The sequence below is a fragment of the Manihot esculenta genome, chromosome 7 (genome assembly GCF_001659605.2).
Source record: "Manihot esculenta cultivar AM560-2 chromosome 7, M.esculenta_v8, whole genome shotgun sequence".
Taxonomy (NCBI): Eukaryota; Viridiplantae; Streptophyta; class Magnoliopsida; order Malpighiales; family Euphorbiaceae; genus Manihot; species Manihot esculenta.
The window spans coordinates 32,736,248-32,875,126 of record NC_035167.2 but is presented as its reverse complement, the minus strand read 5'-3'; the positions used below and the strand labels follow the sequence as shown (position 1 = coordinate 32,875,126).

The 138,879-nt window shown below is 34.8% G+C and overlaps 17 protein-coding genes and 1 long non-coding RNA gene across 28 annotated transcripts; 8 read left to right on the top strand and 10 right to left on the bottom strand.

Annotated features, from left to right (window-relative positions):
• Positions 1-1,023: 1,023 nt before the first annotated feature.
• LOC110618406 (peroxisomal nicotinamide adenine dinucleotide carrier) lies at positions 1,024-6,877 on the top strand. 2 transcript variants are annotated; one of them, XM_021761531.2, is made up of 11 exons: positions 1,031-1,346; positions 1,425-1,502; positions 1,591-1,665; positions 2,704-2,834; positions 3,750-3,804; positions 4,102-4,212; positions 4,974-5,042; positions 5,110-5,217; positions 5,365-5,433; positions 5,967-6,021; positions 6,383-6,877. In XM_021761531.2, exons 1-11 carry the CDS (start codon positions 1,266-1,268, stop codon positions 6,571-6,573), a joined length of 1,023 nt encoding a protein of 340 aa, XP_021617223.1. In that variant the 5' UTR covers positions 1,031-1,265; the 3' UTR covers positions 6,574-6,877. The 2 variants fall into 2 exon arrangements, with proteins under 2 accessions (XP_021617222.1, XP_021617223.1); XM_021761530.2 differs by having other exon boundaries at positions 1,024-1,346; positions 5,110-5,433.
• Positions 6,878-10,207: 3,330 nt separating this feature from the next.
• Positions 10,208-12,877, top strand: LOC110618562 (probable signal peptidase complex subunit 2). Its single transcript, XM_021761715.2, has 5 exons — positions 10,208-10,521; positions 10,624-10,775; positions 11,166-11,247; positions 12,314-12,456; positions 12,630-12,877. Exons 1-5 carry the CDS (start codon positions 10,420-10,422, stop codon positions 12,724-12,726), a joined length of 576 nt encoding a protein of 191 aa, XP_021617407.1. The 5' UTR covers positions 10,208-10,419; the 3' UTR covers positions 12,727-12,877.
• A 2,001-nt stretch (positions 12,878-14,878) lies between these two features.
• On the bottom strand, positions 14,879-18,914 carry LOC122724009. Its single transcript, XM_043958171.1, has 5 exons — positions 18,425-18,914; positions 16,660-18,287; positions 16,327-16,470; positions 15,638-16,198; positions 14,879-15,451 (listed from the first exon to the last, which is right to left on the bottom strand). The coding sequence occupies exons 1-5, from the start codon at positions 18,912-18,914 to the stop codon at positions 14,879-14,881; spliced, it is 3,396 nt and encodes a 1,131-aa protein (XP_043814106.1).
• LOC110619073 lies at positions 18,911-20,002 on the bottom strand. The gene is made up of 3 exons (XM_021762330.1): positions 19,894-20,002; positions 19,186-19,815; positions 18,911-19,059 (listed from the first exon to the last, which is right to left on the bottom strand). The coding sequence occupies exons 1-3, from the start codon at positions 20,000-20,002 to the stop codon at positions 18,911-18,913; spliced, it is 888 nt and encodes a 295-aa protein (XP_021618022.1).
• Positions 20,003-21,761: 1,759 nt separating this feature from the next.
• LOC110619193 lies at positions 21,762-27,306 on the top strand. Its single transcript, XM_021762466.2, has 4 exons — positions 21,762-22,304; positions 22,463-22,578; positions 25,121-25,364; positions 25,779-27,306. Exons 1-4 carry the CDS (start codon positions 21,957-21,959, stop codon positions 27,090-27,092), a joined length of 2,022 nt encoding a protein of 673 aa, XP_021618158.1. The 5' UTR covers positions 21,762-21,956; the 3' UTR covers positions 27,093-27,306.
• A 26,491-nt stretch (positions 27,307-53,797) lies between these two features.
• Positions 53,798-58,316, top strand: LOC110618741 (coronatine-insensitive protein 1). The gene is made up of 3 exons (XM_021761975.2): positions 53,798-55,045; positions 56,194-56,665; positions 57,252-58,316. Exons 1-3 carry the CDS (start codon positions 54,546-54,548, stop codon positions 58,074-58,076), a joined length of 1,797 nt encoding a protein of 598 aa, XP_021617667.1. The 5' UTR covers positions 53,798-54,545; the 3' UTR covers positions 58,077-58,316.
• Positions 58,317-64,533: 6,217 nt separating this feature from the next.
• LOC110619111 (transcription factor DIVARICATA) lies at positions 64,534-66,399 on the bottom strand. 2 transcript variants are annotated; one of them, XM_021762365.2, is made up of 3 exons: positions 65,972-66,399; positions 65,436-65,820; positions 64,534-65,356 (listed from the first exon to the last, which is right to left on the bottom strand). In XM_021762365.2, exons 2-3 carry the CDS (start codon positions 65,816-65,818, stop codon positions 64,873-64,875), a joined length of 867 nt encoding a protein of 288 aa, XP_021618057.1. In that variant the 5' UTR covers positions 65,819-65,820; positions 65,972-66,399; the 3' UTR covers positions 64,534-64,872. The 2 variants fall into 2 exon arrangements, with proteins under 2 accessions (XP_021618057.1, XP_021618056.1); XM_021762364.2 differs by having other exon boundaries at positions 65,436-66,399.
• Positions 66,400-67,425: 1,026 nt separating this feature from the next.
• On the bottom strand, positions 67,426-71,605 carry LOC110619432 (laccase-4). Its single transcript, XM_021762871.2, has 6 exons — positions 71,448-71,605; positions 70,419-70,570; positions 69,931-70,175; positions 69,355-69,483; positions 68,348-69,265; positions 67,426-67,791 (listed from the first exon to the last, which is right to left on the bottom strand). Exons 1-6 carry the CDS (start codon positions 71,541-71,543, stop codon positions 67,661-67,663), a joined length of 1,671 nt encoding a protein of 556 aa, XP_021618563.1. The 5' UTR covers positions 71,544-71,605; the 3' UTR covers positions 67,426-67,660.
• Positions 71,606-73,755: 2,150 nt separating this feature from the next.
• LOC110619434 lies at positions 73,756-74,848 on the bottom strand. Its single transcript, XM_021762874.2, has 2 exons — positions 74,562-74,848; positions 73,756-74,485 (listed from the first exon to the last, which is right to left on the bottom strand). Exons 1-2 carry the CDS (start codon positions 74,562-74,564, stop codon positions 73,994-73,996), a joined length of 495 nt encoding a protein of 164 aa, XP_021618566.1. The 5' UTR covers positions 74,565-74,848; the 3' UTR covers positions 73,756-73,993.
• Positions 74,849-75,000: 152 nt separating this feature from the next.
• Positions 75,001-77,534, bottom strand: LOC110619433 (sedoheptulose-1,7-bisphosphatase, chloroplastic). The gene is made up of 8 exons (XM_021762872.2): positions 77,345-77,534; positions 77,076-77,195; positions 76,821-77,006; positions 76,343-76,424; positions 76,011-76,232; positions 75,748-75,848; positions 75,566-75,637; positions 75,001-75,484 (listed from the first exon to the last, which is right to left on the bottom strand). Exons 1-8 carry the CDS (start codon positions 77,444-77,446, stop codon positions 75,200-75,202), a joined length of 1,170 nt encoding a protein of 389 aa, XP_021618564.1. The 5' UTR covers positions 77,447-77,534; the 3' UTR covers positions 75,001-75,199.
• A 1,429-nt stretch (positions 77,535-78,963) lies between these two features.
• Positions 78,964-83,742, bottom strand: LOC110619460 (adenylosuccinate lyase). Of its 2 annotated transcripts, XM_021762923.2 has the most exons (11): positions 83,456-83,742; positions 83,242-83,376; positions 82,028-82,243; positions 81,705-81,887; positions 81,219-81,440; positions 80,599-80,715; positions 80,367-80,510; positions 79,965-80,066; positions 79,741-79,809; positions 79,402-79,582; positions 78,964-79,325 (listed from the first exon to the last, which is right to left on the bottom strand). In XM_021762923.2, exons 1-11 carry the CDS (start codon positions 83,657-83,659, stop codon positions 79,321-79,323), a joined length of 1,578 nt encoding a protein of 525 aa, XP_021618615.1. In that variant the 5' UTR covers positions 83,660-83,742; the 3' UTR covers positions 78,964-79,320. The 2 variants fall into 2 exon arrangements, with proteins under 2 accessions (XP_021618615.1, XP_021618614.1); XM_021762922.2 differs by having other exon boundaries at positions 78,964-79,582.
• Positions 83,743-84,183: 441 nt separating this feature from the next.
• On the bottom strand, positions 84,184-86,092 carry LOC110619792 (glucan endo-1,3-beta-glucosidase 2). The gene has a single exon (XM_021763346.2). It carries the CDS (start codon positions 85,728-85,730, stop codon positions 84,600-84,602), a length of 1,131 nt encoding a protein of 376 aa, XP_021619038.1. The 5' UTR covers positions 85,731-86,092; the 3' UTR covers positions 84,184-84,599.
• Positions 86,093-86,523: 431 nt separating this feature from the next.
• On the top strand, positions 86,524-95,331 carry LOC110619621 (LIM domain-containing protein WLIM2b). Of its 5 annotated transcripts, XM_043958358.1 has the most exons (7): positions 86,524-87,093; positions 88,077-88,735; positions 93,388-93,530; positions 93,897-93,996; positions 94,092-94,126; positions 94,244-94,333; positions 94,900-95,331. In XM_043958358.1, the coding sequence occupies exons 1-7, from the start codon at positions 86,624-86,626 to the stop codon at positions 95,107-95,109; spliced, it is 1,707 nt and encodes a 568-aa protein (XP_043814293.1). In that variant the 5' UTR covers positions 86,524-86,623; the 3' UTR covers positions 95,110-95,331. The 5 variants fall into 5 exon arrangements, with proteins under 5 accessions (XP_043814293.1, XP_021618829.1, XP_021618828.1 ...); XM_021763137.2 differs by lacking the exons at positions 86,524-87,093; positions 88,077-88,735 and adding an exon at positions 92,625-92,947; XM_021763136.2 differs by lacking the exons at positions 86,524-87,093; positions 88,077-88,735 and adding an exon at positions 92,625-92,947 and having other exon boundaries at positions 93,330-93,530.
• Positions 95,332-97,649: 2,318 nt separating this feature from the next.
• LOC110619623 (immediate early response 3-interacting protein 1) lies at positions 97,650-100,022 on the bottom strand. Of its 3 annotated transcripts, none has more exons than XM_021763139.2 (3): positions 99,800-100,022; positions 99,011-99,260; positions 97,650-97,967 (listed from the first exon to the last, which is right to left on the bottom strand). In XM_021763139.2, the coding sequence occupies exon 2, from the start codon at positions 99,253-99,255 to the stop codon at positions 99,022-99,024; it is 234 nt and encodes a 77-aa protein (XP_021618831.1). In that variant the 5' UTR covers positions 99,256-99,260; positions 99,800-100,022; the 3' UTR covers positions 97,650-97,967; positions 99,011-99,021. The 3 variants fall into 3 exon arrangements, with proteins under 3 accessions (XP_021618831.1, XP_021618832.1, XP_021618830.1); XM_021763140.2 differs by having other exon boundaries at positions 97,650-97,939; positions 99,820-100,019; XM_021763138.2 differs by having other exon boundaries at positions 99,820-100,017.
• Positions 100,023-101,599: 1,577 nt separating this feature from the next.
• LOC110619072 (60S ribosomal protein L35a-1) lies at positions 101,600-103,032 on the top strand. Its single transcript, XM_043958360.1, has 5 exons — positions 101,600-101,734; positions 101,856-101,891; positions 102,366-102,594; positions 102,697-102,739; positions 102,865-103,032. The coding sequence occupies exons 1-4, from the start codon at positions 101,703-101,705 to the stop codon at positions 102,736-102,738; spliced, it is 339 nt and encodes a 112-aa protein (XP_043814295.1). The 5' UTR covers positions 101,600-101,702; the 3' UTR covers position 102,739; positions 102,865-103,032.
• Positions 103,033-108,865: 5,833 nt separating this feature from the next.
• Positions 108,866-112,868, top strand: LOC122724052 (probable sugar phosphate/phosphate translocator At3g11320). The gene is made up of 4 exons (XM_043958359.1): positions 108,866-109,723; positions 110,464-110,567; positions 110,703-110,931; positions 112,300-112,868. Exons 1-4 carry the CDS (start codon positions 109,283-109,285, stop codon positions 112,444-112,446), a joined length of 921 nt encoding a protein of 306 aa, XP_043814294.1. The 5' UTR covers positions 108,866-109,282; the 3' UTR covers positions 112,447-112,868.
• Positions 112,869-113,318: 450 nt separating this feature from the next.
• LOC110619253 (proline transporter 2) lies at positions 113,319-117,875 on the bottom strand. Of its 2 annotated transcripts, XM_021762560.2 has the most exons (7): positions 117,385-117,875; positions 116,565-116,789; positions 116,390-116,484; positions 115,798-115,987; positions 114,982-115,106; positions 113,982-114,197; positions 113,319-113,894 (listed from the first exon to the last, which is right to left on the bottom strand). In XM_021762560.2, the coding sequence occupies exons 1-7, from the start codon at positions 117,479-117,481 to the stop codon at positions 113,517-113,519; spliced, it is 1,326 nt and encodes a 441-aa protein (XP_021618252.1). In that variant the 5' UTR covers positions 117,482-117,875; the 3' UTR covers positions 113,319-113,516. The 2 variants fall into 2 exon arrangements, with proteins under 2 accessions (XP_021618252.1, XP_021618253.1); XM_021762561.2 differs by lacking the exon at positions 113,982-114,197.
• Positions 117,876-120,848: 2,973 nt separating this feature from the next.
• Positions 120,849-121,832, top strand: LOC122724031. Its single transcript, XR_006351209.1, has 3 exons — positions 120,849-120,973; positions 121,383-121,450; positions 121,530-121,832. It is a non-coding gene; the product is annotated as an uncharacterized LOC122724031 (long non-coding RNA).
• Positions 121,833-138,879: the final 17,047 nt, after the last annotated feature.

Sequence of the window (138,879 nt, the reverse complement as noted above, 5' to 3'; positions counted from 1 at the left end):
TAGTTAAAAGTTTTTTGTTTTTCATTGTAAAAATTATATACAATTTGTTTATTACTGTTGGTTTAGATTTTTCTTTTTCCTTTCCCTAATTTTTTTTTATCACAAAGTTATAAATACAACAAATCCTAATTCCCAGCCATTTGCCTAGTCTGCAGTAGTTACATTGGTCAAGGCACATTTTTTTTCATTTTTGTGATGCGGGATCGAATTTCCTTATTTCTTAGTATGATTTGTTCTTTAAAAAACTTTAAATGCTCAAACAACATAATTAAAAAAAAAAAAATTTCCAGTCATCCCTCTCTGATCAAGAGGAATTACCAATACTGCAATCTTAGCACAAAAGACCCTCAAATATCTTAAGTTTTTTCTACATAACACAACAAAAAGATAATAATTAAAATTTTTATAATTGTCACTCTTATAGTTTGGCGGTTAAACACAATTGCATGTTATATAACTAGAGAGGTACTTATTCTAAAATAAAAATATATTTTTGTATAGATTAAAATATGAAGTGCATAACACTATATCAATCAAATAGTTTTAAAATTAAAAAAAATCAAATTTATGATTATAAAATCACCGAGAATCGTTAGCACCACTACCCACAGGTAGGCCAATGGTAACCACAGGTTTACATGCAATATTAGTGGATTCATGATCCAAAAGGCTAAACTAAAAGGAAACTAAAAAACAAAAGATAAAACTAAAGCTAACAATTAGAGAGGTCCATGGCTGGACGGCGAGACCTTTCGTTTTCCTTAACTATAACTTCAACTAACATTTGAATTTGATACTTGAAGCTCATTTTTCATGAAGTTTAAACCCTAAAACTCTGGTATTTAACTCTGTGATATATGATTTAAGAGCTAATCTGAAATTTTAAAGGACAAAAAGATAATAAAAGGAGTATCGAATAAAGAATTGGTCTTCGGTTCTTGGGAGTTGGAAAAAGTGGATAGCGTGAAGTCAAGAGGACAAATCGGGGGAACAAATTGTATATAGTGAGGACAAAATAGTAAATATATAGTCGCAGAGCTTTCAGCTTCCTTCAACTGAACAACTAAACGCTGAGATGGAAGACGACATGGGATGTGACGGATTCTTCTGAAATTGAGTCCCCTTCATCAGTCGTCGCCATTTCAAATTATTCTGCTCCGCCAGCCCCACAGATGTTTTGCTATTAGATCTCTCTCTCGCTGATCCTTGATACTTTTCGTGGAAAACTAGACCTCGGATAGCAGATTTTCGAAGTAAAATTTTACATGTCAGACGCTTTGATCAATGGACTCGCCGGAGCTGGCGGCGGGATCATCGCTCAGCTCATCACTTATCCTCTTCAAACTGTAGGATGCTACATGATCTCTCTATTCTTCTTCCGGAACTTTTTCTTTTTTTGGTTAAACGTTGACTTGACCTTACAGGTAAATACTAGGCAGCAAACGGAGCGTGATCCGAAGAAGGAGAAGAGGAAGCTTAGTACAATAGAGCAAATGTGTCAGGTTTTCTATTTTATTTTCTTTTTAACATTTTCGAATTCTGAGAAGTATTTTTTTTTATTAATTTTTTTTTTTCTGGATTATGTGTTAGGTTGTAAAGCACGAAGGATGGGAACGGTTGTATGGGGGACTAATGCCATCTCTTGTAGGAACAGCTGCATCTCAGGTGACCTGATTTTAAGTGCTGCTTAATGCTTATGATAATTGCAATCTCAATTTTTCTTTTTTTTTTTTTTTGGGGGGGGGGGGAGGGGGGGAAGGGAAGCGAAGATGGTAAAAGTTTTGTTTGGTTGCCGATTACGGAAAGATTGTTTGGCTTGCTTCAATAATATTTGCATATCATAGAGCAAAGGGCATAGTTTGATTATAGATAGATAGTGCATGTATTGTGAATTTTAAGTGAAATTGGTATTTGTGTTCCTGAGCATGGTGAAAACTGGGAATTCAGTTCAATGATATATCATCTACTTCCCTTTGTTTTATAACTGTGTTTTACTCTGTAAGGTTTCTAATGATGAGAGTAAAAAAGAATTAGAAGAAACCACCTTTTAGGTTTCTTGTATGTTTTTGGACTCCACTATCAGGTTTTCTGTTTAAATGAAAATCTTAAGCTGTAGTAATTTACCAATCTTTTGAGCTAGAACTTACTTGAGAAGGTCAAATTAGATTCTTTACCCTGGGAGTCATTGTCATACTATTGGGATAGTCAAGGTTTCTGCTAGTTCAGTGATGTGTATGTTGTTTAGCATCCTTGGTATTTGCTCTCCTAGATAACTTCCTTCTGCTTGCTAAATAATGGATGGTAGTTTTTAGGAAATTCATTAATTTCTCTTAGTCCTTTTGTTAAAAAAAACACTTGAATATACTGTTTCGTCCCTCTACTGTTAATTATATGCATTATTTAGTTTTGTAATTTTAAATATTTATACTATTTCGTCCCTTTGACAAAGGTTAAAACAAGTTGACTACCGTGTTTTTTTGACAGAAGGACTAAAGAATTTGATTTTATAAATAAAGACGTTCGAATTGAGTGATTTTGAAACAGGATGAACTAATAAATATCTTAAAACTTAGAGACCTAATAGTAATTTTCCCATAATGAATTGCATAATCCTGAAGAGGTCTTAGATATTTATATGGTGTAATTTGCTTCACTTATTTATATTGTGATTTCTTGTAGGCTTGACAGTTTCTTATGATACAGGGTGTTTACTATTATTTCTATCAAATATTCAGGGACAAAGCTGAAGCTATTGCACTTGAACGTAAGATAAAAGGATTTGGTGATGGAACAGTTGGAATGTTCTCATCACTTGTTGTAGCTGCCTTGTCGGGGTAACTTACTACTTTCATATTTTTAAAGAATGTCCATTATATTTGCGCACAGTTAATATGCTAGAGGACCACAGAACTGTCATCCCTTTGTGTCATGTAATCCTCAGATAATTTGCCTAATAGTTTCTTCTTGAATGCTTGGTGCAAAATATGTCCAATAGATGCTCTTGAAAACACTTTCCAAATCTGATCACGTAACCAAGCTATCTGGTGACCTTCCTTCTAAACAAATTATAGTTAGCAAGCACTGGGTTTTGGGTTCGCCTGAATTGCAGCGACTTTAAAGGCTATGCTACCCTGAACATACTTTTTCCTTAAGTACTATTTATTCAAGTTTATCTGGATCCCAAGCATCAATGTGCTAGCAATTGAAGTTTTTTTAGGGCTGTTTTGTGATTTGGTAAAACAAAAACTTTTACAATAATGTAAAATAATATATTTGAATTATTTACTCTTGCTGCATTGGATAGATATATCTCTCTTTATTTAATTGCTCTCTATCTAAATTATCTCAGCCTCTAGTTATCAGCATTTCAAAAATCTTCTGGAAATATTATGCTATTGTCTAGAGCATAATGAGTGAGATTTAAAAAAAAAATAAAAGAACTCAAGAATGAATTGGGAACTTTTAGAAACTATATATGTATTAGAGAGAGATAGAGAGATTCACATGTCCCTTATATTTTTATCAGTTTAGTTGATTCCACTGGTCCTAACTGGGACATGTATATGGAAGAAAAAATAGTTTCCCTCCCTGTAGTGATGGCATTTATAGATTTTCAAGTCAAATTAACTTAACGTTATTCTATCATCTTTTTTTTTTCAGTTTTTATTTCTTTTTATTTTTACTTCCTTTGTCCTTTATGATTCTTGTGATTTAACACTTAAAGTACATTTGATGCTTTCTTTGTCCAGCTGTGTAAATGTGCTGTTGACAAACCCCATTTGGGTAGTTGTGACAAGGATGCAGGTAAAATCTAGTTTGACATCTCAAATTTCTTAATAACATTGCTTAACCAGCTAATTTAGGTTTTTTCTTTTAATTTTTTTAATGTTCCAAAACATGAAAGTGACAGAAAACCATTTGCATATCTTCATCTTAGTGTAACCTATGCAACTGTTAAGCTATTCACTAGCTGTGCTTTTTGTTTCCATGTATATAAATATTTAATTACATTTTTATATACATATGTCCTAATCTCTCCAGGTGAGATTAGGCATTACTGCTTTTCTTAATTTCATGTTTTCGACTACTTTTATCTCACAGACTCATAGAAAAGTGTCAAAGAAATCCCAGCCAAGTCACTCATTGTTGGTTGCTACAGACAAAACTATTCTAGATGCCATTGAGCCTTCTCCATATGGAACTAACCATGCGGTAGGTTCAGTCCAATGTGCACTTTTATGGTTCTTATGTAATTATCTCATGATATAGCTGCATAAGACTCAGAAAATTTTCTTCCAAAGGCACTATAGCTTATTTTTGTGTGAAAATTTTTTAGTAAAACGTAGCTTTAAACTTTTTTTGCTAGGTGTATAGAGAACAGGTTATATGTATAATAACCAAGAATATTTTTATTGTGTATGGTAAATGTTTTGCGCAAGCAGTGCAGACCATGATTCTTGAGGGCTATAATAAATGGATATTGAAGTGGATCTTGTCAATTTATGAGAACTTTACTGATTGATTTTTGAAGAGAAGGTGATCCAAATATAGAAGCTGATATTGAACATCATACAATGAAATTAAACACCTATTCTTGAAATTTAGAGCCAAATTTGTTATTGTAGATATTCAGTAGCGATTGCTGAACATTAACAAGGTTATTGATTGCCTCTCAAGTATTAAAAGAAATGTAATCAGTTTGGGGTGAATGAAGAAATAAAAGCGGAATTGGTTGTATTCCTTGATATGTGATATTTTTGTATAACTACATTATGTATTGGAGCCATTAATTTATAGAACCTTCTTGGTGAATGTTTTTGTTTTGGAAATTTACTGAACTTTGATAATTTTGCCACATAGATTTGCTGTAAAAACAGTTTTTCTGTGGTTTACGCTTGCATTACCTTGTTTGTATGACTCATAGTGCTAGAGCTTGCCCTTTATGGTTTTAAATGGAGAAAAAATTTATACAGATTCAAGAGGTCTATGGCGAAGCTGGAGTTTGGGGCTTCTGGAAAGGTGTACTCCCAACGTTGATCATGGTATGTGATAATTGACTCTTAGATCTTCCAAGGATTATCTCTTATTGTCCTGCAATTTGCTTGATAGGTAAGCAATCCTTCTATACAATTTATGCTCTATGAAACCATGTTGAAGAAGCTCAAGAAACAAAGGTCCTTGAATAAGAAGGGCAGCAATGGGGTTACTGCTTGGGAGGTGTGCTTTTTCTTTTATTCCCCAAGAAGTCTTCAGCTCCCAACTTTCTATCAGTTTTCTATTCTTGAAGCTCCTTTTCCAAATATTACACAGCACCATAAAATCTTTTTCGGTTATTTTGATAACTACATTGCCATATTCTGCCAGATATTTCTTCTTGGAGCTTTGGCAAAGCTTGGAGCTACTGTTGTAACATATCCTCTTCTTGTTGTAAAGGTACATGAAATACTTTTACAGCAATGCAGTCTTTATTTGCAAAAGTAATCTTGGAGTAAGAGTAAAAAAGAATGGTATTGGGTCATTGAACACCAAAAAATCTTTGCTTGGGTCGCAAACTCTCAACACTGCCCACTCCTCTCCTAAAATAAATCTTGGCGTAGATGAATAAAATGGGGGCTAAAAATATCTTTGGAAATCTCTTAAGAGCATCAGGTTGCTATCCAATGGAAATGTTAGGAAAAATATGCACCAAAGTTTTATGCTTAGAAATAGCAGGATGAAGGACATATGATTAAATCATCATAGCTGCACTGGCTAAGATTCAGTTGGTAGATGGAGATATGTAGGAAAAATAAATAGGAACTCTGAAGCGATGCTAAAATGAAATTTTTAGCTAAAAGAATGTCCTCAATTAGTCGTGAAAGTCTTAAGACTTAGATTGATGCGTGGAAGATAATTCCATAGATCTGCTTTAATATTGCTATGTTACTGTTTTAGGTCACTGATCAACTCTTTTTTTACCTTGGCAGTCGAGGCTTCAAGCAAAGCAGCTGAAAACTGGTGACAAAAGGCACCACTATGAAGGTTTGAAATATTTTAATAATATGAATGGAAGTACAAAGTTCCTGGTTGGCATTACCTGTAGCATAACTTTCGCAAGTTAGAAATTTGCTAAAACAACAAAACGTGCAATAAAAACATGTATTCTTGGCCATTATGAATCTGGTCACTGCATCCTCTCTGATGGATAGGATAAAAAAATTGCTATATCACAATCATTTTTAACCAGAGATTTAGCTCTTGCACATGAATAAAGGAAGCACATGCTATGAATGGCTGACAAATAAATTCTATTTTCCACATTTTTAAAATTACTTTTAACTTATTATCTATAGGATATTATTATTATTATTATTATTTGAATTTCTTCATTCATTCAACTTAGGAACTCTGGATGCTATCCTCAAAATGATTCGGTATGAAGGGTTCTACGGCTTTTACAAAGGTATGAGCACAAAAATAGCACAAAGTGTTCTTGCAGCTGCTGTTTTGTTCATGGTTAAGGAAGAACTTGTCAGGGGTGCTCGCTTGTTGCTCACTAAGGGAGGCACTAATGCCAGATTAAAGCCTTCCTGATCTTTTGATTATTCCTCGGAAGTTGCTTAGTCAAGTTTATTTTAAAATTAATGCCAGCATTTAGGGCATGTTCCCAAAAAAAAAAAGGGATGTTTTAGGATTTGCACGGAGGATTATTTTACGAGTATACCAAGTTATCCTATTGAAGGCTATTTACATAATGTTTATGGTAAACCACAGGCACAACGTCTGTTAACTGTTGTGAAACAGAAAAAAAATTCTGGTTCAATAAGAACTGATACATCTGTAGAACACTGTAAAGAGGATTAGTATTTTAAAGTTGAAGCTTCTTCTTGTACCCTTCAATGGTGCATAGCCAAAGATCCAAGCCTCAAACTCAAAGTACCACCTTTTGAGTATTTAAGAATATGCTTAAAACTCTTCTTTTTGAACTGCAATAGTAAGTATGCTTTGAGCTGTCTTTTGGGAAATACCATGCTGTTCAGCAATTAAATTTAACTTTCTAATGGCCTATTTGACGTTACTGTTTGAACTGTTGTTTTTTAAAGATATTATTTAAAAAATATTAAAAAATAATTTAAAATTATTTTTGATATAATTTAATTATAAAAATACTAACATAATAAATTTATTTTTTAAAATATTTTTTTTTAATAATATCTAAAATGATATTTTTCTAAAATGTATTTTTCAATTTTCAAACTCAATACTAAATAGGCACTAAGATTTGTGAGGAATCATAAACAAAACCATATCAGTAAGTCTTATTTAAATTTGAAATTTCAGAACTTTAGATTCAGAAAATAACAATTCTACCGTTGAATGAATTTAATTTGCATGAAGCTGCAACTTTGGCCTAGCTCATAAAACATGAGAATGAATGTAGGATAAATTACTGCAACTCTAACCCTTTATGCTTAACTAACTTTATATTTAGTTTTATTTTGATTTTAAAATATTTATCTTTAAATACTTAATAATTTAAAATTACATTATATTTTAATCTCTTAAAATTTTACAATTTTCACTCTTAAACTAATGGTAAAAGTACACCTAGTAAAATATAGTGAGAATAATGCATGCTCATCTTGGAAATTCTGTGTCAAGTCTAAATGTTTCCGACACTATACTTTCGTCAAAATTCTTAAAGTCGGTTTGACATTATTGTTGAAACTGTAGTTAAGAAAAATAATTTTTTAAATGTAATAATTAAGAAATACAAAAAATTTGAGTTAAAATTATTTCATGATATAATTTAATAATATAAATACCAAAATAATAAACATGTAATTTGTGTCCTTCAACACCTTAAGTCACATTGCCATATTTTGCCACTCTTGTTAGATCTTAAGCTAATTAACGTGTGTGAAGACCACAAAGTTAGAGTGGAGCCTAATTTGTCATGAAATGATGCATAGCCTGAAATTGAGAAAAAATAAAAAAGAAAAATTATGATATGGCTCTGAAGTTAGATATCAACAAGGCATACAAATCAATTATATGTTGCAAATTTTAGGCTTTCATTAGATATTACAACATGTGACAACAGTTTCCTATTTTATTTATATTAATGAGCATCATTTTGGCTACCTGTCCCCATATAGATGCCTACAACAAGGTGATCCTTTATCACCATATCTTATTCTTTTTTATACTGAAAAGCTATCCTTTACCATAAAAAAGGCGAACCTGCAAGGAATTCTCAGTTTTTAGACATGCACCTTCAGTCACTCACCTTCAATTTGTTGATGATTCAATACTTTTTTTTAAGGCATCAATAGAGGAAGCGAAGAAAATCCGACTTCTCTCAATGAGTTATTCAGCAGTCAATGGGCATTCTATCAATATGCAAAAATCTGCAATAATTTTCAGCCCCAATACTCCTCTTGATCTCAAGAATCAAATAGCAAAAAAGATGCAAATTGATAAGATTGATGTGTATGATTGATTTCTTGGTTTACCTTCTAAATTTCCTCGCTCTAAGCAACAAGCTATGAATTACATTGTTGAGCGTATTGAAGGCAAGATGTCATGATGGAAGGAGAAGCTTCTTTCTAAGAGGGGCAAAGAAGTGCCCATCAAATTAATTTCGACTGCCATCCTATTTTTGCCATGTCTTGTTTCTGTTTCCCTCTCTCTTTGTGTGCAACAAGATAAATAGCAGAAATGCTAGCTTCTTTTGGGGTCAATAAGGATAGAAGAAGAAATTCCATTGGGTCTCTTAGACAAAATGTGTGAATCAATATGTCATGGAGGAATTAGTTTCAAAGACATGGAGTGCTTCAGTAAAGCGCTTGTAGCAAAGCAGGGTTGGCGAATCCTCACCAAACCTCTTTTACTTTTGGCTTGTGTTTTGAAAGGGAAATATTTTCTTTTTTAATCTTTCTGGCAAGCTAATCAAGGGAGTAAGGCTTTTTGAGGATGGCAAAGTATTTTATAAGGTAGAGACCTTCTCTAACATAGAGTTCGTTGGCATGTGGGTAATGGGGAATCCATTTTTCGGAAGGAGGATGTATGGGTTCCAAGTCTCTTTCCGAATGCTCCAAGAACTGTATCGGATGAGTCTGTCAATTGTTCTCACCTGCTAGGAATTCTTGGGATGTTTTCTTACTGCGATCTAATTTTATTCCTCAAGATGTCTGTCATATTTTATCAATTCTTGTGGAGCTTTATACACAAAACGATAGACTTATATGGCACCTAAACAGAAATGACAGCTATTCGGTAAAGACAGACTATCATTTGACTTACCAATTGAAGAAGACATTGATTGATTCAGGTAGTTCAAGTCCAAATAGCCAAAGATCCAATATGGCTCTCAAGAATTCCTTATGGAAGCAAAAGCTACCTAGTAAAATCAAAATTCTTCTCTAGAATTTATTGCTAAAGAAGCTCCCTTGCAGTGAACATCCACAAGCGTTTACAAGTACATTCTACTCAATTCCTTGCTAAAAAATGCTAGATTGTTGGTCCCTGTTGATTAATATGGTACAATCTCATTCAGAAATTTCAAACCTATCTCAACTAATAGCTTCTCCTTTGGCAGATCTAGAAGAGCCAAAATGATTTTTCAGGTCTAGAAGAGATAGTCACAGCTATAAGTTTTTCAGCTTGGCAAGCACTTGAGATTTCCTACATTAATGTTAATTTTAATATCGGTGTGGACCCTACAGCTAAGCGTGGTTTAACAACAATTATAGTTAGGAATGATAGATGTCATATTCTGGCTTGGTCTTGTTGATTGTGGGAAGAAATATTAGATCCTCTCATCCTGGAGAGTCTAGCTTGTAGGGAAGCTATCTTATTGGCAAGGCACAAAGGATGGCATCAAGTAATCATCGAAGGAGATTCTTTTACTGTTATTAGTTCTTGTACTAAGAGTCCTTCAAAGGATATTCCACTATATATTCAGAATGTGGTTGCTTATATTGTTTTGTTAGCTAATTAATTATTTTTTGTCCAATTTAACTTTGTAAAGCGTGAGGTAAATGTATTCGCCCACGCTCTAGGACAAAAATTCCTTAGGGATGTAAGCTTTTATTCTAATCCTGCTGAAACTTTTCAAGATTCTTTTATACTGAATTCTTTTGCAAGTCTTCAGCTCGCCTTTACATATCTCTTGCAAGTCTTTAGCTTGCCTTTACATACAACATGTCTTTTAGAAAAAAAAAAAAAAAAAGTGAGCCTAATGTTGGAAACACTTCAGCCTAGACAAGATCAGAGGGAATGTGTGCTTCGACACGACGTCGTTTAAGCCTGGCTGACCTGACAAAATGAGGAGGGAAGTAACGCCCGTCGTCAACTCATTGATAGGTCCTCCCTTGCGGCCTTAACTCACTAGCTCAGACAACGCTCTCTCAAATCTCTGTGTTATCTGACAAGCAGATGCAAGAAAAGAAATCAGAGATGGCAAACAAGAATCCAAAGAAGGCCAATCTCTCAGATCACCACTCTATCAAACACATTCTCGACGAGTCCGTCTCGGAGGTAACTCTAACATTCAAAATCCACCGAAAAGAAAAAACTAAATCCCCCCCCCCCTCTGTAGGCTAATTGATTCAATGCTTCGCTTTAATTTTTGATTTCTAGATTGTTACCAGTCGCGGATATGTGGAAGATTTGAGGTTGAGCAATTTAAGATTGTTTATGGGGACTATCATCATAGTTATCGCGCTTGTTGCTCAGTTTTACAAGAAGAAGTTCCCTGAGAATAATGACTTCTTGATCGGCTGTATCGTATTATATCCTTTTCTGTCCTTCCTTTTGTTGATTTTTCCTTCTTCTTTTTTTTGTTGTGTGTGTGTGTTGCTCACATTCGTTAATTGGGTTTTAGAATTTGCAAATTAGTAATTGCATGATCCTGCAGCCTGCAGATTTGGTTCATTTTGCTTGTAGTTTATTTATTTTTTTTAGAGGAATTTTCAGCTTTTAGAAGCTGAGGAAATAAAATTCTCTGCTTATCTAAGGTCCAGCATATCAAATAGTCTTTTTCAAAACCAAAATGATAGGGATTGTGAAATTTAGAATTTATACCTCAGGAAGGAGGATGATTTTTTTTCTTAATGTGATAATTTCAATTATACTGGCCCGTTAGCCTAATTCAGGTTTTGTTTAACATTTGACTCTGGCAAGTATATAGTCTTCAATGGATTGTTGCAGCTGATTGCATACACAAAAGTGAAGAATGCTATCATGTTCACATATCCTCCTAAGGTAAGTTCCTTAGTCCTGAAATGTGACATTTGTCAAGTGTAACTGCTACTTAGACATTGTATCTCTGACTGTTGCTATGTTAATGTCTATCTTGCACCTCCAATTGATGGGTAGGCCTAAGAAATATTTTTGATGTAGCAACGCATACCTCAACGTGCTTATTTAGCCTTATTATACCACTGCAACCATAAGGGAAACTAAAGAAGTGGATTAATGCCTTTTCCACATCCCAGCAGCTATATCTGTTGTGTATAAGATAAATTGCTCCTAACATAATCTAAATTAAGATTTAAGATTTAAAAGCTTGCAGTTTTGTTACTTTGAGCCAAGTTGTTCATTTCTTGGGTTGTAGCTATGATACAGTAATTTGTTGGTTAGGCTGTTAGTGGACAGAATTTGAAACCAGTTGCTTGGTTGTCTTCGTTCTCTTTGCACTTGAACTAGTACAAGAATAGAATATTTATTATCACCCACTCAATGAAGCACAAAGTGCTTTTTCTTAAGTTGCTTTTTCTTGTGTTCCTTAATTTGTTGCCAGTAGCTGCTGGTATCAGAGGTTTGTCCATTTCTTTGTATTTACATATGCATTTTTGCAATTTCTTTTTCCCTTCTTTTGTCATCTTCATTGGAATGATTATGCACATGGATGCACATGCGTGTACTGGTTTCAATTTCACATGCTTTTGGTTGATGATTAAAATTAATATGTTGTTATGGTTATTTTGATCAGTGCAAATATCACCATATAATCTTTATTTGTCTATCAACTGGATATAATTTTTATATTCCCCTCTTGGTGAGTCAAGGGACATTATCTGTGGGTCCCTACCCTTTCTTTGTCTCTGTGGTTCGTTTGAGTTGTGGTATCACAGAAAAAATGATAAATCTGTGTACATTCATTCCTTATTAGTTTGTCAGAATTTAGCCTATTGGATGATGTAACAAATCTTGTTTTACTTTCTGTTTGTGAACTATTATTTTGAACAACTGACACCTGAACGCCATGTGCTTTCAGATAACGATCCTCAGAAGACCTGGTTGTGTTAATTGTCGATCTTTTATGCAGGAATCTTACACAAGCACTGGTTTGGTGGTCTCTTCCAAATTGCCCAGATTTTCTGATGACTATACACTAAGCATAGCAAGTGCAGATCCCAAATCAATTTCTGCCGGGAAACCAGTGGAGTTTACCAAGAGTGTCTCACAATGGTGTCTCTCTCTCTCTCTCTCTCTCTCTTATTTATATGCAAACACCAGTCCATGCACACACACACACACACACACACATAGAGAGATAAAGTACAGACACTCTTCCAGCCTTTTGATTTTGTGAAGTACACTAGTGTGCACACATGGATTTATGATATTTCAAATTGTTGCAGGTTCACCGAGGATGGAGTTTTAGTGGAAGGTTTGTTCTGGAAAGATGCTGAAGCTCTAATAGATGATTATGCAGGAGAACCAAAGAAGAACAAGTGAGCCCCTCATCTAACAATTCTGATAGGTAATGTTAAGACAGATAGAGACCCAACAATATTGTGTGGTTTGGTATAGATGTTCATTGAAATTATGGTTGATTGCCCTGAATATTTTTTTGAGCCAAACTAAATGAATGTTGATTTTACAAGTATTTTGGATTAGATTAGATAATGTCTTTCATATCAAGTTGTCTCTTGGAAAACATTTGGTTTATCCTTGATTGGAAATCCTTAGTTGTTAACATCCATCTTTATTGATGTTCAATTGGATTATTGGTTCCTATTTCTCAATCACATGGTAAATCTAAATGTTGTTCATATTTCTCAATCACATGGTGAATTTGAATGTTGCCTTTCTGTCAGTGAGATCATATTAAAATTCTAGCAAAATGTTATTGGATCAGTGTCCTAGTGGTCAAAAGTGAGAGTGAGATGGGAGGGAAGGGAAGAAAAGGGAATAATTAATTTGCAAATTTGAATATTGGTAAATTTGGAGTGATTTTATATATGAGCCCAGTAATACTCACCCAATTTTCACTTTCACCTCACCTAGCATTATTGATTTGTGAGGTATTTGTTATGGCTGAATATATAATTTAGTTTCAGACCTTTAATCAAAAAATTATTTGACATTACATTTTATATGAAGTCTAAGAGATAGAATAATTATAATTTATAAAATTTAGGCATTAAATTGGTATACTTTTATTAATGTTAGAAGTCAAAAGTTAACTGTATAGGCTAAGATAACTTAGTTTCACCATTATTCTCAACTAAGTTTTGATACAGCTAAAGTTGAAATTGTCCTTCAATCATTTTGTTTAAAAGGTGTGTATTATTTATAGGGAGATTTATAATTTAGTCTCTGAGTATTGCCTTTATTAATAAGTCAGTCTCTATATTTTTAAAAACCTATTAAAACGTCCTTATCTTTTCTCTCCGTCAATGAATTAGTCCTTCTGTCTATTTTTGCCGTTAAAAATATAGTAAAAGACTAAATTACCCCATTATTTTCCTCCTCCTCCTTTGAGAAAAGATAGGGACTATTTCGTTGACAAAAAGAAACGATAAGGACGTTTTAATAAATTTCTAAAAATATAGAGAGGATGATTTCATTGACGGAAAGAAACGATGAGTATGGACTATTTCGTTGACGGAAAGAAACAATAAGGACGTTTTAATAGATATAAGAAAAGATATGAACTATTTCATTGATGGAAAGAAATGATAAAAACGTTTTAATAGATATGAAAAAAGATAAAAGTGTTTTAATAAATTTTTGAAAATATAAGGACTAACTTGTTAATAATAACAATATCCAATGACTAAATAAAATGTTTTATTTGAGGGTAAAATTGGATTTTAAAAAATTTCTCTCTCCTCCTTTATCTAATTTTAACAGAAAAGATGATGAAAGGACTATTTCGTTGATGGAAAGAAAATATAAAGACGTTTTAATAGATTTTTAAAAATACAGGGACTGAGTTGTTAATATGTCAATATTCAGAGACTAAATTGTAAATCTCCCATATTTATAACAACACTTAGAAAAACATTTCTTTCATTTATTTTTATTAAATCCATTTATAATTAAATTTATGTAAAAACGTTCTTTATATTTTATATGATAAATATTAAAATTAACTAAAAAACTTTTTTTTATAAGAAAAAAAAAAGCAACATAAGCCTCACAAAAGTTGTCAAAAACATATAATATAATTTAATTTCATAATCTAAATATGAAAAAAAATATAAACAAATTATATGATATAATATACTATCACAATTTACACATAAATCTACATAAAAATTCACATTTTTTTAATAAAATGTAATTAAAATGATCAAAATTATTATAATATTATTACATAATCAATATGTCAAAATTGAGTACTTACAAGATTATAAATAAAAATTTTAATTGAAGGGGATTTTTTTTTTATTGACGACTTATATAATTTATTTAGCAATTTTTATTATAGTTAATTGCATTATATTGAAAGCTGGATTAAGATCCATTTCGTTATGTTTGATTGCATGTAATGCAAAAGCACTCACCATGCTTAAAAAAAAATTAAAAAAATATATTTTTATAAATCAAATTTTTTATATATTTATATATATTTTTTTTGAAGTCAAGAAAATAAATATTATTATCTTGAACTATAATGCTCAAACAGACACTCAGACATATCAATCCAGAGTTTAAAACGATTAAAACGAATAGACTGTCTTACTAACAGATGAGCAGCCTTATTCGCACTACGTCTAATCCAGCATAACGAAATATTTGGACAAAGAAGCAGAATATCTTTACAATCCGAAACAATGACTCCAAACTCAGAAAAGTCCTCCGAATTTGAGCGAAAGGCGAAGAATAAAACCTGACTATCAATGAAAATACTTCCAGCCTGTAGGAAAGCATCACGAGCATACATTAAACATTGACGCAAGGTCAATGCCTCAACAATAGCAGGAGAACCACGACCTTCAGTATAACCAGAAATTGCAATTGAAAAAACTCCTTCAGCATCTTCAAACACAGCACCAAATCCAAACAAATTCGAAGTTGAGAAAGTGGCACAATCCACATAAGCTAGCCAATCCGATGCACTAGAAGCCGAACCTGCATTAATAGAGAGAAGACTCGGACTTGGTGCACTTTGCTTATCAAGACCACAATGAAGGTAATCTGTATAAAAAGTATTGGCAGCACTATGGATAGCCTAAGGTGTCAACACCTTATTATTCCACACTAACTCATTCCTTGCATGCCAAACTTTCCATGCATGAACTGCCAATCTTGAAGCACGTTCCCTACCAAAACTCACATGGATATGAAGGAATAAGTCTTGAAATGACAACCAAGAATTGGATAAGGCAACACCCACTAGTCTCCAGACCTCTCTTACCATGGGACAAGAAAAGAAAAGGTGGTCAATAGACTCATTCGCATCACAAAACAAGCACCCCAATGGAACGTCGACACCTCTCCTAGCCAAATTGTCTCGAGTAGGCAAAACACCACGAAACAATCTCCATATAAAGTCCCGAACCTTTGGAGGGACATCAAGAGCCCACACCTTCTTCCACAAGTCCGATGTACCCACCCTTAGATGCCGACCAAGCATAGAAAGCACACAATAATATGCTGTTTTGACCGTATAAAAGCCCCTCTTCTCGAAATGCCAAATAAGCTTATCCGGTCTAGGATTAAGTGGCAAAGGAATAGCTAGAATAGATCGCACATCATCCATGGAAAAAATATTCAACACCTTCTCCAAATCCCACCGCAACTCTCCAGGCACAAACAGATCACTAACATGCATGGCATCATCAATGAACATAGGATCATTCGGCACAAAATTTGAATCACTTGGCAACCAAGGATTATTCTTAACAAAAATGCTTCTACCATCTCCCACTCTCCAACGAGTACCCCGCACCAACAGTTGTTGAGATGAGTGAACACTCTTCCAAACATAGCTATAGTTAGAACCTAACGAAGCTGACATAAAATCCCCCGATGGGAAATATTTTGCTCTGAGCACATTATATAGAAGAGAGTTTGTGTCGGATAAAATCCTCCACCCCTGCTTACCAAACAACGCAACATTGAAGCACCGCAGATCACGGAAACCCATACCACCATCCCCTTTCTGAAACACATACGGTCCCACGCCAGCCAATTAATACCTCTCCGATCATCCATACTACCACTCCACCAGAATTTGTTCAACATCACCTGCAATTGATTACACGTAGCCAATGGGAGTAAAAACACATTCATACAGTATGCAGGGATAGCCTGAAGAACTGCTTTAATAAGGACCTAACGTCCAGCCCGTGAGAGAAATCTGTTATTCCAGCTATTACTACGTTTCCATATCCGATCTTTCAGAAAACTGAAGATTTGCTTTTTACTCCTTCCAACCAGCGAAGGCAGTCCCAAATAAGTACTAGTACCCAGAGATTGATGAACACTGAGAACCGTAGAAACTGCAATGCAAATATCATCACGAATGCAAGGACTGAACATGATAGCAGACTTGTCAAAATTAATAGACTGCCCAGACGCCTTTTCATAAACTGCTAAAAGAGATTTCACCTGTGAGGCCTCCATGACTATGCCCTTAAAAAAGAGCAGAGAATCATCAACAAAAAACAAGTGAGAAATTCTGGGACAACCCTGTTTTGCTGGACAACCCTGAATAAGCCCCAGACTCTCTCTGTTCTGAATAAGCAAAGACAAGCCCTCAGCAACAATAAAAAAAAGATAAGGTGAAATCGGGTCACCTTGACGCAACCCCCTCGTTGGAATAACTGGCCCAATCTCAGAATCATTAAGAGTAATTTTGTAAATAATATCTGAAAAACACATGCGCATCCAACCAATCCAGGTAGTAGAGAACCCCAAAGCAGACAACATTGCACTTAAATAAGCCCAATCAACCCTATCATATGCCTTAGCAATATCAATTTTCAAAGCGCAAAAACCATCAGATCCCCTAGTTTGTTGCTTTAAACCATGTATAGTTTCAAAAGCAACAATAAAATTATCAGTTATCAGACGACCGGGGACAAATGCCGACTGATTAGGGGAAATGATCTTATCTAATACTCTCTTAAAACGGTTAGCCAAAGCTTTAGATAAAGTTTTATATACCACATTGCACAGAGCGATAGGCCTAAAATCCTTCACCAACATCGGATTATCACATTTAGGGATCAACACAAGCAAAGTATTTGAAATATTAGCTGGAAGTGCACCTCTAGCCAACCATTCGCGACAAGCTTTACAAATATCCGGACCAAGAATCTTCCAATGCCTCTGAAAAAATGCTGGGTTAAGGCCGTCTAATCCCGGCGTTTTATCTGGATTCATTTGGAAAAGAGCGTGCCTGAATTCTTCATCAACAAAAGTTGCAGTTAACATAGCATTATCATGAGAATCAACTTTTGGCTGAACCAAGCTAATCACCTCACCAAAATCGGCAACTGCACCAGAGAATAATTCCTGAAAATATGATTGAAAAGTATCCGCAATTACATGCTGATCAGAAGAAATAGAGCCATCCGAGGTTGTAATTTCCACAATACGATTTTGCCTTCTTCGCGCCTTAATATTATTGTGGAAATATTTAGTGTTTTTGTCTCCATTGCGAAACCAAAAGAGCTTTGCTTGTTGGCGAATTCTAATCTCCTCTTCCGCTAGAATTTGATTCCATTGCTCCTTAAGCCGACGCACCTCCCTTATATCAACCGAATCAATATCTTCTTCAAGCCATTTTCTGATCATATCTTTCTGAGCCCATTTCAATATATTTTTGTTCCGACCCCACTGCACAATACGATTGGCAGTAAAATCCTTTTTAGCAAGAAAGTCCAACCGAACCCCCTCTGCCCATGATTTTGAAACAACCTCACCCAGCTCAGGATCCTCGAGCCATGAATTATCAAAACGGAAACGCCTACTCCCTATATGACAAGTAGGAGCAGTAGTTTCAACTAACAAAGGGTTGTGATCAGACACGGGAGCAACCAAAATTGAAGATAAAGCATCTGGAAAAATACCACTTCAAGCTGTATTAGAACATGCACGATCCAACCTTTCTTTAGAACAAAATGGAGTCCCCTCTCTATAAGTATAAGAAAGAAACGAGCCATTATGTTGTATATCAGACAAACTAGAATCTAACAACGTCCCCCGAAAACCAGAAATAAGATGAGAAGCTCGAAGAGGACCCCACTCTTCTCTTCAGGCGCTGCAATATCATTGTAATTCCCACAACATAACCAAGGTAAATCATTACGTGAAGATAGCTCACGCAACAGGTTCCAAGAAGTACGGCGGCGAGTTGGTTCAGGACAACCATAGAACCCTGTAAAACACCATTGAGCAGAGCCAGTACCAATAGTGCAGTCAATAAAATTTGAAGAAAAGTAAGAAACTTGTAACTGAACATCATTATTCCACATCAAAGATAAACCCCCACCAATACCAATACTATCAACAGAAAAACAATTCGAATAATGGAAAAGGTTCTTTATTTGATTCATTCTTACACCATGAACTTTAGTTTCCATAAGAAATAAAATAGAAGGTTTATAATAAAAAACAAGATCCTCCATAGCATTAACTGCAAGAGGATTACCAACACCTCGGCAGTTCCAACAAAGAATCCTCATAGCTGTCGGTCGACCCGCCTTGCAGGTTCGACCGTTGGAGTAGAATTAACCGGCAATGAATCCATGGCATTAGAAACGTTGCTGGCTGTAGGAGAATGCTGTCGTTTTTTCCCCTCAACAGAATGCTGCATTGGGTCATCTTCACCTAAACCATTTGGGCCCAAATGATTCTAATCAGTTTCCATCTGGCCTACTGCCTTTTCCATCCCATCAGTAGTAGAAGATGTGCCCAAAAAGGAATTCAGAAAAGATTGGGATGGTAACAGCTAACATCCTAGAGAAGGGCCCTGATTATTCGGAGATAACGTCGCCTGAACAAACGGTGTTTCCACCTGTAGCCATGAACTGGTCGGGCGGAGATTGCGACGGCGGACTGCGCGAAGTTCTGGCCCCCATAGAGGTTGCAACTCTTTCTTCTCTTTATGCAATAATAAACCACAGAAAGAATCAGTATGGCCGAGACGGCCACAGAAAAAACAAAAAACCATGAACCTCTCATAAGCAAAGCGAGCATAAAAGGCCTCTCCTGTAGGTGTAACCAGCTTCTTCCTGCGTTTAAGAGGATTCCTAACATCCACCCAAACCCTAATCCTCATATAAGAATCCTTTTCATTAGAAGAGCAGTATGTAGTATCATAATCCAAAAAAGAGCCAACAAAATTCCCCAGATTAATAGCAATCGTTGCCGTATAGAAATCTGTCTTTAGATCATGAACCTGCACCCACTCATCCACAAAAATCAATGGAACCTGCAAAGGGTCTTCCCCCTCCATTAGTGCATGGAGAATAAGTAGATGATTGTTGTACAGCCAGGGTGTCCCTCGCAAAACACGTTCCAAATCCACCACCGCAAAAAAACGAAAAAGATACCTTTTGGCTTCCAACTCAGTGATTTCGACCCCTCCCAAAGGATGTCATATGTCAGCAAAAACCTCACGCATCGACTTGAAGTTGATACGATTAAAAGTCAAAAACATACCCATAAAACAGTTCTTATATCGAAAAGAAGGGGCATCAGCAACCGGAACCTCAGCCAACCCCTCATCCTCTTCGTCCGAAAGCGACAATTGTTGAAAATTGGCCTCCATAGAAACAGAAACCCTAGGTTCTGATAAAAACGAAAAAACCCTAAGCACAAGGCTTACGGAAATAATTCATATATAAGTATATCTTAATATTTCAATGATAGATACTGAGAATATAATTTTCAAGATTCTCAAATATTAATAACTTTGAGTCGCATTCGTAAATTTAATCGGATGGTAAGTGTATTCGAATAAATATCTCTAATATCCAATTTTTAATTTAAAAAAAAACTCTATTTTGAGTTAAAATAAAAAAAAGTTAAAAAAATCATTACCTTCTTTTATTGTTATAAAAAAATAATAAAATTTAAATAAATAGAATAATAATAATAAAAAAAATTAATGGATAGCGCTCGTTCGAAAAAGAAAACAATTATCTATGTGTTGGAGATTAATTATTCCTCACCCATATGATCCAAGCTCTATTGCAATATTTTTACTTAAAATTAAATAAGTTCAATTTAAAATTTGAAGTGAATTAAGTTTTTGTAGTTTTGTTAAGAGTTAAATAAGTTTTAATATAATATAATATTATTTTTTATAATTTAAAATATAAAAATTTAATATTTTAATTAACATAAAAATTTAAAAAATAAATAATTTTAAAAATTACAAAAATAAAATTTTATCATATAAAAAATATTTTTATTATAAAAAGTAATATTGTATCAAATGATAATTTATTTGACCTTAATAACACTACAGTAATTTAATTAATCTCAAAATTTAAAAATTACTAAAATTCACTTGTCACTCTTCCTAAAACCTGTCCAACCCATAAAAATTTAAAAATTACTAAAATTCTTTTTTAAAAAAGTATTAGAGAAATTTACCCTTTTTGTCCCCAATTATAATGCATTCTTATATTTTAAAAATTAAATTATTTAGTTAATTACTTTTAATTCTATTTTCTGGATCAATGAGTCTTTATCTTCCATTAAAAAAAAATTCTTTTGTTTATTTCTCTTTTGTTTCTCTAAATTTTTTTCTCTTTTGTCAATTTTTTTATATCACATTTTATTCTTAATTGACTTTTATATTTATTTCATAATAAAAAATAAAAAACTGTAATTAATTATAAAATTTATGAGTTAAACAATAATTTATCTTAAAATTTTAATAGCAAAAAAGATGGAATCACCTAATTTTAGTTTATTTTTTAAAATATTAAACCAAATCATTTTTATTGATAAATTTAGAATACAAAATGAATTTCAATATGTTAGATGTAATTATTGAAAATTAATTAGAAAACAAAATTAAAGTATTTTAATTATAAACATCAAAAAATAAAAATTATTTTTCTCCTAAAATTTTGCAAAAAGAATTAAATTCACCCTATTTTAACACTACAATATACATTTTTAATTGTTTGAAAAAATAAATTTTGATTTATTTATAAATTAGATTAATTAAATTTATTAAAAAATTAAATGTAAATTATTCAAGCTACGATTTAATTTAATTTAATTCTAGTAATCCTAGTTTGTCAACTCTAAAATACAAAATTTTGTACTTTGATGGTTGTCTCCTCCTTAAAACCTCCCCCTGTGCACGTTAGCACATAAAACTGTTGACGTGTCCTCCTAAACTTCCAGCTGGGTGGCCCCATAGGTTTCGTGTAGGCCCCATCGTGAGAAAGCTGACGTAACCCTTTTTTTCGCAATGGACCCACCTCGGAACTGAAAGCCTAACGTTAAAATTGGATTTAAACGACTTCTTTCGGGTCCGCCTGGTATTATATAACAAACCCTGCGCTCTCTTTATCTTTTTGTTTTTGCATAAACAAAAAGCAGCACCACTGATTTTTCCATCTAATTTTCTTTCTGATTCCCAAAATTTTGCTCATTTCTTTGAGATTGGGATTCGAACGTCTCTATTCTACATTTTTTACGATAATTTCAAGTTTTAGGGTTACGATTTTTCTTCTGTGTTGTTAAATTTTGAGAGATTTGCAATGGTTAACTCTGGAAAGCAAGAATTTGGTGACGATCGATCTGAACGATCCAACGGCGAGGATTTCGAGGATTCATCGTCGGTTTCTGGCGGCTTTCAGACCTCTAGGGTTGGATCTGGTACCCTTTCGCAAGGAAGGAGCGAGACTGGCTTGACGGAGCTTATAGTAGAAGATGGAGATCGCTTGTTTCAACGGAGCGATTGTGGAGATAGGGTTTTGCAGTGGTTACAGGCCTTGGATATGCAGTTCATGGGGGCTTGTAGAGCTGATGAGAGGTTGAAGCCGTGGTTGAAGCTGAATGCTTCTGGTGGTATGGCCGAAGATCGCCTTTTGGCCCATCTGAATCAGGTGTTTATTTAATTTACTATGCTATTGAAATTCGAAGCTCGATGTTGATCAAAAGTCTGGTTAACTAGTACTTCAGTAGTAGATTTTATATTTACTTTTGCATGAGGTGGTGCAATTAAGTGTTCTGATAGGTTTTATTTCTTTTGTTCTGTGATCAGCACTTCGAGCCATCAGAAGTTGGCATACTTGCTAGATGTTTCTGTATTCCTCTGGTTTCAATTCGTGTTGGCAAGATAAACAAGCGAGGGACCCTACTTTGTCCAACTGCCTCAAGGTAATGAGCTTATTTGGATGGCCTGTTTGCTTATTTGTTTATTTTATTCTTGCTCTAATATAATTTTGTTGATTGGATTAAGAGTTAGAAATATTGTAGAGGGGTTGGAGTCGATTATGCTTGAGTTTTAGGGTTGAGATGTTCAATAGGTCTTTGGGATTATGTCTATTTAAACTTTCTAGTAGTAGTATAAGCAACTCTTTAATCTGTTTGCACCACTGAGTTGGGCATTGGCTTTTTATGATTGTATGCTGATGATATCAATCCTTTAATTTACTCCTTGGTGCTTTCTTTTCATAGTTGACCTGAGTTTCATAATCAAAGAGTTGTCTAGGGTGTCAGGCAACATGTATGAGTTGATCTTTCTGATAACAATATCAGTTGATCGAATTATATGATCCTGATTGACCTATTGCTTTAAGCAGTTTCAATTCCTAAATGTTGCAGGCAACTTATTTAGATTACACATGATGTTAGTGATGTTCTGATGTTTTGCTGTATATCACCCATGTTAATGTCCCAGTAAGTTTGAAGATATTTATATTGGATATCATGTATCACTTTTTTATTTCTTTTGTGCGTGTGAAGGTCAGATCTTTGTGTGTTATTGCTTGTGTGTTTGACTGCTAATTTGATAATATATTTTTGTTGTTTATATTATTGGTATTATTTTTCGTGCTTTCTGTTATCATCTGATGTGAGGTATTCTAAACTTCACTCTAAACTTTGTTCTAGTTGTTTTTTAAACTCAATTTGGATTAGATGAAAAGATACATTGAAGATATGCCTGTTGAAACAATGTGAAATTTCGGTTGATGGATTTATTTATTTATTTGTTTTTCTATAATTGCTACTTCTACATACTCTTCCATAGCTGGGGGTTGTGCTATTATGCCAGGAGACACGTGAAGATTGGTCAAGTGGTTTTTCCTTATTATGACGTCATAAGCACAACTGGTTTTGTTGCTTCTCATTTTCAGTTGTTTAGATAGGTTTCCCGCTGTATTGACGTGACCCTTCCCTTAGTAAACACTTGCAAACACTGCTGGCTGGAAAGTGTATGTGTTTTTAACTTATTAATGGTGATAATGTTCATGCTTCCAAGTAAAAATATCTTTTGGCTTGTAGGTAAAGTGGGCGTATTCTATTATGAACTCTGAATTATGAGGAAGTAAAGGTAGTTTCATCTCCCACATTATGTGATTATATAGATTGCTGCTACTTTTTGAATTTATATGTTAATTTTTTAACTGAAGTAGAGACTATGCAAAGGTTCTTTATTTATTTACTTGAAATGATAAATTCATGTTATATACTCTCATTTTCTTTCTAGTTTCAGTTGTATACCTGTTTATATGTTGGCATTATATTCTTTAATACATATTATTAGTCTTTTCCAACCTTGTTCTGTGGTTATGGATTTGTTCATTGGTTTGGGGCTTGTCTCTCTCTCTCTATATATATATATATACACACACACACATTACAAAACATAGTTGAAGATGGAATATGATGAAGTCAGGACCCTTTTTTAGCTTATCATAAGGTCGTACAGTTATTAGATGTGAAAAATGAGTTTTTATGAAAAGGTTAAAATTGTTTGCTTATCAAATTTGAATGTAACTGTGGTCACGGGACTTGCTCTTTAGTTGAAGACTTATAATTGAGAAAATTTGCACTGGATTGGTACTAATAGTGATTTCTTACTTCAGGGTGTGCCAACCAGTAAAGTTTGCTTCCTTGGTTGGCAGTTAAAAAGTGTTAAGTTTGGGCCAGGCTTAACTCACCCCAAAAGCTAGCTCAAGGGGGAGGAGTGCCTATGGCCCTATAAGGGGCACATTACCCCTTTCCGCAACTGATGTGGGATTCAACACACCCCCACGCCCAGAATTTTTTACTGGTGCGTGCCACATTTATGGGGCGCCCAACATCGGATGGGGAGGCTTTGATGCCATGTTAAATTTGGGTCAGGCCTAACTCACCCCATGAGCTAGCTTTTGGGGTGAGTTAGGCCTGGCCCAAATTTAACAAAAAGAGCTGCTATATTGTTGCTGCTGTAGTATTTTTCTTGCTCTAAATTGTACATAGACAACTGGAATTTCCAGGTTGCTAAATTACTAGCTTGCTAAAAGTAGAATTAGATGAAACCAAAACTTTGAAAATCTCTACAATATATTTGATTCTCTTGCAATGAATATGCTGGGAGAATCTTGTATGTAAAATCTATATACACTCTTGTCATTCATTTTACTTATTTTATTTATTTGAATTTCCCTTTTTCTGTTCATATTTTGTTTGCTCTTGGTTTTGGATAAGGTATAATAGAAAATTTCATGGGAATGGTGGTACCCTCAGAGTTTGAGTTTAGCCGGTAACAGGGATAGTATTTTGAAGATTTCGCTGTTACTTGTGACTTCATTTTTTGTTATACCACCTGCTGCTTGCTTTTTGGTTCAGTTTAATGCTTATTTCTTTGACTTGGTTTTTTTTTTTTTTCCATCTTATAGTTCCAATCTAATTTATTTGTTGCTCATTGTTTCAGGGGAATTTTAAATGTTTCAATGTTACCAACATCTGATTTGCGCCTCTCGTTCATTGGAGATGATGTTACTACAGAGAGACTATTCACTGTAAGCAGTAAAGCAGAGAGTCCAGCAGTAACAGTTCACACGATCTTAGCAGACAGCTCTGGGCGATCTTTCCATATAAATATAGCAGATGCTAGAGATTATTTCTTCTGGAGCTCAGAGAAATCAAAGCTCTTGGGAATTGAATTGATTGCCAAAGTATGCTATTGGTCCTGCATGTACATGACATTGCACTGGTTCAAGAAATTAATTTGGCTTTACAAATTTGAGTTTAGTTGCTAAATACTCCAATGCAATTAAAATATATATTGCCCGTTTTGAAGGAAATGGCAATCCAATTCAAATTTGCAAACTGGCATAGTATGATACACGGAAATTTAAATTGGTTAGCTATTTTTTTTTCCCATCTTTCTGAAGATCTCTGCTCCTAAGTGAAGTATGATGAACGAATATTAGTTGGAATATCAATCTTGATATAGATTGAAGACCACAAGAAGAATGCCATACACTTTTTCATTCTTATTTCTCACCCCCCTCCCCTCTTTGAATTGTGGAAAAATGTTTGTTGATATTATTATTCTAATCAAGGTTTTATTTTGTTCATAATCATAGATGAAGGATATACTGAAGAGGAGACCATCTATAGCAGAATTAACTGGAATTAGTGAGTCGCGACTTGATTGCTTTGCAATTCACCTCCGCTCCTATGTTCTAGGAAGTAACACCCAAGAAAGTGTAGCAAGCATCCCTGCCTCTTCCACAGGCACCAGTCTTGACCACCCTGATGGGACATCTATATCATCTAAGCCTCTGCGTTCCCGACATATTGGCAGTCAGGCTACAAAAGCAAATTCAGCTTATCAAGGAAGCCTCAGTCCAAGATCAAGTTCTTTTAAAGAGGGCCTGCCCCGAAGTTTGTGGTCTTTAAAAACTGCTGCTGCTAGGGAAAAGTTAAAACGTCGTGGGGATAGCCATCTCTCAGCAGTGGATAAGCTGATGATCTCATTGCCATGTGAAGATGCATCAAGCTCTATTCAGTCTGGAAGTGAAGAACTGCCTGTGAGTAAGAGTTGTCCTATGGCGCCATCAAGTTTTCTTGAATCACTAGGGAAACTGTCCATCTCCCCAACTCTGAATTCAGCGTCCTATGTGACTTCCTCAGGTCCACCTCTTGTCTCTCCTTATTATTGTTGGTGCCCCCAAGGTGTGTCAACTATGCAGTATCCTCCTGCATCTCCACAACTCACTACTTCATCAATTGAATCCCCCTTGCTTCCACCACTTTCTTCATTATTGTCAGCTGCCAGGTCTTCCAGTAAGTTAACTCCAACACCATCTCTGAGTTTGGCTGATGTTCCTTCATTAGATTTTCCTGCTTTGCTGCCAGACCCTTTGGTTAGATTGCCAATGCTTGGTTCTCAGCAGATCCCAACCTTCACCCCTTTGATGTGTGACCCAATTGTGCATATTCCAGTAATTGATTTTTGCTCATCGGGTCAAGGTTACCTGGTGAGTGCTGGTCCTGCAATTTCAAGCACTATCCCTCCTTTGCACCCAAAACTCGTCAATCCATTGATTCCTGAACCTGAATCCATAGTAGAAAAGGGTGCGAGAGAGACTCTTCGTCTACTCATTAGCAGTTCAACCCAAGGTGGCCCGCAGTTGATGGATGTGTTGCCTGTGGTATTGACCAATAGCGGTGGGGAACATGTTACTGGAAGCCGGGGACTATACAGCGGATCAAGTGATGTGAATACAATTGCAAACAGCATGGCCACCATTGGGTTGGTTTCTGTGTCTGAGAGCATTGTAAGTGGTGGTGAGATAGAGGTACGTAGTTGTTGGGATGGGTCATGCTCTGAATTTGATTCTGATTCTGATGATGATAATACACGTCATCTAACTACAAAAGAAGGCAAGAGTTGATGCAGTAATTAATTGGATATTCCATTTGCTTTGTAGATTTCTCTTGGTTTATAAAAATGTAGATATGATATGTAGCTTCAGCCGCATGCCTTTTGATATGTAATTAGCAATTCCTGCCATTATTTGGCATTTGTTAACCTCCTTTTCGTCCAGTTTGATAGAAATGAAATTTGTAATGTGTTTTCGGCTTCGTAACAGGTATAATATTTGCTCAGCTTTTCCACCTTTAGAAACTTTGCATCAATTTGAGAATTTCAATTTGTATATACACTTTTTCTTTTGGTTATACTTCGGAAAATTAAAAAGTGGTGCAACTGCTTGACGGCAGAAATTCCAAATATAGTCCTGGACTTAGAACAGAATCCCTTTCCGCTTCTCACAATCTGAAAGTGAGACAGAAATGAAAATGGGGGCATTGACAAGTAATCACTCAACAGGAAGGAAGCAATATCTCCCTCGCTGTCATGGGACTGTTATTGTAATTGAACCTTTTCATCACCATATGTCAATTTCAACTGCTTCCACTTGGGAAGTTGTTATCATTTTCTCTGGTCCTATCATTCTCATCCCAACTACTGTACAAAGTTATTTGCAAAGTCAATGTAAAGCTTATACAATGTGATACCAACAGAACTTACAGACAGCAGTATTAGACGAGTAAAATTTGTGTCAAGAGGATGGGCATATGATCCAATAAGAGAGCTAAGTTGCTTTCTAGTAATGTATTGGTCTATTCTTCATAATAATATATTTGAGTTTTATTTGGCTCTATGCACCTAAAGATAAAATTTATATATATATTTTTTTTTTAAAAAAATGCACAAGTTATTAGGGTAATTTCTTTTTTCTCAAAAATATATTTCATTAAGACCCATTGAGGTGGCAAGGGGAGAACAAAATTCATCTTGTTGAATCCCACGTCGGTTGTGAAAATGGTATATACCCCTATATGGGTAATAGGCACTCATCTCCTTGAACTAACTTTTAGGATGAGTTAGGACTGACCCAAATTTAACATGATATCAGCGCATCCCGATATGTAAGGCTTTCAAGAAATACGAGGTCCGTAATGGAGCTCCACGAACTATAGCCCCATTCTAAAAACCATTCTAGATGGTCTCTAACAACAATCAAGAATTATGATTCTGTATCAGCACGGAGACATCATCATAATCCGTTATTCACAACTTTTGTACAACCTCATTGAAAATAGTACGAATATAGACAAATGTGTTTACTATTTTAAGTTATTATGTTCTATTTATGAATTTAATAATGTGAAATGAGCAAATATTGATATTTTTTTACTATTTTCCATAGAGATAATTGCTGATAAGTAGGGGTAACTCTTTCAGTTTCCCATTTAAAATTATTCTGTGAATCAACATGCATTTAAATAAATTAAAGAACAATTTATAATATAAAAACTAATTTAAGTCCACACATATAATTGTATTTTTAAGTCCACACATATAATTGTATATAATATAGTATATGACATTTTTTAATGAGCTATCTTACAGACGAATAAGGGGTGTTACACCTTTCTTGATCCTCAGCAACCGGAATATGAGGCAAAGATGATATTTGTTGTTTTAGCAATGAGGCAGTGTTAGAGCTAAAAGTGATTGTTGATTTAACTAGATTACCGATTGACCACTTGCTAAGGAGAAAGACCTTAATACAGATTTAAGAGTGTCGGCTTATTCCATAGAAGCTTGAGAGAAAAGAATGGAGTCGTCTGCAAACAAAAGGTGTGAAACAGCAGGACCATGCTGAGATGCTGTTAAGCCTCTAAGAGCTAAGGAATTTAAGGCATGAGAAAAAACTTTTGCTACTAGGAGAAAAAAGATAAGGGGATAAGGGATTCCCTTGACGAATACCTCTAGACGGTTGAAGATAAAAAAACCTATACCCATTAATCTGAAAGAAATATGTCGCCGTCATTACACATTGCATGATCCAAGAAATCCAAGTTCCATGAAAGCCAAGGCTGCTAAGTTTGTGGTGAAGGAAAGGCTATTCCACACATTCATAAGCTTTACTAATATCAAGCTTTACTGCCATTCCGACGAATTTACCAAGCTTTCATAATTTGAGGCTGTGCATGAGCTCACGGTAGATCAAGACATTATCAGAGATTAGCCTACCTTTGATGAAGGCATTTTGCTTAGCTCCCATAATTGAACCCATGAAATGTTGAAGCCGGAGGATCAATAACTTAGCAATAATCTTTTAGAAAACATTGCAGAGACCGATGGGTCGGAGATCCTTCATTGACTTAACAGACTTAACTTTCAAAGTAAGAGAAATAATATTGTGATTAGCATTCTTCAGCATTCTATCTCCCTCAAGAAAATCTCTGACTGTCGAGAAAACATCATTGCCCATAATGCTCCAGCACTTGTAGTAAAACAAAGCTGTAAGGCCATCCTCTCTTGGGGCTTTAGAGGTGTTGATAGAAAAAACAGCTTTTTTAACTTCAACAAAGGAGAAGGGTAACACCAAGGATGCATTCATCTCATTTGTTACTCTAGGCTCAAGATGAGTAGTGATGTCTTGGAAGCCCCTTGGAGACTGAGAAGAGTATATTTGATGGAAATAAAAATTAGCTATTTTCTTTAAGTCCGTCAGATTTATTCTCCATCTGCTTTGTTCTTCTTCTAGTCCTACAATGAAATTCCTCTTTTGTCATTGAACAACTCTGGCATAAAAATAGGAAGTGTTCTTGTCCCCTGATTTCAACCAGTTTAGCCTCGCCTTCTGTTCCCAATTCTTTTCTTCATTCCTGATTTCACCCATTAGATCCTTTTCAATAGATTTAACTCGCTCCAAATTCCATGGAAGAGTTTCTTTAGCTCTAGCAAGATCTGATTCTAGTTGTACTATTCTCTGTTTGGAATTAGAGGAATTGCTTTTATTCCACTCTATAAGAGCTCTCCTGTAGGCCTTCAACTTTGAATGAACCTTGAATATAACTGATCCGTTAACATTCTCTCTCCTAGCTTGTGTAATGATTTGACCCACTGTTGGATTACTCACCCATCATACATCAAAACAGAATAACCTCTTCGCCTTTGGAATTGAGGGAGAGACATGAATCAAGAGAGGTCTATGGTAAGAGCCTTTATCCTCTAAATGTTCAACGTAAGCATTTGGATAAAGGGCACACCACTGAATAGAAGCTAAAGAACGATCAAGCCTTTCCTGAATGTTGAAAACCTCATCCCTACAATTATTCCATGTGAACGTTGGACCTCAGAAACCAACCTATATCAGAAAGAGCCAAAGAATTGATGAAGTTCCAGAAAGAACTAGTAGCATTCACATTCAACCCATGACCACCTTATTTTTCCCAAGATTGAAGAATACGATTAAAATCACCCACAACTCAAGTTGCATTGTCCAAATTATTACTATAATCAACAAGAAAGTCAAAATAATCAGTGTGAATACTATCAACACAACTGAGATAAATAAAAAGAACAAACCAAGTTTCATTAAGATTCTAATCAACAACAATAACATAAACAAAAAAAAAAGAGGCATACTTAATCACTGTGACTCTAACAAAATTTTTTCAAGCTACAGTAATGCCTCCAGCCACACCTATAGGGCTTACAGCAAGCATATCTACATACTCACAAGAGTTTAGGATTCTCCAAACAAAAGTATTGCTGTTCTTAGTCTCCATGAGAAACAAAAGATCTGGGGAAGAAGAGTTGCAGGTCCTTCTTAAGTGACGAATTATCTAGGAATTTCCCAGCCCTTGTTAATTCTAGCTGAAAATTCTCATAACTTCTTTTGGGGCCACTCTCGGCTGGCTACCCCCACCTCAGTATTTAGAATTGTAGATGAGCATAATTTCTTCCCTGGATGAATTTCTACATCCTGAGTTAGAGAGCTTCTCTTCTTCTGACATTGTCTTTTAGAATATGGAACTTTCATATCCATTTTTAGGATCTTAATTCCCGAATCACCAAATGAGAAGAAAAACTTTCTTTAGTTCTAGCCAACTGTTTCCATGAATGAAGGAATGTCTGTTCTCGAGACTGTACTCCTGGTTTCTAAGCCATCATTTTTTGTTGTGCTTACTAAAAAATTGAGTGTTTATTCTGGAAGAAGCTTGCAATTTCAATAAGGTCTTCCAAAGATAGGAGCTCTTTAGGATCGAGAAATTTATGGGTATACTGAAGTTCAGGAAGTTGAGCAAAGAATTTTAATTTTCTGGTATTCCAGTTAATAAAGGAGTTTGAGGGTAGAGAATTGAAAGCTGGATTAGGACACGAGGGATCTGAGTTTTAAAAGGAAGAATGTGGGCTTTAACAGAATCTTAAAAGAAAGGTATTTGGGTTTAAATATGAGTCTTTCAATTAAAAGAGGTGGATTCAGAACAGGTAACTGGGTATCAGGGCAATAGACATAGTTGAAAACTGAAGAGGAATAAGGAAACGACAATAACTTCATAGATTCCTAACGATAATAAACAAAAAGAGTTTTACGGACGTAGAGAATTTGCAAGTGGGGAAGAAATAGTTTGGTCACTTGACGCATAACATCCAACTAAACAGTACTAATTGGTCCCCCAAAAAAAATGTTGGATATATATATCTTTTGTCACTCTCATGTGACCAATCCATTGGTAATATTTAGGGTGATTTAATATATAATTTCTGTGATTTAATAAAATCATAATTTAGTTTCTATAAATAATTTAACCTTCATATTTTTATTTTATTAATAAAATAGTTATTTAATTAAAATTTATCGTTAAAACATAACAATTTAATCTTTTAAATTTTACTTTTATAATAATTTAATTTTTTACTTTTAATAATTATAATAATTTAATCCTTATACTTTTAATAATTATAATAATTTAAATCTTTAATTTGAGTTGATTTTATTAATTTATGTTTAATTAACGGTAAATTTAATAAAATGTAATAAAGTAGCAACTGGAGGAATAACTCAGCCATAATCACAAGGGTAAACACTAAGAACTTTATATGTAATATTCTTTGTGCTTTAATTTCTTTCTTAACTATTCTTGATGGATCCTTGCAAAACATAATGGTTAAATTTACACAGCAAAATATATATATATATATATTATTCTTAAGCTAAGTTTCAGCAATGGATAGGAGAGTGCTTGTCCTTCTTGTAATTAACTTTATCCAATTGTAAAGTTTACCACTTTATTAAAGATAGCATCCTTTTCCATATATATATATATATATATATAAGTAAAGATTTGATAAAGTGGAACGCACTTAACAAGTCGACACGACAATATATATATAATATATAAATATATAGGGACCATTCAAAATAAATCATAAACGGTTATTATAAAAAAATTTACGCACCAAAAATTTGATAAGTAAAAAACACAGTTTTACTTAATAAAAGAAAAATTCGAACACCTCAATATCTGATTTATTATAAGACTCGCCATTTTCTAAATAGAACAGTTCTATAAAATTATTGTTACCAAACACGGTCTAACGAATTCCCATCACGTCTGTAATCACGGAATCATCAACTCTTAGCTGATAATATCTCTTATTAAACAACCGGCTACATTATCGTCAAATTATCAAGAAATAATATATTTATCTTTATTTTTTTAAGTATAAAAAAAAAAATCATAAAAATAAAAATCATAAAGAAAAAAATACGTTATTCTCTTACACAACTACTTTTAAAATTTTACATTCGTATTTTTTTAATTTACTAACTTGAGCGTTAGAGTAACTGCCGTGTACATTCGCCCCTCACATTAATTTGAGTGTTGGAGTAGTTATGGTGAACACTCACCACCTCACATTCTTTTTCTTACAAGTTTAACTAATTATAATTAACCGCATTATTATATATATATATTTATATATATATATATATATATATATAAAATTGATAGACAGTAAAATTTCCAATTCTTATTAATTTGAGGTTTTAATTGATTGAATATTACTAATTAATTTTCTTCAAAAAATTTTCTGAAAATTTGGCTATGCTTATTTAGTAGAAAATAACTTAACTATATATATTTTTTACAAAAATTGTTTTCACGTAAAATATTTTCAAAGAATAATTTATTTTTCATTTTCTATTTTAATTTAAAAAATAAAAGAGATTAATAAATTTATATATAATAATTTTAATAAAATTTTTAAAGTTTAAAAAATTACTTTTTTTCTTTTATAAAGAGGGACTTAATTTAATTTTTTTATGTTATTATAATAAATTTATGCTTTAATAAAGTGTTTTATATGCTATTAAAATTTTAAAATATATTATTAATAAATATACTAAATAAACATTTAGTAATTATATAAAAAAATTCATAATAATTTATAATAGTATTATTTATTGATATTATAAAAATATATAAACATTTTCTATTTATTATTTTGTACAAAATATTTATTTTAAAATGTTTAATTTTAAAAATATATATTTAATTAAAAATGATTTTTTATATTTTTTAATTAATAAACACGAGATTAATATGTTGAACATGAAAATTTTCAATATTCTATGTAAATGAAAATAAAAATGATATATATATCAAATTTCACTTTATGAAAATATGCAATTAAAAATTTTGATAATACAATTGGAGAAAACATACAAAAATGTTTGTGGACTGGAGGATGAGATATTTAGGAAGGTCACATCCCCTATGCAATTGGGGATTTTGTTTGTTATCTTGTAAACATAAAATGTGTAACCTAATCTCTCGGCATATGCAACCCCACTTGCTTCTTTGCCCCACTTCATCAAATGTTGGGATAACAAATAACCGGATATATTCAATTATTTAATTCCATTGAATTTTAATAAAAAAATTTAATTAATTATAATTTTAGATAATTTATATTTAAAAATTAATATTTGTGGTAAATTGAGAATGTGTTTAAATTTTATGTTTATGATATTTATTAATTTAATTTATTTATATAAATAATTAATTTAATATAAAAAATAATATTTATAATTTTTTAATCGAATTTAAAAATAATTTAAATATTAATAATACACGAGTATTCTACTGGTTTATATTATACTCAAATGGCCCCATAGCTTATGATGTTTTGATATACTGATTATTTTCCATACTCCAATCATTTAATTTCTAAAATATTAACTTTAATTAGTTAATTAGTATGTCCTAATTAATTATTAAAATATTTTGAAATATGTGTTAGATTATCTGTTCACATCCTACTCTATTTTCTCCTCTTCATTCTCAATTTTCAACGACTTAATTAGGAAGCATCAATAACTTTAATTCAAATTATTGGAATTTTTTTAGAACTATGGTCTCAAATTTTAATTTCATTCGGAGTTAATTATATAAAAAAAAAAATTCACGATGGTTTAAATTCTTGGAAATACAAGAGAGTTGTGATTCAATTTAGACTTCATTTATTTAGAAATTTTAAAATTAATTAATAAAAATTATTTTTTATGGTTTAATAATTTTATTAAAAACTATTATATATGAATTTATTTTTATTTTTAATTAAAATTAAATATTAAAAGTAAGTTATTTTGTTTAAAATATTATGCACAAAAAATATTTTCTTTATATATAATTAAGTTCGCAAAGACAAGGAAATGTAGACACAAAGAAAAACTAGCGGGGGAGGGAATTGGGATAGTTGATCCAAAATCTATCGACTGGATTTTGATATATCATCAAGTTAAAATTTATAACCACAACAATTAGTGAAATAAATTAAAATTAAAAAATAATAAATAAATGTTACTCAAATTTTCATACAAAATTTAATAATAATATTCACAAAAACTCTTTTATTTTGTATTTAGTCGAATAAAATTTCTTTTTATCTTTAATTATACAAATATTTTTTAAAAATAAATGAAAGGTAAATAAATATTTTTGTTTATTAGTTTAAAAAAATGAAATTACATGAAAGGTCTACTGCAAAATTCAGTTGTCAAAGATAAATGGGTCAGAGCTAATTATGCAGTTTGACATAATTATCTATCTTTATTAGAATTTGCAAATTGCTAATTAGTAATTTAGGCAATTAAAGTTTTTTTTCTAATAAATCACATTATTTCATTTAGGTACAACAAAATAACCACTATTTATAAAAAAATTTAAAAAAAAGTGTTGCTTTGAGATTCTTAAGTTTTTTTAAAAAATTATTAGTTAATTTTTTTTAAATAATTCAATTAAAATATTTTTATATTTTATAAAATTTAATTTTAACTTTGTATAAAAAATTATTATTTAATTTATTTTAACTTTAATTTAAAAAACTGAATAATATAAATATTAAAATTATATAATTAAATAATACATATAATTAAAATTAAAAAAATTATTATTTAACTTTTATAATATGAAAAAATTAACTAATTGATCTCTCGATTTTAAAAAATATATTAAAATATCTTTAATATTTTAAAAAGTCTAATAATCAGTACTTCTGTTGATTTTAAACATTAAGTATTATACTATTTAATTTATATAATTTTAAAAAACTTATTAATTGATATCTCATATTTTAAAAAAAATTTATTAATTAATTCTTTTATATCAGGGACATTTTAGAGTTTTTTTATAATATTTAACTGTTAAAACTAATAAAAAATTAATTAATAAATTTTTTAAATATTAAAAACATTTTAATGTATTTTTTAAAATTGAAAGACCAATTTATAAATTTCTTTATATTATAGGGATTAAATAGTAATTTTTTTAAATTATAAAAAAGTAATAATTAAGACCATCAATAAATTGTTTGATAGAAATATTAAGGAGTCTAATATAAATATTTTAATTGAATAATTTTTAAATAAGGATGATTAATAAATTTTCTAAAAATTCATTTACTATATTTTTTAAAAAATAAATTACAGTAACATTCTGACTTTTAAAGAAATTCATTAGTTTATTTATATAATTATTTTGTTATATATACTAACCCATTTTACAAGTTATTCAATAAACATCACAAACATCTCTAACCTTTGAAACAAACTATTGTAAAGTCATTTCCATTTAATTATTATAAATTATTTAATTTTTGACGAAATAAAATATAAATAAAATGGGGTTTACACAATTAAAATTAGTTTAAGAAAAAAGAGTGTTTAAAATTTTTATAAAAAATATATTTATTTCTAGCGTAAATTTATATGAAATTCAACACAATCTCTCACACTCAAAATTATATTTGAAAATATTCTTATAATATATTAAATTTAAATTAAATTTAACTCATCTAAAATTAACTTAAAAAAAAATATTTAAAAATTTTATAAGAATCATGTTATTTTATTTTAAATTGATATGAAATTCAATATTTATAATAGTTAGAACTTTTAATTGAACTTAGAAAATTCAAATTATTTACATTATTTTACAAAAGCTAGATTTAGATTATTTAAAAAAAAAGAAAAAAGAAAAATACGAGGTTAGAAAGTTGGGTGTATTTGCAAAAAAAAAGATATATGTATATGAGAGAGAGGTGATGATTTTTGAGACAAGTAATATATTCTTTGTTAGCATAATTGCAGTTTGTTAATGGTGAATTATGGGTTCCACCATGTTAATAATCATCATCAATCTTATAAAAAGATTGTCTTGGTCAAAATTAGAAATCATTTATGAGATCATTTATGGGTTCCACCAAGTTTATGGATCATTTATTAATTTTCTAGGAAAGTGGGATTTTAATTTTATGCTATTTATTTTTGAGATAATTTACTAATTAATTTATATTTCATTAATTAATTTTTAATTTTAAAAATATATTAAAATATCTTTGAATATTAAGAAAATTATTAATTAATCATTTATTAATTCTGAATATTAATCGTCCATTTAACATTATTCATTTCACGAGAGAAAAATTCAAACTAATTTTTTATGAAATTTTTCATTTTTAATTTAATTTTTATAATATGAAAAATTTATTAAACTGTTTCTAATTTTATAAAAATATAAATTAATTAGCTTTTTTTTAAATATTTTAAATTTTTTAGTATTTAAAATGAAAAAAATTAATTAATAAAATTTTAAAAATTTTAAAAATATTTTAATATAATTTTTAAAATTAAAAACTAATTCTATATCAGAAAAACTAAATACTAATAGATGTTGTTAGTATACATATGAGATTTGAGAGAGGATTTGTTATCCCAATTTTCAAGAAATAATCCTTTAAAAAGGGAATGGCCAGTGAGAAAAACTATTCATGTCATTTTCATATTTTCAGGAGTGATAATATTTCTTTTCTGTTTTTTTGTAAAAAAATTATTTTTTATGCAATATAATTTAATAAAATTAATTTATTCTTTATTTTTAAAAGCACATCAATTAATATATTTATTACACCTTTAATTATTAAATAATTGTACAATATATACATTTCTAATAATTTAAATAAAAAGAGAAAATAAAAATAGTTAATAATTTTTAAAAACTGAAGCAATTAATACATTTCTTAAAATAAATAAATAAAATTATTTCAGACCGGAGCCAACGAGTTTTTTCATACCTGAGATTGAAATGATAAAGTTTTATTCAGCTGTTTACGGCGTTTCTTCTGCTACCTTCTTCCCATTCTCTCCGGTTGTGCTGCCCTTCTTGGCGTCTGAGTATCTTTGGTGGTCGTGTGATTTATTGCTCCCTGTTTTCGGCAATTTTGGGTGGACGGAAATGAGATGACGATCTGCTGTAGGGTTAATGGTCCAGTTTCGCCCTTGGACTGTGTTTGGCTGGTTGAGTTTTCCTTTGTTATGGACTGGAATGGACTTGTCTTTACGGTGTTTGTTGGTTTTTTTCTTGGATTGTTGTCTCATAGAACTTTGTTTGCTTGGTGTTATCTTGGTTGCTTTAATTGAATTTTTCTTTCTTTGTTTAAAAAAAACGTACAGTACAATAATGATCTCCAATTTTATATAATTATATTTATAATATCTAAATTAAAAATGCCATGTTTGTTAAAACAAAAAATTTTGTAATGAGTACCTAAAGGAACTAAATAATATGTCTTTTTTTTAATTTTTAATCAAGATATTTAATAAAATTTAGAATATTTTTAAAATGAATATAATTAAAAAATTAATAAAAATTTATTTTTTTAATGTATATAAAAAATAAAAAAAATAAAAAATATAAAATAAAAAGAATAATATTTAAAAATACACCGATATAAAATTCATTTAATAGAATCTACCAATATAAAAACCTACAATTTTAATAATAAATGCGTGTTAATAAATGGACAGGTACAATTGTCGTAAAAAATCAAAATTTTAATATTTTTGTAATATCATTATTTAATATATATTAAAAAATAAAATTTAATAATTTCAAGAATAATCTCTAAGAAAATTATTAGAAACGATAATGTAAAAATATTATTCTAATTGTATTAATTATATATGATGATCTGAGATCCAATTGAATAGGATTTTACAAGGGTTTTGTATTACTGAATAAGGCCTGAGTTTCCTGAGGAGGTGACTCCTCTTTTATACATTGTCTTGCTTGCCGGTGACGTGTAAAGGTCTCTCCAGGATTGGGCCACGCGTCTCTGCCATGCGGATTCGGAGGTACTAGGGTATCAGCCGCCTGCTCCATGCGTAACGGCCTCTGATTCTCCTCGTGCGTACGTTCGAGCGGATCTGCCAGGCTGTCTGGTGAATATTACTCCGGATCCTGGGCTGGGCTGAGAGTTGGGCCGGATACTAAGCCTGGGAGGGTCTGCTTCGTGCGGGCCGGGCCGACTTGAGTGAGGAAGATGGGCCGAGCCCGGCCTTGAAGGTTGGATGAGCCAGGCTTGTTATGTATATCAGGTATGCGGGCCCCTACGTCGTGGGCCTTGGGCTGTGGTCAAGCCCCTGGTCTGGGGTGAAGGAATCCAGCGGTCATCAATTGCCCCTTCACCTTCTCGGCCGTTATTGCTCCAACTGCCGAGGGGGTGAATATCAAGAACTATTATGATCGCGTCTGTTCGGGTTCAGGTGCCTTAACATCCTTTCATCTTTCAGTCGTTGCGCAGTTTCTGAATTCTATCTGCTCTTTCCTCTTTCTGTCTTTTCTCTATTTTTCTTGTCCTCTGCCGCCTTTACTTTCTTGTCATCATTATCTGGACATCTCCTTTCTTTCCTTTTCTGTGAATATCTTTTAGAAATCTGACACCATTAGCTTAGAGTCTAGTGTAGTTCTGCTCCGTGCTAAGTCCTCAGGCTCCGAGTATATATCAGCGCCAGCTTTTCTTCATTCTTGAGCCTTCTGTTGAAGCGAGAAATTCTTGTTTTATCTGTGGCAGGTCTATCTGACGCCTCCTTCAAACAGATTGCCTTGCGCCCCAGAGGTTTGTCTTGATTGTGCTCTCATCATCTTAAGGGAGAACTGTTTCTGACTTGTCCCTGTTTTGAAACTTTTGGCAGTTCTTGAGATAAAAATGGGTCAGTTCAAAATTCTTAAAAATTCAGTGTTACCTCTAAGGTGTCTGGATGGTGCCTTGAAGATCCTTCGGATATGGCAGGCGAAGGGCGGGACCATTCAGCAAGCTGCTGGAACTGCTTTACCCAGGTCGTCTGGCCGGCCTCCTCCTCTGCTTGTTGTCCGGGCTCCAGAGAAGTTCTGGACTGTTGAGGGGTTCGATCTTACTTTGCCTTTTTCCTCAGAGAAACAGGGAATTTCCTCGATGCCCCTGTTGTCTTCTTTTGATATAAACGGGAGTGGCGCCGGCGCTCAGCTTGCTGTTCTTTTTGGTGTGAAGTACCAGTATTATTATTTCCTTTGGTGTGAAGTACCAGTATTACGTGAGACTGGGATCTGCTGCACTCAGTCAGGTCTCCAGCGATTTCTTCGAATATGTACTTCGCGATCTCTTCGGGGCCATAGCCTCGAAGACTTATGTTTTTCATGTGTGATGCACGGCCGGCATACCATATCTGAGCTTGTTCGAATGTACCGTGCATCACACTTGGATAACCGGACGTTCGCCCAGGGGAACAGTGAGAAATGCTTATGGGAATCAACTTGTTCAGTTCCCCTGTAATAGCGAGACAGATCTTGGCCTTTTCTGAAAAACTCTCATTCCGAGCTACGAGAAGTCCTCCGAGCTGAAGACTAGAATAGTAGGGTAGGTGATAGTCGTAGATGAGGAAGTATCTGGATATGTAAATTCTTTAAGGATAGTCTTTCATCCCGTAGTGTAGGCCTTTGTAACGTGCTGTAATGTGCTTTTCTTTTAATGAAGCTCTTGTTCTGCTCTCATGCTTAAGCTGTTCTTTTTTATCATGTGTGAAATACTTTAGATTGCTCGCCTTATCATTTTAACCAACTGAGCTCTGTCCTGCTTTTTCCCGAGCTAATCTAACCTATCTGCGAGCTCTGATGAGTTGAACTCCGGATCCACTTAGTCAACTGGGCTTCCAAGTTTTCGAACCGGACTGTCTGACTGACCTGTGAGCTCGGTCTTTACTTCGATGAATTGAGCTTTGAGTCTCCTTCATCCGATCGGGCTCTCAGGTCATGTTGTCCGAGCTGAATTGACCGACCTGAGAGTTTTGTCTTTGCTTAGTGAAATGAGCTCTGAGTTTCCTTTAGCTGGCCGAGCTCTCAAGTCATGCTGTCTGAGCTGGACTAATCCGACCTCTGAGCTCGGCTTTGTATGAGTTGAACTCTAAGCTCTCAGCTTTGTATGACACCGAGGTGCTTTTGGCGCCTCTTTCCGATCTCCTACCCTTTGTTTAGTAGTGGTAAATCAAATCTTATAATCTTTTTAAGTGATGCGCAAGTCCGATCTTTATCATGCTTCCATTTGCTTGTACTTTTGAGTCTTTTCATGACTTGCCTCTCTGTTTCCTCGGCATTTACCATAGGGATGGTAAAGTAGTAGGCTAAGTTGCTCTGACTGATGATTTGGGCCTGTATTATGTGAATGGCGAATGGGCTTTTAAATGATGGACTGTCATCGTATACTTGGCCCTTGATAGGTGTAGAGAAGCCCAGCGATCATCCTTTTGCCCCTTTACCGTCTGGCCGGTTATTTTCTAACCGTTCGAGAGGGTAAACTTTGAGAACAATTAATGATTGCGCCGCTCCAAGACAAAACTGTTCAGTACCAGCGCTTTGCCTCATAATAGCCTTTCTTTCTTTCTTTTCGAATTCTTTCTGTCTTTTGAAGAACTAGCTCTTGGTTGCTCTCTGTCTTCCTGCAATTCCTTCTACGTCTCTTTTTTCATCCCATCGTGTTCTCAGGTACGCTTCCTTGTTCTTCCATGGCAAGTTTAAAGCTTCCTGATGTTTTTGACCTTGAGTCGCATATTACCCCTTCCAACATAACTAATCATATTTCCCGGAGGCTTTTAGACACTCCGTTGTATCTTATTCGAGCACCTCTTCCGAATGAGAGGATAGTTCTTCCTTACCCTTGCCCACCTGGTTTAGTGGATCCCCAAGGGGTTCGTAGCATAGTGTTTTTCCTGAAGCAGAGAGAATTTGGTCTACCGCTTCCTTTTACCCCTTTCTTTGTTGAGGTGTTTGAATACTTTGGGGTAACTCCTCGAATGTTATCCCCAAATTCCATTTTGTTCATGTCCTGTTTCGAGTCTATCTGTCTGGGTTGGGGTTTCGCCCCTACGGCCTGTCTGTTTGTCACTTTTTTCCGCCTGGTTAGGGCGAAGCAAAACTTCTATTACTTTTCCCCCCGTAATGGGCTGTCTCTTCTTACGGGCTACAAGGATTCTATAAAGGGATGGGTAGAGAATTTCCTTGTGGCGGAGTTGAAATTAGGGTCCTGCCGATCATGGGATGTGGACCTAAGGTGGGGGGAGATCTTTCCGGGTTGCAACGATCTGCCCGAATTGAGTCTCATTGAGCAGGTCGGACTGCTTCGACTGACTTCCGTTGAGAGGAAGTATGATGTCGAGAAGTGTATGTTTGCGTCCAACCTTAGGGATATCCGGGATACGGGTATAATGCTTTGTCCGGCTATTCTGTTTCTTCTTTGCTCATAATATCAGGAAGTATGCTGATTCTTTATAACTTCTTGTTTCTTGCAGCTTCTGAGGTTAGAATGGAGGGCATCAAATTCCCCAAGAATTTTGACCTGTCTCGGGAGAACATGCATGCCATTTTTGACGCCTTTGGGGATGGGCGTTCTGTAACTGAGATTGCTGCAGAGCTGGCTCAGGCCTCTTCCTCCAAGAAGATCAGCCGACCTCCCGTCAAAGCCTCTTCTCGAACTTCCAAGCCGAGCTCTCGCAGCACCAAATCAGCTCGGTCATCTAGCCATGGTGGGTCGAGCTCGACCTCGATGCCTGCTGAAGGGTTTAGATCCGTTCCAGCCTCCTTAGAGGTCGTGAGGGAAGCTTCCCTAGCTGTTGTGGAGCAGACTCCAGCTACTGAACAAGTGGGGCAGGGTGCCGTTCATTCTACTGAGGAGGTGTTAGGGGAGAAATTTAAGTCCCCTGTTGAAGATAAGGAGATCTCTAGGACAGGGATGGAGATTGTCCTCCTGGAGGATCCAAGCCCGGAGGTTTCTGGTGAAGGTGCCCCTGCCCCTGTGAGGACTGAGCCTGAGGGATCTGAGGGTGTCCCCTCAAAGACTGGGGGCAAACGTCCGACCCCTTCTGGAACGCCTGTCCCATCTCCTGCTCGGAAAAAATCCCGGACTGCTGTGGGTCCTTCCCCACCTCTTCCCGGACTACTGACAACATTCTGGACCTGTCAAGCATTTCCTCGGAGTCTCCGGCCTCCGTCGTTGCCGCACTCCTCCGGGAACGGATGTTCGGCGGGATAACAGAGGCTTCGGATCCTCGTCTTCTGGCCCTGACTGGTCACTTGGCCAGTTCTACCAAGGAGCAGGTGTCCTTCCAATCTCGCTCTCGTGAGGAGCTCGGATCTACGATTGGAGAAATGCTGCTGATGGTAAGTTATTTTTTCACCTTTCTTTGAGTTTGCTTTGTTTCTTTTCTTGACAATTGTTCTTCCGTACTAGGTGTTAGGCCTGGTTATGGAGGTGGATGCCCGTGATCTCTCTCTCCGGGAGTCCATGGACCGCCGGATCGAGGAGGCGCGTCGTGATGAGAACCTGACTGCCACCAGCGACGCGAGGGGCCACCTGGCAGCCGCCCGGGAGCAGATCCAGTCTCTCCGAGTGGAGTTGCATTCTGCCCTGGAGTCCTCTAAAAGAGCTGAGGACAAAGCAGTTGAGGCGGCAGAGCATAGCAAATCCCTGGAGTCAGAGCTGTCTCGTACTCGCAGAGTTCTCCAGGAGTCTGATGAGAGGGCAGCTGAAGTGGAAACTCGTTGTGTAGAGGTTGTAAAACAGCTGTCCTCTATGACGACGGCCCTTCAGGAGAGGGATGAGGCTGTAAGCCAAAGGGCTGAGGTCCAGCGCCAACATGAGGCCTTAAAGGCTGATTTTGAGGGGCTTCAAGCTCACCTGAGTGAGGTGAAGGCTCAGAAGGAAAGTGCCCTAGCCCGGGTGGAGGTCCTTGAGCAGGAATTGGGCAAAAGTTCTGAACGTATCAAAGATCTGTCTTCATCGGCTGAAGAGTTCAACCTTCGCCAACAACAGCTGAAGAATGAAGTCAGGGCTTTGGAACGTAAATGTTTAGCCCTGCTTGAGGTGGTAAAGTATGCGGAAGGGAAGGCTCAGCTGAAGCGTGAATAGTATATAGCGGAGTATCAGGAGTCTGATGAGCTGAAGGTTAAAATTGATCAGGCCTGTGAAGCTCATCTTCAGGACTACAAAGACTCTTCTGAGTTTAAGGAATTTGTGGCTGAGGCTTGTGAAGAACACCTTGATGAGTATAAAGCTTCTGGTGAGATGAAAAAGGCTATCCTTGATAAGGCCTACCGCATGTATGTAACTGGCTACAATCGCGGTTTAAGAGAAGCTAGGCAGGCTCCTGATATTCCTTTGGCCGAGCTTCGTAGGCGCGAAGTGGACTCAGATGGCGAGTCAGTGCTATACGGGGAGGATGATTTCCCTTTGCCCCGAGGAGATTCTCGGAGGAACATAGACCGGCCATCTGAGTCTTCGTCAGAGGAGTCCGAGGTAGGGTCGGAGGAAGATGATCTTGATTCTGAGAAAGACGGCCTCCACCCTAGGTCAGAAGTGGCCCCTACTATTAATGTTGAGAGCTCTGGCCCCAGGGACACCGAGCTTCCTTCGGGGATGGCTGTAAATAGAGATAATGCAGGCGGGGGTGTACTTTCTGATGTAAGTCCTTTAAGGACTATTTATCCTCCTTCCTCGCCGAAGACATAAATTGTAATAGTCAGTAATGCAATATTAGTTTCTTTCTTGTTTGTCATATTTCTTGACATTTATCTCTACTCTTCGTGTTTGTGGTGTAAACTATATATTTTCATTCAGAAGCTCTGAATTAAGCTTAAGTTGCGAGCTCAGCTCTTAGCTGATAATCTGAGAGATCAAGTATTGTACCTTTTTAATGACAACTATTATGTCAGTTTTTGGCTTTTATATTTGCTTCAGATAAACTGATTTAGGCTGTAATATAGGCTTTGATTATAGCCTTTTTATCCTCCTAAGGATGTCGTTATTTATGAGTCCTGCTATGGAGAGAGCTCGGCCTTTCTCTTTGGCCTTCGTATCTTGATCCTTTAAGGACATGAGCCAACCCGAGCTGAGAGCTCGGTCTTGGGCATTTGTGGACATCGGTCCGGGCTGGGAGCTCGACCTTGAGTATTGTAAGGATATAAGTCCGTTCGAGCTGGGAGCTCGGCCTTTACCGACCTATTTTCGATTCTAGGAGATCTTACGGGATCCTGGTTTTCTTTCCGGGACGACCTCGGGGCCTCGCCGGTAGTTTTTTGTCTCCAGGAGATCTTACGGGATCCTTGTTTTTCGTTGAATTTCCGGGACGACCTCGGGGCCTCGCCAGTAGTTTTTGTTTCCAGGAGATCTTACGGGATCCTGTTTTTCTTTGAATTTCCGGGACGACCTCGGGGCCTCGCCGATAGTTTTTGTTTCCAGGAGATCTTACGGGATCCTGTTTTTTCTTTGAATTTCCGGGACGACCTCGGGGCCTCGCCGGTAGTTTTTGTTTCCAGGAGATCTTACGGGATCCTGTTTTTCTTTGAATTTCCGGGACGACCTCGGGGCCTCGTCGCTAGTTTTTGTTTCCAGGAGATCTTACGGGATCCTGTTTTTTCTTTGAATTTCCGGGACGACCTCGGGGCCTCGCCGGTTGTTTGTACAAAATTCAGGCTTATTGGCCTTACTGTCGCTTCGTCATCTCAGCTGGTTTTTGTGCCTAACTGAGGTCTTGTTTGCGAGGGATCTTTCTGAGCCCTGTTCTTTTCTTTATAATGAAAAATGTTTTTTCACACAGATAATCATATTGTATAAACAATTTTCATTTATTCACTTTTGTCAAAATACAATATTTTTTCTTTACAAATATTTCAAGGAAAATACCTTTTTAAGTGCTGGATGTTCCAAGCATGGGGCTCGGGGTTTCCTTGCATATCTTCAATTCGGTATACCCCGGGCTTAACTACTTTTGTCACCTTGAATGGACCTTCCCAGGTCGGTGCTAGTTTGCCTGCGGCTGCTCTTTTTCCGGTAGCTTCCAGGTTTCTTACAGTCAGGTCTCCCACCTTCAAGCTTCTTTCTCTGACCTTTTGATTGTAATATCTTGCTGCTCGTTGTTGATAAGCAGCGGTTCGGACTTGGGCTTCTTCCCTTACTTCTTCAAGAGCATCTAGGTTGCTCCTTAATTTGTCCCCATTAGCGTTCTCACTAACGAATTGAACTCGATGAGTGGGGATTTGCAATTCAATTGGGACTACAGCCTCTGTGCCGTAAGCAAGTGCAAACGGGGTTTCTTGAGTGGGCGCTCTGGGAGTGGTTCGGAGTGCCCATAGAGTGCTATTGAGCTCTTCTGCCCAATTCTCCTTTGCGCCATTCAGCCGTTTCTTTAATCCTTGAAGGATAGCTCTATTAGTGACTTCCGTTTGGCCATTAGTCTGAGGATGAGCCACGGAGGAGAATTTATGCCATATGCCCATGTTCGTCGTGAAGGCTCTGAAAGTGCTGCAGTCAAATTGTCTGCCGTTGTCTGAGATAAGTACTCTTGGTATGCCAAATCTGCAGATGATATGTCCCCATACGAAATCTATCATCTTGCGAGCTGTGATTGTGGCTATTGCTTCTGCCTCTGGCCATTTCGAGAAATATTCCACAGCCACCACTACGAATTTCCTTTGCCTCGTAGTCTTGGGGAAAGGTCCCAGGATGTCAATTCCCCATTGTGAGAAAGGCCATGGACTGGATATGCTTGCTTGGGGGGTGGCAGGGGTCCTGATGGCATTAGCAAATCTCTGACATACGTCACACCTCCGGACAAACTCTTCTGCTTCTTTTTTCACAGTGGGCCAGTAGTATCCTTGCCTGAATATTTTGTTAGCTAATGTCCCTGCTCCCTCATGAGCCCCACATAGGCCTCTATGTATTTCCTCAATTACCTTTGCAGATTCTTCCGGACTCACACACCGGAGCCATGGGCTGGACTTCCCTTTTCTGTATAAAGTTCCCTTTATTACTTGGTAATTGGCAGCTCGAGCTGCTATCTTTTTGGCTTCAACTTTATCTTCAGGGAGTTCGCCCTTCTCCAAGTATCTCAGGTATGGAGTCATCCAAGTTGGGCTTTGTTCCACCTGCAGTACTGTGCTTGTCTTCTTGAAAGCAGGTGTGCTGACATGCTGTATGTATACTTCATCAGGGAGTTGCTCTAACTCTTCTTTGGTCAGTCGACTAAGCAGGTCTGCCTCCTCGTTTTCATCTCGAGGTATCCTCTGAAATCTGGTAATAACTCCTCGGCTCGTGAGGTCGGCTTCCACAGTTTTTACTTTATCGAGATAACTCTGCATGATGGGATCTCTGGCCTGATATACTCCCGTCACCTGGTTGATCACCAGCTGAGAGTCACTATTCACCTCGAGATCGGTTACCCCTATTTCCAGAGCTACCAACATTCTGTTCACCAAGGCTTCATATTCGGCCACATTATTAGAAGCTTTGAATTCTAGCCGTAAGGCATAACATACTTTAAAGCCCTCCGGCCCCTTAAGTATTATCCCAGCGCCACTGCCCTCAGAGCCTGATGCTCCGTCTACATATAGCTTCCAGCTGGATTCTTGGGAAAGCTCTCCCTCTCCTTCTTTTCTTGGTATCTCCGAAGATGGTCCTTCCTTTTTCTCGTTGAATGAGCATTCTGCTATGAAGTCAGCCAGCGCTTGAGATTTTATAGCTGTCCGAGGTCGGTACTCCAGACAGTAAGGGCTGATTTCCACGGACCATGCTAACATCCGTCCTGAAGTTTCCGGCCTACGTAGGATCTTCTTTAACGGTTGGTCCGTCATCACAACTCCTTGGTGGCCTTCCAGATAAACTTTGAATTTCCGGACTGCTAACAACAAGGCATACGCCAATTTTTCAATGTTCGAGTATCTGACCTCAGTGTCTCTGAGTACTTTGCTGACGTAGAAAACAGGTTTCTGCTCCCCTTCTTCCACTCTTACTAGTACTGCACTGACTGCTTGCTCTGAGGCTGCCAAGTATACCAAGAGTTCTTCCCCTTTTACGGGGCTGCTGAGCACGTGAGGTGAGCTGAGGTATTCCTTAAGCTCTGTGAAGGCTTTTTGGCAGTCTTCTGTCCATTCAAAATTCGGGACCTTTCTCAATTTTTTGAAGAATGGCAAACACTTTTCTGCCGACCTTGACATAAATCGATGAAGCGCCACTACTCTCCCGGTTAATCTCTGGACGTCCCTTATACAGGTCGGCTGTGGCATGTTTAATATGGCTTCTACTTTCTCCGGATTGGGCTCAATGCCTTTTCCACTCACCATGTACCCCAAGAATTTTCCTCCCCTGATGAAGAAAGCGCACTTTGCTGGATTCAGCTTCATCCTGTATTGATCTAACACCCCAAATATCTCCCTTAAATCCGTTATATGTTGTTGAAAAGTTGAACTTTTAACCACCATGTCATCCACATACACTTCTACATTCCTGCCGATCTGATTTTTAAAGATTTTATTCATTAATCGTTGGTAAGTTGCCCCGGCGTTTCTTAATCCGAAGGGCATAGCTCTGTAGCAGTAAGTCCCGTCTTCAGTTATAAATGAGGTCTTCTCTTCATCCGTTTTTTCCATTGGGATTTGGTGGTAACCAGACATAGCATCCAAAGAAGACATATAATCAAAACCCGCCGTTGAGTCGACCATCTTATTAATATCGGGGAGGGGGTAACAATCTTTAGGGCAGGCCTTATTCAGGTCGGTAAAATCTATACACATCCTGTATTTGCCATTGGCTTTTTTGACTAACACAGGATTCGCCAACCACTGTGGGTACATAACCTCCCTAATAAAGCCTGCCTCTTCTAGCTTCTGCACCTCTTCCTGGGTAGCCTGCTGCTTTTCTCTTCCCACTACTCTCTTCTTTTGCTTTACTGGTCTGGCCTCGGGGAGGACATTCAATTGGTGTGTCATCACTTTGGGGTCAATTCCCGGCATGTCTGAGGGCTTCCATGCGAAGGTCGGTGAGTGACTTCGGATCAGGGCCATGGCTTCACCTTTTTGTTCTTTGGTGAGGCCGGCATTGAGACTGAAGACCTTACTCGTTTCTTCTTCTGATAGGGAGAAAGTCTCCAGCTCTCCAACGGGCTCTGTCCGGGCTTCCTTTGTCTCATCCCTGACCTCCAAAACTTTCGAATCAAGCGCTTCTCCGGTTGAGTTCGGTTCCGTCACTGTGGCCAAGTATACTGCCCTTGCTTCCTCCTGGCTTCCCCGGACCATTCCCACTCCTTTTTCCGTTGGGAACTTGAGTGCCAGATACCTGATGCTAGTGACAGCTTCGAAACTGAACAATGCCGGCCTCCCCAAAATCGCGTTGTAGCTCAGTGGGAGTTTGACCACCAAGAATACCTCATAATGGGTGCGAAGTTTGGGTGCTTCTCCCAAGGTAAGGGCCAGCTTCACCTTCCCTTCTACAAGTACCGGTGCTCCTCCGATCCCTTTGATGGGTGACTGGTCCCGAACTAGCTGTTCCTCTGGTATTCCCATCTGCTGGAAAACCCGATATGGCAATAAGTTGACCTTACTCCCATCATCCACCAGAACCTTCTTCACCCGAAAATTATGAATGACTGCTTCAATGACAAGCGCGTCATCATGGGGCATCTGAATGCCCTGTGCATCCTCCGAAGAGAAAGCGATGGTCATGGGAGAGTGTTCAACGATCTGCATAACCTCGCCATTACTGGTGTCCCCTTCCCGGTTTCTCTTCTTTCCTCGACGGTTCATCCGTCCTCCAGTTCCTCCAACAATCATATTAATAGTCCCACTGGACCCATCATTCACTGGTCCAGCTCCAGTTCTCCTGGGCATCTGGGCTGTCGGACCGGGTTGAGGCCTCTGCCCCTCCGGTTTCTTCACAAAATTTTTGAGATGCCCCCTTTTTATCAATCTTTCAATCTTCGCGATTAACTGAAAACAGTTATTTGTATCGTGGCCATGCGTCCGGTGGTACTGACAATACTTGTCAGGATTCCTCTGATCTGCTTCTGACTTCAAGGGTTTGGGCCACTGGAGAAACTCCTTATCCTGGACAGCCATGAGCACCTCGGCTCTGGACGCATTTAATGGGGTCGGCTTCTCCGGGACCCAAGGAGGGAGCACTCGTGGTTCATGAGCCCTGGGAGGAGGGGGAGGCCTTTGATCCCTTCTTTCCCAGGTCTGCTTGTACGGCTCAGGCCTCTTTCCATGCTTCTTCTCGTGTTTCTCCGGTCTCCCCTCCTCCGGGGCTTTCTCTTTTCCTTCCCCCCTTTGGCAAATCTACTCGTTACTAAGGCGTCGTCCTGCCTTATATACTTTTCCGCCCTCTTCATCAACTCGGCCAGTGAGGTCAGAGGTTTCCTGCTCAGAGAACCAAAGAACTCGGCAGAGGTTGTTCCCTTTTGCATGGCCTCTACCGCCCTTCCTTCGTCAAGCTCGGGAATCTGCAGGGCCTCCGTATTGAAACGGGCAACATACTCTCTGAGGGATTCACCAGCTTTTTGTCTCACTGTTTCCAGATAGCTCGTCTTCCTATCTGCTGGCACCCCGGCTACGAACCGGCTAATGAAGCGGGTGGCCAGATCTCCGAAACTTTTAATGCTTCCGGCCTGCAGGCTGTTGAACCATGCCCTCGCTGGCCCTGAGAGCGTTGTTGGGAACACCTTGCACATCAGAGCATCTGACAGAGTTTGCAACTCCATGAAGGTTTTATAGTTCATGACATGCTCTCTCGGGTTACCAGCTCCATTATAGGCCGCCATCGGCGGCATCATAAACTTTTTGGGAACGATCTCCTGCTGCATTAACTTTGAGAAGGGAGAAGAAGTAGGCAAGGAGGTTTGACTCTGATCTTTCTTACCTAGCTCGGCTAGGAGCTGCTCCTTCAACCTTTTCAGCTTTTGGTTCATTTTCTCGTCTTCCGGGCTGGATCTTTTGCCCAAACTGCATTCTTCCTCCTCTGTTTCAGTTCCCGTTTCTCTGGTTGTTTCGGCAGAATAGTCGTTCACCTCTTCATTTTCTATCAACTCTCTTGCCCTTCGCCCATGAATTCGGGCCTCCGTTTCTTCCTCTTCTCCAGCATCGTGGTTATTAGTTCGGAGGCGGGCAGAGGTAGGTTGGGGTTCATCGGTTCTGGGTTCCTCCACTACTGGGAGTGCGTTTACTGGGGTGCTAAGTCCCCTTTGTTGCATTATCTGCCCCAACCAGTGAGCAGTGGTTTGTAGCTGGAGAGCCATGGTTTGAATGTCTTGGTTAGACAGGGTCATGGTGGGAGTATTCCCTGCCAGGCTTGGCGAGGGATTAAGAGAAATAGGTGTTTGGTTATTCAACGTTGTAGGGCTAGAAAAGGAGAACTGCTGCCCATCTTGGGCAGAGCTCAAGTCATTTGGAATATTAAGGTTACTGTCTTGGTGGTTTGCCATCGTGGATCTCAGTGGGTTTTGAAAGTGAAAACTCCGGTGATGAAAAGATCTCCTTCGTTTCCCACAGACGGCGCTAATTGATGATCTGAGATCCAATTGAATAGGGTTTTACAAGGGTTTTGTATTACTGAATAAGGCCTGAGTTTCCTGAGGAGGTGACTCCTCTTTTATACATTGTCTTGCTTGCCGGTGACGTGTAAAGGTCTCTCCAGGATTGGGCCACGCGTCTCTGCCATGCGGATTCGGAGGTACTAGGGTATCAGCCGCCTGCTCCATGTGTAACGGCCTCTGATTCTCCTCGTGCGTACGTTCGAGCGGATCTGCCAGGCTGTCTGGTGAATATTACTCCGGATCCTGGGCTGGGCTGAGAGTTGGGCCGGATACTAAGCCTGGGAGGGTCTGCTTCGTGCGGGCCGGGCCGACTTGAGTGAGGAAGATGGGCCGAGCCCGACCTTGAAGGTTGGATGAGCCAGGCTTATTATGTATATCAGGTATGCGGGCCCCTACGTCGTGGGCCTTGGGCTGTGGTCAAGCCCCTGGTCTGGGGTGAAGGAATCCAGCGGTCATCAATATATATTTTTAATTTATATAAAAGTAACTATAAATATATATTTTATAAGTTGACAAAATACTTATTAGTAATTTATTAAAATATATATACTAAATATACAAATTTATTTTTTTTCTCAAATATAAATTTAATTAAAGATATTATATTTTATTAAAATAATAAAATTATTATTAATAATATATGATTTAAATTAAAACTGCCAATATTTCTGCTTTTAGGGTTTTTAAATTAAAACTAATTAAGTTTATGGTTTGATTTGGTAATGATTTTATTGTTAACTCAAATCGCTATTAGTATTACTTTTAAAAACTAAATGTATAAAATAGTTATTTTTTAACTAAAATTATCTTTTTAAATTTACTTTTAGCACTAAAAGATGAAGGTATATTAAATATTTTTCCTTTTCTTAATAATTAAAATTAACGTATATATTTTTTAATAAGCTTTTTAATATAGAAATATTTTAATATATTTTTTAATACTATAAAAAATTAGTTATTTAATTTTTTATATCATATAAATTAAATAATAATTTTTATATATTTATGGCAGATACTATTTGAACAAATTTATTAAGCATTTTTAAATCTTAATCTTAATTAAAATTTTTCCCATTTTCATCATAGAAAATTAAAAGATTATCATTTTAAAATATATTTTTTAAATAATAATTTTAAGCTTAATATTAAACATACCTTTTTTTTTATTGTATTTTTTAAATAATAATTTTAAGCTTAATATCAAACATACTTTTTTTTATTGTATTGAAATTTAAAGGTTAAATATCAAATTAATCAGCACTCCAATACTTAGTCTGGTGGAAAGTGCATCATGTAGCCTTGAAAAGTCTAAGGTTCGACTCCCCCAACTAATCATGAACTTAAATCATATTCAATAAGCCGTAACATAATTAAAAACCTTCACAGAATTTTAAAAGCAAATTTAATTAATTTTTATTGAATTACAGCTTATTAAACAAAGCATTAGCTATAATTATACTTGATGATATGGGCTTATTCAATTTAAATTATATTATTTTCATTTTAGAAATTTTTTAAAATTATTTGTCACTTTAAAAATTTCAAAATAGTATTAATTATTATTTTTTATATTTATCCTTATAAGTTTGTAAATCGTTTAATACTAATATGTAAAAAAATATAATCATTTAAATGATATTTTAAATAATTTATTATAAATTTTTTGAATTAAAGTCATTAATTAGTTTTATTAATTTGAGTTTATAAAATTTAAACAGGAGATATTATGGACGGATGTAGTATTTTTTTTTTTTAAATTTAATATCTTAATTTAAAAAGACTAGCCGTGCCGTTCACAATCTCCCTAAACATACCCCTTAGCCCCCACTCCGGTGCTTCTAGGGATTATAAATTAGACTATTAAAATTATAAAATAAAAAATCTTAAAAACTCCATATTTAATTTTTGATGTAGATAAAATGATTCAATTTGCATAATTTTTTATGTAAATTTTTTTAAATCGCTCTATTTGAATTTAATTTTTTAATTTAAAAATTATATATATATATATATATTTTTTTTAAATAAATAAAATTAAAAATTTAATAAAATAAAATCGGACTCTCAGAGTAACATTCCAGCATCCACTACTGTTTGTATGCGTAGAGAAGGCCACACATGAAGCAGGAAAATGGAGATGGGCTCCAAGAGATGACAATAGAGGAGGAAAGAAGAGAATGAAGAAGAAGTTGAGAGAATATCCCTCTAGGAAAAATTCATGGATGGGTTTTATTCTATTATTTTTTTAGGGAAAAAAATACCAATACTAAACATAGATACCTAATAAAACGGCGACATATCATGAGCTGAACGAAAACGAAGACGAAAACGAAAACGAAAACGAAAACGAAAAAATAAAAAATAAAGTAATAAATAGGTGATTGAATTTATATAAAAATTAAATAATTATTTAAATATGCATTTTGATTGGCTGAATAAGTACTCTTTTGTCGTTTTGTCCTTATCAATTCATCGCCAGCTCTCGCACTCTCCTACCCTTCCATTTTCCTTTTACTTCTTTTTCTCTGAAGGCGCATAATTTATTTTATTTTATTTTATTTTTTTGAGGAGGCGCATAATATTAATACACAGTAAACACCACCACCCCTTAACTAGGTTGAGGTTCCCCTCCCTCGTCCATATATCCCACGGATTTCGAAAAGGAAAAATAGGAAAAAAGAAAGGAAACTGTTTCAACTGTCGCCGTTGGATTTCCTCTCAGCTCCATCACCGCCGTTTCTCCAATCTCCTTCTTCTTCTTATTATTCTCATCACTTAACTATTTGCTTCCATGGTTTGTTGCGGTCCTGACTACCCTCGATTGCTTGATCTGATGCCCAAGTATCGATCCGATTGCCTCGATTTATGTGCCGCCACCGATTGAATCCCCGCCGACTTCATCGAGCTAGGTCCTGATATAGCCCCCCCCCACCCGGGCTCTCGACGTATCTTCTGGCGTTTATTTGATATGTCCTTCTCCTTTTCACCTTTGGCGAGGTAGCTTTAGTGGTTTTGGTTTGGTTTTTCGATTTGGTCCTCAAGTTTTGGAGCTTTTGTATCGTCTTTTGTAGATAGGTCTTTGTAGATTCGGATTTTGTGTGTTTTTTTAATAACTAAATTAGTGTTAGCAGAGAAGCTTCAAATCCGCGAAACGGATTTGCAAAATTTATTTCAGATTTTGAAAGTTTTGATCGATTAGTTTTGATAAGAGTAGCTGGAAGTGTGTAAATTTATAGCAAACTACTTTGGTTTTGGAGGGTGGTCCAGTTGTTTTTTTTTTCTTCCCTATCTCTCTCCTGTTCCCTTACTTGCTTATCGATGGAAGAGGATAATCAGAACAGTAAAAGCAATAGAATGAATTGCAGTAGCAGCATGTCCGACGTCGTTTTAGGCTGCGTGATGCCGTACATCGACGACCCACGCGACCGCGACGCTGTTTCACTAATTTGCCGCCGGTGGTATGAGCTTGATGCTCTTACCCGAAAGCATATAACTATTGCTTTGTGTTATACCACGAGCCCGGATCGGCTACGACGTCGCTTCAAGCATCTTGAATCCTTGAAGCTGAAAGGGAAGCCGAGGGCAGCTATGTTTAATTTGATACCGGAGGATTGGGGAGGCTTTGTAACTCCTTGGGTTAATGAAATTGCGGAATCGTTTAATTGCTTGAAATCCCTTCACTTTAGACGCATGATTGTAACGGATTCGGATCTGGAGGTTCTCTCCAAGTCTCGCGGACGGGTTCTACTGGTCTTGAAGCTTGATAAGTGTTGTGGTTTCTCTACTGATGGGCTTTTACACGTGGGTCGCCTGTGTAGGTATTGAATTTTCTTTTTGTTTGGTGATAAATGTCGGCTTGCTCTTAAATTTATTTTAGCAGATCTATCAGTTTGCTTTTTTCGTTTTTGATTGTTGTGGTTTTCGCTTGCAAATTTTGTATTAAGTTTATTTTCATTGTTTTTTGCTAATTCTTTTTTGTTGATTTTATCAAGTTTATCATTGTTTTATTTGATATGGAGTTTGTTATTTTTTATTAGTAGTTAGATGGCCGGTGAGAGACTGAGAGATATCTTAACGATTGGATATGAATTTCGGTTTTGCGTGTGGGACAGGGAACCGATGACATGAACCTGAAACTTTGCTTTGCATTTCTACTTCTTTGGATTGGTTTTTCTTTCCAGTTTTAATATCTTATTAGATAATCTTTTGCTTCAGTGCCTGCATGTGTGACATGGGTATTTACTTTCTGGTTTTGTTTCCTTCCATTTGATGTTAACGTGTTACAGGACCTGTAGTGCTCGAGGGTGAATTGCATCTCTTTATAGTTCACATGCATTCTTCATTTATTGGGAAAGTATCAAATTTTTTGCATCTATTTATAATTGAAGTGCTATATTAATTTCACCAACTATTTAATTTGATAAGTATATTGTGGAGAAAATATCTTGGCTTACTGTTTGGGAAGTCATGAGAGTAACTCTTTATAATTTTGAATGAATTCTATTTGCTTTAGAATTGATGATCATATGACGTCACTGTGTTCAGTTTATATCTTTTTTGGCTCAGGTTTTGTGAATTTTGCTTGTTTTGTTTAGATGTATCAAGTAGAAAATAAATTTGCACTAGATAGGATGATAAAGTTGAATTCAAGTTGCATATCTTGGTCCCTGTTACCCCCTACCAAAAACCGCCTATGCCCTAAATTAACTTGTCATTAATAAAATTTGGGTTATAGGGCAATTTTTTAAAAGAAATGGTAGATATTTTCAACATTTCCACATTGTCTAGGACTCCAGAACATGGTCTGGTCAAGTAATTTCTTCGCGCTTTCCTTGTTATCTTGACATTCATGTTTTTAGATCTTGGTTATTACTCCACCCTTCCCTTCTCTCTTTAATTCCAAATGGCTAATGGTCATAATAGAATGATTTAGGCGCTTTTTCATGACTATTATTATGTTTCCCAGGCAACTAAGAACGTTACTTTTGGAAGAGAGTTCGATTCTTGAGAAAGATGGTGACTGGCTACATGAGATTGCCTTGAACAATACAGTTCTTGAGACTCTAAATTTTTATATGACGGACCTCAACAAAGTCAGATTTGAAGACCTTGAACTCATAGCCAAAAACTGTCACAACTTAGTCTCCGTCAAGATTAGTGATTGCGAAATTTTAGACCTTGGTGGTTTCTTTCATGCTGCAGCTGCTTTAGAAGAATTTTGTGGGGGTTCCTTCAATGATATACCAGACAAGTATTCTGCTGTGACATTTCCCCGAAAATTGTGTCGATTGGGTCTAACATATATGGGGAAAAATGAAATGCCGATAGTGTTTCCTTTTGCATCGCAACTTAAAAAGTTGGATCTCCTCTATGCATTGCTGGACACTGAGGACCATTGTCTTCTAATTCAAAAATGCTTCAACTTGGAAGTTCTTGAGGTACTGTAACAAACTTGATTCTTCTTTAATGTGGTATAGTAAAAAATTCTGTCTTTATCATTTGTTTCTTTTCTCTCTTCTTTTTGGGATTAAGACTTAGTTATTGTTGTGTCTCTGTTTTGTCTTCCCATTCATTTGACATCTATTGATAGCCCCTAGGGGAATCTTTTTCCTCTTGGACATGCATTCTGTGTTCTTCACAATTTTGATGCCCATTAACAGTTTCTTACTTATTCATAATATGTAATTTACGATTGATAACTCCCTTTCCCTTTGTAAAATAAATTTTCCATGTTGATTTCAAAATTTTGTTTATTTTGTTTAAAATAGTGCATGATCTGTGAATTTTGCCTTGTACGTATTAATCAAACTTGTGGTTTAGCTAGGTATCTATCTTGACTGTTAAATATAATATACTAGAAAGAGAATTTTGTTTTTTCTTTTTATAAATAAATAAAAGCCCAAATTAAAGTAGGGAAGATGTTTTAGGGAGCTTAAGGCATTTGTGCTTGCTTGTTTGTGGAACTTTATGTATAGCTCAATAATTTATTTTTTGCAAGTTATATGTTGTTTTTAATATCGACAGACAAGAAATGTGATTGGAGATCGAGGGTTGGAAGTCCTCGCTTCGAGTTGTAAGCGACTAAAGAGGCTTAGAATCGAGCGCGGTGCTGATGAGCAGGGAATGGAGGATGAAGAAGGTGTCGTTTCACAAAGAGGATTAATTGCTTTGGCTCAGGGCTGCCTAGAACTTGAGTACATGGCTGTTTATGTTTCTGACATTACAAATGCAGCTTTAGAACAAATTGGTGCTCGCTTAAGGAACCTGAATGATTTTCGATTAGTCTTGCTTGACCGAGAAGAAAGGATAACAGATCTACCGCTTGACAATGGAGTTAGATCTTTATTGAGGCAATGTGAGAAGCTCCGTAGGTTTGCGCTGTACCTTCGACCGGGGGGTTTGACTGATGTGGGTCTTGCTTATGTTGGACAGTACAGTACAAATGTGAGGTGGATGCTTCTGGGTTATGTTGGGGAGTCCGATGAAGGGCTTTTGGAATTTTCTAAAGGATGTCCTAGTCTTCAAAAACTGGAAATGAGGGGATGTTGCTTCACTGAGAGTGCACTGGCCAGAGCTGTGATGCAACTGACTTCTTTGAGGTATTTGTGGGTGCAAGGTTACAGAGCATCATCCTCCATGCCAGGGCGCGGTCTTCTAGCGATGATTCGGCCCTTTTGGAACATCGAGTTGATTCCTTCTAGAAATGTTGTGATGGTTAATCAGGTGGGAGAGGATGTTTTGGTTGAGCAGCCAGCTCATATACTTGCATATTACTCCCTTGCTGGACCAAGAACAGATTGTCCGAACTCTGTTGTCCCCTTGGATGCGGTGGGGTTAGTTGCCACGTAGAGCTGTATATTTGATGTTGCGTATCTTTCTTTTTTCCTTTGATGCCCTGTTTGTAAATTTTTCCGTCTCTTTCCTTTTTTTGGTAAGAGGTTTTCAGTTCTAATTTGATATCTGGAACCTTTAATAAGCTTGCATTTTATTTGTAATCTGAAACCATTCGTACTCTTGATGCCTTGCATTCTTGTTCTCTTGATTAGGGTCAATTAGCCGAAGATATAATAGTTTGGAGACTTGTAATTCCATCTTCACAACAAAACTTTTCTTGGAAATTATTGTCTTTTATCATTTGAAACTGGGAATGCTTTTGAGTTCATTTACATGCTGCAATTCGCTGTCACTAAGCTCTTCTTTTGACTAATTACTTTGGAACTTAATTGATCCATCGGTTTTGATTGAATCAATTTAATCTCGATTTGATTATAGATCTACCCTCCAACCTTACATAAGGAAGCTGTCCTCTCTTTGTAAGGTGATGTGTCCTCAAGTGGATGTGCTAATCTTTGATGTGAAGAAAGAAGAAAATACAAAGTTTATTTGCGAGAATCTATTATAAAGCTGTCCTCTCTTTCGTATTTTCTTTCTTGCCTTTTTAATGTTTTATGGATTATCTAAGGTTTTATAGATTATCTTCAGAAAAAAAAAAAGTAGTAATTTAGATAAGATTCATATTTTTCAAAAGTATACAGAGATGGTTGTCTGTACATGGATAAGTTGAAGATGGTAATAATTGTGGTTAGGGATTTTGTTTTTTGCTATAACAAATAAATTGTATAATTTTGAAGAATATTTCTTTTGAGAAAAAGTTCTAAAATATATTTATGATATGATTGATTTATTTTTCTAATTCTGACAGGAGAGATTTTTATGTTTGGACATTATGATTATAGGGCCCCATAAGCCATTACGAAGCGTGAAAGGTCGAGTCATCCTCTTACATGCTAATTTGTAATTATGGATCACTACTAATATTCAATTCTTGTCTATTTCTTCTTCTCTTTTTTTTTTTCTTTTGACTTGCCATGTATCAATTTGGATTTTGACATCTTCAATTCATCATTACGCGTCATACAATTTTAAATGGGTTTATTATTAAAATAATGCAAATTAAAAAACATTTTACAAATTTAATGTAATTTTAAAATGATTTACTAATTGTGACTTAAGAAACCGCTACTCAAAAAGTTTTTTTCAATATTAAAGTTGTATTTTGCTTTTTTAAATTTTTTTATGTGTAATTTTGTTTTTTGTGATTTTCAATATTAAATAAGAAAAACTTTCAACCTATCAATCCTAATAATAACAAACTTATAAAATATTAATATTTTCATTACAATATAAATATAATATAATATAATAAATATTAAAAATTTAGAATTAACTTTTTTTAAACGGTTAACTATTTAATCCATTTCATTTCAAATAATCAACTATTTAATCCTTATATTTATATAATATATATAATATATAAAATAATTAAAATATCAATTAGTATTTATAATTTTAAATATAATTATATAATTCCTATAATTTCAAAAGAACAATTATATAATCCATATAACTTTAAAATAATAATTATTTGGTCATTATAATTTAAAAATAATAACTACTTAATCGATATAATTAATAAGAGGGATTAAATAATTAACCATATAAAACAATAAAAGGCTTTCGGTATATTTTTAATAATAAAAAATTAATTAGTTAATTTTATTAAATAGTAATTTTTTCAGTAATTTTACTTCTAAAAAATATTTTTAAAAATATTTGAGTGTTTCTAAAAACAATATTGAAATTGACATTTTTAAAAATAATAGATTATATTGACTCAAATAAAATCTAAAAAGCCGACTCAGTTGGTGTTTTTAATAACATGCATGTAAAGAAAAAATGTATTTTCGAGTGGGATTTTATTAAATCAACGTGACAAGTATAAATTGTTTCAAGATCACATTAAATTCATAAAAAATTATAATTTTCAATATCTTAATAATAAACCAATATTAAGTTTCCATTTGTTCGTGGAAATTAATTTAACATTTAAAAAATATTTTATAATTTATTTTTTATTATTTAATTTTAATTTTAAAAAATAAATATATTAATAAATTTATATATAGGAGTAGGTTTTTTTTTTAAATTAGAAACTAAATTTTTTTTATTATTCCAAACATCAGAGAAAATATTTTTGAAAAATATTTTTCATGAACCCAAAATATCATTTTATTTATTTTTAGGAATAATAATGAATTCATTATTTTGAAATTTAATTTAAAAAGTAAAACTTTAAAAAAAATTTATGTTTATTACTCTCTATCTGAGATCATAATAAAAAACCATTGCTATGTATGAATGAGCACAAATCATTCTGGAAATGTGTCAATTACCCATTGGTGAAGTGTAATAGGTTTAGTGTTTTAGTTTACAATACCAACTATTTTAGTAGTCATTAATTTTTTTAATAACAAGTAATTATTTTAATAGTGATTAAATAAAAATTTAAAAAATTCTAAATATTAATATTTTAATCAAATTAAAATACTAAACGCTATCTTCAACATTGTTGCGGAACATAGCCTGACTCTAACAAAGTATTTTCGTAGGTTTTATTTGATTTTCTTCTCTTGTGAGGATAACACATTGAATCTAAGCAATACAAAAATAAATACTGGAAGGATTGGTGGAGCTCCAGCTTAGGGTTTCTTGTGTTGGGGGCTTCTTTTTGTGGGCTTGGCTGTTAGTTTTGGGCCTTTACATAAAACTTGGACCTTCTATGCATGTGGTCCTGAACTTGGTTGGAGTTGGCATCCTGATCCTAAACACCTGGTCATGGAATTGCTGGTGTCAATCAAGCTTCCGTTGCCTTGTTCTTGGATAAGGTAAAGCTTTCAGAATTTCAGAAATAAATGGCAGACGTCCAAGTTGATGATCCTCTGTTTTCTTCAGCAGTAATTCGATGTATATCTGAAGTTTTAAACTTGGTTGATTCTGTAATCTGTCATGGAAGTTTATTACTTAGGCTTGTTGGAGTAGATGTTTGGTGTTGTTCTTGAGATTATGAACAGTTAAGAGTGATTTTATAATTTTTTAAAATTCAGGTATATACATGAATTTCCAAACCTTTGTGACATGGTGCAACTAGTTTTGGATTTTACGGTAGATTTAAACCGGGTTTAACTTTTATTGCCGACGTCCGATAAAGACCCACGATAGCTTTTTGGAAAGAGAGTTTTGAGACGTATGACTTTTAAAAGTGTGACGAGAGCCGCAAGTCTGTCACAAAGTTCGATAGGGAAATTTTATCGTTTAGGAGTTAATTTTATATTTTAATTATTTTTTTGGATATTTTAAGTATTTTCGTAATTTTACTTATTAGAGTTTTATTTCTATTATAAATAGCCTCCCTTAACTATTAGAAACTCACTTTTTCAATTTTTGAAAAATTTCAATAAGATTTTTAATTTTCTAATATATTTTTTCTCTTCTTTCGTCTTAATTAAATAATATTGGTTAAAACTTCTGACGGCCTATTTTTTTTCTTATTTCGTTTTAACTAAACGATATTGGTTAAAACTCAATACTCCTTTTATCACTTTTATCGTTGTTGAACTTTCCTTTTCAATGGAAAGTTATGAAATAACACAAGCGGGCATACAAAGGAAGTCAAATTTTAATTTACAAGAGCACCAACATCCATTAGGCTTGAAAATCATTTAATATATGCTTCCTTCCTTATCTTCAAACATTTCTCATGTCCACTAATATTTGTAGCAGTTTCATGCATGGCACTAGATTTCTTTATGGCTGTATCTCCATAAATCTTCTTCAGTAAAACCAAATAAACAAAAAAAAAAATTTCTAAAGATTTTTTATTAATCTCATTTTCTCTCTTCAAACGCACGAAAACACCTTTGGACATATGTAGGAAATTCCTACTACAAGATAATTATCTATTTTGCAAGTCTCTTTAAATGAGAATTCAAAGGTAAGTGATGCAGAGCACTCTCGAAGATCATGGCTTAACCTTCTTTGATTAAAAAAATTGGAAAAGAGTGAGGGAGAAGAGTGGTTTCTTATACAACTAGCAGAAAGGATTCTCCTTTAAAGGAAATTATTATAAAGTTGGTAGCTTTGTCATATAGTGGCAAAAGGGTTAATGAAAAAAATAATTACACTGTTCATTTTGCTTTGGAGTTTTTTTCATAATCCAATGTGCGTTTTAGGAAGTGACATTGTGGTGGGCATTAGGCTTTTCATTCATGTTTTTATTTAGCAGGCAACAACAATGGTGGCAGCAGAAACCCACAATAGCACCTTAAAACAAAACAAGCACAGGAACATCATCTTAGGAATCATTTTCTTTTTTTTTTTTGTAATTTTGTTTTGTCTCTTTTAGATTTTTGGAATTGCCCATATCTTTATGAAGAACCAATTAACATGCAAGCTTTTAAAATATCAAAAAGCTCTATAAATCTAACAATTCTAGAGATCTCTAATACTAGTAAGTACAGAGTTGGAGACTAGGGAAGGGAATTAAGGGGGTTTGGGATTGTATTAACATCATGAACATGACCTTATCTGGCTTCCATCTCATAAAAAATTAAAAAAAAAAAAAAGAATCATTATCCATTTCTCATTGTCCCTCTTTTTTATCAAAAAATTAGTGACTAGCTTTTTGAAGGTTGAAAAACATTGCATTTTTATTTTATTTTATTTTTTGGCTTGAAATTACCCTTTCAAAACAAAAATTTCTTCATTTTGAAGATAAATTACCATTAGTTTCTTTGCATATTATAGTCAAAATAAGTTAAATTACCATTAGTTTTTAATCTATTTATATGATTAAAATTATTTATTAAACTATCTAAATTTAGAAAAATAAATTTAAATTTTTATAAATAATATTTTATTAATTAATGAGTTTTATGGGTTATTTAAATTTAAAAAATAATTTAATTTTAAAAATATAAATTTAATGGGTTATAAGTTAGATAATTTAAATTTAAAAATACTTAAATATAAAATCAAGTATAAAAAGTTGAAAAATATATTTGTAAACATTAAAAATGAAGTTGTTTTTAATATATTTTAATTAATAAAAATATAGATAAATTTTAATTTAATTTTAATATTTTATTTATTTTTTTATAAATTTTTAAATATATATTTATTTTATTTTCGTTGCTCATTCATTAAAATTGGAATTCTATACAAAATTTTTCCGTCGCTGCTCCTAAAGGTGAAGAAGAAGTAAATTTCACAATACCTAATGTTAAAACTTGACATAGTATTGGTTTTTGAGGGGAGGACAACAAGATATATGATTAGAGACTTAATCGTCTTATCATTTTATTCTTTTATTTGTAATATCTTCACTATTTGATTTGTTCTCTTAAAACTATTTAGGGTATTTTTTCTATAACGGTAAAAGATGCATATTTTAATATATAGACTTCGCTTTTTCGTGCACAAAATATTCTAGGCACAGTTTGAGTAAAAATGAAGAATCCCAAAGGAAAAAGGAAAAGCATTTTATGCTTCCATAGACTGAAAAAGAAAGCTACAATATATGCTGGTGAAACAGACTATGCCACCATTTGACAACTGAGTTGGCAAAAATTAGAGTAATATCAAGAAAAGAAGCCAGCATGGATTGGTTAAACAAAAAGATGGATTTCATGGCTTGTGATGCTCTCAATTATAAGTGGAATGCAAACTCAGTTGCGACCAATACAAATTAATTTACATACATAAACTTGCACAATCAAAGTACGGAGAGAATGAAGACGAATAACAAGATAAAGATTTCACTGTGATGATAAAAAGAGCACGATACAATTTTTTAAAAACTTTTAAAATTTTAATTTAATCGTGTTCTGAAAATTTGATACCATCACAAGGTAAATAAAAATCTGTATTATGAAAAGTATTGTGTCTATAATCTATCATTAATCTCACAAAATATTCTTTCAAAACTAGTGTGAAATTTTTTCAGATCGTGTCACAATTTAAAATATAAAAAATTATATTCAAATCACATAAAATAATAATTTAGATATGATTTTATTTGTCGAAGTTACGAAGCTTAGAATGTTTTTTTTTTTTCTTTCTTTTTTTTTTGGTGATCAGGCCGACAGATGTATATGCCTTAGATTTTGTGCAGTTGGCGTAACGATCAATTTTTGGTCAACTTGGCCTTAATGAAATGCTTAAAGCTAAGAATAGTTCAATTGAGTCTCTTCTGACGAGAAAAAGGCAAGCAATCAGATACCATGGAATTTCAAAAGTAGTGCAGGCTGACTCAGCTTCTAACTCAGCCACATCGATCCTAACATGGTTGAGTTCTATGTGACAAACACATAAGTTGCTTTTACATCACACACGTTCGAAACCTGCATTAAAAATTTCTACCTAAATTCTTAAATTCCTTAAAATTTTGTCTAAATTGAAGAGTAAAACTGAAAAATATTGACATAATTTACACATCAGGATAAAACTTGTCTCAGAATCTGAAAAATAAATCAAAATAGGCAAAAGGAGTTCTTCATGCAGATGTATATATAATACACATGGTAAATTTTCACCTTTGTCCAGGAACTCCACTAGACTGTTTTTTTTTTTTTTCTTCCACATTCAACAGTCTTACATTTCAATTTCATCATCTGGGCATTGAAGTTTAAGACATCATAGTTTGATATCTCAAAATCTCTTCCATGTTCAGAAACAATGACTTCCATAGTACCCATTAAAACCACACAGAATTATAGCAAAAACACTATCATTTCAGATTTCTTTGAACTCAAGGATAGCCTCTGTGTCCAGGAATTTGAGATCTCTTGAAAACCAAGGTATGTGGGTTGATATGGAAACCAGCATAAAGATTTTGCTTCTGAAGTATAAAGCCATTGGAAGCAAGCTCACAAGGAGATGACACAAGCAAGTTGCCATGAGTTGAATCAAACACCATAATTGATCCATCCTTTGACTTGTCCCAATCAATCAACATTTTCTGCATACCAATGGCGTTTTGGGTCAAAAATGCATGATTTGGGTCTTGTGAAGGAGGTCTACTACCGTCTGATGGAGTAAAATCAGTGAGATTAACGGTTGTGATGTCATGTATGCTTGGTCTTCTCTTGTCTTTCATCCCAGAAAGCTGCTGCCTTATAAAGTACTTTTGTGCATGGCTTGCCACTTGAGTTGGAGTCTTGGAGACTACAAAATTCCTGGAAATATTTCTCCAATCTCCTTTTCCATGCTTCAGAAGTCCCAAAAGAAACCGCCTGCAATTGAAGGAATCATCAAGCAGGGCAGAAAACAAAATCAAGTAGACAAGAGCATTAGTTAACAATTTAAGACAACCTGTGCTCATCTTCTGTCCATGGCACACCTTTCTTCCTCTCCTGCTCGCCATTTTTATTAGCCAAAGGTCTCTTTCTATGTGCATCAAAGTTGCGATCTTCAACCCAGTTCAATGTGATGGGTGAACTAGGGTAACCAGGAATAGGCACCTTGCCTGCCTCTATGTCGCTGACATCGTCTTCTAGTTCCTTATATTGCTTGATCACATCGTAAACTGTCTTTCCTGGGATCATGGCTGCCACCTTTGTCCATCTATCAGGCTCATGCTCATCAAATATTGCCAAAGCCCTTTCAAATACCTTGTTCTCCTCTGTAGTCCACTCTGCGCTTTGGCTAAACCAATTCGAGTTGGACATGTACAAAGATGGATATAGAGTTTCCATGCCTGTAACCACTTACATGCAATGTTTTGCTTACAAGTTCATATTGAATTCAGAGGAAAGTATAGAAATGGTAGTCTGAAAGGCATTAAGAATCAAGAATCTTTCTTTTTTGTTTAAGCAGCATAAAAAATTTAGAATCTAATAAAGACCCACCTTTTACAAACTCAAAAGAATCTTGAAAAGAGAGATGGAAATCTGATCTTCCGCACTCAGGAATAGAACTTGAGAATGAAAGAGCAAAAACCCAGATGGGTATCTGAAAATTTGAAGTAGAGAAATAGATTGAGAAAGAAAATTAAATGAAAAAGAGATAATAATTCCAAGAAATGAATCCAAAAATATTTTATAGCCAAGATATTGTAAGAGGGAAAAAAAAAGCAGTTTCTTTATTGGTTTCTTTTAAAAAGAGAAGAGCTTAGCTGAGCAAGTGAGGATCAAAAGAGACGAAGTAAAACCAAATTCTAGTGTTTTGGCTTTTGCATATGGCTGATGAACTCTAAAGAGGAAAGGATGCTTAAGCTTTTAAGAGGTGGCTGCTTGATACTGGAGCATGCACTAGCAACACAGTTTACTCTTAATTATAATTTGGCGAAGGGAAATTCAAGGAGCGGATGGAGTCTTTGACAAACAGATATATATATTCTAAAAAGTAGATAAAGAGAATTTTTAAAATGGATAACTAATTATTTTTTTTTCCAAATAAATAACTGCTCTTTTATTTTTACATAACTGCCTTAAGCTTAAAAAAGGTAAGTTTTTTAAAAATAATTTAATTTTCTTTTTGATATAAAATATTTTATATTAGCTAATTTTTTTCTAAATATTTTCAAATTTAATAATTCCAAGAACAAAAGTATTCTTCTAAGAAACATATTTAAAAATTCATAAAAGGTAGTGACAATTTATTTATTACAGTTTATAAAATTTTAATGACTTAATAATAATAAATTAAAGTTTATAATATAATTTATTTATTCACATATTGGTTTTCATATAATTAATAATTCATCAATTTTTAAAGTTTAATTAATTTAATTTTTTGAGTACAACAACTGTTGCCCTTTAGCTTCGAGCATCACAATTGGACAGCTTCTTTCTTCCAACTTAATCTACTTACAAGGAGGATTTTCTACCAATGCATAGTCAATTGTGAGGATTAAAATTGTTAATTTATTTTTTTATATATTTTTAAATTTTATATTAATTATGGAACCAAAAATAAAAAATCAATTTATTAAAAATCTAATGATAGTTTATAAAGTATTTATCCTTAAATTGATAATCAAGCAAAGTTCATTATTTTCTCCCAAAAAAATCATTATACCATTTTCAAATTTTTAAGTAGGGATATATCGAAAACTCATCTCATTTCGATAAACCCTTTAATTTCATTTGGTAAATTTAAAGATATAAATACTTTTTATTATAAAGAAAATTATTGTATAGAATAAATTTGTATAAACGTTATGGATATATATAGATTTCACTTTATGCTTAGAACTTTTCTCTTCCTTTGCATTTTGGGACATTAAATTATTAATGCTAATGACTTTTTTTCACACTTTACAATTGGAAAGAAATAAACCATTACCTCAAAGACACTACTCTTTGTATCAAACAATTTCCATTAATTCCAACAAGACTATCATCTAGAGATTTATTCACTCATTTTGAGCACCTTCCCTTTAGTACAACCCAAAAGAAAAAAAAAACCAAATTCCTCTGCTGTTTATTAGCTTCTCCAAATATTGTTGTGTGAATTGATCAGCCTCTGCTACCCCCTCTCATCAATATGCCTAGTCTTATAAGCTTTGGTTTCAAAGCAGCTTCATGTAATATTTTCTAGCATTGTGGAAGATCACTTGGAGGTGGAGGCAGTGATTCATTTGGTCCTTTACCATTATCCACCACAAATGCCATCTTCAGTCCCCATGATGTGTGTACTTCCAAATGGCAATGTAGAAACCAAACACCTACACACCGACCACAGAATTATACAATATTTGAATTTTACCCATATAATAATGCATGCTCTTCAAACAAATCATCATTTGTAATGATCAAAGATTTCATGTTTAATAGTCCCTCTCATTCAAGATTGCCATTTTCTTTTTTTTTTTTTATATATACTATCTCATTAATTTAATCGCATCAGATAAACTCACTAAAGTAAAATGCGTATTCTCTTAATTTTTAAAGTGTTCCATCCTGGGAGAAATATCTTGTGTATCTCATTTTATTTATTTGAGTTCAAGGTTGTCGTCTTGTAAAGTTAAAAACTATTTCAATATTGCTAAATAAAAATTCATTTGTATTTATTTTATTTGGAAAAAAGAATAAGAGGGACTTGTAAAATATTTTTTACATGCATGCCAATAGAAGATGAACAGAAGGTGCTATCTCCTTGTCAAGAAAAGGACAAATATATGACAAGCTACATTTCTGATAGCTCCTAAGAAACCTGAAATTGTAGTAGTTATAAATAAATAAAAATCTAAAATGCCCAAAAAAAAAAGGATTTATATTTACCTGGATTGTCTGCTCTGAATCTGATTGCAGTCCATCCTCCAGTAGGAACACTGATAGTGTTCCTTTCCACAGGATCAACCAGATTAAATTTCTTTGGATCATTCACTAGATCAAAATTCCCTACACCCTTGGCAATAGCAAAGAAATTGAACCCATGCAAGTGAATTGGATGGCTTTCAGGTGCTATTATTCCAGTTCCTTGCAACACAATCTGAACTGTAGAATTAAAAGCAATCCTAAAAAGCCTAGTTCCATTCATAGTTGAAATCCCTCCTGTAAAATTTCCAGTATAGTTAAAAGGAACTAGTGGGTTTGCTGGAAAATCATCTGTGAAAATCCCACTAATATTATAGTAATGTGCTTGGAGAAGAGCTGTACTTGGCATCACAAAGCTAACATTGTTAATATTTCCCACAGATTTTGAACCATTAACACAGGTTGGGCAAGAATTGATTCCAACTCCAATAGTAAAGTAGAGGTAATGATCCACTGTCAATGGGACATTAGCAGGGTACTTCTTCGAGTTCAGGCTTCGAAGGTTGTCCATAAATTTCGATGTTACTGCTGTTGCATTAATGGCAGGAGTTGATGTCAGGACAGGTGGGGAAAATGCCAGGGTATCCTTGTATCGCAAGAAAGCAATTGCTGTAACGTTATCAACTGCTACAATGGTGTCCATGAAAGGAGAAACAGCTATTAAGTACTTGCCAGTGGCTTGATCTGTGGTTAATAGAGCATTTGTGGTCTGGCCTGGACCTATGAATATTGTATCTGTGGTGAAGGGTTTTGTATAACTCGCATCAACTTCAACAATTTTAAGATTATGGCCTGCAATTTTGAAGAATAACTCATCGTTTATTGCTGCATTCACAAGACGTATCAAGTAGGTCTTGCCAGGTTCAACATGTAATGTGTACCCTGAAGACAAAGTATTCAAGGGACAATTGTCAGGTCTCCTGATTTTTTAATACTTGAAGGTAAATTCACATGGGAATATGAGCAAATACCTTGAGAAGTACAACCAGTAGCAGGTCCTACATGGCCATTAATAGTGTGAGAATCTGAAATATTGGGTGGCAAACCAGTTTGCATAGCCTGATTGATCACTGCTTCAGTATCTGCTTTCCACCATTCACCTGAAAAATTATATAACACACAAAAGAAATTTTCCATGATTAATCCAGGCACTCTGTATTAGGGCTGGGGGATCTAAATCGAATTCGGTTTAATTTGATGTGATAGATTTTTTTATATTTTTTATACCTTATTTTAATTATTTTTGAATCCAATCAAAATATTTTAATTTTAGTTAAAGTTTTGATCTCTTTATATTATTAAAGTGACATGATATTGATAACTAATCAGTTTAATTCAATTTTTTTCTAATAAAAATCGAATTGAAATAATTTAATGTTTTTAAAATAAAATTCGAAACGAATCGAAAATATTAAAAAACCAAATTAAAATTTTAAATTAATTCAATTTGATTAGTTATTTCAGTTTGAACTGAATATCTTTACTATACTGTATATGATTAATAAATTTCAATGGTACGAGGGAGTGAAATAGGATTCAAATCTCACTTAATATGATGAGTTTTTCCTTGTCAGGTTTTGGAAATGGGTAAGGGACTCCTTTCTTAGGAAAGATGACAATGGCACCATGAATTGTTGTTCTTAGCCAAGAAATATGTGCATGCCAAAGAAGAGTGCCTCTCTGGCCTGTAAGTGTGAAATTGTAGAGAAAACTTTGCCCTGGCTGAATTGGGCATTGTGTAATGTACGCTGGCCCATCTGACCACCCCGTCCTCAGCTGCCTCACCCCATGCCTGTCCCAAAAATAAACCAATAGAGCTATTCACAGTTAACTTTACATTGATTGAGTTTATCAATTTTCTAGGCAAATGTAAATCTTAAAATGGAGGAAACAGTTTCTGGGTATCAAGAGTGATCAATTTTTTTATTGAATTAGACTGAAAAAATGTAGATTTTAGATAACACTTTAAACTAATACTAAAAATATAAAATATATAACTGATGATATTTAACACAAATGCTTCTTAATTAATTACCAATGAATGGTGACGTTGTACTGAATATTGTTGCTGACTCTGACATTGACAGTATCGTCTTCCCTTGCATAAAGAGTTGGCCCAGGAAACTTTCCATTGATGGTTGCTATGGACTTGCTTGAACATAACTTGGTCGTGTTCTTCATCACCACCTGCATGCATCACCCGTTATAATTTTTTCCTTTCAGGGAGTAATTATTTTTCATAGTTCGAAAATTTATAATAAGAAAAAATTAACTGTCCTTGACCCAGCGAAATGTGAACTATCGTGTATTTTTTATTTTTTATATTTATTTTTTAACTGTGTGATTGTTCGATTCTTAACATTTTTATATTTATTGTATTTGGCTAGTTTTTGAGATTGATAATGGTATTTGACTAGTTTTTGAGAATGACAATGGTGTTTTGAGTGTGCTAGATATCAAGAAATCACTCAAACTTAAAAGCTTAAGCTTGTAATTAAGAATCATTTTATATTTAATACACTCTGCATGCTGAGTACGTACAGAACTTAAAGTGCGACTTTATCTTTACTGAAATATTTAATTAATTAATGGGATTTCAATGATTCGAATTCTAAACCTTTTAGTATGAGAAACTGATATCAAACTAAAAGGTAATTTATAAAAGTGAAATCTATAAGGCTAGATTTAGTTTATCTGGTAGCTACCAAAAAAGCTGAGTTGGTGAACTCGTCCTTATCATTCTAATCAAGATTAGACAAATGACAAAAATTTCTATTAATAAACTTAAAATAAAAGTGATTTAAGGAATGAAACAATTTCAAGAACATGAATAATTGAAAAGCTAAAGATGGAGTAAAGGAAAAAAAATAACTAAATAACTCGCATGCAAATCATATCCACATTAAGTTTTGTAATGTTCTTACTTATTGTAATATTCTGAATTCGCATATTTCGTATATTTAAAATTTAAATTTGAAATCTCTAACGAACCGTTGGATCCCGTTTCATATATATATATTATTGCCTAGAAAACATGAAAACTATGCAAATGAGAAATACTTACTGTGAAATTATAATGACGAATGGCAGACTCAACAAATGTTGGAAAAAGGAAAATAAGAAGAAGCAATGTGGTGGTTGGAAGCAAAGAGCAAGCCATGGTTGATTTGCTCTCTCTAAGTCTCAAGCTCTCCCTTATATGGAGTTTTAATGGGGAAGGGATGAATATTCTTATAATTATGTTGGAAGTCTAAAATATGACGTTTATAAAGGAAAAAGAAAAAAAAAAGTTTTTGATGCAATGTCGTTTTAGCCAGTTAGGTGAATGAAAATTGCAGTCATGTTTTCTCTTGACAGTTTTCTTGCATGCTACACAAACAATAGTAGTGTTCCTATTCATTTGGAAGTAAGCTACCTATGACCTTGTAATAATCTTTCATTTTCAGACCCTTCTCTGTGTGTTGAAACTTACATCTCAGCTGTATATATTTATATTATATCGAGATCTCTTATTCCATCTTGACTGTTGGATATATACCTTGCTTTCAAAGACTTGTATTGTACTTTGTGGAAATTTATCTCCACCATTCATTAATTCCTTTTTCTTTTCATTTCTAATTTCTTTTTTTTATCCCTTAATATTGTAATATATATAGAATGATATTCTGAGATCTAGAAAATAGAGTTTGCGGTTGTGTAAGTTTAGACAGAGAGAAAGACGTTCCTCTCTTTTTATCCCTTTTTCTTTTGTCTGCTAGTGATGTCTAACCGTTTCTCTACTACAGTGCCACCTGTCTCTATCACTCAGATTCATACTTATAGATGTATTAGAGTCCCTCTCCGCCATTTAATTTTTCCCAATGCACATGTGGGCAGGACTGCGAAGTAACTGAACTAACTATTCTCCCTCACTGTTACTTCACGTTAGACTTGGATTTACGGTGGATCCGGCCTGCCTCATGCGTTCAGATCAAGATTTGAGATGCTGAATCAATCTGTTTAAAGAGAGATTGATGAGTTTTGGACCAGTATTATACATGAACTCTCTGTTTTGAAATAAAATACTTTGTATATCTTGATTTTCTCCATTGGTTATGAAAAATCATCAACTTCATATATTTTCAATTGAAACAAGCATACAAATTCATATAAATAATTGCTTTTTAAGCAAAAAGTTTAGATATTTTTTTAAACTATGGTATCTAAGTTGGTTGAATAATGTGGTACTTAATTAGATATAGTTTTATGAATTAATTAAAAATTGGAAAAAAAAAAAAAAACAGAAGGAAAAGGTAGCACTTAGCAGTAGAAGCTGTATAGGCATTATCTTTCCAGAAGAGTATAAAAGCATAGATGAGATGGTGATTGTGGTGGTGGGTAATGGTCCTTAAACTGTATGCTAAGTTAATATAATACAGATTTTTTTAGTTGAGAAATTGTTTTCATATATATATCTTAATTAACTTAGCTTCAGTTTAATTAGAAATGCTTAAAGAAAATATTATTAATTATTTATGGCTATCAATTTCCAAATAGAAACAGCTTTTCCACCTTTATTTTCTTTTCAAAAACCACACCTTTTCATTTTCATTGGCCTTTCAATCTCTACCTCTTTTCTCCTTTTTTTTTTGTCCCACCCCTTCCCCCCTTTTCAAGCATACACCATATTAGAGACAACGCATGATTCTCATTATTACCATACAAGATTTGTCTTTTGGTTAGGAATAGATAATATTGCATGGTCATAATCTATTTTTACTTTTTTTTTTTTAATTTAAAGTGGGTAATTATTATTTTTTTTTAAAATTATTATTTAGTTTTTATAATATAAAAAAACTCATAAATTGATCTTTTAATTTTAAAAAATACATGAAAATCTTTATGACGTTTTAAATTTTCTACTAGTTAGTCCTTTATTAATTTTAACTATTAAGTATTGTAAAAAAATATAAAATAACTCTAATATGAAAGAACTAATTAATAAACTTTTTTAAAATTTAAAGTACTAATTAATAAATTTTTTAAAACTATATTGACTAACTAATAAAAGACTTCACAACAGTATTGATGGTTGATCAGCTAACCAAGATTGGCCTAAAATGGAGTTTCAGTCCATACTCCATTTTCAATTGCAAGCCCAAAAGAAGGTTCAAAAACTCTACTCTATATTTTTAACTCTCATGGGATCGGACCCACTTACCTAAATTTTGTCTTTCACATATAAAGCCACAAAAAAATAAGGTTTAATTCAGAATCCACAGCGAAGTTAGGTGTTGAATTTTCCAATTATGAAAAATTCTTACCCAAATTTAATTTACAATAATCAATAATAACACTCTTTACTTATGTATATATTCGTTAAATGAATTTAAAAAAGAAAAATTCTCTGATTATAATCAATTAGAAAAAAGATTATTTTTAAAATTCACATTTGAAGTCTCCATTACATTCAATTTAGAGTGACAATTCAAAGAAATAGAAGTAAATTTTTCTTAACAGATCAACAACTAAGTTGGCTGGATTCCTTGGAAGAGATCATGCTTACATTACAATTAAACATGTTTAACAGGTTTTTCTCTATCGTAATTCTAACAACTAAACATGTCTATGCTACTCAAACCTTTTTGATGCAGCTTCTATGGCTCCCTCAATCCTATTAATGCATGATTTATACAAAAATCCCAAATAGTCTATAATATTTTCCTCAGAGGAACCTTCTAAAGGGCTAATCTCAAATGACCAATTAACTAATGTGGAATCATCCCCATAATCCACAAGTCTCAATGTATTTACAGATCCATCTAAGCCTACATTGCTTGCTTCCATTTTGTAAACATAGCTATGTGATGTGAAGTCCATAGAAACCAACCTCTCTTTAATCCATGATCTTTCCCCATCTTGTTGAGGGAACATGAAGCCGGAAACTAGCCGAATGTAGCCCGGAACTCCTTCATCTCCTTCTAAGTCAGTGCACCTTTCAACCATTGGCATCCATTCTGATAATCTTTTAGTTTCAGAAACTATAGTCCAGACTTTGTCTATAGGTGCATCAACTATGCCTCCTACAGATCCATGCCATTTTGCTTCTGCTCCTTCAAGTTCCTGTTGAAGATGAAGTATGCCAGGATTCATTTAGTGGAATTTCTAGATACTTGAATGAGAAGAAGAGAATGCATACCATGATTATCAGTCACAAATCGTATCGGTGAAGAACTTAACCTTTAGGCTCACTTTTCATTGAATGCAAAATCTAGACATGAACATGATGAAATAGCAGATAGAAAACTGATTATGACAAGTTTACATTCATTGGTTGTTGTGAAAGAATCCTATGAAGCAGTGTAAGAATTGGCATGTTCACAAAAGACAAAGTTATATGGATAACTCCAAGACTACCACCTTAGAAATTTACAGTTGTTCAAGCAGATTCTCCTCCTTAATTTTACTTATCATCAAGTTTTAATACTGCTCTTCATTGAAGAACATATTTTTAACTTGCTGCTATTGATAGTATGCAGACTTCAGTTCAGAGACAGTGATCTCTAATAGCATCATGAGAATGTAGTTGGCAATCGATAATTGGGTGAATTTACCCTTAAGGATGTAACAGCATGAACTTCCCTTAAAATCCAATTCTATTTGCTTCAATCACACATATCAGAGAACAAAATGCTCAATACAACTCCAACCTTGTAATTCTAAGTCTCCGATTAACGAATATTTTTCAGGCGCTATCTTACAAACGTGTATACAAAATAATTTTATTCAAAGAAAGAGAAGGAAAGGCACGGGAACTGGGAAGCTAGTTCTGTCACTTTAAGCAGCAGCACCAACAGGAACTCCACCAGCCTTGAGTCTTGATTTCCCATACAGAGTTTCTTCGAAACGGATGATCTCATTCTTCGATCCATAAGCAACTTGAGTTCTGTCGTCGAGATTTTTTATCTCCTTGTCTAGCACAGACTGATGGCCATCACTACTGTAGCCTCCAGCCTTCTCAATCAAGAATCCCAAAGGAGCTACCTCAAATAACAATCTCAACTTGGCTTTTGAAGATGGTGAGATCACATTGGTGAAGATACCTTTCTCCTTCACAATGATCTGAGGATAAAAACATTCCAAATCCTTTCAGCTTCAGAAAGAACACATCAAAATTTTGAAATTTTATTATACAATAATTACCTGATTAACATCTGGCACCATTCCTCCTGTGTATCTCAAGGTGTATTTTTCTTTCACATAGTAGTTGATCAACTGTTGAGTTGACAAAAGTACAAGTTATTAAGAGGGAGACAGATTTTTAGTTTACCAAAACTCGAAAACAACAGAAAATCTCCTCCATCAGGAAAAATTAAAGTAGAAACCTTGTCATAGTCAGGGTTGTCAAATGTGGCTCTCAAATTTCCAGGGGAGAATAGTTTTCCTTCACCAACTTCTGTTGTCTCCTTCACATGTTGCCATTTTCCTGGAAGAAGATAAAAGAGAAAGATCCCAAGTTCATACTCTTCTAGAAGGTACAGAAGCAAGATCTCAAATTTATCAATAATTTCGGATGACGATCATGACAGTAACAGAAACTTCGTAATCTCAGAATTTGAGTACTAGAATTAAAATGTCGAAGGCACACCTTCGTCTAGAAGAAGGAACTCATGAGTTCCAGGGTAGTCTTTAAGAGCAAGAACATATGTAGTTCTTGGACCATAAACTCCCATTGCTGCTGCAACTTGATCTCTTCCTGTTACTCCAGTTAATTTATCTCCTGGCCACACTCCAAAGATGGTGCCCACAGAGAAATTCGTGTCGACAATACTGGAGCCATCAAGTGGATCAAAAGCAACACTAAATCCACCTGTTTGTATTGCAAGAATTTCATTAGTATCTTTTCTTTCTTAGAAGCTACATATGTTGATTTATGATTCTCAAAATCAGAATCTCAAACAAACTGAAGAATATGCAGACCTTCAGTTGGGCCTCCCATGTCTTGCAGTTCAGGAACTTCTTCAGAGCAGGCATATTTGCAAAAGTGAGAGTAAGCCAAAGCCTACACATCAAATCTAAGACCAATTACTTCCACATTCCAATGCAGATTCTAAAAGTAAGGAATGTAAGCAGAAATGCGTTCAGGGAGAAATTGCTTTTGTCTGATCAATATATAAACTCCAAACTTTAGACTTCGATGCGCACTAACAATGTCGGTGAAACTGTCTAAATTTTGTTGTTTTTTCTAGAAAGAGCTAAGAATGAGTCAGAAACCTACAGAAATTCCATGAAAAGCTGAGTTTAAAATGAAAAGATTTCGCTCATGCTTCACTGGAGAAGCTCAAAGGGCACATTCAGCTTTCTCACTTAAGAATTGACACTAGAACTCATATCAATTAGTCGAACACACATTAAGCAAGATCAAAAGTGTGTTGAATCAATAATTTCATGTCTTAACCTCGAAAAGAAGCTTGTCGGCAAGCATATCAACAGCTAGCTGCTCATCTCCAAAGGAATTGACACATGCTGTTCCTCCACAAGAAGCTGTCCTGACCTTGAATGCAATAGTCCTTAATGCCTCTCCCATGCACATCAACAACCTAGCAAGTCCCTTATCTGGGGTTGCCTTTGTCAAGAACTCTTCCTACAACCACATAAACCATGTAAGTCTTTCAGGTTACAACTAAAAATAACCCATCTTAAGAAAACTTACCAAGCTGTCACCAATCTCGCATCTGGTCACAAGCGAGGCATTCTTTGTATTTGAAACTTTGAGGGATGATCTTGGCACCAACCTCAATGATTCCCCAAAAAGTGAGCTTGATTTCAGACTCTGTCATGCATTTTAAAAAACCCATTTTCAAGTTCCAACTTAAATTTGTTCATCCATCCAAATTGAAACAGCAACATCATATTTCTACAGTTGAATATTGTATGCTTATATCCAGCAAGTTGCAGGCTTTACAAAAATAATCAACATACCCTGGAGGAGAAGGAGGATGGAGAAGCTAAAACTTTAGAGTGCTGAGAAGAAATACCAGGCAACAAAGCCCCACGAGCACAGCAAGCTATGCCAGTCTCCATGTTTAGTTCAAGCTAGTTTTACTTGAAAGCTTGGCAGTTGCTAGTGAGTAATGGTTCTAGTCTGTTAATGATTTGTTGGGGAGGAAACTTGGAATGGAGTGCATGACAGTAGATAAGCAGTTAACCATGGAATGCCACGTGGATGGTGAGATGGGGATGATCAAGTGGGTAAGGCTAATTACCATCTCTCAAATATTTGTGGCTCTGCTCTCATTTAAGGGATATGGTAGCAAATCAAAGCAAAGCAAAGCAAGCCATCTTATGTTTTTGTTGGCTTACACTTTTCAACTTCTTATGGTTTTGCATTACGTACAGAGGATTGGATACGCCACAACTCGCATCTCCATGCGCCATAGAGATTCGTGACAGTGCCGCAATGGGTAGTCCATTATTATTTAGGATCAGGGTTAGTTTCACTTCACCATAGATAAGTTTTATATCCACAAATATTTCATAGATAGGACTATAAAATACAACTAATCTCATCAGAAGATCAAAAGGAGAGCAACTATACTAATAATTCACCTGCTATTGATAAAGATTTTGGAAGAAAAATTATTTTGTCAATTGAAATGTAGCCAAAAAACAATACAATCAAATGATAAATTTAATCGATTTAAATTAAATTACAATAATTCGATCTCGTATTTATATGTTTTTTGTTTTATATATTTTTAATTATATGTTACTTTTCTTTTTTAAGATATTGTTTATACATTAGCTTCCTAATCATGCTTCATTTTATATGTTAAAAATATAAAATTTATTCATTTTAAAATAATTTAGTAATTTAACAATATAAAGGATACATTAAGAAAAACAAAATGAAACTTATTAATATAATTATATAAATCACAAATTTTCAATTAATATACCTTCCATTTAAAATAAATTTAATTGATTTCTTTTTTAATCAATAGTTTGTTTATAATGAAAATTTTTTATTTTGTTTAACTTAAAAATTTATCATTTTAAAAAAAATAAAATTCTTACATAATATTTTAAAAATTTATTTAAATTCTTTTCGTGCAAAATAAATTATATCTCAAATAAAGATAATTATAAGAGCAATGTTGCGAAAGGATGAGAATATATAATATGCTGAAATAACAGTATTTCAGGCATAAAAATAATAAAATTTGTCCAAATGAAAATGTGGGTTTGATTACGTTTAGGCCATAACAGTCACAATTTCAAACTGAAACATTGGAGCAGCTTTTCCATAATCTATGGAGATTAAGTGCACATATAGACCATCTTGGAATGACGACCACGAGAAAATTCTGCTGAAATAATTTTAGCATTTTCATTAGAAAGAATACCTGGAAATGAAGTTTTTGGTTGAACATGACGTAATAGCATCCACACTTCACTAATATCATAGCATTTGCCTATTTGTTTAACAGGATGTTGAATTCCACTCCCCCTCCCCCCCAACCCAAAACAAAGCAACAATTGGAACTCAGGATTCAGCACCAAAATATTTGTGAGCTTAAATTAGTTTCAGACACCGAAGCTGCAAATCAAACCTAAGCATTGATTATAAGCTCAATACAGTGTACACCTTTTACAAAAATTCGGCCCTCGCTGGTCACTGTTTGAGTCCCAAGTGCTACTGTTTCTCATAAAAATATTTGAAGTACAACTCAGAAAAATTACCCCCTTCAGGACCCTAATTTGAGGGATAACAAGGGAGTAATAACTCTATTATGGTAACATATGAGGTATCATTCACTTTCAATAACAAACACATTCTTTAAGCAGGAAATCTGATATCCTCTTTCTCCTCCAAATTTAATCCTATTAAAAACCATATCATACCCGATCATGATCCATGTCGCAGCCTAGTAGTTGCTGGCGATCATGCATGGTGATTATCCTGGGCAACCTTCAGATATCAGTTTATAAAGCTCTCACCCCATTTATTAAATTCATTGTGACATTCACAGATTTACCCAGTTCAATAGCTGCTCCAACATAGGTATGGGGTGTCAACTCCAAAAGGTAGGACTTTGTTTCTTTTGGTAATGCCAAGCCTTCAATGAATTCTCTTATACTCTCTTTAGTAACAGCTCTTCCTCTGGTTAGCTCTTTTAGCTTCTCATAAGGCTCAGGAACACCATATCGTCGCATTACCTATACATAATTAATCAACAATAAATATGAATGGGGAACAATTTGAAGATGGACAAAGGAACATGTTGAGCATTGAATGGGAACAGGTTCAAGCTTTGGCATTCCCATGATTGGTTCGGAGGGAAGAAAAAGCAACCAAAATACTAAAAGGTACATACTGTCTGTATTGGTTCAGCAAGCACTTCCCATGATTGGTTCAGGTCTTCACTCAGACGACTTTCATTTACCTAATGAAACACATACACAATGAGAACACCTTAGATCAACATTTGATTTGGCAGTTACTCCTTAGATTCTTTTGCATAAATGTAGCACAAAATTAACTATTTTCCATGTGTCTCTTCGAGAATGAGAAGCATCACATTCGTATCATATTGCATACCTTAAGCTTCCCTATTCCTTGCAATGCACTTTTGTAGGCAAGAAGAGAATGTCCCAAGCCCTCCCCCATATTCCTCAAAACAGTTGAATCAGTCAAATCGCGCTGAAAATAGAATAGATGCCCAAAAAAATCATAATTGTCACAACAAAAAAACACCCACATTGTAAATAGCAAATGACTATGATCTATATAATGGATACAGAAAAATACAAAAGATACTTAAAACTACTCCTTAAGGCCCAACTTATGCAGAAGTAGAATAGAATCAAAGGTTTGATAAGCAAATACTACATGCCCAACTTACACACAGCTGTAGAAACTAGAAGCAACAACTGAAAAAATAGTCTAAGCAGGTAAGGAACACCAAAAAAAGGGTTAGAAAGTTAATAAACCATTTCTTACCTGCCAACGTGAAATAGGCAACTTTTCACTGAGATGAGATAAACCCCCATTGGCTTTACCAAGATTACCTTCACTATTTTCAAAATCAATAGGATTTACTTTGTGAGGCATTGTTGAGGACCCAATCTCACCAGCCTTAGTTATCTGCTTCAAATTGTGAACTGGTCACTTTTCTGCTGTGCTATTAGTGAATAACTATTTAACAGCGTAAATCGGACACCAGAATGCCTACCTGCTTAAAGTAGGCTAAGGATATATAGCCCCATATATCTCTATCAAAATCAATTAATATGGTGTTGAATCTCATAATTGCATGAAAAAGTCTTGCCATATAATCATGTGGTTCAATCTGCAAAACAAGTATACAGACACATAGTCAGAAGAACAACAATGTCATTATTAAATTTGACAATGACAAGATCAAATTAAGTCAACTGCATCAATGAAAATCGAAAATATAAACCAAAATTTCAAGAAAGGAAATGAAGATAATAACAAGAAAGAACAAAAAGCTTGCAGGAAATCGGCCATACTGTCACTCAACAATTCCCAAACCCAGACATCTTTCATCCACCACTTACTGCAGAATTTCTATACAAGTAGTCCCAATATTTGTATTGAAAACCCATGAAAAGATTTTATCCCTCAGCCTTTGCAGCATATTTAAGCATTTGTTCATTGAAAATGGTTGAGCCAATTTCCTGAGCGTGTTTGGATGCATTAAAATGAAATTAACTAGCTAACTGCATCTCTTAGTTTACTCCCTAATATTATTCATAGAATAAGACCCCTACAATATGACATCAGAATCTGATAGGATCTCAATAGAAAATGTAAGCTCAAATAATGTACCTGAGTAACATAGGGATTAAAACACAATCCTAGAGATTCCACAAACTCCTTGGCAATTAGGGGCCAATCAATACCAGGATATGCAACTATGTGTGCATTGTAATTTCCAACTGCACCAGCAAACTTCCCCTTTATCTTAACTTGAGAAATTTCCTGCCTTTGTTCACTTAACCTGGCAGCAAAAACTGCCATTTCCTTTCCCAAAGTTGTAGGTGAAGCTGGCTATAATACAATAAAGCATAATGAAGTCATAAACATAAGACTACAGATAAGCCAAACCAATAATTATAAACAACCAACAATGTTGACAGCAAAGAAAAGAAAAGAAAAAGTTGAAAAGATAAACCAAGATGTGGATTGACACCAAAGGATAGGTTTGTTGAAACAACAAGGGGTCTGACATCCCTCTTAAAGTTAGAATATCTGAGAGACTTATTGGCTAATTGCAAAACTACACTCCAATAATCCAAGAGGCAGCTCTTTTACCTGTCCATGAGTGCGGGAAAGCATTGGAATGGAAGCATTATCTTCAGCCATATTGCATATTGCAGTGATCAATTCATCCATTACAGGAAATATGACCTTGTTCATTGATTCTTTAAGCATTAATGCATGAGCCAGATTGTTGATATCCTCAGATGTGCAAGCAAAGTGGAAAAATTCAAGCACCTGTAGTGTAGGAGAAAAAGAATAATGTGGTTACATAATCATTAAAATTTCAAGATAGTGTTCTACAATTGTGGATTCCATCAGACCAATAGAAGCAAGTTATATCTGGTGTATAAAAGCAACTAGAGTACTATTTCAACCTTAGCAATCTCCGGATGTGATTGGCATTTCTTTTTCAAGAAGTATTCCACTGCTTTTACATCATGGTTTGTCACCTTCTCAATATTTTTAACTTCCAGGGCATCATCCATACTGAACCCATTAATCAATCCTTGCAAAAAAATCTGAGCTTCTTCACTAAAGTTGGGAACCTCAGTGATTTCAGGAATCTGCGAGAGTTTCAGCAACCATTTAACCTGAAGGGGGAATCCAGATTTAACATTAACCTTATTTTTTGGGGAAGAAGGCACTATAATATCAGAACAACAGAATCAAGATCGTCAATATAAAGAAAAAACAGTGACCCAATGCATGAAACATCCCCACTTTGTAGGCTCTAGTGAGGGTTGATGTACACCCTTGCTTTGCATAAAGGACATTCCGTGGCTCAAACCCATGATCTGGTGGAGTAATTTTACCATTACATCAAAGCCACCTTCATAATATCAACATAGGAAAAGACAAAACTCAGAAAAGATCCCCATGAGCACGAATACAGCACCAGCATTTAAAAACTTAAAATGCTATTACTTTGGATGGAGGCAAACATAAAATATCACACGAATTATGGAACTGGATCTGCAGACAATGCTATATAATTGCTCATAACCATGCCATATGTCCCTTTAGACATTTGAGCTCCAGAGATGCTTCTACCAGGATAAGTCTGAAGTATATTTATCAAATTTGAACTAATTCTCAGCATCAGCACGTCCTCAATTGTTTAGCCAAATAAATATTATTTTTATTGAAATTCCTAGGATCACTCATTTTGGCACAAATATCTACTCTTTCACAATCCAATTCAATCAGGGACCAGATGCACCTCACCAGAAGATAGCTGGCAACCTTGGTAATCTACCAAGAACTCCCTATTCATACCATAAATCGATTAAGGCCAACAATTTTCTGTACTTGAAAAACTTAAACCTAAACCTCAACTATGAACTGTAATACCAGTATAAATAATAATCTAACACCAAGCTTCCAGATGAACAGTACTCCAAATTAAGCAAAAAGTTGGTACCTTTTTAATCCGCCAGACACACCAAACACACAGGCAGGATAAAATCCTAACATTTCACGATAAAGCTTATTTTAAATCAACGTAGAACTTCCATTTCCGATAGAAATAAGATACAGAACAAGCAAAATCAGTGTAAAAGATCATTAAAAATTGAATAAAAAAATGTACCTCAACTAGAACCCGATAATAAATTAGCCCGTATTCACTCAAATGAGGGGACAAGTCCTTCACTTTACCCCAGTAACGACCGTCCAAAGGCGACAACGCCGTCAAATTTGAAAGCTCAAAATCACGCGTAGCCATCTTTATCAAACGCAAAATCACCAATCAATAATTAAATTACGAAAAAGAGAAAAACCAGGGAAACGAAATTAATGTAGACCTTAGGAATAGAACGACCGGTGTCTTTCAGAGTGCACTTGCAAGAGAAGTCCCCACGAAAAGATGGTGCTGACAAGCCAATAGAAGCATTTGAAGGATTAAAGAAGCTTGATTTTTGGAGTCTGGGTGTTGTTGAACATGAGAAGTGGTTGATGCTATTCAAGACCCTAGAAGACGAAGAATAAGAAGAAGCTGTAAACTCCATTAACGAGAGATGTTAGTACAGTTGAAGGCTTCGAGCTCAAGTGGAGTTGGCGCTTCCCGGTCTTTTCACTCACTTCGCGTCCGTCCCGAGAGAAAACCTAAATAGATTCTTTCTTTGTTGGTATGGGCTTCTATCATTGGGCCCCTTGAATGAAGCCCAGTTTTATTTTTTAAATTGTTATTGGGCTCCAGGCCCTGACCGCCTTTTTTTTTTTGAAATGGTTCTAGTTGATTTTCGTATGATTTTACTTTTGGGTTAACTTGATCTTTTGCTTCATTTCTTGGCGCCGTTCAGCTAGAACTTTTAAGATGATATTTAACATTTTGATTAAATATTTAGAGATATGAAAAGATATTTATTTTTAACTTTTAACTGACCACTGTTAAAATAGTTGTGGATTATTAAAATTTAACGGGTAGTAAAACGGTTAGTATTAATTTATCAATTCTTAATCAGATTTTTAATAAATTGAACATCCAAAAATATCCACTTTTCCCATCCCCAGGAAAGGTCACAACTACAAATTGCCCTAAATTTATTAGATGAACTACTCACCAAAATTTCTGCCTTTCCTAAACAAAACCAGAACTCTGCAACTACAATCAAACTGTGTAAGGCTTAAAAGCATTTCTGATAGCTAAAAACATGTAACCCACAAAATAATAGCACATATACTAGGCATATGTACCTTATAGATGTCAACTTCATTCACCAGGAATTGGAGATGTACATTACAATATAAGAGAAGAAAAACTATAGGTAAGACATCTGGTAATCAAATTCTTTACATAGCTCTATCAACACTAAAGGTTTCAGAGACTACAACCTTTTTGTCACTAGCGCTACAAAATCAAGAGTCGCTAACCGGAATTCTACTTGAATCCCAGTTATCAGAGAAGGGTTAAACGCCAATTTATCATTTGTCCAGCAGCAAATTTTGCTAATATTGCAAGAAACCAACCACCAACAAGATCATGGCTACTAAAAATACTGCCGCAACATTAGTTCTGTCGTTACCAGAGAACTCAATTTTGTACTTCTTGGTCATGTTTGCATACAGAATACCCCAATTTCGAGTCCCCTGCTTCACATCCTTATCAGCCAACTCAAAAATGTAAGTCTCTGCAACACCTTCTTTCCTCAGAGGCGTTCCCATACCAGACCTCAAGTGCGCAACCAAACCCTTGAGGTACGTCTCCGCATAGGCCGGAGTTGCGTCAACCTCGCCAAATTCTCCACCAGAGCTCGGCCACCCAGTCTCAGCAACAATGACCGGAATATTCTGGTGGCCAGCCACCGCCATGGACGTAATCACGGCATCCACCATCATGTCAAAGAGATTCCTGTACCTGACTCCGGTCATCAAATCATCCCTGAAATTGAAAGGATGCTCCTGGAACAACGTAAACCCTATTGGAATTTCAGAGTTTATCCTATACATATTGTACGGATAAAGTTTCACCAAGAAAGACGAATTGCTATCCTCCAAGAACTGAAGCAAAGGCTTTATAACTAGTTCCCCGATCGGTTCTTGGAACATTGCAGAGGATGGTGGAAAGGACGTCGTGACAGCGTTAACGAAAGAGAATGTAGTGGAAACGGAAATCTTATTGATTCCAAGGTCGTGGAGTGCCTGGTGAACGTTCCTGATTGCCGGCAGGAGGAACGGCGCAAGTTCCGAAGAAACGGCGTCGTCGCCGACGGAGATCATGGAGATCATGGAACGAGGGTAGAAAGGAAGAACGTGTCCGTACAGCCAGCGGAGAGCAAGAGAACGGTTGGAGGCAAGAGGAAGGAGGAAGGTGTTTGGAATGGAGAGAAAAAGAGAAGTGTTAGTGAAAGAGAAGGAACGGATTAGGTTAGGATCAGAGTTTGGTAGGCGGACACGGTGGAAGTGGAGGGCGGAAACAGCGGCTACGATGCGATCGGGCGGCGGAGATGGAGTGGAGGGAGAGAAGGGAGAGGTGAAGGTGACGCCTATCACGGAGGAAGAAAAGGGAGGCGACGCATTTACGGGAAGGAAAGAGAAGGATAGGAGGCAGAGAAGAAGGAAAGAAGCAAGAGGATTCATGGTTTCTTCTGGAGCAATCGCGAGAGGGAGAGACGCAGGTGTGGTTTTGTGTGTTTGAAGAAGAATGAAGTTTTAGGTAGGTCCTCTCTGGGGACCGGCGGGAAAGTTCGATGGATGGCCACGTAAGCAGGATTTGAGATGGACGGCGTACAGTGAAGCTGCTATCAGGCGTATGTTAGTTGGGATGACGGCGTTGTTAGTAGCGGTTAAACTGGCGGGCAAATTCAGTTATATATATATACACACACGATTATACAGCAATAAATCATTAAGCAATGAAACTATATTCATGCTGACCAAGAATTTTAAATGTGAAAGTCCAATAACAATGAGCAACATGGCAGTCTCTCTCTGTGTTTGTTTGCAGAGAAATGTGAAACTATATTCATTTTTTTCTAATTTATATCAAATTGATCTTTTGATTCAAACTTAAATCGCACTAATAACTTTATTTACCTTAATTTAAAAATATACTTTTATATAATTTGAATAATATCTTAAACAATATTTTTTAAGTCTTTAAAAATATAAAACGTAAAAAAATAAAATAAAAATTTTGGATCCGTTCAATCTGATAAATGGCAGGTTTACAACGAACCAGTAAAAGGGCTGGAGGAATAGACTGAGATAAGCCCCATCTCAGCCCAATTAGCTCCTAATCTATATCCTCCAAGTCATCATCACGATGCAAAGGATAAACTTGTAAATATTCAGAAACAATAGGGTAATTGCGTAATTTTACAGAGGTCTATTTACCCATTTTACTCCGCCCATTTACTAGCTACCATTTCACCTGAATCTCAAAAAAAAAAACAACCTCAAAGCCGCTGTTACCTTTATCCCCTTCCTTTTTTTAAAAAAAAAATAAAAAGAAAATAAAAAAATACCAGCAAATGGAACTACTGACCGGCGACCGGCAAGTTCCGAACTCTACTGACTTCCCCCAGCATATATCTCCTTTCCCGGCAGCCGGAAACCTTCTCATATCTAATCCAATGGCCGAGATTCACTCCTCAGAAATCGACCGTCAAAACTTGCCGCCGCAGAAACTCCGTCCTATCAGGGCAAACGGTAGGTCTCCTTCGAGTTCTCAGGCAAGTGATCTTCCGCTGGCGGGTGGGCTGGACGGGACACTGGAGAATTTAGGGCTTTTGGCAGATCAGGTGTGTGGGATTAGTGGAGAGAATGGTCAGTATTTCAAGCCGCCGGTGAAAGCGGAGGACAGTGAGATGGTGCTGAATGGCTTTGCGGATACTGGTAATCCTTGTTTGGTAGCGGATGGTTCGGCGGGATTCGGGTCGGGTGCGGGTGGAGAAGATGGGGACCCGGATGGTGTTAGAGGTTTATTCGAGGTTAAATCCAGGTGAGTTTTCCTTTTCTAGAGTGTAACAAAAAAAAAATTATTCATTTTGAATAAAGATAAATAATAAGTAGATTATATATATATGGTTTTAATTTTTTAGAAATTTTTAGCACGCTATTGTTTACCATATTTGTTCAGTTGGGTTGTTATTTCCTGCTTGGAGATGAAAAATTATAATTTGATTTGTCAATTTCAAAGACTGGAGAAGATGGACTTGTAATCGTTAGATTTTCAATTAATTGTAGGGTGGTGTAATGTTTGAAGATAACTATTATAGTGCTTTCTTAGGGTGACGATTGAAAATGAGTGTTAGTGTTGATTTTGGATTTTTTCTCATAAACCATTGCATTATAGTTACACTTACCATTATCTGTTATGGTTTGCTCCATTTTTAATAGGATGTTTTTGGGCATCTCATCGGATTCTACTGCATTCTACTTGTATTTCATGGTATCTTCGGTGCAGTGTGTGTGCGCGTTGGAATCTTTTTAAGAATTAGTTGAAGGAAAACAAAAATTGAGTTGAGCCCTGAACTTTGAAGGTTTTTGCTTTTGAGCCCTCAAACTGAAATCACTTTTTTATGAACCTGCAGAGTTTTTTTCCCTATTTCATTCTTGTAGATATTTATTTACACCATTTAAATAAGAACTTAATAAGATGGAATCGAAAAGATTAAAGGGCTTAAATAGGGAAAAAAAAAGTTATGGTCTAAGGACTTAGTAGCAAAAGTTAATGAAGTGCCTAAGGACTTGGTAGGAAAAGTTGATGAAGTTAAGGGCTAAATTATGTGTGATTTAGTAGAAAGGACAAAGAAGTTGATTGTTGCAAACTGCAGGCTTTTTGGTAATTTGTGTGATGGCATGAATCATGGCATTACTTTTAATCCAAACATTAGATCATCACTTGAAGAAATTTACTGAATTATAGACCAGAAACAATTTCTTTAAGGACCAATTTAATTAATCAATTCTCTTGTGTTTCAGTACATCTTCAGATGATGATGATTCACCAGCAGGCATCACTAAAGAGTTTGCAAGTCAGAAGAGAAAAAGAAAAACAAGGGAAAAACTTGAGGATTTTTTGGAAAATTTGGTATTGAAGGTCATGGAGAAGCAAGAGCAAATGCATAAGCAGTTGATAGAAACGATGGAGAGCAGAGAGAGGGAAAGAGTAATTAGAGAAGAAGCTTGGAAACAGCAGGAGAGAGAAAGGATGAAAAGGGAAGAGGAGCTAAGGGCCCAAGAGAATGCTCGAAACTTGGCCCTAATTTCATTCATTCAGAATGTGATGGGCCATAAAATTGAAGTCCCTCAAGCTTTAACAACAATCACTCCACATGCAGAGAAACATGGAGAAAATGATGCAAGCAATCATTCCATTCAAAATGATTTCAAGTGTGATCTAAGTAACAGAAGATGGCCGGAGGCTGAAGTTCAAGCCCTTATAATGCTACGAACTGCTTTAGAACAGAAATTTCGAGCTCTGGGTGCCAAATGCTCTAATGTTTGGGACGAGATATCTGTTGGAATGTGCAATATGGGCTATAACCGAACTGCAAAGAAGTGCAAAGAGAAATGGGAAAACATCAACAAGTACTTCAGAAAATCAATGGAGAGTGGGGGAAAGAAGCGGCTTGAAAACAGTAAGACTTGCCCATATTTTCATGAATTGCACCTTTTGTATAAAAGTGGGTTTGTCAATCCAGGAAATGCAAACATTGAAAATGAGACCAATAGTAGTTAGGGGTAAGGTCTAAAAGATCTTAAACGATTGGTTTAAGCACCTGAAATCTATAAGATTTGGATTTTACCTTCATGTGCTTCTTAGTAAATTAAGATATCTGTATTATGTTTGGATGAAACTTGATTCATTGGTGTTTGCATTTTGACCATTCATTGGAAGAGTTTTATGCCATTGTTTGCCTGAAAAATTGGATAGAAAGGTTCATTTTCGCATACTGTTACTTATCTCTGCTGATGCTGCTTTTTCTTTTTCCTTTTCTTTTTTCAGTGTGTGGGAAATTTTTTTGAAGGAGGTAGAGTTTGTTAGGATTTTAACTTGACCTAATACACTGCAAGACAAGCACAGCTCAATTTCTTAATATCCTAATTCTTTGTACATTCTGATTACTTTGGATTTTGAGAGAGATGTCCCACTAGACGGTAGTCTTCTTCCTTACTACCTAATCATTGTCTCCGGCTAGAGTTTCGCACATATTGTTGGGGCTAGTAGCTGTCCCCTCATCTTTGCAATTTAAGGTACTGTTTTCATTCATATAATACATTAGTTTGCTATTATACAGAGTCAAGCAATTGATCAACTAAATCAGAATTCAGAAGTTGTTTGATTACAGTTAATGAAGCATTGCGATGCTTGGAGTCAATGGTTTTAAATTTAGACTTAATTGCTTAATTAGATGTTACTCTTTGCATTCCAAGTATTCTGGTATCAATATGTTCCGTGTATCCAGGATTTGTAGCCCCTCTTAGCATTATTTGATTGTTCATGTTTTTCTTTCCTTTCTTGTCTTCCTCTTTATTCCTGGCTTGTCTTTCTCCTTTATCTATGTTAAAGTTGTAAAATCTTTTCATGATCCATATTCATAAAGATTATCATCAGAAGACTGATGAGTTTTGTTCAATTCTTTTCAAACGGTTTATTTGAAAACTTGAAATGCCAATGAATCATAACATCAATAATTTTTAGAGATTTCTATTATTTTTCATTAAATTGTGTAGATAATATCATGAATTCAAGTTGTGTTGGAGAAATCACTGTTAGTTTCTATCTTTAGTCAATGGCAAATTACATATTTTAAGTTATGACTTATGCCTAAGGCTGCAAAGTGCAAATTTGCAATCACATTGAAGAAAAATGTGTTTCCTTTTTTTTTCCCCTCTTTATTTCTTCCATGTCAAGCATAATTATGGTCTAATTTATAGTAGGCACTGACATCAGATGAAGGATCCCTTTCGATTTCAGTTTTAAGCTCCGTTCATGAATTTTCTGACATTTTGGAATATTTAAAAAAAAAAAAATTAATGCGAAAATATTTCTCTGATCAAAATAAAATTATATCACTTTATAAAAAATAATTTTCTCTTTTTTAAATAATTTTTTAATATGAAATATTTTTAATATTTTGAAAATCTTATTGAAACCTTATATAAATGTATTAATATACTTTATTTTTTAAATTAAAATAAAATCATGTAAAATAAATTATTTTATGAGAATATATTTTTTATAGAAAATAATTTTTAAATACAAGTTATTTTTTGAAAACACATGAAATTAAATTTTCCTTTGATTTCAGTTTCTTTTAAATTACATGGCTGATTTTTTAATTTTTATTTAAAAAATAGAAGAAAATTTTTATTTTAATCTATAATTGGACTGTGATGGTGATGAAATCACTAAAAACAATCTATTTAAATTGATTATCGAATAGAATCAAATAAAAATAAAAAAAAGTATAGGAGTATAGGGGGAATATGATCTATTATAGTTGTAATAATTGATTATTGAAATAAAAATATTTATTTCACTAAATTAATTTTAATTATAGGGTCCGCTCTTCACAATTAAGTTTTTAGTCAACAAATAATTTAGATAGATTTTATTGATCGGTTTAAGAATTAGAGAGATTTAATTCTAATCAATAAGTTAGACCGGGTTATGAGTTTAAAGTAAATTATGTAATTTTTTTAATAATTTATCCTAATAATTATCTATTTAATAACTCAAACAATTATAAATTAAATTATTTAAATTAATAATATATTATCTTGAAAATATAAATAATAAATCATCAATCAACAAATTAATAATGATAATAATTAAAATTATATAAATATTTAAAAAATAAAAATCAATAATAAAATTATATAAATATTAAAAAAATAAAGATCAACAATAAAATTTAGATTTTATAACCTTTTAAAAAAAATAAACTTCAATTTTATATGAACTAAAACTAGAAAAATTAGTCAGATGCAAAGAAACGTAATAGAAAATAAAAAAAAAAAAAAAGAAATTTCGCAAAAAAAAATGTATTGTTATTAGCAAGAATGGTGCTCAAATACCAAAGTTCTAAAATTTAATTTCTAAAATTTAATTTGAGTATTTTTAGTTAAATAATTATTTTGATTTGTTTCATAGTAAGAGTAAAGATTTTCTTATCTTCTACAGAAATCTCATAAAATTTGAGTTAATTTACGTATTTTAAATAAATAAATTTCAATTTTTTCATGTAAGATATATTTATATTATTCAAAGGCTCATCCAGATACTTGGGTCTATTCATTTTATTTCCTAGCCTTATTATTAGGTTTTTTTTTTTTTTTTTTTGAAATGAACCTTACTATTAGGGTTTATTTGGTTGAATTATTTTATTTTTTAAAAAATATATTTCCGAGAAATTTGCTTCCTGAAAAATATAATATAAGTGAGTTTAGCATATGTTTAACTTTTAAAAAAGTAATTATTTTTAAATTATAAAAAAATAATAATATTTATATTATAATTATAAATTTAAAAAATTAAAGAGTAAACACTCACATATTTAAACCGATGATAAATGCATCTGAATAAATATGAGATCTTAGTTTTACTCTTTTAATTTTTAATTTTTAATTTTTAATTTTTAATTTTTAATTTTTAATTTTTAATTAAAAAAAATATTAAAGAGTAAATTGATAAGTTATATCTAAGAGAAATAAATTATTTATTTCATAAAAAATTAATTTAATAGTGCAAACTAAACCAGAGAATTTTTCAAACTTAGAAGAGTTCTACTTTCTTATGGTTCACTCAAAACTAGAGGTAATGAAAAAAAAAAAAAAAAAAAAAAAAAAAAAACTCCATCTTGTCTTGTTCATCATCATAAGGGTTGAAGCGCATGCATGGTCTGTTTGCTTGCAATTTAAGCATTGGTCAAAACTGGGTGATCCTCCGTTGGCCCATTCCCTTCAATCTCTATCGCTCACTTTATTCTTATTCATTTCTCATAATTAAAAATTATCTTTATGTATTAATGAATTGGGACAAGTGATTTAACAATTTTCTCCTCCTTTTAAGTTTTTAACTTTTACGAATGGAGTAAATATTAGTTGAGAATATTTTATTCTTAATAAATTTTTTAAAATAAAATATTATGAGTATTTTAATATATTTTTTAAAATTAAATAGTTAATTAAAAAAATTTTATTTTAAAATTATTAAATAGTAATTTTTCTATATTTTCAATTATTTCACATTTTTAAAAACAAATGGTGGTTTTATAAATTCATGAAGGTGAAATATCAAATATATATATATAAGTTACAATTGATTATTCGATATAAATTCCAATTTAAATCAAATTGTTTTTAATAAAATTATTATTATCCATTAAAATATTAAATCCTTCCAAACATGGAAGAGAAACAGAGGAACAGCTATGGATAACGGTGTAAAAATTAACACAAAAACAGAGGAGAAAAGAAGCCGCGCCATTAGTTGAGTTCGTTGAACCAGACAAACACATAGAAATAACAAATGTTGGTTTAGGTTGTGTAATGGAATGTGAAGGTGGAGCCCAGTTGCCTCCAGAAAACAATAGATGTTTTTCTCTCTCTCTCTCTCTCCATCATCCTCCATTTCTCTCTACCCTTTCCCTGCAAAAAGTGCTCAATCTCCGCTCCTCTCTCTCTCTCTCTCTCTCTCTCTCTCTTAAAGCAGCTAAATTTTCCTCTTTGACTCTTTCACTTTCATTTCTTTCCATTTCCTCTTCCTTTTGGTGTCTCTTTCTCTTTCTTTGACTCTCAGATCGACTGTTTCAGCTCAATTTCTCATTCTTCTTCTTCCATTTTAGGTATGCACTTTTAATGGGTAATTTTGTTTTTATCCCATTTTCATGTTTTTTCTTGTTTCGGATCTTAACCCATTTTCTCTTTTGTGTTTTTGCCTTTAGTTAGATCAATTATTTGGGTCTTAGCTGAGGTTTCTCAATTAAGTTCTTGCATTTTCTTACATTTGTTTTTCATGAGTTTCCAGATCGGTGGAAAAAAATTGTGCCTTGAGGTTTATATTTTATTTGTAATTGCACCCAGAAAGCAAATATGCATCAATGTCAATTCAAAATCCTTTTGGTTTTGTTAAATTTGATTTGTTTGCGCAGTGAAGATTGTTTGAGAGAGAAAACATGTTAGCAAAACTGATCTGATTTTTATTATTAATTTTTTTTTCATTAGTAGGTAAGCTTGGAGAGATAAAAGAACAGTCAGATCTAAGATATATATACATTTGCTTTAGCAGATACAATGTCTTTTACTGGTACCCAGCAGAAATGCACGGCTTGTGAGAAGACTGTATATCCCATGGAACTTCTATCAGCAGACGGCGTTTCTTATCATAAATCTTGCTTTAAGTGCTTTCACTGCAAAGGCACTTTAAAGGTAATAACATCTTAATCTTTGTCTTACCTTCTTCATTTTTGTTTTCTTCTCTTCTTCTTTTTGGTCATTTATAATGTTCCTTGTTCCTTGTTCGTTGAAGATCTTAGCTTATGCCCTACTGTCCTTACCAGATCTTGTTTCTTGCCTTTCTGAATCACCCATGTTTGTTAGAGATTAGCTTCAGAAAGAATTGTTTATAGTTGACAAGTGGCATTACCAGCATTTCAGTTAATAGCATTTTCCCAAAGTTTTGAAACCCATAATTTATTAGAAAGAACTGTTCATTTTTATACACAGGTTTTGCCAGATGAGTTATATATAATCTGTGTTTGAGCATGTTGGATTCTGTGATTCATATGTTTTCAGCTGAGCAATTATTCCTCAATGGAAGGTGTAGTTTACTGTAAGCCTCACTTCGAGCAGCTGTTCAAGGAGACGGGTAACTTCAACAAGAATTTTCAATCACGTAAGTCTCTTCTACTTTCTAAACTATTTTTTTTTTTATTCTGAAAAAATCTTTGGTTTAATCTGTTCAATTCCAATTAATTTCTTTTTCGACAGCTGCAAAGTCAGCCGAGAAGTTAACTCCTGAACTGGTAAACATTCCCTCGAACACTGCATATATCTATATTTGTTTATGATTAGTGCATTTCTGCATATGGGGTTGTAATATATTGCTGGTCTCTTAATTTACAATGTTTTTCTAATTTCAGACAAGGTCACCTAGTAAAGCTGCTAGCATGTTTTCTGGGACACAAGAAAAATGTGCTACTTGTGGTAAAACCGCTTATCCACTTGAGAAGGTATGATTTGATGAAGATTTAAAATTTTCATATTCTTTGGTGTAATGTTTATTTGGTTGCCTGAAAGTTTTATCTAGTTTGAGATTTTTAGTTCTTTAAGGATTTATTTGGTCTATTAATCCTTTCAGCCTACACTCCTTGTGTGTTCTGTGTTGAATAATGTCCTTTCCCTGGTAAATGCTTATAGTGCATCTATGAAGTAAACTGGATTACTTAAACTTCCTTGTTGTTTTGCTCATGTGACACCTTTATGGCATTTGCTTCCTTGTGGGTTCAAGTTGCAACTGTCTCTGTTAGTAGCATTTGTCTGCTAACCCAGTCCCCAACCTAAGCTTTTAGAAAAAGTTCACCAATGAGCTTCTGCTTAAGGCATAATGCCAAGCATTAACCAGTTCTTCTATTTGATTCCTACGATCTCCTGAAAAATTTGTCGAGCTGAGCCTGAGCATCTCAAAATTTTTTGTTGATATTTATTTCTCTGTCTTTATTATTGATTTGTAGTTATATGCCATGCAAAAATGATTGTTTGTAATTATAATGAAGGTTGGTTCCACCTAAAATTTCAGGTAACAGTGGAGAGCCAGGCTTATCACAAGTCATGTTTCAAATGCTCTCATGGTGGCTGTTCCATAACCCCCTCAAATTATGCAGCACTTGAGGGTGTTTTATACTGCAAACACCACTTCTCCCAACTTTTCAAGGAGAAAGGAAGCTACAATCATCTTATCAAGTCTGCATCAATGAAACGCGCTGCAGCTTCGGTTCCAGAAGCCTGAAGACCTTGTCCATAATCTGTTATCTATGTGTGTGGCTTTACTATTTTTCAGTGTGTGCTTTCATTCGAATCCGACTTCCATTTCTGCCTCCATTTTGGTTTCTGGTTCACTTTACTGGGCATATTGTTGTGTTTGATTGATGCACATTCCCATAAATGTAAAATGACCTCTGGAGGTCTTTTATCTACAATTGTGTCCAAAGTTACTTCTTATTTTTTCCAAGTTTCTTCTCTTTTTGTCTAACTCAGAATCCCTTTCTGGATGTTAGAGTGCTGCTTCATTTTCCTTTTTCCTGAATTGTTACAAGCAGCATGGCCATGGATGGTGAAGTGTTCATAATTTTCTTATGTTTTCCATTTTCCAGGAAGAGAAAACATCTACTACACATCTATATCTAAATTAAAATTCTGAGTTGTCATCTTGATCTCTCTCAATCTGTTACTTTCTTAGTGAAGCACAATTATGAAGCAACTGAATTTCGTGTGATGTTGAGAACTGACTACTTTTGTTAGTAATTCAAAATTGTAACTAATTATTAAAAAAATCAAATATAGATTGTTATTTAGAGATGCATTAGGCCTCTTTATATAAAAAATTTTAAAATTTTTTGCAATTTTGCAATTTAATTTAAATTTTTAAAAGTTAGGTAAAATTACTCAACTATAAATTTTGTTGTATTTGTATCAAATTTTAAAACAAATTTTAAAACTTATAAAAAGGGTTTTCTAGAAATTATTCATAAAAAATATTTTATAGAAAAAGTATTTTTCACATTAACATTTGGTACATTTGATAAAAAGAAATATTTTATTAATAAAACCACTTTTTAAAGATTTTTTTTTTCAAGACAATTATTTTCTAAATTTTAAGGATTTTACAACACTATTGGACTTTTTATGCATAAATCCTATTAATATTTTTTTAATATTATAATCAAATAATGAGAAATAAATTATTTTCTCAAATAATAATTTCATTAGAGAACCTTTTCTAAAGTTAAGTTATTCTTCACTGGAAGATTTTATAAATAAAAGTTATTTTTCACGAATTACAATATGCGTAAGCTTGTGGGTTATGAACAGACAAGGAAAATGTAAAGCAGATGTGGCAGAGGGCCAGGGGCCACCCTGTCTATGACTATGAGTGCCCAGCTTATGTAGGCGCAAGTATTTTCATTGAGGAAGATCTGGACTATTTTATTGCTTGGCTTCTAAGGGAAAAATCATTGCAGGGACAATCAGATTTGGGAAAGTAAATCAATGTAAATATATAAGAGTGTGTTGGTAGACTGCCTGATCAAAATACTCATATAAGAGAGTTGCTGCCTGTATCTGGTATTGTAGGATTCAAAGTTCATGAAACTAAAAAATATTTAAAAATATAATTAAAATTTAGTTATATAATTTAATAATAAGTTAAAATATTAAATAAATATAAAATTAAATTATTTTTATATTTAGTTGTGTATTTATTTGATATATTTATTGTTAAGTTATTCAGCTTAACAATAAATATAAATATATCAAATAAATACTTAAAAAATAGTTTTGAGAGAAATTTGAGAGTAGAGAAGAAGTTGATTTATATCAGTAAATATATGCTGCTGTGGAAGAACTTGAGAGAAATATTAGTTTTTTTAAATTTTTTATTTTGTAATATGAATATGCATGAAGGCCGTTGTAGAAAAACCCTACAATAATTCATATTCATGTGACTAAGGTTGTTGGTGAAGAAAAAACAAAATCTAAAAATTCCCACTGAAAAGAAAAACAGCAGCTGTTACAGTCATAAAATTTTATCACTGTTATTTTAAAGCCTTAACAGCCACGACCCCTTCAAAATTTATAATAACAGCCGTTATTTAAAACCACGCTACCAACAACAAATATGTTATCTTGATACCTTCAACTGGCAAACATATAACATGAAGAAGAAGGCAGTAACAGACATTTCCAACACAACTCATAAACGTATACCTTAGTTGAATCATTCAAGAAAACGTCTGCTCTCAAGTAAAGCCATTTCCAATACAATTCAACACTTAGACGGATTTTTCTATTACAGAAAGCTCATCGCTAAAGGACAAACATTAACAGAATAACTTATATCCAGAAAGGTGAAGTCTAGAGTTAGCTACAAGTCTACATGAGCATATCTCAAAAAACAGCAAGTGTTGTCTCATTCGGTTTATAGTATGAAAATGCAGTCATTTTCTCTGCATTGACCCAATTTATAATACTATCAAAATGAAGTAAAAGAAAGGGATCTAAAAAATGACAAGGGCTAAACTATATTAATAACAAGTAAATACTTTGTATATAAAAAGTCTCGACATTGCCAATAGAAAAGTATGAGACGATCCAAAAAGCATTTGATCATGATCACATTTTAGGCTACTATTGTGCATTTACCTATAAGAACGAATTCCTTGCGATGGATAATTGCAGCTCTGGAAATAGGAATTCAGTCAATTCTTTTATTACTTTAATACATAAAATCATCCACATAATAAGGATGGTCCTCACTTCAAGACAAAGCAATTATCAACAAAAAATATGTTTCCATTGCATGCAGGCAAAAAAATTTGGTTAACGAGCCAACAAAAATTTCACAAATAATGTCGACATCTAAAACTTCTAAAAGAATAAAAACACCGTGTTATAAAGTTTTTCTCTCACACAAAATATTCTCATCTGCACAACTGATTGTGTTTTAAAGCTAAGGATACAACCTTAAACCCACTGACCACACAAAAGACAATTTCAAGTGCAGTCTTGAATTTTCTATATGTTTCCGCCACTCCAAAAAAAAATCTTCTTTTTGCGAACTCCTGTCAGTCAGAAGCAACTAAATGAATCCTGCAGCAAATGAAGCAAAAACAGAACACTTGACAAAGACCTTTTTTTAACAAAGAGACATAAATTCATAGAAGGCGAGTTAAAATATGGTATATCAAGGGAAGATGAAAACTCCAGAAGAAATTAAAAAGAAAAAAGAAAGAAAGAAAAGCAACAATATATTAAATCAACCTAAGGGGAATAAATTGTCTGATACACAAATATCCATTTGTTCCACTCTTGTTTAAAAAGCAATCAATCTATTGATGGAAGCAAAGGCAATTCAAGATTAGCCAACACAGGATGAGGAAACGAAATCCATGAACTAGTTCATCACATGTATCTGGGAATGAAGGAGCACAGACATAGCATTCAATCACCACTTGGTAAGTTTGTCATGCTCATTGATGTTATACATTTCTTTAGTTGCCAAGTTCTGCCTCTGTATCCAAGCGGCAGTGATGCATAGTTCCCTTCCTACCTAAGTTTTATAAAATAGGTTTTTCAAGTGCGATTTGTACTTGCAAATCCTCATATTTCAATGAAAAACCATCCTTGCGGCTGACTAAGAAGGTATAACACCCTTGCTTTAGATTCTCCACATGGGGGCTCATGGAGAAAAGAGGAAGAGGGGAAAAGATGTTATCTTTGTGTCATTTGTGATATCACAGTTGAATGCTTATGCCACATGAGACCACATCTAGAAGACAGGCCTATATAATCGTGACAAAAAGTCTGCTAGTTATAAAGGCCTCCAGATCCACTCCCAAATTCTAGTTATATATTTAATTGTTTATGCAGCAAAATGGCATTGTACAGTTAACACAAACTAGCAGCTATCCTTTCGTCTAGTGTACTATCCTTTCCAAAGGACAGCAAGCTGATTAAAGAATTCAGTTTCTGTCTTTGATTAACATGTTATGTTTTATAGACCATTCCCACCAAATTTGGAAGGTTTATCCTCTCCATGTTCCACTAACATTTGACATAAAATCCATCCGCACAAAGCCTGAGCAACCATTAAGCAGATATAAATAATTATAAGCATAAAAATCATAGATTACCTTAGTTGGCATCATCCAGACACTAGCTTTACAACAATGCAAATGGCATTCAGTATAATAAGAGGAACTCTCATGTACTGGGTTGCATAAATAAGCCCCATAAGTTGCCCTTTGAAAGACTTTGTTCCACCTACTGAGAACTCTGAGAAGCTCCAACCTCTGGGTGCAAGGAACCGGTCTTCATTTAAAATTGCTAGGCCATTTGCAAGAAGAAGAGTGCCCTCCAGTAAAGTCCACAAACCCATGTTCACTGCAGGATGAAGAACTCGCTCATTAATATGGATTGTTCTGTTGTATTGCCCTATATTTTGTTAGTAATATTTTCTCTTTTTTTTTTTTAAATTTAAAACAAGCCACAAAAGAAAAAAGTCATTATCCAAACTGTCTCATAATTAAGCTACATTATCAACAGATCTTCAATAGAAAGATCAAATTGAAGCTAGTATTAATGACCCGTTTCCAGTAAACTGGAAAGAAAAAGCACATCAGCAAGCAATCAAGTTTGCTTTTCAGGAAAGCACAATACCTAATGATAAAATTATATCCAAAATCCGAGGAAAATGACAAAATTAATTAGAAAAAAAAAAAAGCAGACATATGCATAGATCATTCAAATGAAAGATACCCATTGCAGATTTTTAAGGTTTCTGAGCTAAAAATTTGACAAACAGATAAGAAAAGCAGAGAGAATGGAGGATTCAAAAATCAGATTTATGTTTCGGAAAGATAAATGATTAACGATGCTAAATTAAAGAAACTAAAGAGTTAAAGACAAAGTTGAAATATTACGGCGCTCGACTACAATAAACCTGCAAAACTGCTGCTACTTGAATCGCAGAAGCGTTTCTGTAACGGAAACCACTGGGAGCGATGAACAAGAACCAAATCTGAGATTCCGAGAGTGTAGATGTCGAAATCCTTCTTAGTTTCCGAAAGCAACTGTCAGATTCAGAGGCACGCTTTCACTTTCCATTTCTCTTATTCGGGTTTTGGGCCAACCCATACAATGTGGACTACAGCCTCTCGTTACCTTGTGTACGGGTCGGTTTTGAAATCCCTAGAAAGTACTTGGAAGTACAAAAACCAAGTAATTTTTGGAGTCTAAGATTGAAAATTAAATGAAATTAAACTGAGTTCACAATCTAATTAAAGAGACTGAAAAATAATACATTAACTCTTATAATTTTCACCACCTTTATAAAAAAAATAATTTAATCATTAACATTTTAAAAAAATTATAAATTAATCTCTATCACTTAAAATAATTAAAATATTCTTTAGTATATATTTTTAATCTAAAATAATATAATCATGAGATTTTATTAATTTTAAAATAAATTTTTTATAATTTTTAAATTCATCCTTATATTTTATAATTATTTAAAGATAAAATCTTAAAATTGATTCTAAATCATTATATTTAGAATTAAATTTTTAAGTATATTTTAGAATAAATCGTTTAGTCTTATAAATTAATCTCTAAATAATTATAATATTTAAAAATAAGTTTCATATTTTATGTGAATTGAACTTTTTAATATTACAATTAATTATAAAAAAATTCTTATATTTTTATAAATTAATCTTTAAATATTATAAAAATTTATAAATATATTTTTATAATTTAAGAATATTAAAAATTAAACTAAATTATCTCATATATATTTTAAATAAAAATATATTATAGTGAAAGAATTGATTAAGAGAGTATATAGTGTAGTGTGGTTGTAGTTTTAATTCCTATTAGGCAAGTGTTTTTTTTTTTAATTAAAAGAGAACGGTTTGATTTAAAAATTAATTTCAAATTATTTAATTTATCGATTTAATCAAAATCTATCGAGATTCAGTTCTACTAAATAAAAAGTTAATAGCTTAAATTAAACCGAGCTAACTAATCAGACTTTTTTACTTAAGTAGTATTTTAGTTTTTTTTTTATAAAAATTGACAATAAATTAACTTTATTATTAGTTAATTCTAATAATATGGATCAAATTATAATTTTTAATTATTAAATGCTAAATTTTAAATTTTTAAAAATATAAAAATTAAAATAAATATTTTATTAAACTAGAGATAATAAACTACGATTTACCCTTAAATATAGTATGAATTCTGCATTTTCAACACGAATGTTTATTCAGATAAAGAAATTTATTTAAATTTGAAAATTGTTTAATTTCATTTTGATTGGAATCAACAATTTATATATAGAGTATTAAAAAAATTTGTACTCTCTAAAATGAAATATGACATTTTATGTATATATACACAGGAAACAATTTTACAACAAATTTAGCAATAAATTTCTAAGATGTTTTTAATAAAAAATTAAATGAATATATTTAAATGAGTTGAAAAATTAAAATTAAAATTTGAAAAAAACTGCTGTAAATATTTTTTTAAAATATGCTAATTTTCTTTAACACAAATTTGTAATTTTTAAATTTAAAAAAACAAATAGGTTTTCGAAAAAAATAAAAATAAAAATTTATGGCCTTGTTTAAATTTTTGATGGGCCTAAAAAGGAGCCCGATTTCAATATACACTTGGGCTTGAGGTCCACACTCTATTGTTTATAATTTGTATGCTCTATATAAGCTGAAGATGCACCTGATTAGGGTTTTAGTTATCCATCTCGCAGCCCTTCAACTGTAGCCAATTTCAGCGGCAGAGGATACAGCTTGACGGAAAATGGTGAAGGGACGCCAAGGGGAGCGAGTCAGGTTTGACATGTCCTTCCTTGAAAGAACTGGCTCTGAGTTTTTCATTTATTGAACTTAAAGTTCCAGCTATGAGCTAATTTTTTTGCTTTAATTGCTTCTTCTTTGATCTTTGCGTTTGTAGGCTCTACGTCAGAGGGACCATCCTCGGATACAAGAGGTAGTGATGATTTATTTTTTGGTAAATTTTGTTTGTGATGATGTATTATGTTGGAGATTTATAGTTTCTGGGAAAGCTGAACAGAAATGGATATAATAAAATTTTTAGAATAATTGTTTTGTTTATTTGCAGGTTTTCAGTTCTTTTTATTTGTTAGTGAATCTTAGAATGCAGAAATTAAGATATTAGCGCCAGTTTTGAACTATTGTATTGTTGGTTCCTCTTAGCTTGTTCAGGAGGATTTGAACTGTGGTTCATTTTATGCATTTGATTTAGAAGTATAGGTTCTATTATGGAGAGAGCTCAATTGGACAGAGAAATTCGACTTTCATTGGAAGCAATGTGATTTATTGTTGGATTAGGATCCCTTTAAACATGAGGATTTATTGTGTTGCCTGCTTTAACAAATGGAATTGAGGATTAGGTATTGTGTTTGAATTGTTTTCTTAATTAAATGTGCTTATTGATCTCTAGGTCCAAGTCAAACCAGTACCCAAATACATCATTGATCCAGATTGAGGGAGTGAATACCAAGGAAGAGGTTGCCTGGTATGCTGGAAAGCGCATGGCATATATCTATAAGGCAAAGGTAAAGAAGAATGGATCCCACTATCGCTGCATTTGGGGCAAGGTCACCAGGCCTCATGGTAACAGTGGTGTTGTACGAGCCAAGTTCAAGTCCAATCTGCCTCCGAAATCAATGGTATTGTAAAATAAATAGCTGCTGTAATTGTTTTTTTTTTTGTGGTTCTTGGTTTCAGATTATCTTATTTAATGAGATTAATTTTCTGGGGGACGATTGCAGGGAGATAGGGTTCGAGTCTTCATGTATCCCAGCAACATATAAGGTAATTTTGACTAGTTACTTTTGGGTACCCTTTTTGTATTTTGGTAATTTATTGTTTCTCATTCCTCCTTTTAGGTTCAATTTTAAACCCTGATTCTAAATCCTGTCATTGTTTGTCCCTTGCAGATTGCAGATTGTGTTCATTGTTGACTTGGAGCAATATGTATGTTACTTATTTTATAAGCCAAATTTAAACTAGTCGTTTGCTTTTGAGTTTTGATTATTGTTTATGTAGAATGCTGGATGAACGTTATTTTGCCTCCTTATTAATCTCAGTCAGGATTTTTTTGCCCATTTGTTAGTTAGTGTATGATGGAGTATATTGACTTCTCTTCAAACTAAATTTCCATTCATATACGTTGATTATCTCACTGGTCTCCGTTTCAGTTGAGTAATTTTTCCTACCACCTTAATTTATTTTTAGAATTATGCTTGTTGGCGGAGGTTACGTTATTATATATCCATGCTGTAATAGCTTGTGTAGGATTGTTTTTGCATATGAAAAGCCTCCAGGCTTCAGTGGTTATTATTTGTAATATGTTGATTGGTGATGAATAGAGCTTAGCAGTTAACATTTATAATGGTGGCCCATTGCGTGAAGCATCTGGCACTATGAACACCATGGGTGACACTAAATTTTTACAGCTGAAAAATTAACTGAGAAAAATGTCAAAGAAAAAAAAGAGAGTTACGGTTACTTGTTTTTGGTAAATTCAGTTTGGTTTGGTATGCTTGTTAATGCCAAAAAAACCAATATAAGAAAATCTGGACTTATATATTGTGTTACATCATTCTGCCTACCTATTGATCATCTCGTTCAAATAGATCTCCAGCTTACTCCCCATGAATTGATAATGTGATGCCCTTTACCTCGTCTCTCTCCTCTATCCCTCCATCTTTCAAACTTTCGAGTTTTCATTCTCAACTCCCCAGCCTTGAGCTTAAATTTCTGTTTTGAAATCCAATTCTTGCGTTCATAATGATTCGCTGAAGTCCAAAATCTGCATCGTGCATTGTCATCCTCGATCTTTGTGGTGCAATAACCTTGCCTCACTTGATACCTTCGTTAGGTGTCATGCATGGATTCATTGCCTTTCTGCAGTACCATTCTTCACGGTTTCACCAAAGGTCTCTCTAAGCACAGTCCACACAAGCCAGATGCTAGGGTTATTTTTCTGGGAATTACTGGGGTTATTCTGTTGATTTGCAATTAAAGGTAAATGCAGATTTGTGAGTCCTTTTTTCAATAGCATATCTAAGATTTATTGGAAAATTTAAGTTGATTGTTGAGTTTTTTATTGGCTTTGGTGGTTGGTTTCATTGTGAGTGGTTTTTCTTGCTGCAAATTTTAGATGACGAATTCTAACTAGTTTCTTGCTGTATTATCTCAGTCTGCTTTTGTACACAAAACTGCATGTGTTACATCCCGAGTGGAATAAATCGTTTTGAAACTTCCCGAGAGCTGTATTGCAAATTATTATGCTGCAAATGTTAGAATTTGTGCTTGGGTTGTTGAGGAGTTGCAAAAAATGGTTTTACTAACCGAATTGAATAGTCGGTTATCTCTGTTTTTATCCAAATCTTTGGTTTTGTTATTATATTTTAGCATTTCAGTCATTTGGATAGTTGGCTCGATTGATTTACAATTGCATTCCCCTAATCTTTGATGAGAAAAAGCATGGTAGCCATCAAGGCCTTCATTTGTGGCGTTGATGTTTGGAGGACGGCGTCAGAGTTTGTCTATTTCTTCCTAGAGAAATATGAGCTCAGAAATTTATTTAATCTTTATCGATGGTGCGTATTGAAGTTGTTCTTTTTGATAAAAAAAAAATATTATAGCGTCGAATTATGCAAATATTTAAACGCTAGAATATAAGAAAACTAGAAAAAGGTAAATTGAGTGAATTTAACTAGTGGTGAGCATTTGGGAATTTATTTGAATAAATTGAAATAAATTTTAATATTTATGAAAATTAAATTGAATTGAATTGATTTAATTCAGTTTAATTTAGTTAGATTAGATGGGTTTAAATTTTTAATAAGCTTTTAATTTTTTATATTTTTATTTTAAATATTTTAAAATTTAATTGAAATATTTTAATTTTAATATATATTTTTTATATTATTAAAAATAATATATTATTATAATTAATTAGTTTGATTTTATTTTTTATTTTTTAAATAAAATTAAATAATTAAAATTTTTAAAATTAAAAATTAAATTAAATTGAAATAAATAAAATTAAATTAAAAATTATTTTTTAATTTGAATAGAATATTGAAACACTGTTACTCCTAAATTTAATAATTGATGTATGATGATAATAATTGATGTATGATGATAATGAATAGTAGCAATAAAATCTTGCGTCCGCTTAAGTCATGTCTACTTTTGGGTGTTTCAACGTCTTCTCATTCTTCAACATCAACTTTATATAATTTATCACTTCACCGACACTTTTTGCTAATCTTTTTACGAGTAATTACGTTGTTCTATTCTTTATGCGAGATTTTCATTCGTGATAAAATAATTTGCTTGTGAATTTTAATCAAATTATCCAATTGGTTGCCATTCTTTTTAAAATCATAAAAATTTCTTGCATTTATGATTTAGATCTCCCTAAATTCAGTTTAGAGGAGAATTTATCTTCCATGATCTGATGGAATGGATGTACAAATGCAAGGTGGATCGTTATGCTCTTGGAGCATAATGCATAAGGTGCTTGCTATAGTTTTCCAGAATGAACCAGTTTTTTTTTTTTTTCAATTTTATTTATAAATGAAAATTTCAATTTTAACTTTTAATGTCATAAAGGGTGAGTCAGAAAATTATTTTTAGGAGCTAATATTAGGTATAAAATTATAATTTTATTTATATATTTTACAATAAAAATGATTTAGTGCTCTGTCACATATCTAACTATATGTTAATGGTATGAGAAAAGGGATATGAACTACATATGGGAAAAGAGTAAGAAAAGATGGATGTTATTAGTAATTCAATTTTGATTGTTATGAAAAGACAAATTTCATAATAATAACTAAAGATTTGATTTGAGAAAGTGAAAAGAAGTGGAATATTATCTAATTGCTGAATATAAGGTTAGGATTAGGCGTACCTGTCTTTTAGGGCATGAATTGAATGTTGCGTGATTAAAGCAAAAAGTTTTTGTGTAATTAGAGAAATGCATGGGTGTGGGGGATTACTTGACTTTTGGGAAACCAATTAAAATGCCATGACAAAATGGGAAGATCTTATCTAATTCCGATACATTATTGGTCCTATATCAAATTTTCTAAAGTTTTCAAATTTCATTTTTCTATACCATTATTTATCAGAATCTTAGAATCAGTCTCTTTGATTTTATTTAAATTCATTTGACATTTTAAACTTTATTTATTTATAGAAAATGATTTACATTTAGAAAATATTTTTTATAAAAAATATTTTAAAAAATTATTATCAAATTTTTAAATTTTTATAATATTCACTAACTAATCTCTATTTTAAAACCTCTTAGTTAAAATATCATTAGGCCATATATCAATAAAAAAAATAACTGTTTTAAATATTTGTATTATTTAATATATTTAACTTTTTTTATTTTAAATATTTATATTATTATTTTTAAATATATAGACTAAATAATTTAATTTTTTATAAAATATGAAAAAAATTTGAATAAAGTGATTTTTTTTTTCTGATAATAATATATTACCTTCCTCTCTCACAAAGTTGACTAGAATAGAATAAAGTATTTGGGGTTATAATTCTTATGTTAGGTTACTTTCAATTACTAGAGCAGGCCATTTCATTTGTCTTGAATATTCCAAAGTTTGAATCACAAAGCCATCCACCGCCTCTCCCTTCATCTGAAAAATCGCAAACTTTGTCCTCTTCTTTTCATTCATTTCAAATTTATGTAACTAAGCATATCATGGCAAAGATTCTCACTGCCACGAAGAGAGACCTGACGCTCAAATCCTCACCTCACTCCTCTAATCTAAAATAATTCCTCAATCTCATGTTGATGGGTATTTCAAAAGTTGCATATTAATTACAAAAATAATTATAATACGTAATTTTTAGAATTGATACCTTAATAAATGTATTTTATAGATATGATAGCACAAAGAATTGTTGCTTATAAATAAGTAAAATTCATTACTCGGTAATGGATAAGATTAGAAGTGCAGTCAATTCGATATTTCATGTACTTAAAATATTTGATCGCATTTTTCAAATACCACCTCATAGCGTTTCACTTTTTCAACCATTTCTAGATGATATATATGAAGTGCCCTCATCTTCTAGAAACCCTCTATAATATCGTCACCAAACTATCAAGTTATCAAGAGAGATGGAAATTCCACGACCTACATCAGACTCTGGTGTCATGCAGATAGCATCACCAGTTGCATTCCATCCATATGACTGCTACACAAAATTGGATCAATCCTCACATATGTCCATTAATGGAGATGATTATTATGGTCAGAATACAAGGATGGGCACCAAAGCCTTCTTTTATACCTTTTCAGTTATTTACTCCAACTTTTTACAATTACGATCAAACTGAAAGGGAAGACATGGCTAGCACATCGTTCGACTACTTTTTTCCTGCTCAGACACGTACTCCATCAGAGTCTATTTTTTCTATACTCCCCCGACAATTACTGGATAATCTCTCAAGCCGATTTAACTTGTCTTTTTTAGATTTTCCTAAATTATTTTCTTCAACCCCTTATTTAGGTTATTCAGGAGATTTTAACTTTACAATTCAAAATTCAATTGTTGAGAAAAGTTCAGATTCTCGATATCAATCTCATAATTTAAATCTATTTATGCAGATAATAATGTTGAAGATTCTGATGAGAGTCAACAAAAGCCATCGTTTTAAAATATTATTATGAATTTTATATAATTAAATTTAATCATTATTAATATTATTTTTATTTATTAATTAAATTTCTTTGAATTATTATTTTTATTATTATTTTTTCATTATAAAGTATTAATTTCACCTAAAAATTAATAGAAAATTATAAAATATTTAATAAATTTTAATTTTAATATATATAAATTACGTATAATATAAATTTATGGCTAGAAATATATTAAAATTTATAAAATTTTAAAAAAATTTAAATTTAATAACAATTAAATATATTAAAATAATTATATATTTTGATATTTTAATTTTATTTATAAAATTAATTATAAAATAAATGTTCAATGATTATTTAAACTAATCATTAGAGTCTAACGCTTGTTTAACAAGTGTCAAGCTTCTTGAATACTAAAAAAAAAAAAATTTTATGTGGGATGAGGGAGCCAAACGTCTAGCTTCTTTGACAAGCGTCAGGAGCTTCTCAAAAGAACAATTCTTCGCAAAACCCGAAAATTCTAAAATTTTTTTTCTGTAATTTTAAATTCACAAATAAAATTGGATACTATTCTATTTAGCAAAACATTTCAATTATATATAAAAAATTATAATTATTAGATTAAATTAATTAAAGTGAGTGGGCTCCACTAAATTGCTCACCATGAGGGTTATTTGCATGAACCAATTATTTTAATTTAGAAAAATCATACAGAAGAGACATATGGCAAAAGAAAAATAAATTAAAATATAATACTATAATTGATTTTAATTTTATTTATTTATTATAAATAAATTCAACCACTATACGTCCCTAGAGTAAATACGTGGACTAGCCACCCCCTATTGTCCAATTAATGGAATTCGCAGCTGGGAATCCAATGGGTGTCTTTTACAATTCTCACTGGTATTTTTTTATAATTTTCCCTAATTTATTTATTATTATTTTATTTATTCATATAAATATGGTAGTAAATTTATTAATTATTATTTTCGTTTTAATTTTTATACAATTACCAATTGAATTTAAAAAAATATCACATTTAAATTAGACAATTATATTTTTTAATACGTCAAGCTGTCCTAAAAAGTCAAACTACACCTTTCCTTATAATGTACATAAAAATAATTAAAATTTTAATTATTTAAATAATTAAAGTATTGAACTAGCATACATTATAAGCAATGTTTCTGTGATATACAGAATCAAAACCATATATAAATAACACCTCTCCTATTATCTTCCCGTCTCATGCAAGAGAGAGAAAACAGAAAATTAAAAAAAAGAAAACTAAAAAGTTTTTAAGAATTACCAAAAAAAAAAGAAGAAGAAGAAATCAGCCTCTTCTTCATCACGCGTTTGCCATCTTCTTCCTCCTCTTGGGATCCTTCATTTTCTTTCCTCTCTGTATTTGCAGGGAAATTCACATTCCTTCCCTTTTCCTTTCCCTCCAACTTTTGTTTATCTGTGTTTCAAATTCTGTTATCTATGTCACAGATCCATGGAAGACCTTTATTCTCTGTTAATTTTTCTCTGTTTCTAGATCCGTAGCAACCCAGTGTACCTCACCTCGAGTAATCTATCCCCACCTGCTCAAATCCTCGTTGTCCGATCAGAAACAGGTAGATCTCCCGGTTCAACTTGGTCAATATCCACCATGAAGACCACATCCCGGTTGTTTACGATCGGTCTAGTGGGCTCTTGGTATTCCTCAAATATCGGGGTTCTGTTACTGAACAAGTACTTGCTAAGCAATTATGGGTTCAAGTACCCGATCTTCTTGACCATGTGTCATATGACTGCTTGTAGTTTGCTTAGCTATGTCGCCATTGTTTGGATGAAGATGGTACCTATGCAGACAATTCGCTCTCGACTTCAATTCTTCAAGATCTCCGCTCTGAGTCTCGTCTTCTGTGTGTCGGTCGTGTTTGGTAACATTTCCTTGAGGTTTCTCCCCGTCTCATTCAATCAGGCGGTTGGTGCTACAACGCCTTTTTTCACTGCGGTTTTTGCTTATTTGATGACCCTGAAGAGGGAGGCTTGGCTTACTTATGTCACCTTGATCCCCGTCGTTACTGGAGTAATTATTGCCAGTGGGGTATGTGTTTACATTTTTGTTCTTTTTAATCATTTTCTTTTAATTAATTTTAATTATGCGAATGTAGAAATGGGTTTGGTTTTGTTGGTGCCAAAATTAGTTGATTATGATATGGTATTGGTTTGAATTGTAGCTAGTTAAGTTGAAATTCTTATTAATGAAATTTAGTTAGGGCAGTTATGAGCATTAGTTAATTCCAATTTGAATTGTTAATGGGATTTATTTAAATTTTACTGGGGGTGGTTCGACTTGAAAGCTGAATAGTGCAGGTGTTGACGTTGAGCTGTGTGTATAGCTTTGAATTTTTATGCCTATAGCTTTTATTTTTGAAAGAAATTTTATCTACATTGCAAAAGAAGTGACCATGAGATTTTTCGATTGAAAATGTGGAAGGAAAAAAGAAAATAGCTTTGGCCTTGATTGTAGTACGTTGTCTTTATTCGCCCGGAGTTAAAGTGAAATAGAGGATGATTGAGATTAAAGAAAATACGTGCTCATATGAATACTTTTTTTAGCAATTGATTATACATGGAGATGTATGAAAGTATCTTTTTTTTATTTATACACCCATCCCCATGCATAATAAATGCTAGCAAGCTAGTGCTCATATAAGTGTGTGCTTTCCTTAGCCTCTCCTGTATAGGATTCAAGGCTTTGTTATGAGAAGTATGTAGTGTTCTGTGCCATTTAGATGATACCCTGGAGCTAAATACTTATTCAGTTCTTTTCTGTGGCAATAGGGTGAACCGAGTTTTCATCTATTTGGGTTTATAATGTGTGTTGCTGCTACAGCTGCAAGAGCACTCAAATCAGTGCTGCAAGGGATTTTGCTTTCTTCTGAGGGGTAAGGACCTCTGGTTTGTTTTCTGCATTTCTTTGCAATTGAAAATGGTGTTACTAATTCATTAGTGCTTTTAAATTATCTGAAAATGGTGTTACTAATTCATTAGTGCTTTTAAATGGTGTTACTATTTTGCAGGGAGAAGCTGAATTCTATGAACCTCCTTCTGTACATGGCACCTATAGCCGTTGTCTTTTTACTCCCTGCAACTCTTATTATGGAAGATAATGTGGTTGGTATTACACTGGCTCTTGCCAGAGATGATATCAAGATTGTCTGGTACCTACTGTTCAATTCGGCTCTAGCATATTTTGTAAATTTGACCAACTTTTTGGTCACAAAACACACCAGTGCCCTGACTTTGCAGGTATCCCTTGTTCTCATAGATTTTTCCAAATACTTGTTGCTGATGCCATAGAATACTTGTTTGTGTTTTCAAGAAATGGTCTTTAAGAAAGCAATGGTTTTTCTTATCTGAAAAACCGATAGTAGAGTAAATTTTTAGGGTGTTAAAGTATATCCTCAGTGAAACATGAAGTTACAAGAATTTGAACAAATTTGGAGATCCTTTGGCACATTTTTTTATGTTTGCTATTGAGTTGTATATAAGTGATGAAACTAGCCAACATCGAGAGAGGATGTTGGGTCTTCAGAAAATTGAAAATTTAGTACTGGAATCATTTGAGAGAAGATTTCCTACTGTTCTAGATGATTTATTTAGTAGCTGGTTTAGGAGCTGAAATTTATTGAATGTCATGACTTCTGAGGATATGATGAACTTACAGTACGCTTATTATTAAAAATGCATTTGACCAGTGGTTGGTTATTGTGAATCTTTCAGCTGTTCTCGTCAGTCTGCAATTTCAGTTGCTTCTATTTTCCTTCTCTGTTATAATCCCACTTCTTTGCTCCTAAAAAAATTTGCAAGAGACTTGCACTTTTGTTCCCTATCCTTTTTCCTCATTTAGTATTTCTATGGTCCCTTCCATTTTTGTTACTTTAGGTCGAGATATAATATAATGATCAGTGAATCAAGCCCAGTGATGAATATTTAACTGACTGAATTCTTGAAAGTTTTATTTATGAATTTGGGATCATTAAAGTTCAATTACTATTTTGGAATGAGGACTGTAGTGACAATGAAAAAGTTGTCTTTGTGGCATTAGCTTGTTGGACTAGATTGTTGAGACTTGAGAGCTATATGTGGAATATTTATTTATTTATTTCGAGTGATTGAGTAACTCTAATAACTTCCATTGGAAGAGGAGAGGGAATGGTAAATCTATCTATCGATAGCTGAGATTAGGTGATGAAGTCATTGCGTGCCAAAGGAAGTATCAATATGATGTTTTATATCTGTCATGCCCATGAAGATATTTTTTCACTTTTCGGAATGAATATATCATGTGGGGATTCTGATGTTTTGACCTATTTATCAACTATCTGTCGTATATGAATTCCGTGTTACTGAATGAGGTTGAGCAATACCCGGATGGCTAAAGTTGTACACACAAACCATTTCCCTGTTTTTCTTTACGGTCTAAAGGTGATCTGAATAACATATTTCATTCAGTATTTTAGATTCCTGTCATGTTGAATTTGAAATTTGGATGCACTTTAGATGTCTGTCCTATGTTACTTTCTTTTTTGTTTTCAGAACTCTCTCTCTCTCTCTATATATATATATATATCAAAGTGTCCAGCTTTATGACTGAAAGTTTTATTGATCTTCCAGGTTCTAGGAAATGCGAAAGGGGCAGTGGCTGTTGTGGTTTCAATTTTAATTTTCAGAAATCCAGTTTCTGTTACTGGAATGCTTGGTTACACACTTACAGTCTTTGGAGTCATCCTCTATAGCGAAGCCAAGAAGAGGAGCAAATGATGCATAAATCTGGAAAATCAAGTGCAATTTCTCCACATATATGTTGTTCCATCAGTGCCTGGATTGTAGCAAGCTTCTAAGGAAGGGAGTTTGAGCTATGAATGGTGCTATGGATTTTGCCCTCTACATCCCTTTTTTTTTTTGTTACAGTGAAACCTGGAGATTGGTTTCCATTTGTATCAGCAACAAGTTCAGGATTAACAAGAAGTAGAAAACTCAAATAAGAGACTGATTTATCCCTATTAGTCCCAGATACGGGTTGTAGAGGAATATCATTTCATCTTTCCTTTATTTTCCCTTTTTTATCTTGGTTAATTCTTTCAGGAAAAAGATTGTAGAATGGCTCCCTACAGAATCAGCTTGTTCTTGATATTTGTCATATTGATTAATTAATGAAAAAACCGCCCAAATTTTTACTGTCATTTGTGTTTATCTTGTGATTTATGCGTTTGCTGTCCTCTCTCTTCTATTTGTTCTCTGTCCTTCAATCTTTCCTATAGCCTTCCTGATATTACTAGCAATAGTTTAGTTCCATGTGTATTGGTGGCTACAATAATCGATTATCTTTAATTTGATAATTGTATAAGGATAATATCTATAAAAATTCTAAATTATGCACTTTTTTTATAATTATATAATTTTTTTTATAAAAATATTTTATATTAATGATATTTTTATAATTGTATAATCCGTCTATATTTCTATTAAAAATTGATGAAAAAATTCATTTTGAGTATAAAAAATTCTTAATTAAAAAAAATTCTAATTAGAGTAATATATAAACATAAATATATATATATATAGAAACAAAAAAAATATTTTTTTATCTTATGATTAAATTTACGGCACTCAGTGAGGCTCATTTTCTGGATCATGACTCTGCATCATTTTCTGGATCATTCCAAACTCGATAATACCGCTATTCATTACTCTGCATCATTTTCTAGAAGTTCAACATGTTACATCGAGAAAGTATTTTATTCTATGCTTAAAGATACAGCCAAATACAAGAAGAAATCTAAATGTCACTGAAATTTTCTGAAAAAGGGTTTCAATCAAATCCCCCCACTCTACAAATCTGCAAAAACATGGTATGTCTTGGAATCTACTGCAATAAGCCTCAGTGCTGCAACTGCTGCTGCAACAGACATACAGCTGAAGAAACAAACGTTGAGCCAATGCCATTTCTTTTGCAACTTGGTCAGTTCACTCTTCTTTGCCCTCAGGTACATGTGGTTAGCAAGTATAAATGTGAGGGGAAAGGTGCTGATGGCCCCAGTGAGGCTCTCAAAATCTCCCAGGAAAGGCAGAAGAGCTGACACCAATGTGTTCATGCTTAGGTAGCCACCCCTCACCCCTAATCGAAATGACAAGTTGCGCAACGCTAATGCACTGCCTTTAATCCCAAACTTGGTATCCAAGTATTCATACATTGGACTTGCAAAAATCTGCAGAAGCAAGAAAATGAGTGAAAAATTTTTGGAAAGCGGGTCATCTGAATAAATGAAAAAAGCATTAATTTTAATGAATATTACATGCAAAGCAATGACAGATTGCAGGAATGCAGAAATGTTGGCCATTGTCTTCACCCAAACTGGACCATTGACGCTGCTAAGCAAATAGGTGGCTGTTGAATTTCCATAAGCCCAATAGCCAATCCAAGTGACAGCAAATAATGGCAAACTTCCAATTATGAATTGGAAGTACAAAGCTTTCATCATATTACTAACAACAGGTGGCCTTATGGTTGCCTGTTGTCAATCACAGCAACAGAAGCATATGTTGAAAACAAAACAGAAACAAAGTAGGCAAAGATAGGTAATTTATCCCTAAACAATCAGTTCCTGCATCAGCTTGGAGACCTCAAACGTATCCCAACTTACCAAACTTGCAGCCTATCTAGTCTAAAGTCCAAAATAGATCTACCTAAAAATTGAAGAATTTCAACATTTTAAAGAGTTATGATATAAGATAACTTGGTCATCTATAAGCATAAGGAAGATTTTTTCGCTATTAACATCCCCATTTTCGTCTATTTTTTCATTTAATCAGTTTTTCAAACATCCCCTGATAGCATTCTTCCCCATTCACACCCGCCAAGTACTTTCTTCATTAAATTAGTTTCATTCCTCCACATTATCAAGTTCATATTGTCAACCATACAATCAGACGATCAATTCCATAGTTGCTTTCCAACCCTACTACCCAGGTGTTTGTGTGTGCACATGCCTGTTTTACTTGTGTATATGTCTGTGTAGGCCCCCTTGATTATTCCCCACATCACAGCCTACTTCAGGAAGTAGCATCATTAGACCCTGAAAGTATACATAATTGTGCCAGCCAAATGATGTTGTTGCCCTCGACCATAAGATAAAGGGGAGAACCACTGCTAAATCTGAAGTCATGAAATGAACGGAAGGCAGATGTATAGCAATTCAATAATAAATGCATTTATTCCAGCATTCTGCTATTTAGATGGATCGATATTATGGCCTAGTTCAGTAAGAATTCAATGGATTCCAAATTCCTTAATACCTGTATCTCTGGAAGCATTCCTGTGTTAAAGGCAAAAACCAGACTAGCACCTGCCCCAATTGATGTAAATATTTTGGATGCTGATGTTCCTGGAATACTATAATCCCTTGGTGGTGCTCTGAGGCCTACAATACAATAGTTATTAATTCAAATTCAGCACAATACAACACTTCAAACACAAAATCTACAGCTTAGTTTTAAGTATCGGAAGGATCAGATCAAACTTCATGTCATGTTTTCTACTGAATACACAGGCAGATAAATATAACCTTTTATGAAAATGGAGGACTGGTGCTCTTTAGAACATGAACATAACTTCCCAAACAATTAGGTAAGAATCAATTGGTTGGTCAGACAGCAGACAAAGCAGAAAGCAACTTCCGATGCATGCTTCACAGAAAAAAAATTTGTGCAGTTCATATATATATTGGAGGTTCTTAACTGCATATAAATGCAGAACAGAAGAGAACTGCAGTTATAAAATTTTTCTGCAAGGCCGAGGGATGATATCAGCCAAAGAACTGAGTATCACAATGGAGCAAATTTCTTAGCATGGAGAATACCATGTTTACAAGGTTGATTACAAATAAGAGACACAGGCATGCAGGGTTCATTGCATAAAGTATTGACTTGTTCAGGAATTGTCTATTTCTATTTTAGTCTAAGTGATGTAAAGACTTCCTCCAGTTCTTCATCAAATGCAAGTACGATTCATAAAAAATGAAATAAGCAAATAAACTAAGGTACATAGTCCTCCAGAATCAATTTCAAAAATCAAACTACTCCAGTACAAAAATTTACAGTTTGTTGATTTACCATCTCTAGTGGAGAGAACAATTGCTATAATGATATATATCAGACTGAGGACTGTTGAAACTCCCAACCAAATTCTTAGAGCTGACAAATGGGGAATTGAGATGGCAAACAAAGCACATACAAATCCAGCAATGGCAATGAAGTACGGGAGCTTCATTGCATCGTCATCCCTAAAAAGAACATAGACAGCCTGCATAACAAATATATAAAATCAGCTAAGAACTGCAAATGACTTTAAACTCCATTCATCAAATGACATGACCAATTTCACTTGTCGGTAATGCGATAATCAATGAAGCACAAAATTCCCAGTTATAGCTCCTTACTCTCAATTTGTTCATATTAACTAGGAAATATAAGATGACAAACAAAGCAATTCAGCAGGAAGGTGCAGTTTTGAGACTCTTACAAGCTTTCATGCAAGATAGAGAGAAGAATGAGTTCCCCTTCAAACTAACAAAATTTAGATGCAATTTCTTTATAAGCCTCTTGTACAGGTTTTATTTTATTATATTATTATTATTATTTTATGTCCAATTGCCTTGCTTTCATTGCAGGAAAAGGCAGATAATTTTCTGAATTAGATCTTTACCTTGAGAGCCTGACCAGCCAAAATAATGTATCCGGTGTTAATCATGAAAAGGTTTACATATTGCAATCCCCATGTACAAGAATAAGCTTTCTTACCTGCAATATAAATATCCCATTAACATAGGCAGACAAAATAAACTAATGAGCATATAAATTCAAATATTGTTTTTGCTCACCGTAAATATATCCTGCAAGATCTCTGTATCTGATGTGTCTCTTTCCCCCATACTCATGAAGCTTGGCAACAAGTGAATTTGCATACAATGATATTGCAGCGGCTATAATCAAACCAACTACACCAACTGTCCAACCCAAAGGAACCATAATGGTCCCAGAATATCCCAGTACATAGGCACTGTTGACACCAGTTGTGAGCACAAAACCCACTTGAAACCATGAATCTGTCAATTCCAAAACAAACAAAAGAGCTTAAGCAAACAGTACCTTCCACACCATAAAGCTCTGCTAAAAAAAATGAAGATTACCCACAAACACAAACAAGGTTTTCCTGTCATTTGAGGAGCATTGAGATGGAAAAATTAGGCAAATACCCAAGTGAGGCAAACCATATTTGAATAGTTTTTTATCTTTTTTCAGAACAAAAGATCATTAATTACTCCATTTGGCCATTATCATGTTGAGTAAAACATCCAAACAGCCAAACAAACAATAGATGGCTGCATTTCAGTTTCAATCTCTCCTAAAATATCTCAAGAAAAATTTTTTTTTGAATCTAAAACATGTAAAGGCTAATCAAGAACTCAATATCTAACCAAACTTAAGGTTCTTTCAGTATCTAATATTATCAATGAAAGAAGGTATTAAATAAAACACCATTTTGAAAGAAGGCCAATCAAGAACACCATTTCAGCACCCTTTTCATTGTCAGACTCTGCATATCAGGCAACAAAGCACAAAGAAAGAATTGAAAAACAGAAATATCAGTCCAGCCCATACATAAAAGGCAAGAATGTGTGAAAAAAAATGGGAACAAACCACTGCTAATCTGATGAGCAGTTTCAGGAATCTCAACGGCCAACCGCTCTTCATCATGGAATTTTCTGGGCCGAGCATCCTCTCTATCTCCATTCATTTTTCTCTGCTCCTAGTAATGTCGATGCTGGTGGTGGACCTGGTGGCAATTCTCCCTCTCTCCTCCTACTAAGAACGATAAGCTCTGGTCCTCCAGAATTATTTGCACCACAGCTAACGTGTTACCTTCCTTGTATAGCTCTTTGGATCTATTCAATAAAGGAAATAATTAAAATCACAGCCAAACAGGTTGTTTTTTTCTTTTATATGGAGAAATGAATATTGTCATCCAGTGAAAGATTCTATGGAATCAAACAGCTTTCTCTTTTAAATGTAAACTAAGATTGGCTTCCACCAGAGTTTGTTCCTATGTTTCTATCTCTTTTACAATTGGCCTACTCCGGAATTTTTGATCGGAGAAATTTTATTTTTGCCTTTTGAATTTTCAGGCGAGATATCAGTTTGCTTAAAAATTAGGTGTTTTATCAAATTTATCTAAACATTTGAATTTAAAATCAAATTAATTATCTTTTGCCATCAACTTTCAATTTTTTAATAATAAGATATTAATTTTATAAAAATAAATGCTTTAAAGTGTGAATCATATTAAACACGCCCACTCTATGTTAGGACATGTGGAAAGCGAGAGAAGAAAAAAGATGAAGGGCAATAAAGAGAAAAAGCCATTTTTTCTTTATTTAAAAAAAATATGAAATAGGGTAAAAGGAAAAAAATATTATTTTTCTCCCCATTTTCAAAGAACATAAGAGAATTAAGAAAAAAATTTTTATGACAAGCCTTATGAAATTATATTAACCAATTTGCATACTTTATTATCAGAGATATTAATAAAAACTTTAAATATATAAAAAAAAAACTTCACAATTTAAAACATATAATATTTTATTTAAAATAATTTAACTATTCAAAATTTAAAGCATTGGATATAAATATAAATTACTCTAAATATTTGGATTTTTTTTTATCTAATATTCCTAAAATTTTTAATCACAAATGGATAAAAATCATGAAAAAGTTTGCCTGTGTGAATTATTATTAAAATGAAAGTATTTCCCTGGTAGGTGATTAAGACTAATAATTTATTGGAGCATAATGAATTTTATAATTATTAAATTAAACATTTATATCAAAATTTATATGAAACTAATTAAAGGTATATAAATTTAGAGATAAATATTTAATTATTGTTTTTATATAATAATAAAATAATAACCCCCATATTCAACAATATTAGTTATTTTAATATTTGTCAATTATTTTAAAATTCTTTCAATAATTACCTCTATATTTATTTATCAAATATTGTAAATTAAAGAATAAAATAAAGTTTTAACCATTTGATCAAATTTCATTAAAATTAAAGTATAAAATAATATAAAATGTTATGTATTAATATTTTATATTATACTTTATTATAAAATATCATTTTATAAAAAATTATAGGACAGAGTAATTAATTTCCGATTTTTGGAGACAATGACCCTTAGAGACATGAGAAGCTCCATTAATTTTTCTTGAATAATTGATTTGAGAGTGTGAAATTTATTTTAAATTTTTATATTATAAAAAAAATTATTAATTAATATCTCAATTTTAAAAATATATTAAAAAATTTATTAATTATTATTTCCATTAACTTTTAGCTGCTATTTTATTATTTAGTCTATATATTTTTAAAAAATTTATTAATTAATTTAAATTATAGATTTTAATTTAAGTGTTGTTTATTTAAATTAAAATAAAGAAACAATGAAAAAGAAAGAAAATAGTTGAGCGTAAAATTTTGAAACGTGGATACCGTTAGTCACGTGCTCAAGAATAAGTAAGCTATAAAATAACTCGCAGAATATAAACATCCATAACAACCAAAACGAATTTTCCCGCTCTTTCTATTTGCTGTTCTTCATCGCATCCACCTTCGAAATTATATATATATATATATTTTCAATTTTTCTCTGAAGTGTAAATCACCAGAGAAATAATTATCATTTCGCTCTCGAGATTGGAATTGAAAAGATCGAAGTTTCAATGGCAGAGGTTACTTCCAATCCAATCTTCGATCTAAATTTACTATGGTGTACTGCTTTGTGTTTGGTGAATTTGAATTCCGAAAAAGAATTGTTATTAGCGAGAGTCTGAGAAAGATTTCTTTCGTTTCTTTTATCTGGATTGCCTTATTTTTTATCGATTCTTTTACACTAATTATATATGGAGTTTTCTTCCATTTGCTTATGAATGCTTTGTCTTTGGTGAATTTGAATTCCTAAACTGCACTGTTCTTAGCGAGAGGAGCCCTCTGGAGATAGAATTTTATTTCGTTTTTTTTTTATAACGAAGAAGGATAATTCATTAAATGGTTCCGGAGTCCAAAGAGAATAGCTTTTAATTTGCTGATTCTTGATATTTTCTTGATTCATTTTCTAGTTGTTATATATGTATATATTTTGAAAGAATATCATAAAAGGGTTTGCTAACCGAGTATGCTAGAAAAAAACACAATCTTGACTGTTTCATGTCATGGTTTGATGGATAATTTATGAGCTTTGATTTGGTATTACATTGATCGTCACCATGAATTGTTTGATTAATTCAGCAATTTTTTGATATTAATTAATTGACTAATAAATGAATATCATCAGCAACCGAATAATCCATGGCCGAGACAGGCCATAAACGAGGAAACACAAGCACGTTTGAGGGCGGAGACGTTTTGGTTCATTAGAAATTTGTCCAAGCTAATAAAATGGTAAATTCTTATCTTTCACATATATGAATATATATTTTTAATGCCTTTCTTTAGTAATCATTACCTTCTTTATTATTCTTTAATTATTTTTTTTATTTTTATACATAGTCACTGTAATTTTACCGGTCGTTGTGCTGCTGTTGCCACAGTGCTGTGTCAAAAATTTTTTTTAAGGCAATCTTATGCTGAACAGAATCATTTGGTAAGATTCTCTCTACCTCACTTTTTTATTCTTTTTATTTTTCCACGTCTCTCACTTCCTTTTTTATTTGCAGATAATTGCTTCTGCCTGCTTGATAATAGAGAAAGAAAAGAATGATGAAGAGTGTGCGCAGATTGATGTAATTTGCAACTATTCATATCTTATGATTCATTCAGGTGATTCCATACCAAAGATGAAAGTTCCAAATACATGGAAAGAAGATTTGCTTTCGGTTAAAAAGCGGGTCAAGGAGTCCCTGCAGAACCGCATTAATGTTAAGCTTCCCCATGAGATCCTTCTTCGCCACAGATTCTTCACAAAGCATGCAAATATTCTCTCTACTTGCTATGAACTTTTAAATGATGGGTATATTTTGTTGTATGCTTAGTTAGTACTCAGATTTGTTTTTGCTTTTATGGTAAAGCTTGAAGTAATCTTTTGCAGGCTTCTCTCGATGGCATTTCTTTGGTGTCCTCCCGACCACTTGGTGGCTGGGGCCATTTATGCTGGGCAGAGGTTTTTTAACTTTCCCTTGAGTGATAAGTGGTGGGAAGAATTTGGAATAACTGAGCATCAATTACGAGGTATTAAATTCTCTTTCCTTTTCACTCCCACATGCTTTTCTTTAATTTTCTTGCGCAGTTGTTTTTTTCTATAAATGAAAATTTTTATTCAAGGAAAAACTTAACATGAACACATTTATTTTAAAACTCCGATCACAAGATGCCTTCTAATACAGTCTTCTTATAATGTGGCATACTAAATAAAAAAAACCGAGAGAAAGACAAACATTAATGCAGCAAAACTAAAAGGATAGGAAACAAGCCAAACATCCCTAAAGAACTCTAAGATAACTATCCTAGAGTCTTGTTACAAAATCTTCTGATCGGCTTATACCCTGTTTTGCTAAACAATCTACTATTGAATTACCTTCTCTCAAAGTATATTTGAAAGTCAAACACTGAAAGTTATCTGCTATTATTTCTTGTTTAGAGGTTGGAGAGCGCTTTTGTGAAAGTCAGAGGATCAAGCTACGAAGTTACAACGTGCCATCACTGAAAGTAAGATGATTTATTATAACAAATTGGGCTAAATGCCAATAATAGCTGCCTTATATAATGTTTATTTCGTGTCAAGCAGGAAAGGTTGGGAATTCTATCTGGGCAGACACAACACCTATACCAGCGATTGGCAGATGCAAGGAGAGAAAATAAGAGGCTAACTGATGCGTTGGAGGCGAGATCAGATCCTACGACACGACTCACTTTGTCCTAGAATTCCATCTTGTGTTTATCTGTCCTTCCTTTTACTTTCAGCGCATAAACTTTGAATGTATATCTCAAGGTACTTTCTTACAGGTTATGGTGACATTAGTTTAGTATCTTGTGTTTCCGTCGAGTGACTTTTCCTTTCAGCACATAAATTTTGAGAATATCAAGTTCTGGTTATGCAATCTGTGTTTTCTACAATTTGAAAAATTTTTTTGTGATTGCCTTGCTTGATTCCTTTGTTGGACTATGCATGTCGTTTGAAAAATTCTGAGAATATCAAATTCTCTCTTATTTAGACATAGAGAATTTGTTTTTGGTTTACGTATTTTAGAGCAAAAAATTGTTAGCATTAATAAATTGTAATGAAAAGTAATAAATTAATAAATTACTAATGCTTAATTCTTCTCATATTTTTTTTAATTTTTATTTTCTTTTAATATTTTTAAATTATTTTCCATTTCACTTTTTTACATAATAAAAATATATAAATTCGTCCATTTCACTTTTTTACATAATAAAAAATATAAATTCACTATTTAATTTTTATCTCATTAATTATTATTTTATTAAATAAGCATTCAAAATATTTTTATTATTTAATAAAATTTAATATTTTTAAAATGAATATAATTAAAAAATTAATAAAAAATTATTTTTTAATATGTGTAAAAAATTAAAGTGGACAAATATTATGAGATAAAGAGTATAAGAAAAATAATTTTTTATTAAATTTCTAATTATATTTATTTTAAAAATATTAAATTTTATTAAATATTAAAATTTATTTTAAATAATTATTTAAAAATAATTATTAATAAGAGATTATTTTGATATTAAAATAAAATTAAATAATGTTATAATAGTGAATTTATATGTTATCCATAAGAAATAACTAAAAAAAATGAATAAAAATTACAGTACAGGGAGTAACAATTTAAAAATTTACTCTTTTGTTCTTGTATTATAAAGAAACATATTAGATAATCTCTCCATTTTAAAAAATATATTAAAAATTTTATAATATTTTTAAAAGTTTACTAATTATTTTTTTTATTAATTTTATCCGTTAAATATTATAAAAAAATTTAAAATATTTTCAATATAAAATACTAATTAAAAAACTTTTTATAAAATTAAAGAATTAATTAATAAACTTTTTTATACTTAATAGCCAAAATTAATTGAAAAATTAATTAATAGATTTTTTTTAAAACCCATGAATGTTTTAAAATCAGAAGACTAAGTAATTAATTTTTTTATATTATATGGACTAAATAAAAAATTCTTAAAAAACTCAAATTTCAGTTATTTTACTGAAAATATTTTTTTTAAAAAATATTTTTTATAATTTTTAACATTAATTACAACAAAATATTTTATTTGTCAAAGAAAAATGTAAGCCTTTTTTTTTTTAAAAAAAACGACTTACTATAAAATTATTTTTCAAACGTTGAAATATTTATTAAGAACTCTCTATATAAATTTATTAATAAATTTTAATTTTAAAATTAAAATTAAGTAGTAAACAATAAATTATTTAATTAAAAAATATTTTTTTATAAAAACATTTTCAAGAAATAATATTTTTCAAATATAAGTTATTTTTTATAAATAAATAGATTAATATAGATTAATAACAATTCATATTTTTCTCTCTAAATTAATAAGAGAGATTTTAAAATTATTTTAAGGAAAATATGTTTTACGAGAATAAAACTATTTTTCTCTCTAAATTAATATAGATTATAACAACTAAGCAAAAAGTTGTTTACAGTGGTGTGGATATTAAAATTTTTTATGTTATTTATAATATTATTTTATAAAATAATATTTTTGTTCGTTTAAATTCATTCCGCATTCCGTCCTACTATTTTCAAAATACTGATTAAATATAAATTCATGTATTATTAAATTCAATTGAAAAAAAATATATTATTATATATATATATTATTAATATTCAATAATAAATTTTATTAAAAAATTATATTTTTTAAAAAATAAAATTTATTAAACTTTAACGTGGGGAATATCGATGGCAATATTGGTAAGAAAAAGAGAATTATATGTTTTATGATAATACTTTTTAATTATATAAATTTTTTCTGTAATAAAATTTAGTATATTAATCATATTATACGAATATAATTAGTCGTATAATTTTACTTTTTATTATATTTTAAATTATTTATATTTATTAACTTTTTATAATTATTTAAATTAATAAAATTTTAATTTGATAATTCTTTATACAATTAATTTTATAATTATTTTATATTTTTATCACAATTAATATTTTTTATAATAATTTTAATTGATTATATATATTTATTCTATATAATTATTCAAATTATATAGAGTATTTATAATTAAATTATATTAATTATAATTTTATAAAATTATCAAATAAATAAATAAAAGTGATGACCGCTGGATTCCTTCACCCCGGACCAGGGGCTTGACCACAGCCCAAGGCCCACGACGTAGGGGCCCACACACCTGATGTACATAACAAGCCTGACTCATCCAACCTTCAAGACCGGGCTCGGCCCATCTTCCTCACTCAAGCCGGCCCGGCTCGCACGAAGCAGACCCTCCCCACTCAGGCTTAGCATCCGGCCCAACTCTCAGCTCAGCCCAGGATCCGGAATAATATTCACCAGACAGCCTGGCAGATCCGCTTGAACGTACGCACGAGGAGAATCAGAGGCCGTTACGCATGGAGCAGGCGGCTGATACCCTAGTACCTCCGAATTCGCATGGCAGAGACGCGTGGCCCAATCCTGGAGAGACCTTTACACGTCACCGGCAAGCAAGACAATGTATAAAAGAGGAGTCCCCTCCTCAGGAAACTCAAGCCTTATTCAGTAATACAAAACCCTTGTAAAACTCTATTCCATTGGATCTCAGATCATCAATTGGCGCCGTCTGTGGGAAACGAAGGAGATCTTTTCATCACCGGAGTTTTCACTTTCAAAACCCACTGAGATCCACGATGGCAAACCACCAAGACAGTAACCTTAATATTCCAAATGACTTGAGCTCTGCCCAAGATGGGCAGCAGTTCTCCTTTTCTAGCCCTACAACGTTGAATAACCAAACACCTATTTCTCTTAATCCCTCGCCAAGCCTGGCAGGGAATACTCCCACCATGACCCTGTCTAACCAAGACATTCAAACCATGGCTCTCCAGCTACAAACCACTGCTCACTGGTTGGGGCAGATAATGCAACAAAGGGGACTTAGCACCCCAGTAAACGCACTCCCAGTAGTGGAGGAACCCAGAACCGATGAACCCCAACCTACCTCTGCCCGCCTCCGAACTAACAACCACAATGCCAGAGAAGAGGAAGAACCGGAGGCCCGAATTCATGGGAGAAGGGCAAGAGAGTTGATAGAAAATGAAGAGGTGAACGATTATTCTGCCGAAACAACCAGAGAAACGGGAACTGAAACAGAGGAGGAAGAATGTAGTTTGGGCAAAAGATCCAGCCCGGCAGACGAGGAAATGAACCAAAAGCTGAAAAGGTTGAAGGAGCAGCTCCTAGCCCAACTAGGTAAGAAAGATCAGAGTCAAACCTCCTTGCCTACTTCTTCTCCCTTCTCAAAGTTAATGCAGCAGGAGACCGTTCCCAAAAAGTTTATGATGCCGCCGATGGCGGCCTATAATGGGGTTGGCAACTGATAGGCGGTTGTCGAAACCGTCAAAAATAAACCTATTAAACAATCAACAATAAACTTGTAGATAGTGGCAATAGGGTCGAACCACAGGGAATTGACACCAATGATTTTCCTAATAATGACTAGGTCAAGTAAATAACAAGTAATTTAAAAGAGGGGGGTTTGATTTGATGAGTTAAAACTAAATAGCAAAAGAAAGCAATAATGTAAAGATGAGTAAATCAATAAGAGAGAAATTCTAGCTGAAGTGTGGGTGTTATTCAGTTTGTTCAGAATTGATCATTGATTTCTTAAAGACTCCTATCTGACTTCAATAAATTAGTTTTGGTTGTGGAAAACGCTTCTCACGATCCAAATTCCTCCTTAGTTCTAGTTTGATTAGGAAACGTTCGCTAATCAAACACTAATCAACAAGTTGCCAAGGAACGTCCTTGGGGCATTGTAGCATCGAACAACTGTTGATTGCATTAAGACTTAGAGAAACCTAATTCTATCCTTGCCAACCGCGTGGTCAAGTTTAGATTATGTAACCTGATTAAATGTGTATTTGAACAACCTAAGCAATTACGGACCTAAACCATTCAAACAATATCACTTAGCAAATTAGAAGCAATGGGCCCTTATTGATTCTAAAAGCAAGTAATATTTATAGAAGAGATCAGATTGCATAAATATTGAAACAAACAAGAGTTCAACAATGGAGTATTAAACCTCCCAATTCATCACAATTCTGAATATTCACAACTTCAACTAGAAACAAAGAACTTAGCCACTCATGGTGGACTAAATACACAAAAAGATGAAAAGAAAATAAAGAAGAACAACTGCAGAGTTTCTGGCGAGGGAGAGATGCTGGATGAAGCTCCTCCGAAGATAAGATTGCTGGCTTGGAGGCTCTCCTTTTATAGTTGCAGAATTTTATCCATCTAGGGTTTTGAAATCCCTCTTTGATTTGGTGTTGGACTCCTCTTTTGATGTTGAATTTAATTGCAATTGGATTTCCTTGGATGAGAAGCTCTTTCGTGGCTCTTGGATAAGTGCTGGAAGTGATTGGATTGGATTTGGACTTCTGAAAATTCGGATTTCTGTTTGCTGTCCATTTTCCCGCTCTGCTGAAATTTTCTGCTGTCAAAGTGATTTGCCCGGCGATTTGACCAGTTTCTTGGGCAAATCACTGGGCAAATCGCTTCTCTGTGAGTCAGTCCTCTATGCCTCTGCGAGTGATTTGGCCAGTGATCCTCGATTGTCTTGGTCAAATCGCTTGCCCATGTCACTGCTGTCTGTTGCCTCTGGGTATCTGTTTTAGCTTGATCTGGGCAGTGATTGGAGCAGATTTTTGGGCAAATCACTGGGCAAATCATCCTTTTGCAAATTTTCTGCACTTTTTCTCCCATTTTCCAGATTCTTCCTTTTCTGTAAAAACAAGATAAAAACCATAAATTAAGCTAGAAAATGTGTAAGTAAGCAATAAAAGGGATAATAAAAATGTGGCTAAATTGTGCTTGATCAGCAACCCGAGAGAACATGTCATGAACTATAAAACCTTCATGGAGTTACAAACTCTGTCGGATGCTCTGATGTGCAAGGTGTTCCCAACAACGCTCTCGGGACCAGCAAGGGCATGGTTCAACAGCCTGGAGGCCGGAAGCATTAAAAGTTTCGGAGATCTGGCCACCCGCTTCATTAGCCGGTTCGTAGCCGGGGTGCCTGCAGATAGGAAGACGAGCTATCTGGAAACAGTGAGACAAAAAACTGGTGAATCCTTCAGAGAGTATGTCGCCCGTTTCAATACGAAGGCCCTGCAGATTCCCGAGCTTGACGAAGGAAGGGCGGTAGAGGCCATGCAAAAGGGAACAACCTCTGCCGAGTTCTTTGGTTCTCTGAGCAGGAAACCTCCGACCTCACTGGCCGAGTTGATGAAGAGGGCGGAAAAGTATATAAGGCAGGATGACGCCTTAGTAACGAGTAGATTTGCCAAAGGGGTGGAAGGAAAAGAAAAAGCCCCGGAGGAGGGAAGGTCGAAGAAACACGAGAAGAAGCGTGGAAAGAGGCCTGAGCCGTACAAGCAGGCCTGGGAAAGAAGGGATCAAAGGCCTCCTCCTCCTCGGGTTCTCGAACCAAGAGTGCTCCCTCCTTGGGTCCCGGAGAAACCGACTCCATTAAATGCGTCTAGAGCCGAGGTGCTCATGGCTGTCCAAAATAAAGAGTTTCTCCAGTGGCCCCAACCTTTGAAGTCGGAAGCAGATCAGAGGAATCCTGACAAGTATTGTCAGTACCACCGGACGCATGGCCACGATACAAATAACTGTTTTCAGTTAATCGCGGAGATTGAAAGATTGATAAAAAGGGGGCATCTCAAAAATTTTGTGAAGAAACCGGAGGGGCAGAGGCCTCAACCCGGTCCGGCAGCCCAGATGCCCAGGAGAACTAGAGCTGGACCAGTGAATGATGGGTCCAGTGGGACTATTAATATGATTGTTGGAGGAACTGGAGGACGGATGAACCGTCGAGGAAAGAAGAGAAACCGGGAAGGGGAGACCAGTAATGGCGAGGTTATGCAGATCGTTGAACACTCTCCCATGACCATCGCTTTCTCTTCGGAGGATGCACAGGGCATTCAGATGCCCCATGATGACGCGCTTGTCATTGAAGCAGTCATTCATAATTTTCGGGTGAAGAAGGTTCTGGTGGATGATGGGAGTAAGGTCAACTTATTGCCATATCGGGTGTTCCAGCAGATGGGAATCCCAGAGGAACAGCTGGTTCGGGACCAGTCACCCATCAAAGGGATCGGAGGAGCACCGGTACTTGTAGAAGGGAAGGTGAAGCTGGCCCTTACCTTGGGAGAAGCACCCAAAGCTCGCACCCATCATGAGGTGTTTTTGGTGGTCAAACTCCCACTGAGCTACAATGCGATTTTGGGGAGGCCGGCGTTGTTCAGCTTCGAAGCTGTCACTAGCATCAGGTATCTGGCACTCAAGTTCCCAACGGAAGGAGGAGTGGGAATGGTCCGGGGAAGCCAGGAGGAAGCAAGGGCACTATACTTGGCCACAGTGACGGAACCGAACTCAACCGGAGAAGCGCTTGATTCGGAAGTTTTGGAGGTCAGGGATGAGACAAAGGAAGCCCGGACAGAGCCCGTTGGAGAGCTGGAGACCTTCTCCCTATCAGAAGAAGAAACGAGTAAGATCTTCAGTCTCAATGCCGGCCTCACCAAAGAACAAAAAGGTGAAGCCATGGCCCTGATCCGAAGTCACTCGCCGACCTTCGCATGGAAGCCCTCAGACATGCCGGGAATTGACCCCAAAGTAATGACACACCAATTGAATGTCCTCCCCGAGGCCAGACCAGTAAAGCAAAAGAAGAGAGTAGTGGGAAGAGAAAAGCAGCAGGCTACCCAAGAAGAAGTGCAAAAGCTAGAAGAGGCAGGCTTTATTAGGGAGGTTATGTACCCACAGTGGTTGGCAAATCCTGTGTTAGTCAAAAAAGCCAATGGCAAATACAGGATGTGTATAGATTTTACCGACCTGAATAAGGCCTGCCCTAAAGATTGTTACCCCCTCCCCGATATTAATAAGATGGTCGACTCAACGGCCGGTTTTGATTATATGTCTTCTTTGGATGCTATGTCTGGTTACCACCAAATCCCAATGGAAAAGACGGATGAGGAGAAGACCTCATTTATAACTGAAGACGGGACTTACTGCTACAGAGCTATGCCCTTTGGATTAAGAAACGCCGGGGCAACTTACCAACGATTAATGAATAAAATCTTTAAGAACCAGATTGGTAGGAATGTAGAAGTATATGTGGATGACATGGTGGTTAAAAGTTCAACTTTTCAACAACACATAACGGATTTAAGGGAGATATTTGGGGTGTTAGATCAATACAGGATGAAGCTGAATCCAGCAAAGTGTGCTTTCTTCATCAGGGGAGGAAAGTTCTTGGGGTACATGGTGAGTGGAAAAGGCATTGAGCCCAATCCGGAGAAAGTGGAAGCCATATTGAATATGCCAGAGCCGACCTGTATAAGGGACGTCCAGAGATTAACCGGGAGAGTAGTGGCACTTCATCGATTTATGTCAAGGTCAGCAGAAAAGTGTTTGCCATTCTTCAAAAAATTGAGGAAGGTCCCGAATTTTGAATGGACAGAAGACTGCCAAAAAGCCTTCACAGAGCTTAAGGAATACCTCAGCTCGCCTCACGTGCTCAGCAGCCCCATAAAAGGGGAAGAACTCTTGATATACTTGGCAGCCTCAGAGCAAGCAGTCAGCGCAGTACTAGTAAGAGTGGAAGAAGGGGAGCAGAAACCTGTTTTCTACGTCAGCAAGGTACTCAGAGACACTGAGGTCAGATACTCGAACATTGAAAAATTGGCATATGCCTTGTTGTTAGCAGTCCGGAAATTCAAAATTTATCTGGAAAGCCACCAAGGAGTTGTGATGACGGACCAACCGTTAAAGAAGATCCTACGTAGGCCGGAAACTTCAGGACGGATGTTAGCATGGTCCGTGGAAATCAGCCCTTACTGTCTGGAGTACCAACCTCGGACAGCTATAAAATCTCAAGCGCTGGCTGATTTCATAGCAGAATGCTCATTCAACGAGGAGAAGGAAGGATCATCCTCGGAGATACCAAACAAAGAAGGAGAGGGAGAGCTTTCCCAAGAGTCCAGCTGGAAGCTATATGTAGACGGAGCATCAGGCTCTGAGGGCAGTGGCGCTGGGATAATACTTAAGGGGCCGGAGGGCTTTAAAGTATGTTATGCCTTACGGCTAGAATTCAAAGCTTCTAATAATGTGGCCGAATATGAAGCCTTGGTGAACGGAATGTTGGTAGCTTTGGAGATAGGGGTAACCGACCTCGAAGTAAATAGTGACTCTCAGCTGGTGATCAACCAGGTGACGGGAATATATCAGGCCAGAGATCCCATCATGCAGAGTTATCTTGATAAAGTAAAAACTGTGGAAGCCGACCTCACGAGCCGAGGAGTTATTACGAAATTTCAGAGGATACCTCGAGATGAAAATGAGGAGGCAGACCTGCTTAGTCGGCTGACCAAAGAAGAGTTAGAGCAGCTCCCTGATGAAGTCTACATACAGCATGTCAGCACACCTGCTTTCAAGAAGATAAACACAGTACTGCAGGTGGAGCAGAGCCCAACTTGGATGACTCCATACTTGAGATACTTGGAAAAGGGCGAACTCCCCGAAGATAAAGTTGAAGCCAAAAAGATAGCAGCTCGAGCTGCCAATTACCAAGTAATAAGGGGAACTTTATACAGAAAAGGGAAATCCAGCCCATGGCTCCGGTGTGTGAGTCCGGAAGAAGCTGCAAAGGTAATGGAGGAAATACATAGAGGCCTATGTGGGGCTCACGAGGGAGCAGGGACATTAGCTAACAAAATATTCAGGCAAGGATACTACTGGCCCACTGTTAAAAAAGAAGCAGAAGAGTTTGTCCGGAGGTGTGACGTATGTCAGAGATTTGCTAATGCCATCAGGACCCCTGCCACTCCTCAAGCAAGCATATCCAGTCCATGGCCTTTCTCACAATGGGGAATTGACATCCTGGGACCTTTCCCCAAGACTACGGGGCAAAGGAAATTCGTAGTGGTGGCTGTGGAATATTTTTCGAAATGGCCAGAGGCAGAAGCAATAGCCACAATCACAGCTCGCAAGATGATAGATTTCGTATGGGGACATATCATCTGCAGATTTGGCATACCAAGAGTACTTATCTCAGATAACGGCAGACAATTTGACTGCAGCACTTTCAGAGCCTTCACGACGAACATGGGCATATGGCATAAGTTCTCCTCCGTGGCTCATCCTCAGACTAATGGCCAAACAGAAGTCACTAATAGAGCTATCCTTCAAGGACTAAAGAAACGACTGAATGGCGCAAAGGAGAATTGGGCAGAAGAGCTCAATAGCACTCTATGGGCACTCCGAACCACTCCCAGAGTGCCCACTCAAGAAACCCCGTTTGCACTTGCTTACGGCACAGAGGCTGTAGTTCCAGTTGAATTGCAGATCCCCACTCATCGAGTTCAATTCGTTAGTGAGAACGCTAATGGGGACAAATTAAGGAGCAACCTAGATGCTCTTGAAGAAGTTAGGGAAGAAGCCCAAGTCCGAACTGCTGCTTATCAACAACGCGCAGCAAGATATTACAATCAAAAGGTCAGAGAAAGAAGCTTGAAGGTGGGAGACCTGACTTTAAGAAACCTGGAAGCTACTGGAAAAAGAGCAGCCGCAGGCAAACTAGCACCGACCTGGGAAGGTCCATTCAAGGTGACAAAAGTGGTTAAGCCCGGGGTATACCGAATTGAAGATATGCAAGGAAACCCCGAGCCCCATACTTGGAACATCCAGCACTTAAAAAGGTATTTTCCTTGAAATATTTGTAAAGAAAAAACATCGTATTTTGACAAAAGTGAATAAATGAAAATTGTTTATACAATATGATTATCTGTGTGAAAAAACATTTTTCATGATAAAGAAAAGAACAGGGCTCAGAAAGATCCCTCGCAAACAAGACCTCAGTTAGGCACAAAAACCAGCTGAGATGACGAAGCGACAGTAAGGCCAATGAGCCTGAATTTTGTACAAACAACCGGCGAGGCCCCGAGGTCGTCCCGGAAATTCAAAGAAAAAACAGGATCCCGTAAGATCTCCTGGAAACAAAAACTACAGGCGAGGCCCCGAGGTCGTCCCGGAAATTCAAAGAAAAAACAGGATCCCGTAAGATCTCCTGGAAACAAAAACTACCGGCGAGGCCCCGAGGTCGTCCCGGAAATTCAAAGAAAAAACAGGATCCCGTAAGATCTCCTGGAGACAAAAAACTACTGGCGAGGCTCCGAGGTCGTCCCGGAAATTCAAAGAAAAAACAGGATCCCGTAAGATCTCCTGGAGACAAAAAACTACCGGCGAGGCCCCGAGGTCGTCCCGGAAATTCAAAGAAAAAACAGGATCCCGTAAGATCTCCTGGAAACAAAAACTACCTGCGAGGCCCCGAGGTCGTCCCGGAAATTCAAAGAAAAAACAGGATCCCGTAAGATCTCCTGGAAACAAAAAACTACCGGCGAGGCCCCGAGGTCGTCCCGGAAATTCAAAGAAAAAACAGGATCCCGTAAGATCTCCTGGAAATAAAAACAACCGGCGAGGCCTCGAGGTCGTCCCGGAAATTCAAAGAAAAACAGGATCCCGTAAGATCTCCTGGAGACAAAAAAACTACCGGCGAGGCTCCGAGGTCGTCCCGGAAAGAAAACCAGGATCCCGTAAGATCTCCTAGAATCGAAAATAGGTCGGTAAAGGACTTAAGAGCCTTACAAAAAAAAAAAAAAAAAAAGAGGCCGAGCTCCCAGCTCGAACGGACTTATATCCTTACAATACTCAAGGTCGAGCTCCCAGCCCGGACCGATGTCCACAAAGGCCCAAGACCGAGCTCTCAGCTCGGGTTGGCTCATATCCTTAAGGGATCAAGATACGAAGGCCAAAGAGAAAGGCCGAACTCTCTCCATAGCAGGACTCATAAATGACGACATCCTTAGGAGGATAAAAAGGCTATAATCAAAGCCTAAATTACAGCCTAAATCAGTTTATCTGAAACAAATATACGAAATTACAACAAAGAAAGCAGGACTAAAAGCCAAAAACTGACATGATAGTTGTCATTAAAAAGGTACGAGACTTGATCTCTCAGATTATCAGCTAAGAGCTGAGCTCGCAACTTAAGCTTAATTCAGAGCTTCTGAATGAAAAGATGTAGTTTACATCACAAATACGAAGAGTAGAGATAAATGTCAAGAAATATGAAAAACAAGAAGGAAAATAATATTTCATTAATGACTATTACAATTTATTTCTCCGGCGAGGAAGAAGGATAAATAGTCCTTAAAGGACTTACATCAGTAAGTACACCCTCGCCCGCATTATCTCTATTTACAGCCACCCCCGAAGGAAGCTCGGTGTCCCTGGGGCCAGAGCTCTCAACATTAATAGTAGGGGCAACTTCTGACCTAAGGTGGAGGCCGTCCTTCTCAGAATCAAGATCATCTTCCTCCGACCCTACCTCGGATTCCTCTGACGAAGACTCAGATGGCCGGTCTATGTTCCTCCGAGAATCTCCTCGGGGCAAAGGGAAATCATCCTCCCCGTATAGCACTGACTCGCCATCTGAGTCCACTTCGCGCCTACGAAGCTCGGCCAAAGGAATATCAAGAGCCTGTCTAGCTTCTCTTAAACCGCGATTGTAGCCAGTTACATACATGCGGTAGGCCTTATCAAGGATAGCCTTTTTCATCTCACCAGAAGCTTTATACTCATCAAGATGTTCTTCACAAGCCTCAGCTACAAATTCCTTAAACTCAGAAGAGTCTTTGTAGTCCTGAAGATGAGCTTCACAGGCCTGATCAATTTTAACCTTCAGCTCATCAGACTCCTGATACTCCGCTATATACTGTTCACGCTTCAGCTGAGCCTTCCCTTCGGCATACTTTACCACCTCAAGCAGGGCTAAACATTTACGTTCCCAAGCCCTGACTTCATTTTTCAGCTGTTGTTGGCGAAGCTTGAACTCTTCAGCCGATGAAGACAGATCTTTGATACGTTCAGAACTTGTGCCCAATTCCTGCTCAAGGACCTCCACCCGGGCTAGGGCACTTTCCTTCTGAGCCTTCACCTCACTCAGGTGAGCTTGAAGCCCCTCAAAATCAGCCTTTAAGGCCTCATGTTGGAGCTGGACCTCAGCCCTTTGGCTTACAGCCTCATCCCTCTCCTGAAGGGCCGTCGTCATAGAGGACAGCTGTTTTACAACCTCTACACAATGAGTTTCCACTTCAGCTGCCCTCTCATCAGACTCCTGGAGAACTCTGCGAGTACGAGACAGCTCTGACTCTAGGGATTTGCTATGCTCTGCCGCCTCAACTGCTTTGTCCTCAGCTATTTTAGAGGCCTCCAGGGCAGCATGCAACTCCACTCGGAGAGACTGGACCTGCTCCCGGGCGGCTGCCAAGTGGCCCCTCGCGTCGCTGGTGGCAGTCAGGTTCTCATCGCGACGCGCTTTCTCGATCCGGCGGTCCACGGACTCCCGGAGAGAGAGGTCACGGGCATCCACCTCCATAACCAGGCCTAACACCTAGTACGGAAGAACAATTGTCAAGAAAAGAAACAAAGCAAACTCAAAGAGAGGTGAAAAAATAACTTACCATCAGCAGCATTTCTCCAATCGTGGATCCGAGCTCCTCACGAGAGCGAGATTGGAAGGACACCTGCTCCTTGGTAGAACTGGCCAAGTGACCAGTCAGGGCCAGAAGACGAGGATCCGAAGCCTCTGTAATCCCGCCGAACATCCGTTCCCGGAGAAGTGCGGCAACAGCGGAGGCCGGAGACTCCGAGGAAAGGCTTGACAAGTCCAGAATGTTGTCAGTAGGGGACGACGAAGGAACAGCAGAAACACCCTTCCCTTTCCCCATGGGAGGAAGAGGTGCGGAAGGACCCGTAGCAGTCCGGGATTTCTTCCGAGCAGGAGATGGGACAGGCGTTCCAGCAGGGGTCGGACGCTTGCCCCCAGTCTTAGAGGGGACACCCTCAGATCCCTCGGGTTCAGTCCTCACAGGGGCAGGGGCACCTTCACCAGAAACCTTCGGGCTTTGATCCTCTAGGAGGATGATCTCCATCCCTGTCCCAGCGATCTCCTTATCTTCAACAGGGGACTTAAATTTCCCCCCTAACACCTCCTCAGTAGAATGAACGGCACCCTGCCCCACTTGTTCAGTAGCTTGAGTCTGCTCCACAACAGCTAGGGAAGCTTCCCTCACGACCTCTAAGGAGGCTGGAACGGATCTAAACCCTTCAGCAGGCGTCGAGGTCGAGCTCGACCCACCATGGCTAGATGACCGAGCTGGTTGGGTGCGGCGAGAGCTCGGCTTGGAAGTTCGAGAAGAGGCTTTGACGGGAGGTCGGCTGATCTTCTTGGAGGAAGCGGCCTGAGCCAGCTCTGCAGCAATCTCAGTTACAGAACGCCCATCCCCAAAGGCGTCAAAAATGGCATGCATGTTCTCCCGAGACAGGTCAAAATTCTTGGGGAATTTGATGCCCTCCATTCTAACCTCAGAAGCTGCAAGAAACAAGAAGTTATAAAGAGTCAGCATACTTCCTGATATCATGAGCAAAGAAGAAACAGAATAGCCGGACAAAGCACTATACCCGTGTCCTGGATATCCCTAAGGTTGGACGCAAACATACACTTCTCGACATCATACTTCCTCTCAACGGAAGTCAGTCGAAGCAGCCCGACCTGCTCAATGAGACTCAATTCGGGCAGATCGTTGCAGCCCGGAAAGATCTCCCCCCACCTTAGGTCCACATCCCATGATCGGCAGGACCCTAATTTCAACTCCGCCACAAGGAAATTCTCTACCCATCCCTTTATAGAATCCTTGTAGCCCGTAAGAAGAGACAGCCCATTACGGGGGGAAAAGTAATAGAAGTTTTGCTTCGCCCTAACCAGGCGGAAAAAAGTGACAAACAGACAGGCCGTAGGGGCGAAACCCCAACCCAGACAGATAGACTCGAAACAGGACATGAACAAAATGGAATTTGGGGATAACATTCGAGGAGTTACCCCAAAGTATTCAAACACCTCAACAAAGAAAGGGGTAAAAGGAAGCGGTAGACCAAATTCTCTCTGCTTCAGGAAAAACACTATGCTACGAACCCCTTGGGGATCCACTAAACCAGGTGGGCAAGGGTAAGGAAGAACTATCCTCTCATTCGGAAGAGGTGCTCGAATAAGATACAACGGAGTGTCTAAAAGCCTCCGAGAAATGTGATTAGTTATGTTGGAAGGGGTAATATGCGACTCAAGGTCAAAAACATCAGGAAGCTTTAAACTTGCCATGGAAGAACAAGGAAGCGTACCTGAGAACACGAGGGGATGAAAAAAGAGACGTAGAAGGAATTGCAGGAAGACAGAGAGCAACCAAGAGCTAGTTCTTCAAAAGACAGAAGGAATTCGAAAAGAAAGAAAGAAAGGCTATTATGAGGCAAAGCGCTGATACTGAACAGTTTTGTCTTGGAGCGGCGCGATCATTAATTGTTCTCGAAGTTTACCCTCTCGACGGTTAGGAAATAACCGGCCAGACGGTAAAGGGGCAAAAGGATGATCGCTGGGCTTCTCTACATCTATCAAGGGCCAAGTATACGATGACAGTCCATCATTTAAAAGCCCATTCGCCATTCACATAATACAGGCCCAACTCATCAGTCAGAGCAACTTAGCCTACTACTTTACCATCCCTATGGTAAATGCCGAGGAAACAGAGAGGCAAGTCATGAAAAGACTCAAAAGTACAAGCAAATGGGAGCATGATAAAGATCAGACTTGCGCATCACTTAAAAAGATTATAAGATTTGATTTACCGCTACTAAACAAAGGGTGGGAGATCGGAAAGAGGCGCCAAAAGCACCTCGGTGTCATACAAAGCTGAGAGCTTAGAGTTCAACTCATATAAAGCCGAGCTCAGAGGTCGGATTAGTCCAGCTCAGACAGCATGACTTGAGAGCTCGGCCAGCTAAAGGAAACTCAGAGCTCATTTCACTAAGCAAAGACAGAACTCTCAGGTCGGTCAATTCAGCTCGGACAACATGACCTGAGAGCCCGATCGGATGAAGGAGACTCAAAGCTCAATTCATCGAAGTAAAGACCGAGCTCACATGTCGGTCAGACAGTCCAGTTCGAAAACTTGGAAGCCCAGTTGACTAAGTGGATCCGGAGTTCAACTCATCAGAGCTCGCAGATAGGTTAGATTAGCTCGGGAAAAAGCAGGACAGAGCTCAGTTGGTTAAAATTATAAGGCGAGCAATCTAAAGTATTTCACACATGATAAAAGAAGAACAGCTTAAGCATGAGAGCAGAACAAGAGCTTCATTAAAAGAAAAGCACATTACAGCACGTTACAAAGGCCTACACTACGGGATGAAAGACTATCCTTAAAGAATTTACATATCCAGATACTTCCTCATCTACGACTATCACCTACCCTACTATTCTAGTCTTCAGCTCGGAGGACTTCTCGTAGCTCGGAATGAGAGTTTTTCAGAAAAGGCCAAGATCTGTCTCGCTATTACAGGGGAACTGAACAAGTTGATTCCCATAAGCATTTCTCACTGTTCCCCCGGGCGAACGTCCGGTTACCCAAATGTGATGCACGGTACATTCGAACAAGCTCAGATATGGTATGTCGGCCGTGCATCACACATGAAAAACATAAGTCTTCGAGGCTATGGCCCCGAAGAGATCGCGAAGTACACATTCGAAAAAATCGCTGGAGACCTGACTGAGTGCAGCAGATCCCAGTCTCACGTAATACTGGTACTTCACACCAAAGGGAATAATAATACTGGTACTTCACACCAAAAAGAACAACAAGCTGAACGCCGGCGCCACTCCCATTTATATCAAAAGAGGACAACAGGGGCATCGAGGAAATTCCCTGTTTCTCTGCGGAAAAAGGCGAAGTTAGAGCGAACCCCTTAACAGTCCAGAACTTCTCTGGAGCCCGGACAACAAGCAGAGGAGGAGGCCGACCAGACGACCTGGGTAAAGCAGTTTCAGCAGCTTGCTGAATGGTCCCGCCCTTCGCCTTCCATACCCGAAAGATCTTCAATGCACCCTCCAGACGCCTTAGAGGTAACATCAAATTTCCAAGAATTTTGAACTGACCCATATTTATCTCAGGAGCTGCAAAAAGTTTCAAAATAGGGACAAGTCAGAAACAGTTCTCCCTTAAGATGATAAGAGCACAATCAAGGCAAACCTCTGGGGCACAAGACAACCTGTTTGAAGAAGGCGTCGGATAGACCTGCCACAGATAAAACAAGAATTTCTCGCTTCAACAGAAGGCTCAAGAATGAAGAAAAGCTGGCACTGATATATACTCGGAGCCTGAGGACTTAGCACGGGGCAGAACTACACTAGACTCTAAGCTAATGGTGTCAGATTTCTAAAAGATATTCACAGAAAAGGAAAGAAAGGAGATGTCCAGATAATGATGACAAGAAAGTAAAGGCGGCAGAGGACAAGAAAAATAGAGAAAAGACAGAAAGAGGAAAGAGCAGATAGAATTCAGAAACTGCGCAACGACTGAAAGATGAAAGGATGTTATTAAGGCACCTGAACCCGAACAGACGCGATCATAATAGTTCTTGATATTCACCCCCTCGGCAGTTGGAGCAATAACGGCCGAGAAGGTGAAGGGGCAATTGATGACCGCTGGATTCCTTCACCCCGGACCAGGGGCTTGACCACAGCCCAAGGCCCACGACGTAGGGGCCCACAAACCTGATGTACATAACAAGCCTGGCTCATCCAACCTTCAAGGCCGGGCTCGGCCCATCTTCCTCACTCAAGCCGGCCCGGCCCGCACGAAGCAGACCCTCCCCACTCAGGCTTAGCATCCGGCCCAACTCTCAGCCCAGCCCAGGATCCGGAATAATATTCACCAGACAGCCTGGCAGATCCGCTCGAACGT

Bases quoted from the DNA above. Each gene is read 5' to 3' on its own strand.
- LOC110619792 (XM_021763346.2), bottom strand. From the start codon at position 85,730: ATGAATCCTCTTGCTTCTTTCCTTCTTCTCTGCCTCCTATCCTTCTCT.
- LOC122724009 (XM_043958171.1), bottom strand. From the start codon at position 18,914: ATGAGGATTCTTTGTTGGAACTGCCGAGGTGTTGGTAATCCTCTTGCA. The intron at 18,288-18,424 runs GTTAGATTCTAG...GTATTTTTCCAG, and splicing joins TCTGGTTTTCGGGGGACGTT to ATGCTTTATCTTCAATTTTG. The intron at 16,199-16,326 runs GTAAGCAGGGGT...TATGTTTGGAAG, and splicing joins CTTCAATGTTGCGTTGTTTG to AGTGTTCACTCATCTCAACA.
- LOC110619193 (XM_021762466.2), top strand. From the start codon at position 21,957: ATGGTTAACTCTGGAAAGCAAGAATTTGGTGACGATCGATCTGAACGA. The intron at 22,305-22,462 runs GTGTTTATTTAA...TTCTGTGATCAG, and splicing joins TTTTGGCCCATCTGAATCAG to CACTTCGAGCCATCAGAAGT. The intron at 25,365-25,778 runs GTATGCTATTGG...TCATAATCATAG, and splicing joins GAATTGAATTGATTGCCAAA to ATGAAGGATATACTGAAGAG.
- LOC110618406 (XM_021761530.2), top strand. From the start codon at position 1,266: ATGTCAGACGCTTTGATCAATGGACTCGCCGGAGCTGGCGGCGGGATC. The intron at 5,434-5,966 runs GTACATGAAATA...TTACCTTGGCAG, and splicing joins ATCCTCTTCTTGTTGTAAAG to TCGAGGCTTCAAGCAAAGCA. The intron at 6,022-6,382 runs GTTTGAAATATT...CATTCAACTTAG, and splicing joins CAAAAGGCACCACTATGAAG to GAACTCTGGATGCTATCCTC.
- LOC110619073 (XM_021762330.1), bottom strand. From the start codon at position 20,002: ATGGAGGCCAATTTTCAACAATTGTCGCTTTCGGACGAAGAGGATGAG. The intron at 19,816-19,893 runs GTATGTTTTTGA...ATCCTTTGGGAG, and splicing joins ATATAAGAACTGTTTTATGG to GGGTCGAAATCACTGAGTTG. The intron at 19,060-19,185 runs GTTAGCTGTTAC...CAAATGGTTTAG, and splicing joins TCAGGGCCCTTCTCTAGGAT to GTGAAGATGACCCAATGCAG.
- LOC110619433 (XM_021762872.2), bottom strand. From the start codon at position 77,446: ATGGAGACTGGCATAGCTTGCTGTGCTCGTGGGGCTTTGTTGCCTGGT. The intron at 75,638-75,747 runs GTTTCTACTTTA...TCAACTCAACAG, and splicing joins ACAACCCTGACTATGACAAG to TTGATCAACTACTATGTGAA. The intron at 75,485-75,565 runs GTAATTATTGTA...TTTTATCCTCAG, and splicing joins TGGTGCCAGATGTTAATCAG to ATCATTGTGAAGGAGAAAGG.
- LOC110619621 (XM_043958358.1), top strand. From the start codon at position 86,624: ATGGAACTACTGACCGGCGACCGGCAAGTTCCGAACTCTACTGACTTC. The intron at 87,094-88,076 runs GTGAGTTTTCCT...CTTGTGTTTCAG, and splicing joins TTATTCGAGGTTAAATCCAG to TACATCTTCAGATGATGATG. The intron at 93,531-93,896 runs GTAATAACATCT...ATATGTTTTCAG, and splicing joins ACTGCAAAGGCACTTTAAAG to CTGAGCAATTATTCCTCAAT.
- LOC110619111 (XM_021762364.2), bottom strand. From the start codon at position 65,818: ATGGAAACTCTATATCCATCTTTGTACATGTCCAACTCGAATTGGTTT. The intron at 65,357-65,435 runs GTTGTCTTAAAT...CTTCAATTGCAG, and splicing joins TGGACAGAAGATGAGCACAG to GCGGTTTCTTTTGGGACTTC.
- LOC122724052 (XM_043958359.1), top strand. From the start codon at position 109,283: ATGAAGACCACATCCCGGTTGTTTACGATCGGTCTAGTGGGCTCTTGG. The intron at 109,724-110,463 runs GTATGTGTTTAC...CTGTGGCAATAG, and splicing joins GAGTAATTATTGCCAGTGGG to GGTGAACCGAGTTTTCATCT. The intron at 110,568-110,702 runs GTAAGGACCTCT...ACTATTTTGCAG, and splicing joins ATTTTGCTTTCTTCTGAGGG to GGAGAAGCTGAATTCTATGA.
- LOC110619432 (XM_021762871.2), bottom strand. From the start codon at position 71,543: ATGGCTTGCTCTTTGCTTCCAACCACCACATTGCTTCTTCTTATTTTC. The intron at 69,266-69,354 runs GTATTTGCTCAT...CTTTGTCTTCAG, and splicing joins TACTGGTTGTACTTCTCAAG to GGTACACATTACATGTTGAA. The intron at 67,792-68,347 runs GTAAATATAAAT...GTCGGTGTGTAG, and splicing joins ATTCAGAGCAGACAATCCAG to GTGTTTGGTTTCTACATTGC.
- LOC110619072 (XM_043958360.1), top strand. From the start codon at position 101,703: ATGGTGAAGGGACGCCAAGGGGAGCGAGTCAG. The intron at 101,735-101,855 runs GTTTGACATGTC...TTGCGTTTGTAG, and splicing joins CGCCAAGGGGAGCGAGTCAG to GCTCTACGTCAGAGGGACCA. The intron at 102,595-102,696 runs GTATTGTAAAAT...GGACGATTGCAG, and splicing joins ATCTGCCTCCGAAATCAATG to GGAGATAGGGTTCGAGTCTT.
- LOC110619460 (XM_021762922.2), bottom strand. From the start codon at position 83,659: ATGGAGTTTACAGCTTCTTCTTATTCTTCGTCTTCTAGGGTCTTGAAT. The intron at 81,441-81,704 runs GTAAAAGAGCTG...ATTGTATTATAG, and splicing joins TTTCCCGCACTCATGGACAG to CCAGCTTCACCTACAACTTT. The intron at 80,067-80,366 runs GTAAGAAATGGT...TTCTATTTTCAG, and splicing joins TGCCTATTTCACGTTGGCAG to CGCGATTTGACTGATTCAAC.
- LOC110618562 (XM_021761715.2), top strand. From the start codon at position 10,420: ATGCAAGAAAAGAAATCAGAGATGGCAAACAAGAATCCAAAGAAGGCC. The intron at 11,248-12,313 runs GTAAGTTCCTTA...TCTTTTATGCAG, and splicing joins TGTTCACATATCCTCCTAAG to GAATCTTACACAAGCACTGG. The intron at 12,457-12,629 runs GTGTCTCTCTCT...AAATTGTTGCAG, and splicing joins ACCAAGAGTGTCTCACAATG to GTTCACCGAGGATGGAGTTT.
- LOC110619253 (XM_021762560.2), bottom strand. From the start codon at position 117,481: ATGAATGGAGATAGAGAGGATGCTCGGCCCAGAAAATTCCATGATGAA. The intron at 116,790-117,384 runs GTTTGTTCCCAT...TGGAATTGACAG, and splicing joins TGCTCATCAGATTAGCAGTG to ATTCATGGTTTCAAGTGGGT. The intron at 116,485-116,564 runs GTGAGCAAAAAC...TTTATATTGCAG, and splicing joins TCTTGCAGGATATATTTACG to GTAAGAAAGCTTATTCTTGT.
- LOC110619623 (XM_021763139.2), bottom strand. From the start codon at position 99,255: ATGGGTTTGTGGACTTTACTGGAGGGCACTCTTCTTCTTGCAAATGGC.
- LOC110618741 (XM_021761975.2), top strand. From the start codon at position 54,546: ATGGAAGAGGATAATCAGAACAGTAAAAGCAATAGAATGAATTGCAGT. The intron at 55,046-56,193 runs GTATTGAATTTT...TATGTTTCCCAG, and splicing joins CACGTGGGTCGCCTGTGTAG to GCAACTAAGAACGTTACTTT. The intron at 56,666-57,251 runs GTACTGTAACAA...TAATATCGACAG, and splicing joins TCAACTTGGAAGTTCTTGAG to ACAAGAAATGTGATTGGAGA.